Source organism: Zosterops lateralis (genome assembly GCF_965231275.1).
Source record: "Zosterops lateralis genome assembly, chromosome: 30".
Taxonomy (NCBI): domain Eukaryota; kingdom Metazoa; phylum Chordata; class Aves; order Passeriformes; family Zosteropidae; genus Zosterops; species Zosterops lateralis.
In genome coordinates this window covers 5034614-5165976 of record NC_139790.1, presented here as the reverse complement: position 1 = coordinate 5165976, position 131363 = coordinate 5034614, and the positions used below count along the sequence as shown (strand labels likewise).

At 55.3% G+C, this 131363-nt stretch overlaps 6 protein-coding genes across 7 annotated transcripts in view; 2 read left to right on the top strand and 4 right to left on the bottom strand.

Moving 5' to 3' along the window:
- Window positions 1-13345: 13345 nt before the first annotated feature.
- On the bottom strand, window positions 13346-64751 carry FER1L5 (fer-1 like family member 5; the record flags this gene model as incomplete). The annotated part of the gene is made up of 54 exons (XM_083880425.1): window positions 13346-13690; window positions 15437-15498; window positions 17174-17365; window positions 36163-36247; window positions 36339-36480; window positions 36556-36665; window positions 36748-36956; window positions 37429-37528; window positions 37606-37747; window positions 39171-39293; window positions 45058-45153; window positions 45314-45402; window positions 45931-46070; window positions 46485-46633; window positions 47061-47258; window positions 47925-48016; window positions 48098-48253; window positions 48325-48456; window positions 49086-49127; window positions 49214-49302; window positions 49695-49893; window positions 49967-50143; window positions 50475-50573; window positions 50670-50828; window positions 51184-51415; window positions 51472-51523; window positions 51735-51846; window positions 52227-52403; window positions 52854-53017; window positions 53786-54078; window positions 54161-54324; window positions 54561-54674; window positions 55003-55146; window positions 56637-56835; window positions 57833-57924; window positions 58205-58329; window positions 58683-58827; window positions 58911-59024; window positions 59563-59639; window positions 59734-59810; window positions 60242-60351; window positions 60404-60648; window positions 61096-61228; window positions 61310-61452; window positions 62174-62204; window positions 62532-62582; window positions 62955-63017; window positions 63093-63221; window positions 63297-63428; window positions 63508-63616; window positions 63688-63779; window positions 63856-63911; window positions 64042-64170; window positions 64562-64751. The coding sequence occupies 54 exons, from the start codon at window positions 64749-64751 to the stop codon at window positions 13346-13348; spliced, it is 7221 nt and encodes a 2406-aa protein (XP_083736551.1).
- Window positions 64750-87729, top strand: KANSL3 (KAT8 regulatory NSL complex subunit 3; the record flags this gene model as incomplete). 2 transcript variants are annotated; one of them, XM_083880470.1, is made up of 21 exons in its annotated part: window positions 64750-64988; window positions 65883-66053; window positions 66551-66641; window positions 67297-67482; window positions 67618-67749; window positions 68299-68415; window positions 69190-69291; window positions 69415-69486; window positions 70305-70379; window positions 70994-71151; window positions 71592-71655; window positions 72105-72305; window positions 72717-72870; window positions 74072-74149; window positions 76756-76941; window positions 78790-78862; window positions 79797-79945; window positions 80659-80771; window positions 82544-82763; window positions 83503-83627; window positions 85499-85626. In XM_083880470.1, 21 exons carry the CDS (start codon window positions 64750-64752, stop codon window positions 85499-85501), a joined length of 2709 nt encoding a protein of 902 aa, XP_083736596.1. In that variant the 3' UTR covers window positions 85502-85626. The 2 variants fall into 2 exon arrangements, with proteins under 2 accessions (XP_083736596.1, XP_083736595.1); XM_083880469.1 differs by lacking the exons at window positions 79797-79945; window positions 80659-80771; window positions 82544-82763 and having other exon boundaries at window positions 85499-87729.
- Window positions 87730-87773: 44 nt separating this feature from the next.
- Window positions 87774-91311, bottom strand: ARID5A (AT-rich interaction domain 5A). Its single transcript, XM_083880471.1, has 7 exons — window positions 91220-91311; window positions 90875-90973; window positions 89819-90023; window positions 89688-89740; window positions 89450-89547; window positions 89229-89364; window positions 87774-89033 (listed from the first exon to the last, which is right to left on the bottom strand). The coding sequence occupies exons 2-7, from the start codon at window positions 90935-90937 to the stop codon at window positions 87789-87791; spliced, it is 1800 nt and encodes a 599-aa protein (XP_083736597.1). The 5' UTR covers window positions 90938-90973; window positions 91220-91311; the 3' UTR covers window positions 87774-87788.
- Window positions 91312-95264: 3953 nt separating this feature from the next.
- NCAPH (non-SMC condensin I complex subunit H) lies at window positions 95265-105043 on the bottom strand. The gene is made up of 16 exons (XM_083880553.1): window positions 104970-105043; window positions 104054-104146; window positions 103159-103297; window positions 102642-102760; window positions 101689-101878; window positions 101155-101250; window positions 100828-101062; window positions 100181-100329; window positions 99551-99654; window positions 99237-99359; window positions 98858-98965; window positions 98098-98253; window positions 97347-97454; window positions 96792-96874; window positions 96435-96510; window positions 95265-95917 (listed from the first exon to the last, which is right to left on the bottom strand). Exons 2-16 carry the CDS (start codon window positions 104099-104101, stop codon window positions 95858-95860), a joined length of 1794 nt encoding a protein of 597 aa, XP_083736679.1. The 5' UTR covers window positions 104102-104146; window positions 104970-105043; the 3' UTR covers window positions 95265-95857.
- Window positions 105044-110639: 5596 nt separating this feature from the next.
- Window positions 110640-122863, bottom strand: TACR1 (tachykinin receptor 1; the record flags this gene model as incomplete). The annotated part of the gene is made up of 5 exons (XM_083880334.1): window positions 110640-113298; window positions 114179-114375; window positions 115766-115916; window positions 119356-119550; window positions 122472-122863. The coding sequence occupies 5 exons, from the start codon at window positions 122861-122863 to the stop codon at window positions 113004-113006; spliced, it is 1230 nt and encodes a 409-aa protein (XP_083736460.1). The 3' UTR covers window positions 110640-113003.
- Window positions 122864-129703: 6840 nt separating this feature from the next.
- LOC310920469 (tetraspanin-15-like) overlaps window positions 129704-131363 on the top strand; it is a 20724-nt gene continuing 19064 nt past the window's right edge. The window contains exon 1 of the mRNA XM_083880454.1: window positions 129704-129806. Coding sequence (XP_083736580.1) covers window positions 129726-129806 — 81 coding nt within the window. The 5' untranslated portion in view covers window positions 129704-129725. The remainder of the gene's footprint in view (window positions 129807-131363) is intronic.

Below are 131363 nucleotides of genomic sequence, written 5' to 3'. Positions count from 1 at the left end.
GGCATGGCCCATGGTGCACCAGCTTTTAAGGAGGGGAGGATCTCAGGGGAGGGCAGAGCAGGGGACCAATAGGGAAGGATCAGGGAGTGGCTCAGAGAGTGGCAATCAAATACAGCAACCAAACAGGTAAGATGGGGAGGGGGAGCCCCTGATCCTGACCAATCACCTGAAGCCTCTCCTGGAACTTTCCAGGCGTGGGGTGAGGCCCCAGGGTGACTGGCAGGACCAGATGGTTATATAACAAATGATTGACATTTAACAACTTTGGAGTAAACAACTTAGGGATGAACCAAAGGGAAAGCAGGAGGGGGTACAAGGAATTAACCAAATAACAATCTATATAATAAAACATGCCAAACAAATGTAGAACAACCATCAGGACTCATCAATGCACCGCCACATCTCCCCCTTTTCTTTTTAATAAATGCAGATTAAAAGGATCGAAATTGTATTTGAGGGGCGAGGTACTTCAATTCGGGGTACAAATCTCCAATCCACTGCTGATTGGTTGGCCATTGGTTGAACGGCACTGGCCACTGTCCTTCGTCTTCGGGCAAAAAATCTTCCGGATCTAAGTCCTCCTCCGGGGGCATCTCTTCAAGCTCCGTTTCTGGTGCTGTGGGTATGGTGGCAATGTGGTTAACGCTAAGCATTGAAGTAGCGTTAGATATGAGTCTTTGGGTGAATCTTCGGATAAGTCCGAAAGCAACTCCAATGATGAAAAGTAAAAACAGAACTAAAAGTCCAGTTTTTATGGCTGACCCTACCCAGCCCTTGAGTCCCCAGTCACCAAACAAATTATCGAAACAATCCTTGATCTCTTTTTTGATATCTTGGACCATGTCCCAAATTTTCTTGATGGACTGACGGACGTCCTCAGCCCTGGAGGAAAGGTTAAAACAACAGAGGCCCTCAAATTCCTCTTATGTGTGGTAGTGTAACAGGAGGAGGTCATCAATGGCTGCCTGATTTTGCAAGGTCTCCTGTCTGGTAACTTCCTCGTCTTGAAGGAGGTTGGACAAGGCATTCAAAGTTAGATTGGCCTGCTTTGCCACCCAGCACTCCAATCGGCCTAATTCCCCCATGGATTTGGCCACTGAGACCCAGGGCAGAAACATCGTGATGGCCGTAGCCTTTGCCCTGGATCAGTGGATTATTTCTGAATTGCAGTCCGGGTCGAGACTTGCCAGGTCTCTCTTTTGGACTGTTGCGTGCTGGGATGAATTTTTTACAATCCAATCCATAATTTGAGTTTTGTTTGGTAACAGCAGGCCTAGTTTGCCAATTGTACAGGGACCTCCAGTGAGGCGAGAGGGGATGCCCGTGAACACACAGTCGCCGCAAATCAAAAAGGTTCCTTTGGGGAGGGTAAGGGGGATGGAACCTGGGGTAGACGCCATCTTCACATGGGCGATTTTGTCGCACCATGTGTTGGCAAGGTAGACTTCCTTGATTTGTAAAACTTTGGAAAAGGACTTTTCCTGGCTCTGTGGTGGGGTAAACACAAACTGAATGCAGAAAAGGGCAGGGGAAGAGCCAAGGAGTTCCAGCTCCTGCAGCTCATTGTCGCCTTGGGGAAGGGAGGTAGAAACCCAATCACACCACAGGACCAGAGGGTTCATGACTGGGAGTTTGATTCTTCTCTGGAGGCAGAACTCCTCCAGAGCATGGGAATTGTGACCAGGCACCTGCTTATTATATTCATCATGAAAATTGAGGAGAGCGGCGGGAAACTCTGCCTCCTTAAAAGGGATCTCCACCAGACAAGATGATATTGGGTCTTTGGCCAAGCCTGGGACAAGCAGATGTGGTGTTGCCCCATGGCCTGCGCGAGGGTGCTCCACACATTGGCCTTGGGCTGAGGCACTATCCGTGGGACGGTCCACTTGAGAAGACCAAGTATCAATGCGGCCTGAAGGACGCGGGATGTTGCTGGGGCTCGGAGATGGAACTTCATGGCTGCTGGTAGGATCTGCAACTGAGAGAGCAAAACCAGATTAATTAGGAAAGAGCCAGTTAGAGATGGGGAAGAAGGGAGGGAAACTCTCGTCCTCAGGACTGTCGACCTTCTTTTTCCATCTCCAGGACACTATGGCCCCCCGAGACCTTGGGGACATAGGGTCTCACCCACTTGGACAGCACCCATCAAAGTCCGGCGGGTGTAGAGACACAAGTGTACCCGTGTCCACAAGTGATTAAATTGTGAGGACCCTCTGTCCTTATGGTCTCAGGGTCCCGGACAAGGACCAGCGGCCGCTCGCACTCCTCCAAGTTCTTATTGCTACCAAAATGGCAAATGATGGGGGGGTTCAGGGATTGAAAGGAACAGTTCAAAAATTCAAGGTATATAAGGCTCTGGCTAACCGAATTTGGGGAGTCTTCAACTTCAAAATTTGGGTCTGCTGGCTGAGGACTCTTTTAAGGTTCTGGTGAGTCCTTTCCACAATGGCTTGACCTGTTGGGGAGTGGGGGATGCCAGTTTTATGTTCCACTCCCCATTGCTGCAGGAAGCTGCAGAATTCCCTAGACGTATACCCCGGACCATTGTCGGTCTTGAGAGTCCTGGGGATGCCCATGAAAGAGAAAGCCTGGAGCAGGTGTTTGATTGCATTTCCAGACTTCTCCCCTGTGTGGGCAGAAGTGTAGACCGCACCTGCGAAGGTGTCCACCGAGACATGAACGTACTTGAGTCTCCCAAACTGGGAGATGTGCGTCACATCTGTCTGCCACACTTCATTGCTGCACAGCCCACAGGGATTGACCTCGGCATGCAATGTTGACATGGCATGCTGCTGACAGCTGGGACATGTAGCCACAATGGCCTTGGCCTGGTCTCAGGTTATGTGGAACCATCTGACCAGACCTGGTGCATTCTGATGGAACAATTGATGGCTGATCTTGGCTTGCTGGAAAACGTCCGGCAATGGAGCCACTGCCACAGGGGCAGCAAAAGCATCAGCCCTCCTGTTACCCTCCACAATGAACCCCAGCAGATCCGTGTGTGACCTTGTGTGCATGACGTAGAAAGGCTGCTCCCGGTGGGAGATCAGCTTTACAACCTTCAAGAGCAGCTCAAAAAGTGCTGTGTTGGACACCACGTGTAAGATGGAATTTTCTGCCCTGGAAACTACTCCGGTGACATATGCCGAATCTGTCACTAAATTGAATGGCTCAGAGAACCTCTTGAAAGCCCTAACGACTGTGGCCAACTCAGCAACTTGAGGTGATCCTTCCACTTCAGTGATATCAGACTCCCACTGCTGAGTTTGAGGGTCCTTCCAAGTCATCACTGACTTGTGGGATCCTCCAGACGCGTCAGTAAAAACTGTCAGAGCCTTGAGGGGTTTTTTTGCTCTGAACACTCTCCAACACCAATTTAAATTGGGCATCCTGATTGAAAATTTTGTGGGCAGGCCGATGAATAGAAATTTGGCCTGAGTAGCTATCGAGGGTGAATTGTAGTGCTTCATTCTCCTGAAGCAAGTGTTCCAACACAGCTTTTGTAATGTGGCCTGATTGAAGTCGAATTGGCACGTGAATGCACTCAAAGTCACATCCGGCCAGTTCTCTAATCCGGACTCTGGCCTTACGGATTAGGTCAGCCATCAATTCCTGTGGTTTGGTCATCCTCTTGGACCTGTGGTGGCTGAGAAAGACTCACTCGATAATAAGAAGAGGATCTCTCCCGCCTCGGTCCTTCCTGGGGAAGGTGACAACCCCTTTGTCCCATTGGAAGATGACTCCATGAAGATGTGGCAGATTTCCTAAGATAATAAATCGGAAAGGCAAGTCCAGGTCACACTGGCTTGTCTGCCACGTGGACATGATGGTTTTTACCTTCTCTAAGGCTTTCTGCGCTTCTGGGGTGAGTGACCTGGGGGAACTCAGCCCCTCTCCCCCTTTCAATAAATTGAAAAGAGGCGCTAGGTCTTCAGTGGTTAAACCCAGTCAAGGCCTCACCCAATTTAAAGCCCCACACAGTTGGTGGACGTCCACAAGAATCTCGATTTTGGTCTTGATCTCCAATTTCTGCGGAACAATGGTCCGCTTACCGCTCTCAAGTCCTAGGTATCTCCAGGGTGGCATCTTCTGAATTTTCGACTCCTGCAACTTGAACCCCGCAGCAACCAGTGCAATTACTGTGAGATCAAGTGCGTGGGCCAGCAGGTCATTGGGTGCACACACGAGTACATCATTCATGTAGTGATGGATGATGGCCTGGTGTGCGGCTGCGTGGACAGGGGACAGCAGGGAAGAGACATACCACTGGCAGATGACTGGACTGTTCTTCATGCCTTGCAGCAAGACCTTCCAGTGGTATCTCTTCCGTAGGGCCTCTCGGTTGATGTTCGGCACCGAGAAAGCAAACCGAGGAGCATTGTCGGGGTCTAGGGGAATTTGAAAAAAGGAATCTTTTATACCTATCACGGCCAAATTCCAGTTTTGGGGTAGCATGGTCGGGGAAGGCATCCCTGGCTGAAGAGACCCCACGTCTTCAATAACTTCATTAATTTGACGGAGGTCCTGGAGGAGCTGCCACCTGGTCTTATCTGATTTTTGGATGACAAACACCGGGGAATTCCTCGGAGAAGTGGTTTCCTCAATGTGTCCTTTTTGCAGCTGCTCCTCCACGAGCTGGTTGAGCACCTTCAATTTTTGTTTTGAAAGCGGCCACTGTTCCACCCATACTGGCTCATTTGTTTTCCAATTCAGTTTCTGCGTGGGGCACTTCTCAGTGACCGCTGCCTGAAAATTTTGTGGAGGGTCGGGTATGTCAATTGTGACCCCCCCCACTGGGCCATTATGGGGATTCACGAGAGTAAGACAGACTTAATTAGCATATCTAGTCTGGTGACTAGGATGCCCTGGAAAGAACAAACAGAACTTTGAGCTCATGAGAAGATGGGATTAGAAACCTGCTTAAGAGAAGAAGATTCAATCAACCCCCTACATGGATATGTTGAAAAATGTATGAGTTGTTTGTATGATCTTTTAACCTAATCGTTGTAGTAGAAATTATTAACCTTACTGAAATGGTATATAAGTTCTTGGAAAACCTGAGTAAAATCGGATTCTGATCATGGTCAGTCTCCCCGTCTCTCCTTCAATCGTCAATAGGCCATGACATCTCTTCCCCACAGGGGTGCCTCATATTCCAACATGAAAGGACGTACACTTGCCAATTGTCCCTTCAACCTCTGAATTTGGACCACGCTCTTGGACTGTTTGGCCAATTGAAGCCCTCCTACACCTTGGACTTGCTCAACCATGGGTTGCAACGGCCAATGTGACGGCCACATCTGTTTAGGGATGATTGTCACATCTGCCCCCGTGTCAAGGAGATCTGTGACAACTTTTGTCTCCCCGCCCACCTTTAGCTGACACTCTTCCTCTAGCCTGTTCTTTCCAATGACCCTTACAGAATGAACTCGTGGGCCACTCTCTTCCGAGGTCAGGTCCACTGGTTCAGGGGCAGGGATCACCTGAGCGATGATCTGCCCCTTGTTGAGGAAGGTAGGTGGGCGTGTGCAACGCAGCCAGAGAATGAAACGCTCGGGGTCTGAGGTGATCCTTCCCGGAGCTATGTCAATCTCAGATGTTGTGTATTTACAGTTGCCCACAACAACATAATCTGTGCCAATTTCGTGCCAGGTACCTTGACTGTCCTTTAATACAGTTGCCGTGTGCCAATCCCTGTCCCGTACCCACAATGGCTCGACCAAGCACAGGCGAAGCGGCTTGTTGAGCTCAGTAGTTGTCAGGGACAATTCTGAGGGAGGCAAAAATAGATGGTCAGACACATCAGGTGGTGGATCCTGCAAGGGAGGATCCTGCGTCACATCCGGGAAATTTTCTTCTGGCTCAAGACTCAGCGACGAGTCCCGAGATTTATCTGGAAGAGGAAATGTCATAACAGGTGAGTCACGTCCCGTGAGAGTCACGTCCTGTTCCCCGTTCCCCATCCCTCTCCCCCTGGCTTGGGTCACCCGATTGGCGTCTTCGCACTGGGTGGCCTCATGCTCGCTCCTCAGTTTTTTTGCATCTTAGGAGGACCTCTTCCTCCTTGTCCCCCTCTTTTGCCACTTTATTTTCCCAGAACTGATGGAATTCCTGTTTTAAGGGGCAGGCTTACCACCAATGTCCCTTCTTTCCACACAATGCACAGGGCCTGTCAGCAGGCCCTCTAGAGGACTGCCTCATTTGCCCTGTTGTGCGTGGGGTTGGCGTCATGGCTGGTGTTTCGGTGGCTGCTGTGGCACCAACCATCTGGTGGTGGTGGTCTCTCCTTCCAGGGCGTCCCGGTGTCATCACCGGCACTACCTCTGCAACTACCTGAAGGTAGTCTTGCAGTGTGGGCTTCGGCTTCTTCGGTAGGGTCAGGATGGCCTTCTTGCAACTCTCATTTGCATGTGTGAAGGCCGTTGACCTTACTACCTCTTTCCTTGCCAGGTCTTCCTGGACTTGCTGGTCCACTGCTGCTGACAACTGTTCTATGAATTGGAGATAGTGCTCATTGGGGTCCTGGAAAATATCTAAATAATATTGTAGAGGCCCGGACGGCCACATTTCTAAAAATGCCTTCTCCGCCAATTGCGTGATCTTTTCCAAAACAGGCCTCAGAATATCTGAAGCCTGTTTAGCCGCTGTCACCCAGTCGCCTTCGCCCATCAAATGCTTAAGGGTGATCTCGTCCCCGTTGATGTCCTCAGCTGTCTCAGGGTCTTCTAACAAGCTCGGTAGGGTGTCCCTTAAAAGATCTCTCCAAGTTGGCTCCCAGAGTTGGTACTCTGTTTTAGAGTGGAGGCACTTGAAGAGATGTTTAAGATTGAACAGGACTGCTACCATCCTGGCTAACTGGGCGTTTAATAAACCTTGGAAGTACGGACTGTCTCGTCCGTACTCCTTCGCGCCTTCATCAGATCTTTCACGACATGTTGGGACTTTGCTTGCCACGTGATATTAGTGGCTTGCCCACCCCTTGCTTTCTGGTATGTCACCGGGGCAAGGGATGGGATACGGGGACTCTCACTTCCGGGTTCCAGCTCCTCCTCCTCTGAATCCCAAGCGTGGGAACCGGAAGGGGGAGCGTGGGAATCGGAAGTAAGTGGGTGGGGCCTAGGGTGTCCCGGGGGAGTGTTTTGGGCTGATGACGTAGTAACTCAGGAGGCAAGATTATGGGCGGAGTGGTGGGGAGGAGTTTGAAAAAGGGGCGGAGACAGGAAATCTGCTAGAGGAAGGAGTCGTGGGAGGAGTTGGGGACAGGAAAGGCTTGTTGGGGGAGTAGAAGGGATTCTGGGAAGGAGAACGGGAAAGGGCGGGAAGGGAGGAGAGGGAGGACGACTATGCCACGCGGTCGCTGCCATTTTGCAACTCAAGGCTGGAGGCACCATCTTGTAGGCACTCGCCCCCAGCTAAACTAAAGCAAACTCAGAGACGTGAACTGGGGTAGGAACAGGGAAAGGAGAGATCTCTAGCAGCCTGGCCAGGGCTGCGTCGAGAATCCCAGGCAGTCTGCCTTGACTGACCCAGGCGGGGGGATTTTGGCACCCCGAAGGGGCCAGGGCTGGTGGGCTGAGGTTTGCCCGCTGCACCCTTGAGGATGCCTTTTTGGGGACAGGGGGATCAGGGAAGACTGTCAGGGGAACCAGGGAAACACAACTTCTCTCTCCGGGACTGCTCTTTCTCCACTCCCTTTAATTTTAAAATTGCAGATCTGATCTGCTGAGACCAAAACAAGAATTTTGCAGCTTTTTCATCCCCGGAGGTGGCCAGATCGGTAAATTTTGAAATCACCGAGTCCCAATAGTGGACTTCGGTGACAACCTCCGGGGTGGTTTGGAGGAAGTGGAGGAAGAGCTTTCTCACAAAATGCTTTAACTGTCCCTTCAAGAATTTAATTTTGTGAACCGACAAAATGCCAACAAAATTTAAATAAACATCTCTTTGGGTAGCTGACAGTTTTGCACCTATTTCTGATGGAAAGATCAGCTACCCCTTCAGTACCGCAGCTAAATAAATCCTAACAAAATGTGAAACTGGAACTGCAAAACTCAGGTCAGGCTCCATAGCTTCCGCCCCTGAGGTGCCTCACACAAACAGAAAATCTGCCTGTGAACGCTGTAACCCACCCCTGGGGAAACAGCCGACAGCAAAACACAAAGCGAAAACAACAAAATCAATGCAAAGGTGCAGAGAGCCAATGAAAGACCCGAAAGGGAGTTATAAAAGGAACCCCCCTCAGGGACCGTGCAGCAAAACTCCCCAAGGCAGCACCCCTTGGGCTGGTTACCTAAGGCTTGAAGCCTCAAACCCGAAAAAGGGGCAAGTGCGTGCTCCCCATGGAGTCCCGCACACTTACCCACACCTGGCTCCTCGGTTGGGTCAAAAAGGCTGTGGCACCGGAACCAAAGGGGACCTCCCAGGCACTGAGAGGCTGTCTTCTTCGTCCCCTGGGAGCGCACCCAAAGGCTGATTCCACCAGGGGCATGTGGCAAGCAAAGGTCCAATAAATCCACAAAGGGTGAAGGACCTCCTCACAGAGCTCCTCAGAGGGGCTCTGTGTTGGTCACCACACTGCAATGGCTGTTATCTGCTCCTGGCTGCCCCACACTGGGTGCCACTCTGCAGTGGAAGGAATGAACCAAATAACAATCTATATAATAAAACATGCCAAACAAATGTAGAACAGCCATCAGGACTCATTGATGCACTGCCACAGCCTGTGGTCCTGAGTGGTGCATTTTGAGGACCGTGTTGCTTGGGGAGACTGGTTGTCTTTGCTCCCAGTGGGGGCAAGTTGCTGGATGGGACAACTTGGAGAGCACGACATGGCAGGAGAACTAAAGGAGCAATCACAGGCTTGGGACGTGATTGTGGCAATCACATAAATCTTGGGGCACTCCAGCACGAATGGTGCCATCGATCTTTACTCCAGGTGTTGTTGCTGCTCAAGCTTTGACTACACTTGGTGGGTTGGGATGGTGGACAGCTGAGCAGTTGAATGTAACTTCAGCTGTTTTGGATGGGATGCTCACTGATGTAGATAATATTAGACACAGTACGCTGCAAAATAGAGCTGTTAAAGAGTTTTGCTATTAGCTCATGGACATGGGCATGAAAATTTGAAGGAATGTGTTGTGTAAACCACTCTGACCATTCTGCATCCGTTGACAGGAAACTTGGGCAACTACAGGAGAACATGAAGAAGTTGACAGGTAATGACTGGAGATTGCATGAATGGTTTGAGGGGTGAGGAATCACTGGATGTTTGAAGGATGTTACATAAGGAGCTTTGTTGTTACTAGTAGTCATTGTTCTGTTGCTTTGTACTATTTCATGCATTGTGGAGTTGGTGACTCGCTTGGTGGAGAATGCAGTGGGGAGAGTTTGGCTGGTGCAAGAAAAAAGAAGGAATTGTAGCAATGTAGCTGTATAACAGGCCATTCTGATGCACCAGCCAAACTGGTTGTCAGTAATCTTACAAAACCACCTGCAGTTTTGTTACTAAAGCTCTCAGGAATTCATCAAGGTTACTGAGAAACCAACAGGATCAAGAACAGGAATGGAGAGCCTGAGAAAAAGTCTGCAAAAAATCTAAAGCCTAGATAGGGGAAGCACAATGTGCTGATGGTCGCTTGACCAATTGGATGCCCTTGAAGGATGTGTGCCTGCCTCATGACGAAGCAGCTCAGCCAATCCAGAGATGCATGCCCACGTGGACAGTCAACATAGAATCTGTATCTGGCATGTCATGAAAACAGTAAATGACTTCAGTTGGAATCATTGGTTCTCCTATTCAGTTGCCAATTACCCCCCTGCAGATCCCCTCATCCCCACGGAAAACCGTGACCCTAGCCAAAGACCAACAGCAAGGGGTGTAGAGACCCCACCACAGATTCTGCCCTACAAAGACCACCTCCGGCTGACCACCAAAGTAAGGAATAATTGAGACGACCTGAGCCTCCCCATAAATGGAGGAGGATAGACATGACCTGATCCCACTAATTCCGACACAATGCCTTGATCCTAGGTGAACGAAACTTGCGGAGGCCCCAACCAGAAACTCTACTCCAAAAAGTCCACCCTCAGCCGACACTAAAGTAACCGGGAACAAAACAACCCAGACCCTTCCATTGAAGAGGAAAAAAAAATGACTTGACCCACTCTAATTCCCACAGAAGATGAGAATTACAATGATCCAGCCACACCCATAGTGGATAAGGACAAAGAGGGCTGGGCCGGCAAACGGAGATGGTTCTGTGAGTTGGGAAGAGGGATCCTCCAGAATTTTGGGCCTCTATCAATACCATGGACTACTAAGCTCTGGCATCCCAGTGGCTCTTCCTTCGTCCCTGCTCCCTCCGCCCGTCCCGCTCCCCCCCCTCCCCCCCCCACTCTTGACGCGCAGTGCCCCCGCCACGCCAGAGCCCTGCAGCAGCTCTGGGGGGATTGTGCGCCCGGGCCCGGCTCAGGTGAGACCCCCACCCGCGGAGCTGGGATCCCTTTTCCGAAGGGCAGCGAGGGCTGCGGGAGAGCCCGGCAGAGACCGCGCTCCGTGGAGAGCACCCCCAGAGATGAGCTGGCCTTCCCCGGGCCCCCCGCCAGGAAAGGGAGGAGGGCAGGGATGACCTGATCCCCACGGGGAAGGAAGATAGAGGCACCCTGGCCCCTCCGTCACGGAGGAGGAGCAAGGCAGGCCAGGCCCCCCACCCCCAGCCCAAGTCTCTCTCAGTCGTCCCCCAGTGTGAGACAGACGGAGACCCCTCGAGCGTTCCCCGGGCTCCAGACGAAATAAAGCTGAGCATAATCTGCCGAGGCATAACGGGCTTGGACTTATTATTTATTCGAGTGTGAACAAGGTGGAATCTACCGTGGGTGGTCTGGGTGTTGTTGAATGGTAAATATCAGGTAGAGGGAGACGGAAAGAAAAAGGCTGGGGGGAAGCAAGAGAGTGGCAGAAAGATGAAGTAGAAAATCAGGATGATTCTCAGCACAGCTCTGGCCTCGGCCTTTTGGATTCACTCTTCTCGCTCAGCCTCGTGTCCTCGTCCCTAGACCTGGCATCACTGGACAATGGTGTCACCTGAGCCTCATCTCAAGGTCCCTTAGCTCAAGTCATGGCCCAAAGTTCCCCTTCAGGAGGCACATTGATGCAACAGGGGGCTTGGGTGGTCCCAGCTTTCTGCACTTGTGTCCGAATGGGCAAAAGGTCCTTCCTGGCAATGGCCCAGGACTTGGGAAGGGGCTGGAACTGGGGCTGGGTTTGAGGTCAGGGTTAACCAATCCTAAGGCAGCTCCATTTCTGGGCTGCCCAGGCCCTACGGGGAGGGCTCTGTGAGTCGGGAAGAGGGATCCTTGGGAATTTCGGGCCTCTCTCAATACCATGGGCCGCTGAGCTCTGGCAGCTGGATACACAGCTGGGACCACGTGTGCTCCGGGCCCCAGCCGAGGCCCGGGGCTCTCCATCCCCTCTGCCACGGCCAGGGCGTGGGCTTAGTGATTCGTTTGCCTGGCGAGCGACTCGTTGGGCAAGCAAAGATCAGTCCCAGCGTTTGATGTGATTTTTGCCGATTTTATTTGAACTTACCCCGGTTGAGACGGGGGCGCTGAGGGGCACAGGCGGTGCCGGGACTCCAGCGCTCTGTCCTGGTCAGCCCGGGGCACCACCGGGGTGTGGGCTCCATCCTCCTGGCCCCAGGCTGATAGGATAGGGTTCAAATGATTTCTGGACAGCAAGGCCTTGGGAACAGAATGTTAGCTGGACTGCAGCCAGGACGATCTTTCCATCTTATTGTCTTGACCAATCAAGTAGGACTTTGCCTGCCTGGGTAATAAATCAGGGGAGGTGGGGGATGAGTGTGATTTTTGTGGTGGGTAGTTAAGGCGTAGGCCCTGGAAACAAAGGCGAGGTTTTTCATTCCTGTATCATGTGAAACTGCACCTGCATAATCATCACACCATGAATGATAGGATTGTTAAGGGTAACGATTGTTTGGAAATGGAATATGATTATTATCTGAAAGGAGAATCATGAGAAAGGATACTTAGGAAATTGACGCTTGGATAAGACCAATGACTGCAACAGAACAATATGAGTTTATTAATTAACACCTACAGTTCGATCAGGAAAGGGTATAAAAACAGGTCCATTTCGAATCCATGTCGGAGTCAGGTGCACGTCTGATTGCCAGAGCTCTTGTCGTTCTGTCATGATGAGGATGGATGTTCTGTGGGGGGAGGACGCTCTGTCATGATGAGGATGGATGTTCTGTTGGGGGAGACGCTCTTCACAGGGCTGGGTCACGTGGGGCCGGGCCGGGCCGTGCTGGGCCATGCGGGGCCCCGTGGGGCCGGGCCGGGCCATGCCAGGCCATACCGGCCGTGGGGCGCAGGGGCCGCCCGCCTGCCCGCCAGGCTCCGGCCTCGGCCTCCCGCCGCGGGGCGCAGCGGCGAGCCGGGCGGCCGGCCACGCTCCTTTTATACTGGCGGGCGCTCAGTGACGCACGTGCGTGCGGCGGCTCTGCCGCTGTGATGTCACAATCAGGGGGCGGAGCCAAGAAGAGAGTGCCCTGGGACTGGTCTGGGCGGGAGGCGTTGCCCTGGTAACGGTTGGTGGTGCTGGCGTTGACGGGGGGCGGGGGGGCGGTGAGGCGGGCAGTGGCGGTGTATGACGTGTGGGAGTGCCCCAGGGAGTGCTTCCAGCCCCAGTATGGGGGTCCCGCTCCCATTTTGGGGGTTTCCCAGTGCACGGGGAGGGGTCTCTGGGGGTCTCAGGTCAGTCTGGGGGTTCCCAAGCTGCTGGAGAGAGGTCTCTGGGGCTCCCAGTCCCATTCTTTGGGTGCCCAGGCGCACGGGGTTGGGGGGGTGGGATGCTGTCTGGGTGTTCCAGCCCCATTTTTGGGGCTTCCAGCCTCACTTTTGCCTTGCCCGGGCTCATCTCTTGGGCTGCGCCCACGTAGGCGTGGCCACCGCTTGAAGGCTCAAGGCGAGGCAACGCCGCCTGAGCCAGCTGGCCGCCCCGTTGCTGGAGTTCTCGCGAGAGTTGGCGGCGCGGGCGGGTCCCGCCAGGAGCCGCCACCACTCCCTCAGCGCAGCCCGGCCCGGCCCAGCCTGACCTGGCTCGTTCCGCTCCCTCAGCCCTTCGCTCTCCTTCAGCCCTTCCCGCCTCCCTCAGCCCGCTCCTGCCTTCCTCAGCCCGCTCAATCAGCCCTCTGCGCTCCTGCATCCCGGCCGCTCTTCCTTCACGCCCGCTCCCTCCGTCCGTCCCGATCCCCCCCCCTCCCCCCCTCCCCTCTTGACGCGCGGTGCCCCCGCCACGCCAGAGCCCCGGCACCGCCTGTGGCCCTCAGCGGCGCCAGCGGCCGGGGCCGCAGGAGGGACGTACAGCGTCCGGAGCACGGCCCCGGGCCAGGAGGGCGAAAATCTCCCGGCAGGGCCCCCGTGCCGCCGGGCAGGCGTTGCCGGTGAGAACGGGAACGGGAGGAGGCGCTGGGAAGCGTCTCCGGGCACTGCCAGCGGGGGCTCCAGGCAGGAATGCGGTGGGGAAGGCGGGGGCCTCCCTGGCACGGCCCCGGCCCGTTCCCGCTGCCACCCGGATCCGGAGTCCCACAGGGACCCGCGGCCCTCCCCTCCGGGATTTGGCGGATGGAGGCGGGGGGGGGCGGTCCCAGCCACCAAGGCTTTGAACGCCCTTCCCAATGGAAAGAAGAAGAGCTTGACTCAGCCAATCTATCAAGCAACAATCAATTGATTAATTCAAACGATCAAGTGTGAGCAAAGCAGCACGCTGGATACAGTGGGGGTTCCCCCTCCTGCTGCATTTCGGTTGCTGACTTTTGCTGGGATTTATTGAGCATCTTCATAAACACTTCTCAGCAGGTTTGGTTGTTGTTGTTGTTTGGGTTTTTTGTGCGGTTTCCTCCTAGTGTGTATTTGTCAAGTCTCATTACTGTACTCTATTGTGATCAGTTCCTATTGGTGACGTCGAATTTCTCTACCCCACGGGTTTAAATTAGTAAGAGCCATGTCCAGTTTCTCTTTTCTAGAATTAGACGTCAGTGATGGTGAGGCCCAGCTTCTCTCTCCAGGACGGTCAGTCAGCAAGGGTGATGTCCAGCTTCCCTACATCTCTGATGGGGAGGTCCAGTTGTCTTTCCCAGCATCGTCAGTCGGTGAGGATGATGTCTGGCTTTCCTTCCCAGGATCATACTTCTGTGCTGGTGGGCTCCAGTTTTCCTTTCCGGGATCCTCACTTTTCAGCTTGGGATAAGCTCCTTCTTTTATTTAGGCGATTAACCGCTCCTTTTCTTGATTCTAAAGCTAGAGTTCAAAACTTCTTTGTACAAAGCAGCTCAAAGCTTAGAACCATTTTGTTTCCAAGCAAATAAGACTTGCGCATTCTTCGATCCTACGTGCTAAAGGCCTGAAAAACCCTTCAAACTTACCTTGTGAAAACTTGGGAACTCACTTATTCACTTAGAAGCATGCCAGATGGTTGTCCAACAAGCCTCTTTCCATGCTTTTTCTGTTTGTTCACCAAAACTCGCTTTTAGAACTGTCCCGTGGCCTCGTTCCACACAGTTCACAACAACTACACAGGTCACCTATTTTATTTTTTTTTTAATTATTTTTTTTATTTTATTTTATTTTTACACCTTTTGTGGTTTGAAAGCAAAACGAATGAGAGGCTCCAAGTCAGGGATATAATTTCATAAGAAGAAAGGTAAAAAGGTACATATAAAATAAAATAATTGCAATAACACAAAGGATCACTGACAGAGTCAGAATACAACCTGAGCAGGATGGTGGAAGCAGTCCAGGTGAGGTGCTCTTCCTGAAGCAGTGATCCTGTAGAAAGGTCTGGGAGCTCTGCTCCTCTGGGAATCCAGTGGGTAAGTGCTGCTTGCACTGTCCCACATACCAGCTTATATCCAGGTGAGAATGCTTGGCTCCTCCCCCTGGGCAGAGCATCTCACAATGGGATGAGGAGGGTGAAGTGGGTCCTTGATGGCCCATTAAACAGAGATAACTCCTGGAGGGAGTTACCTGTGAGTCATGGGCCAGGCGGTAATGGGCCATTAGCAGAAGACACCCCTACACTAGAGCACTGCTCCACTTGGTTTCAACAGTTCATGAAGATGGTGATAGAATAAATACTTTGTGTACATCCTATACTGCAACCCAGGACATAATCCACCCCTTATTCTATTACCATCTACATCATATCCAAATTGTGATAAATTTGGGGTAAAAATTCGTGTATGAAATAATGATCCGATGTATAATAAGAACAATGTTAATAAAATGTAAAATCCAGTAGGAAGCAAACCGTTCCCCTCCTCAGCCTGCACGGCTTCAGTTGCGAAACAGGACAAGAATCATCAGACTAGACAAAGACTCTAGCCAGCCTTGATAAGAATCACTTCCTCGACAATACAAGGAGAAATTCCTTCTTGATGACGATGCAGATTTCATCAACACCCTGGCACGACATGCAAACTGAAATCAACATAAGACTGACCTGTGAAATTGACATAAGAACGAACCTTCCCAGAATGGAACAACGGGACTTGACAAGATCCGGGAAGGCCATCGAAAAGAAATTTGGACTATTAGCCCACCCTGGACACCTAGACTGCCTAAGGACAGAAAAATCCTATAAAACGGTGGACTGAAAGCTGCACAGGTGTGGATTTGGGCGTCTTGTACCCTGGTGTGCAGACCCCTATCCACCCAGCGCAGCACTGATATTTTCCTATTTTGTGGCTTTCTCATTTTGCTGGTGTTCGATATTGTGTTATTAATAAATTGTCTTTTATCAATCCGATATTTGCCATTGTATTTATAACAGATTTGGTGCCGTGACTCGGATTCGGAGGAAGCTGCAGGGACCTGCGATCCAGGAGGGTATCCCTGCCAATTTTGGTGGCCTGGTGAGTGAGGAGACCCCGCGGCTCCACCCGAACCTCCAAACCAAATTTAGGACGAGAAAACCACAAAATAGGACAGGGGAGAGGACGGATCCGGGGGCAAAGAGAGCTCGGGAAGGCAAAGGGCCTTCGAAAAAGCCGCGGCTGACAATTGCTCGTAAAACGTCTAAGTGCACGAAGACATCCACGCAGGAAAAGGAGCTGTAAGTACTGCTGGTTGAGCGGGTGATCAGGCCAGTGTGTGAGACGTGATCTGATCACGAAGCGAATGTGGGCTTCAAGGTCGCATTTCCATTTTTCCCACGAGGGGAACGGTCGGCCGCGAAGGAAGCGATTTCGTGTGAAAACTCTCTCACATCGCTCGTCAAAACTGGGACTAGGGAAGTCTCAGGGACCAATCACAGAGTGGGTAAAAAGGGGAAGGGTACGTCCTGTCGAGCTCGGGAATTGGTAAACCCTTTTTGCCAGCGGACCAAGGTAAGGGTCCAAAGAGAATCCGAAAAGGATTGAGTACCGATCAAGGGCCCCTCAGCATAGCTCGCTGGAGGGGTGAGTGATCAGAAAAGCCCCATCCCCTGAGAAAGAACCAGAGACACAACGCACCGGCAGAAAAGTCGACTTGCAGGGAATTTTGAAGACTTGGTAAGGAAATTCGTGAAACATGGGACAGAGAAAGAGTAAGCCCCAGAAAAAGACCTCAGAAAAACTCCCCTCTGGTAAGGGAAAGGGAACCATGAAAATCCCTCGAAACAGTCCCTTGGGGTGGATGTTGGAACATTGGGGAGATTGCCCTCAGAGAAAAGGGAAGTCCAAGGAAAAAATGATATACTATTGCATGGATGTGTGGGGTGGTGAAGAATTGAGGAACCACCTTACGTGGCCAGTGATGGGATCATTTGAAAGTTGGACATGTAGTGAGTTGAATCGCTATCTGGAAAACAAGAGCCCCTCAGACCCTGAGGAGAGGGAATACGCCCGGCTTTGGCTAAACACCCGAGCGGGTTTGTTCCCGATGAAACAGAAAGGGCGGCCCGGAACCGGGACCAAGCCCTGGGAACCCCTGGACCACCTCCCACCTCCCTACAATGGGTTGAATTCCCCACCCTCTCCGGAGCAAGTGGTGCCCACGGCTCCTTTGGACCCTCAAAACCAGCTTTTGGGGGCACAGGCATCCCAAGTAGGGAACCAGGTCTCCCATCCATTGTCCCCACTGGCAGTTCCCTTGCTGCCACCCCCTCTCTTACCTCTTCCGTCTGGCCTGGGTCCGTTGGCGGCGCCCCCGTCGATAGATGCCATGACCACGGGAGCCCCCTCTGAGATCCCGTCTGCACAAGCTTGGGAGCACTCTCGTTCACTCTTTCCACCGCAACCAGGGTTGGTCTGAGTGAAGGAGAGAATCCCCTCTGCCGCACAGGCGGCAGTTCCACCCCCGCAGTCTGGGAAAGGGAGACAGCCCACAGCTACCAGTTCTCCCCCTGCTAGCAGAACCCGCTTGAAAGCAAGGATGATGGGTGATGAATGGGGAGAGAGTGAGAATGAGTGGCACAGTTTACTTCCACTGAGGGAGGTACCAACGGCCCCCGGGGTCATCGGGTTTGTGAATGTACCTCTCAACACAGGGGATGTAAGAGCGTTCAAAAAGGAAATGGGGTGATTGTTGGATGATCCTTTTGGTGTGGCAGATAGGTTGGATGAGTTCTTAGGGAGCAGCATCTATACCTATGAGGATCTGATGGCAATCCTGAGGTCTCTGTTCAACAATGAGGAAAGAGAGATGATAAAACAGGCGGGTATCAGAGACTGGGACAGGAGAAACCCACAAGGGACACCCGGGGATCAAAAGTGGCCCAGCTCTAGCCCGAGTTGGAACACTCAGACAGAGGACGGAAGAAGGAGCATGATAGACCTGAGAAATATCATAATCCAGGGCATTCGGGAAGCCGTCCCAAGGGGTCAGAATATCAGTAAAGCCTTCAATGAATGTCAAGGGAAAGAGGAGTCCCCCACCAAATGGATTGAGCGATTGAGGCGAAGTCTGCAGATATATTCTGGGACAGACCCTAATTCCCCTGTGGGGGAAGTGCTGCTCAAAACACAGTTTGTAGCGAAATCTTGGGAGGACATTTGGAGAAAGTTGGAAAAGATAGATGGCTGGCAGGATAAGAGCTTGCAAGAATTGCTGACGGAAGCCCAGAAAGTGTACATGAGGAGGGAGGACAAAAAACAGAAAGTTCAGGCTAAGGTCTTGGTAGCAGCTGTGAAGGAGGTCCAGAGACAGGAGCAGGCTTCAGGTAAGTATAAAACCTTACCCCGAAAGCCTCAAGGCCCCCGCAAGGCGACCCCAGACACGAGAAGGGAACTGCCTGAGTGCTACTATTGCAAGAAGGCAGGACACCTTCGGAGGGATTGCAAGAAAAGGATGAAAGATGAAAAGATTTTTCAGGAGGATTAGGGGTGTCAGGGGCTCTTCACCTTGGGGACCAGGACATCTAACGAGCCCCTGGTAAAACTGAAAGTAGGTCCCCAGCATCAAGAGACCGTTTTTCTGGTGGATACCGGGGCAGAAAGGAGCACCTTGCAGCATTTACCAAAGGGGTGCACGGCCAGTGAGGAGAGAGTTATGGCGGTGGGTGCAAAAGGGGATCCTTTTAGAGTGCCAGTGATAGAAAACGTGGAAATTGAATCAGAAAACAAAGTCTGCTTGAGGAATTTGTTGTTGATGGAGGAAGCCGATTACAACTTGCTAGGGAGAGATATGATTATTGCTCTTGGAATTAGCATAGTTGTAAAAAGTTCCGGTCTAGTGGTGAAAATGTTTAAGCTCACCAAGAAGGACGAGGCAGGCATCTATCCGGAGGTATGGCACTCTAAAGGAGAGGTGGGGAAGCTAGAAATAGACCCCATTCACATCATAATTGAGAACCCCGAGGACCCTATATGGGTCAAACAGTATCCCATTCCCCTGGAAGGGAGAAAGGGATTGAAACGGGTAATCAATGACCTTTTGAAGGGAGGAACAATAGAGCCATGCATGTCCCCCCATAACACCCCTATACTGGCTGTGAAAAAGGCAGATGGAAGTTATCGGCTAGTTCAGGATTTGAGGGCAGTGAACGCTCGAACCAGGACTAGATTTCCGGTAGTGGCCAATCCATATACTTTATTAAATCGGCTCACGCCCGAGGATGTGTGGTATAGTGTGATTGACCTGAAGGATGCATTTTGCACTTGCCCCTTGGATGAGAAAGGCAGAGATTACTTTGCTTTTCAGTGGGAGGACCCCAATACCAACAGAAAACAGCAGTTGAGATGGACAGTGCTTCCCCAAGGATTTGTGGAATCCCCTAATCTGTTTGGGCAGGCTCTGGAGCACCTCTTGACTCAATTTACCCTGAAGGAAGGGACAAAACTGTTGCAGTATGTGGATGATCTGCTAATAGCTGGATCTTCTGAGGAAAGTGTGAGGGAATGTACTGTGGCTTTGCTGAATTTCATTGAAGCTAAGGGTCTGAAAGTTTCAAAATCCAAACTGCAGATTCACGGAGCCCGAAGTGAAATATTTGGGTCATTGGCTATCCCAAGGGAAAAAGAAATTATACCCTGAAAGCGTCGCGGGAATCATAGCATTACCCGCTCCAAAAACTAAAAGGCAAATACGCCAAGTGTTAGGGCTCCTGGGATACTGCAGGCAATGGATTGAAGGTTTCAGTGAAAAGGTGAAATTTCTTCATGAAAGGTTGAACACCGACAGAGTGAAATGGACTGAGCAGGATGAATTGGATTTTCAAAAATTGAAAGAGGTCCTCATGATGGCTCCAGTACTGACCCTTCCAGATGTGAATAAGGAGTTCCAATTGTTTGTAGATGTCAGTGAGCAAACTGCACAGGGAGTCCTGACTCAGGAATGGGCCGGCAAAAGAAAACCCATAGGATTTTTATCTAAAGTCCTAGATCCTGTGAGTCGGGGATGGCCTACGTGCTTGCAGGCCATAGTCGCAGTGGCGCTCCTGGTAGAGGAGGCGAGGAAAATCACCTTCGGGGCCTCTCTGATAGTTTACACCCCTCACGATGTGAGAAACATTCTACAACAAAAGGCAGAAAAGTGGTTGACCGACTCTAGGCTTCTGAAATATGAAGCCATTCTGATCAGCTCCCCGGGACTGGAGTTAAGAACCACTTCGGCACGGAACCCTGCACAGTTCATGTTTGGAGACCCCTCCAAGGAACTGTTGCATGACTGTGCTGAGATCATGGAACTCCAGACAAAAGTAAGATCCGATTTGGAGGACCAGGAATTGGAGGGGGGAGAAAAATGGTTTGTGGTTGGGTCGGCGAGAGTAGTGGAAGGGAAAAGAAAATCGGGGTACGCAGTGGTGGATGGCAGAATGGGAAAAGTGGTGGAATCGGGCCCCCTGAGACCCGAATGGTCGGCCCAGGCTTGTGAGCTTTATGCTCTCCTAAGGGCTCTCAAAAGGTTGAAGGGAAAAAGGGGGACTGTATTCACTGATTCTCGGTATGCGTTTGGGGTGGTTCACACTTTTGGAAAAATTTGGGAAGAGAGAGGTTTGATAAATACGAAGGGGAAAGGTTTGGTCCACGGGGAAATGATTCGGCAAATCTTGGAGGCAATCAGGGAACCCAAAGAGATTGCGGTGGTGCATGTGAAAGGGCATCAGACCAGACTGCAATTTCAAACCCGCGGTAATAACCTGGCTGATCAGGAAGCAGAAAGGGCAGTGTTGCTCACAGTGAGCGTCCCCGAGGTGATCGGGGAGGAGGACTCCGAAATCCAAATATGTCCCTCAGAAAAGGACATTGAAGGATTCAAAGAGATGGGAGGGGCATTGGAGATGGGAAAGTGGAAATTGCCAGATGGGAGGGAGTTGGTCCCGAAAGGTGCAGCCAGAGGGATCCTGAGATGTCTGCATGAACAGACTCACTGGGGAACACGGGCATTGGCTGACCAGTTTCTGAAGTTCTTCGGGTGCAAGGGAATCTTTGAATTGGCAAAACAGGAGGTACAGGGGTGTGTGATTTGCCAGAAGGTGAACCGGTCCAGATCCAGACAAACAGCTTGGGGAGGTCGTCCTCTCTCATATAGGCCGTTTGAAAGGATCCAGGTGGATTTCACTGATTTACCAAAGATCGGAAGATATAGGTATTTATTGGTGATAGTGGACAAATTGACGCATTGGGTAGAGGCATACCCAAGGGCAAAAGCCACGGCTCAAACAGTTTCCAAAGTATTGTTAGAAGAAATAGTCCCCAGGTATGGAATCGTGGATTGCATAGATTCAGACCAAGGGACTCATTTCACCTCAAAAATCATAAAACAATTAACCGAGGCTTTGGGAATCAGATGGCAATATCACACCCCCTGGCACCCTCAAAGTTCAGGACAAGTGGAGAGAATGAATCAAACTCTAAAATCACAATTGGCAAAACTCATGCTGGAAACAAAAATGTGCTGGGTGAAATGCCTTCCCCTTGCTCTGTTGAATGTGACAACCATGCCCCACTCCAATACGGGGCTGTCCCCCTTTGAAATGTTGTATGGGATATCATACAAACACGGAATGCCGGTGGGACATCCCCGAGTCAAGGATGTGCAATTGCAACCTTATCTCATCACTATAAACAAAAATTTACAGGAGCTTCGAAGGCGTGGACTCATTCCCCAAAGTGCCCCTCTTGGATTTGCAATCCATCGGATTCAGCCGGGAGACAAAGTGTTGATCAGAACTTGGAAAGAAATCCCTCTCGCCCCGCAGTGGGAAGGACCGTTCCTGGTGCTGCTAACCACTGACACTGCAGTTCGAACCGCTGAGAAGGGTTGGACTCATTCGTCAAGGGTGAAAAAGATCGAGGACCCAAAAGCCTCGGACTGGAAAGTCACCACTCCTCCAGGAGAACTCAAAATCAAGCTCAGGCGTCAACCTAAATGACCAGTCAGATAAGTTGCAATACCCCAGACTGTGAATGTTTTCCTTTCATTCATTTTGAGTGTGTATACTGTAAACAGGTTTGGGTCACCCATTGTTGGGGAGGGAATCGACCTAGGGGTTTGTGTACTAACTGTCTAATTGAGGAGCAGGAGAACACAAGCCGTCTCTTAATACTTGCCACTCGGGCCGGACTTTTGGAATTAGATTCTCCTGAGTGGTACCAAATTTACAGAAAGGGAATAAGGGGAAAATTGGACGCTAAAGCAGAGGCTTTGGCAGTTGAGTGCCGGAGGACCATCAAAGTACCTTGCCGAGGGGATACAATCAAATTATCCCGGTGGGCAACCTACAAGAGAAGGTTTGCCATCAGGACCACACGGGCCCCTGAAGCACACCCTTGCTGCCAAGAAGATGGTTTACCCCGCCGTATGTTCACATACGGGCGAAGGGCAAGGCAGAGGGGTATATCGGTGGGGAATCCTGATTGTCCTGAGTCTAGCTGTGTGCTGGACCAAGGGGGCCCTTCTAGGGGCGCTCCCGGGGGAGAATCCTCCCGCGAAGTGTGAATGGTGCTTAACAGCTCCAGAAACCGGGCAGATAATGGATTGTCCTCTGGAAAGGCAGTTGGGTGATTGTTGGGCTAATGGCACTCAATTTCACCTTTGTGAATTGGAAGGAAGGGTCCGGTGCCAACGCTCAGGGGCAAGTCCTAAGGGCGGGTTGTTCAGAGGCCCTGCTCACTCACTCATTAGACAGAGGCACGAACTCGAAATTCCTTACCCGGTGCAAACATGTAACCAATGTAACAAAACTGTATGGGTGGGAGGAAAAAGGCAATCTACTTTCCTTGCCTATTTCAAAGTGAATCCCCTGTGCTATGACAAAACGAAACTGAAAATATGTAACATGGGTGGAAAATTGTATTGGGAAGGGAAGAATCTCAAACACGAGGAAATAGGTTCCTTTGACACTGAACCCATCGTTTTTGACTTATTGCCTCCGGGTGATAATCGTGTGGGTTTACAGTTTGATCAGACCTTTTGTTTTTCAAGGGACGAGGAAGGGATGGACCCTGAGAGTAAGATGAAGCAGGTAACGTTGGAACTAAGGAGACAGGAAGCTGAGGCCAGAAAGAGGAGGACTGAGCAAGAAAGATTGAAATTGCTCAGTGAACAATATGAGCAATTGGAGAAACAATATGGTGACGGGGGATTTCCGGCTCCTAACCAAAACCTCTTCGTAGAACTAATGCAGGAAATAGCCACTGAATTGGGACTGACAAATTGCTGGATCTGTGGGGGATTAAAGTCAGCCGAAAGGTGGCCCTGGAAAGGAGAAGGATTAGCCCCGGAACAACTCCTGAAATGGGAGAGTTCAAAAATATCAAAAAACATAAAAAGACCAGAGGGATGGATTTTGGAAAAAAGGATAGTCGGCACTATCTGCATTAGCCAGGAAGGAAAGGAGTTTACCGATCTGGTGGGTTATACTCCTTGCATAAACACCTTAACGGTGAATGATAAAACAAGGGTCTGGCAACCCGAACCACCCTCCGGATATTGGAGTAAAATTCGAGAAAAGGATTGTGAATGGCTTGAGACCATGGGACTTTGTTGGCATAAAAGTCCCGGGGCTAATCCGTTTCAGGCATTAGTGGGTCTGAAAGAGTACTGGGACGAGCCAGGCAGAACCAGTGTAGGCTGGAAGGCTCCAGATGGGATATATTGGATTTGCAGAAAGAAAGCTTACAGTGAACTTCCCCGGAAATGGAAGGAGTCCTGTACCCTAGGCATGATAAGACCCTTTTTCTTCACCTTGCCCAGGGCCAAGAGCAATTTGCTAGGAGCACCTCTCTTTGAAACGTTGAACTGACAAAGAAGGGAGATAAGGCGAGAGCTACCCGTAGCTGGAGGCAACCAGAAATGGGGGGAGGAGGAGTGGCCCGCGGAAAGAATCATTAAGTATTATGGGCCAGCCACCTGGGCAAATGATGGTAGTTGGGGATATCAGACGCCCATTTACCTCTTGAATAGGTTGATTCGGCTGCAAGCAGTGGTAGAGGTGGTTTCAAACCACACCTCAGATGCCTTGGAACTCCTGGCAAAACAGCATTTGCAGATGAGGGCTTTTGTGTACCAAAATCGGCTTGCCCTAGACTACCTGTTGGCAGAGAAAGGAGGGGTCTGCGGCAGATTCAATGAATCGGAATGCTGCATTGAGATTGACGACTATGGGGAAATGATCAAAGGGCTAGCCCAGGAAATTAAAAAGGTAGCTCATGTGCCGGTCCAGAAATGGAATTCAATCCTTCAGGCTTTATGGTGGGATCAGCTATTCGGACAGGGGGAATGGTGGAAGAAGGTAGTGTTTTTCATAACATGCTCCATTGCGGGCATCATTTTCCTCCCGTGTTTGATCCCTTGTTTCATCTGACTGATTCATTCAGTCGTCCAAGGGATGCAGATAGCCTCCCTTCCCATAGATCCAGAGGCAGCCCAAGGGAAAACTGTGTCCAAATTAATGAAGCTTGAGGAAGAAAAGGGTAAAGGGAGGGCGGCAGCAACCCTGAGGAGATTCAAAGAGGGACAGAAACTCCAACAAGGTGATGAATCCTCTCAGGAGGACTGGTAATTGGAATTGAGGTCGAAACAAATAAAAGAGACGAATTTTTAATTTGATGAATTATTAGGCAGGGGACTGTGATAAATTTGGGGTAAAAATTCGTGTATGAAATAATAATCCGATGTATAATAAGAACTATGTTAATAAAATGTAAAATCCAGTAGGAAGCAAACCGTTCCCCTCCTCAGCCTGCCGGCTTCAGTTGCGAAACAGGACAAGAATCATCAGACTAGACAAAGACTCTAGCCAGCCTTGATAAGAATCACTTCCTTGACAATACAAGGAGAAATTCCTTCTTGACAACGATGCAGATTTCATCAACACCCTGGCACGACATGCAAACTGAAATCAACATAAGACTGACCTGTGAAATTGACATAAGAACGAACCTTCCCAGAATGGAACAACGGGACTTGACAAGATCCGGGAAGGCCATCGAAAAGAAATTTGGACTATTAGCCCACCCTGGACACCTGGACTGCCTAAGGGCAGAAAAATCCTATAAAACAGTGGACTGAAAGCTGCACAGGTGTGGATTTGGGCGTCTTGTACCCTGGTGTGCAGACCCCTATCCACCCGGCGCAGCACTGATATTTTCCTATTTTGTGGCTTTCTCATTTTGCTGGTGTTCAATATTGTGTTATTAATAAATTGTCTTTTATCAATCCGATATTTGCCATTGCATTTATAACAAAATCAATACATTCTTACAAAGATATGCATACACATAGAGAATAAAATGTTACACACTGTTCTCACTTAAAATTAAGTCTCCCTGTGGTACACAATGGGTTTCCCCATCTTTCTGCATTACCCACCAAGTGTGACCAGGTCCTTGAGCAAAGACAATCCCACAGATGGATCTGCCTTTTCCTGAGGCGGGATTTATCCAAACAGTCTTCCCTTAGATGCCTTTCATATGTACTACAGGGACTTTATCTCCATCCACTGTGTGCAAGGGTTCAGACTGGGCAGGACCATCTCGATTGATAGATGCTCGAGTGTTGACCATCCAGGTAGCTTTGGCTAAGTTCATTTCCCAATTCTTGAAGGTCCCCCCACCAAGTGCCTTCAGGGCAGTCTTTAGTAGTCCATTGCACCGTTCAACTTTTCCAGCAGCTGGTGCGTGATAAGGAATGTGATATATCCATTCAATACCATGTTCTCTGGCCCAGGTGTTTATAAGGCTGTTTTTGAAATGAGTCCCATTGTCCGACTCAATTCTCTCGGAGGTGCCGTATCTCCACAGGACTTGTTTTTCCAGGCCCAGGATGGTGTTCCGGGCAGTGGCATGAGGCACAGGGTAGGTTTCCAGCCATCCAGTGGTGGCTTCCACCATGGTCAGCACGTAGCGCTTTCTTTGGCGGGTTTGGGGAAGGGTGATGTAGTCAATTTGCCAGGCTTCCCCATACCTGTACTTCAGCCATCGTCCACCATACCACAGAGGCTTCACTCGCTAGGCCTGTTTGATTGCAGCACAGGTCTTACAGTTGTGGATGACCTGGGAGATGCTGTCCATAGTAAGGTCCACCCCTCGGTCACGGGCCCATCGGTATGTCGCATCTCTTCCTTGATGACCAGAGGCATCATGGGCCCAGCGAGCTAGGAACAGTTCTCCCTTGTGCTGCCAGTCTACATCCACCTGTGATACTTTCACCTTGGCAGCTTTGTCCACCTGCTTGTTGTTGCGATGCTCCTCATTAGCCCGGCTCTTGGGTACGTGTGCGTCCACGTGTCGAACCTTCACGGTCAGTCTCTCTATTCGGGCAGCGATGTCATGCCAAATGTCAGCGGCCCAGACGGGTTTTCCTCTGTGCTGCCAGTTGGCCTTTTTCCAGCGATTCAGCCATCCCCACAGAGCATTAGCTACCATCCATGAGTCAGTGTAGAGATAGAGCCTTGGCCATTCCTCTCGTTCAGCAATATCCAAAGCCAGCTGGACAGCTTTAAGCTCTGCAACCTGACTCGACCCACCTTGTCCCTCGGTAGCCTGTGCAACTCATTGTGTAGGGCTCCAAACTGCAGCCTTCCATTTCCGGTTAGCGCCTACAATTCGACAGGAGCCATCAGTGAAGAGAGCGTATCGTCTTTCAGTCTTCGGTAGCTCATTATATGGTGGGGCTTCCTTGGCACGTGTTACTTGCTTTTCTTCTTCTTCAGATGATAATCCAAAATTCTCACCTTCTGGCCAGTTTGTTATAACTTCCAGAATCCCAGGGCGATTTGGGTTTCCAATACGGGCGCGCTGTGTGATGAGAGCAATCCATTTGCTCCATGTGGTGTCAGTGGCATGATCCGTGGAGGGAACCTTTCCCTTAAACATCCGCCCCAGCACTGGTAATCGGGGTGCCAGAAGCAGCTGTGTTTCAGTACCAATCACTTCTGAGGCAGCTTGAACTCCTTCACAGGCGGCCAAGATCTCCTTCTCTGTGGGAGTGTAGTTGGCTTCGGAGCCTCTGTAACTTCGTCTCCAGAATCCTAATGGTTGGCCTCGAGTCTCCCCAGGCACCTTCTGCCACAGGCTCCAGGACAGACCGTTGTTCCCGGCTGCAGAGTAAAGCACATTCTTCACATCTGGTCCTGTCCTGACTGGGCCAAGGGCTACTGCGTGAGCAATCTCTTGTTTGATCTGAACAAAGGCTTGTTGCTGTTCAGGGCCCCAGTGGAAATCGTTCTTCTTGCGGGTAACCAGACAGAGAGGGCTCACAATCTGACTGTACGCAGGAATGTGCATCCTCCAGAAGCCTATGGCACCTAGGAAAGCTTGTATTTCCTTCTTGTTGGTAGGTGGGGACATGGCAGTGATCTTGTTTATTGTCTCTGTGGGGATTTGGCAATGTCCATCTTGCCACTTGACTCCCAGGAACTGGATTTCTTGAGCCAGTCCCTTAACCTTACTTCATTTAATGGCAAAACCAGCTTTCAACAGAATTTGGATAATCTTCTCTCCTTTCTTGAAGACCTCCCCTGGGGTGTTCCCCCATACGATGATGTCGTCGATGTACTGCAGATGTTCCGGAGCCTCACCCTTCTCCAGTGCAGCCTGGATCAGCCCATGGCAGACGGTGGGGCTGTGTTTCCACCCCTGGGGAAGTCGGTTCCAGGTGTACTGCACGCCCCTCCAGGTGAAAGCAAACTGGGGCCTGCACTGTGCTGCCAAAGGAATGGAGAAGAAGGCATTGGCGATGTCAATGGTCACATACCACTTTGCTGCCTTGGACTCCAGCTTGTACTGAAGCTCTAACATGTCTGGCACAGCAGCACTCAGTGGTGGTGTGACTTCATTCAGAGCACGGTAATCCACTGTCAGTCTCCATTCTCCACTGGACTTACGCACAGGCCATATTGGGCTGTTGAGAGGTGAATGAGTCTTACTGACCACCCCTTGGCTCTCCAGTTTACAAATCATCTCATGTATGGGAATCACAGAGTCTCTGTCAGTGCGGTATTGGCGGCGGTGTACTGTTGATGTGGCAGTTGGTACCTGTTGTTCTTCGACTCTCAGCAGTCCCACAGCAGAGGGGTCATCTGAGAGACCAGGCAAAGTATTCAACTGTCTGATGTTTTCTTTCTCAACTGCAGCTATCCCGAAAGCCCAGCGATATCCCTTCGGGTCTTTGAAATATCCATTCCTGAGATAGTCTATGCCGAGAATGCATGGGGCCTCTGGACCAGTTGCGATGGGGTGTTTTTGCCACTCGTTCCCAGTTAAACTCACTTCAGCCTCTAATACAGTCAGTTCCTGGGACCCTCCTGTCACCCCAGAAATAGAGATGGATTCTGTTCCTACATACCTTGATGGCATCATGGTACATTGGGCCCCAGTGTCAACCAACGCCGTATATTTTTGTGGGTCAGATGTGCCAGGCCATCGGATCCACACAGTCCAGTAGATCTGATTGTCCCTTTCCTCTTCCTGGCTAGAGGCAGGGCCCCCCTATTCCTGGTCATGGCATACATTGTTCTCCTCCTGTATGTATGTTTCTGAGGTCCCTTCCAGAGGATCAGTCATATCATCATTCCTGTACCGTCTGGAGTTCTGAGAGACTGGGGCAACCTTGATTCTAGATGGGCTTCTTGTGGTAGGTGTTCCTCTTTTCAGTTCATGTACCCGGGCTGCTAAGGCGGAAGTGGGTTTTCCATCCCACTTCTTCATGTCTTCTCCATGCTCTCGAAGAAAAGACCAGAGGTTACCTTGTGGTGTGTATCCTCTCTCCCTGGCTGGGGGACACCTGCTCCTAATGGCAGAGACTCGTCGGCTCTGGTGAGATATGGTAAATTTCTTCCTTAAGTTCTTTTAATTTCTGATGGCCTTCTTCAATCAAGCTCCGGACTTGCTCAGCCAGTCTTGTTTCCACAGATGAGACATGGGTGCGAACTGGGGCAGTGACAGTGTCCTCATAAATTCTTAATTTATTAGCCAAGACATCCACCTTGTCCTCACCTTCCCTCCATTGCAGTGTTGCCAGGTAACGTGAATGCATCTCTGGTCCAAGCCGTGCAATTCTCAACCACATCCGTGATGTGCACTGGACATCATCTGGGCTTTTAGGAAATCTCTCGTTTTCTGAAAAAATTATCTCCAGCACAGCCAATTCCCTCAGGCGTTGGATACCTTGTTCTATTGTGCTCCATTTGCCTTGGTGCACTTGGAGGTCTTCTTTACAAAGGTATCTGTCTTTCACACTTGTTAGCAGTTGCTGCCAGAGGCTGAGAGGTTCTTGGGTTTTCCCAATCCCCTGGTTAATGACCACATCCCGGGACAGCGATCCCAGTTGCCTGGCCTCAATTCCATCCAGAATGGTGTCATTGGCTGCAGCGTTCCAGATGTGGAGCAGCCAGGTCAGGATGGACTTGTTGGTCTGGCGGGTGAATTCCCTTCGCAGGTCATGCAGCTCACCCAGGGACAGAGAGCGAGTAATAATCTCTATCTCTGTCTCCTCTGCTGGCTGTGAAGGTCCTGCTGCATCCTCGTCAGTCACTACACGGACTGATTTGCTCCTTGACTTCTTTTTCTGAGTGGTGGCAACTGCTACTGGTTCAGGTTGTTCCAGTTCAGTAACGGTTTGTGTGGAGATGCTGACAGCACCTTTGGTTCCTTTCTCCTCTGTGACAGTCTGCGTAGATGTGGACACTGTTGTCTCACTTTTGGCTTCTTTCTCCTCTCCAATGGTCTGTGTAGATGAGGACACTGTTGCCTTGCCTTTGGTTCCCTTCTCCTCTGTGTCGGTCTGTGTAGACGTGGACACTGTTGATTCACTTTTGGCTTCTTTCTCCTCTGCAATAGTCTGTGTAGATGAGGACACTGTTGCCTTGCCTTTGGTTCCCTTCTCCTCTGCGATGGTCTGTGTAGATGCTGATGCGGTTGTTTTGCTTCTCTTTCCCTCTTCCTCTTCCTTAAGAACACACTGTATCACACCAGGTAGTGTTTTGATCCTAAGCATGGTACGGGCTGTGCAAAGAAGACAAAGCAGGACTAACAACTAGATCATACTGTCCTTGGTATCAAGAGGGTACTCAATATTTTCAAAAACTGCTGTGTTATGCCTGAAAAGCTGGAAAAAATCATTCTTTACTCCTCCCCACAGGGGCTGAGTGAGATTGTTGAGGCCCCAGATGTAGCATCCTAGACCAGAAAACGAATCCAAAACTGGGTATATATTCTGAATGCTGTTCATTGCCTCGGAGTTTATCAAGCAATGGACATAATAGACCAATAAGGCAATTTTAGTACCATACCCTGGTCTACACAGGAGCATTAAGACCGGCAGATAGTGCCCCATGTGTGGAAAAATATAGAGAGATAGGTATAAGACACATGTAAGCATGTTGAGCATCATAGCAAACAGGTGTCTTCTCAAATACAAAACTGTAGTTCTGACTTTTCTCAGTGCCTCTGGCCCACGCTGGGCACCAAAAATGTTGTGGTTTGAAAGCAAAACGAATGAGAGGCTCCAAGTCAGGGATATAATTTCATAAGAAGAAAGGTAAAAAGGTACATATAAAATAAAATAAATGTAATAACACAAAGGATCACTGACAGAGTCAGAATACAACCTGAGCAGGATGGTGGAAGCAGTCCAGGTGAGGTGCTCTTCCTGAAGCAGTGATCCTGTAGAAAGGTCTGGGAGCTCTGCTCCTCTGGGAATCCAGTGGGTAAGTGCTGCTTGCACTGTCCCACATACCAGCTTATATCCAGGTGAGAATGCTTGGCTCCCCGCCCTGGGTAGAGCATCTCACAATGGGATGAGGAGGGTGAAGTGGGTCCTTGATGGCCCATTAAACAGAGATAACTCCTGGAGGGAGTTACCTGTGAGTCATGGGCCAGGCGGTAATGGGCCATTAGCAGAAGACACCCCTACACTAGAGCACTGCCCCACTTGGTTTCAACAGTTCATGAAGATGGTGATAGAATAAATACTTCGTGTACATCCCACACTACAACCCAGGACACCATGGCACCCTCAAATGCCTTCTGGTACAACAAAAGGGGGGAGTTGGAGACACTCTTGCTGAAAGGCTATGCAAAGCCCTATGTTTTTAATTTCTTAAACTGTTCAATGAGAAACTTGAAACCCACCATGACTAGGCATTTTGCATCATCCACACCTCTTTCCTGCAAGGCAAAACCACCAGTACTAATCCGTGACCCAGAATCTGCTAAAATCCTGGGCCCTTACCCTTTGAATCACTTGGGAGATGGGGCTTTGCTTGTATCTCCTCAGAAAGAGGACCTCGCTGGATTCCTGCAAAGAATGTGAAGCCTTTCTGAGAACCTCTGCTGGCAGCTGACACCACTGACTCCACAGGAGAGGAGGGAGAGGAGGAACCCCACCCAGACTGCAGCTGATGATTTTTTGTCCTATCTAGGAAACTGTGAACTTTGAGTTTTATGTCAGTATAAAGGGTGTGAAAACTAGAGATATTACAGAGTCCTTTTGGTGCAATTCAGGTATACAGCCATTGAAATTTTAATTATAGCAGAGCACAAGAAAAGGATAGTCCTCACCTCCCTACTCTCAGGAAGCAAGTATTGAGGAAATCCGAAAATAGCCATATTTGCAAACTGGAATGCAGACAAAACAATTAAGTGAGTGCCTTATATTTGACTGATCTTTTAAAAGGGGGATACGCTGAAAGGAATCTTTTTCTCTCTACAACATAAATCAAAACAAACAAGCAAAACACCATGGGATTTAATCAAATGCTATGCCTTTTAGCATTGCTTGCCCATGGTAGCACAGCATGGCCTGTTGATAACCCAAAACGAATGTTTGAGTAACCCTGGCTAATGCAACCAAACAAGAAACCTTATGCCTAGCTACTGCATCCCCAGAAAATCCACTTTCAACCTGTTTAGTTGGGTTGCCATTAGATGGCTGGCCAATACCAGAAGCTACTAAAAGCATTGTACAGAGCTCAAATCCTGTTAACACATGGGATCAGTGGACTCCTTACCTTCCTATAACACCCTTGGAGCCACAAGAATTAGAACTCCTGGGTTCTGTAAAAATGGATTTTTGTGTCAATTTTGATTACACAGGAAAAGTCTGTCTAAAGCTTGGGATGTTTCTGCCTATCATCCCATGTATAGGAACCAGACCTCTTGGTGTAACTACACTTCTAGCAGCCCTTCTAAGTCCATTAACGCCCCCCTGTGGCTGCCGCCGGGAATGTTCCTGGTATGTGGAGATTGAGCCTGGGCAGCAATCCCTTCACACATAAAGGGAGATCCCTGTAGTTTGGGATGGCTGACTGTGCTGACACCTAATGCATTCGTGATTTTACAGCACAAGTATCCCCACAGAATAAGGCGCAGCTTGCATGCATTTGATGAATACTGTGATGATGAATTGTCTTTGTGGTCTGTGACCCAGATGAACTTGGCCTCTTTGCTTTTGCCAGGACTGGCTGCAAAGAAGGCCTTAAGTCAATTAAATAAGGCAGCCTGCTGGCTGGCAAAACAGACAAATGCCACCAGCTCTGCTTTATCAATTTTATTAGCAGATGTTGACAGTGTAAGGCAAGCCAGTTTGCAAAACCGGGCTGCTATTGACTTCCTCCTCCTTGCTCAAGGCCATGGATGTGAGGATTTCAATGGCATGTGTTGTGTGAACCTTTCTGACCATTCAGAATCTATCCATAAAAGCGTTCAGCTGCTGAAGGATAGTGTGTTTAAACTAAAGGTAGAATCTGGATCTTGGCTAGATAACTTGTTTAGTGGCTGCGGTTTGACACCTTGGCTAAAAGATTTTCTTAGAATAGGAATGCATGTTATGATTTTAATAATAATTATGTTAGTTATGATGCCTTGCTTGCTTCAGTGTGTGCAGAGATTGATAGGCTGTTAAAGGGGTGGTTTTGGTTAATACAGAAGGGGGAGATGTGGGAATACACAAGACTGAGACAGACTTAATTAGCATAACTAGTCTGGTGACTAGGATACCATGGCAAGGACAAACAGAACTTTGAGCTTATGAGAAGATGGGATTAAACCTGACTAAGGGAAAAGATTCAATTAACCCCCTACGATTAAGATGTTGTAAAATGCATGAGTTGCTTGTAAGATCTTTTAACCTAATTATTGTAGTAGAAATTATTAACCTTACTGAAATGGTATATAACTTCTTGGAAAACCTGAGTAAAATCAAATTCTGATCATGAATCAGTTTTCCCATCTCTCCATCAATCACTGATACCCAACAGATACTGGTCCACTGAGAAAAGAGAAACTGGGTGTGTCTACCAGGAAAGATATGGATTACATGAGTGTGCCAGAAAGGGAATAAACCCATTCTGGGGAATGAAAGAAATATCCAAGTACTGGGAGTTCCCAACGACTATCAGTAATGTTCCTTGGGAAGCCCCTGAAAACCTGTTTTGGATATGCAGGAATATTGCCTACACTAAATTCCCAGGAGATTGGACCAGCAGTTGCACTATTGGGATAATTAAACCATCATTTCTCCGACTCCCAAAAGAGTCTGGATCAAACCTAGGGGTCCCAATATATGATGATTTGGATAAATCTGGCCAAAAAAACAGAAGCCTGGTTGGAATTGGAGGAACACAAACATGGAAAAACGAAGAATGGACCCCCAAGAGATAATTCACACTTGTGGGCCAGTGACTTGGGCTCAAGATGGGTCCTGGGGATACTGGACCCCAATTTATATGTTAAATTGGATTGTAAGATTACAGGCAGTACTCGAGATGGTGTGGAACCGAACTGCCCTAGTTTTAGAGCACATAAGTGACCAACTACCCCAAACTAGGACTGTGGTATATCAGATCAGACTAGCAGTAGATTATTTTATTAGTTGATGAAGGAGATATATGTGGGAAGTTCAACTTATCCAAGTGCTGCCTAGAAAGACAACTGAAGTGAGGTCATTAAAAACATCTCAAAAGACGTCTGGAAGTCAGCCCATGTTGGAACACAGAAATGGACCCCTACGTTTGGTACCAGTGGGTGGGACAATTTCTGGTCATTAAATGGAAGTTGGTGGAAAAAAATAGCCTTTTTTTGCCAAGTGTACAATTGCTAGTTTAATGCTCCTACCCTGTATGCTCCCCTGTATAATCCGAATTGTAACATCTGCTGTATAAGTGAGTAACAAAGAAGTAAAAAAGATCATGATAATGAGGGATCAAGAACATCAGGATGCTGAACAGATTTACAACCAATATCAAAAATTAAAGAAATTGTACTTTCAAGAAAAAGTAATTGTTAATAGAGGTGAGCTTGAGCTTGATCAAAGAATTAGAGGGGGGCACTGTAGAGAATAAATTGTTAGAAAGTTGATACAAAGTTATAAATTAATGAGAATGGTGGGTTGTTTGGGTGAGTAATTGTGTAAATTCCCTTACCATCGGGTATGGCCCCCACTGCTCCTCCAAGACAGTGAATCACTCGAGACCATGAGGAGGAGGATGACATCACTGAGTATTCAAATGTCACATTCCCACGGGACTTAGGGGAGATGGAATTCGTCCAGTGGAGACCCCTAAAAATGAGCCACAACCCCTGTGCAGGTAAAGAGCTGAAGGAATACTTCTAACCAGAAGTGACATTGGATGACATCAAGGCTCTAGTCAGGACTCCTCGCCTGCGTCACCCTTGCCAAAGTGAGCCAGGAGTGATACGGGGGCCCTGAACCTGAAACCAGCAGGCGTCTTCTTGGGGACTCCTGTGAGGAAGGCAGGCCCAGATCTGCCAGACGACAGAGCTGACATCCTCCTCCTCCACATATCGGGAGCAGTGGTGGTGTGCGCACATGCCACGGGCCCCCTTCCCACACTGTTCCCAATAAAGCTGAAATCACTAAGGAGCTGGTCTAGCATTCATAACACTGGACAATGGTGTCACCTGAGCCTCATCTCAAGGTCCCTTAGCTCAAGTCATGGCCCAAAATTCCCCTTCAGGAGGCACATTGATGCAGCGGGGGGGGGGGGGGGGGGGGGGGGGGGGGGGGGGGTTGGGTGGTCCCAGCTTTCTGCATTTGTGCCCCAATGGGCAAAAGGTCCTTCCTGGCAATGGCCCAGCACTTGGGAAGGGGCTGGAATTGGGGCTGGCGTGGGGCTTAGAGTTGGAACTGGGGCTGAGTGTGAGGTCAGGGCTAAAGGTGGGATTGGGTTTAGGGCTGCAGGTTTAGGAAGCGGCTGGAATTGGGACTGGATTTGAGCTCAGAGTTAACCCTAACCAGCCCCATTTCTGGTGTGCTCTGTCAGTGTCTGTTGCTCTTGCCCTGGAGGGATGTTCTGTCGGTGTCCATCCCCCTCTGCCCAGGCAGGATGCTCGCCGCAGTGTCCATCTGCCTCACCCTGGGAGTCTCTCTGTCATCATTGCCCCTGGGGAATTCTCCAATTCTCTGCTGGTATCCGCCGTTGTCATTACCCTGGCAGATGCTCCGACAATGGATGTCCACCTGTGGCGGTGCCCAGCCCCATTGTGGGGTGTCCTGGCCCATTCTGGGGGTCCCAGCCCCACTTGCGGGGTGCCCGGGCTCATTCCTTAGAGTGTTCCATGGGGAGTGGGGCTCGGGGCCAGGGGCGGTGTCAGGTGTGCAGGAGGGGTGAAGGAGGGGCTGTTGTCCAACCAGGATTCGGGGTGAGTTTGGGTGGGATTGGGGCCGAGGGGTGCCCAGAGGTGGGACTGGGGTCAGTGCTTGGTGTGGGGTGCAGCTTAGGGCTGGGTTGGAGGAGGCAGTGGGACTGGGGCTGGTACTGGGGTGAGGGCTGATGAGGCTGATGGGGTCAGAGCAGGAATTGGGGCTGGGTTAGGGAGCTGGAGCTGAACCTGGGATTGGAATGTGGGCTGGGCTGGAGGCTGGAGTTAGGGCTGGATTTGGGATCAGGGCTAGGGATCTGCCCCACGAGTGGTGTCCGTGTCCCTCCCCTGCCCACAGAGCCGGGGGGACGATGCTTTGTTGGACGTGACTTTGTTAATGGGGGAACATGATGGGTAGTTCCCTCAGCATTCCCTCATAATGAGCTGTTGATGGGCAGCTCCCTCAGCATTCCTGTCGGAATCACGGTTCTGGAGCCGAGCAATCCCCTCCTGGCTGGAGAATCCACTGAGAAGAGGGAGAACAGCTCGGGAAGGGGCTTCAGAGCCAGGAAAGCAGGAACTGGGGGAGTTCCTCAGGGTTTCATCCCCCTCTTGCCTGGGGGGCGCTCCGTGCCCGGCTGCTCCTTGCCGGAGGGATACAGGAGCTGGCGCGGGTCAGCCACCTTCACCATGAGAGAGCCCTACAGAGGGACAGAGAGGGCTCAGGGATGGGAACTCAGGGAGTTCTCAGGTCCAGGGACGGGAACGGGGCACTCGTGGGGTCGTGCTGACCGGGAGGAAGGAATGGAGGAGCCCCAGGAGCAGCAGGAAGGCCGCCAGCCCCAGGCTGATCCAGAGGAATAAGCGCCAGCGGATCCCGTGGCGCACGAGGCTCAGCGGGGACTGCAGCCACAGGAACGAGGACTTCGGGCGCCTGCAGGGGACACCGAGCTCAGCCACTGCCATGGCCCCTCCCCAGCAGCCCCTCCTCGCCCCTCCTGGGACTCACTTGGGCTCAGGCAGCGTCGGGTGCTTGTTGGGCTCCTCCCGACCCTTCCCCACGGGCCGCTCCTCAGCTTCCTGCGCTGTCAGCAGCTCCAGGGTGAGCTCCAGCTTCCCCTGCAGGGCCCAGGGGATGGTTTGGGTGCAGGGCCTGTCCTTGCTGTCCCCCAGCCCCATCATCCCCATGTCCCCAACCTACAGAAAGCCGCTGGCCGCTGTCCTCCTGCACAATGCAGGGCCACCAGCCCCGCGCCCTCCTCCTGCGGAACAGGTTCAGAGGGGAGCGCGCCAGCACCGGGGCCCGGCACCAGGGCCAGGAGAACCACGGCAGGTCCTGTGGCGTGGCCCAGCACAGGCGGGCGCTGGGGGCTGGCCGACGCAGCTGGATCAGCTCCAGCTCCAGGACCCCTGTGGGGAAGAGGCCGGGGGCAGAGCTCTGTCACCACTGGGTGCTCCCTGTCATCACTGGGTGCTCCCTGTCACCAGTGGGTGCTCCCTATCACCAGTGGGAGCTTCTTATCATCAGAGGATGCTCCCTGTCACCAGTGGGTGATTCCCACCACTTTTGGGTGCTCTTCATCACCAGTGGGAGCTCCCTATCACTGGTGACTGTTCCTTATCACCAGTGGGTGCTTCCCACCACTCATGGGGTCTCCCTGACCACACTGGCTGCTCCCTGTCCCCACTGGCTGTCCCCTACCCCAGTGGCCACTCCCTGTCTCTGCACTGTCCCCTGTCCCCTGTGGCTGCCCCCAGACCCCACTGGCTGCTCTCTGTCCCCACTGGCTGTCCCCTGCCCCAGTGGCCACTCCCTGTCCCCAATGGCTGTCCCCTGTCCCTGTGCTGTCCCCCTCTACCAGGGATTCGGTCTCTCTCTCACCCAGCAGATCGTCTGCCTTGAACTTGTCATTGTCCCACACTTGGAGGATGAGTTTGGGTGGAACCTTCAGCAGCGTCTCGTCCAAACTCCACACGTGCTCCTGCCAAGGGACAAGGGAGGGTCGCAGTGTCCCCTGAGCATGTCCCCGTGCTGTCCCCACCCTGGGTGTCTCCTGACCTTGCGGCGGATGGCGCAGAGCTTCTCGGCCGACAGGAACTCGAAGGGGAACACAAAGCGCCAGTTGAAGGCGCCGTTCCCATCCAGGGAGCGATAGTGGATGTCAGTCTGCTGCCGCTGCTCTGGGAGCCCGTCCAGCCACCTGCGGGGACACTGCTGTCACTCTGTGCCACTCCAGACACGTGTGGGGGCACTGCTGTCACCTCCATGCCACCCAAGACACGTGTGGGGACACTTCTGTCACCTGTTTCTCCCCTCAAGGGACACTGCTGTCACCCCTGTGCCACCTCAGACATGTGCGGGGACACTGCTGTGACCACTGTGCCACCCCACAGGGGACACTGCTGTCACCCTTGTGTCACCCCAGCCACCCACACCAGCCCAGAAGTGACACTGATGGCACTGATGTATGGGGACACCCTGGGGTGACAGGGACCCTGGGAAGGGGTGCTGGGGACTTTGAGGTGACAGACAACCTGGGCATGGGGACCCTGGGGTGACAAAAAACCTGGGGGTGTGTGGTCTTAATCCTCAGCCTTCTGATGATAGTTTACATACTTTCCCTTGCAGTCTCTCAAAACAATAGAGATTGTTTTCATTCCTCTCTGTGATGGACTTCTGAATTGACCATTGAGGTCAGAGAGGTGTTCTTTTCACCCAGCAATCCTCAACCAGGTTCCCAATCCTACTTAAACCCTAAACCATAATAAACTGTCTCTTCTTTTTTCCTCACTTCAACCGAATGGGTGAGTGTGGTCTTTTCATGTCCATAACTGCAACATGTGGTGACTACTCGTGAGAATTGCAGGTGTGGAGTCAGACCAGTCAGGTAATGGGTTGTGTGTGCATAGTCTTTGCAGGAATGATGTCCAATTTCCCCGACTTTGATGCCTTGGCCTTGCAGGTCTGGCAAGGTTTGCTGGACTAGGCAAAGGCCCCCGTTTCCAACGCTGATTTTCGGCGTTTATATTATTATGGAAAGGTGAAAGGCTTCTTTACTTATGACGGGGCGCTGGCCTCGATAGAGGCCTGGAGCCACTTTGGTGATCATCTGATTCGGACTTGGGCCGTGACTCGCAAGGCAGGCATCGCGGAGCTGGCATTGCTTTGGATATAGTGTGATAATGCTAGGAGGGGATGAGAGAGCCTGGAGCCCCCTAGGAGTGCCTGCGGCTTTCTTGGAGAGTTCTCCGACTTGGAGGCTGAGACTGAGAGGGAGCTGCCCCTCTCGGAAGTTGGAGCGGGTTCAGGATCCGAACGGGGGGGGGGGGATTTTTTATCTTCCTCCCAGGATGCCGCGCTTGAGGATGCTCCTGCCCCTGGCAGTGAGCTTGGCCCTGCCAGGGCGGGGGGGGCAGATGGGCCCCCCAGCCAGCTGGTCTCAGTGGATGAGCTGCTGGACAAGGGCCCATGGGCCTTTAGGGAGCCAGTCGCGGCTGCTGCACTGGCCCCATCCACTCCACCTGTCCCAGCACCCGGAAGGCGAGGGAGCAGGGGTGGCTCCCCATCCCTCTGTGCCTTTCCAGCACTGGGGGCAGGTGAGGAGTCACGGGCTCCACATGCACCTTTGGTAGAGCCGGATGCGGTGATGACGCAGTGCCCGCACTGTGGCATAGCCACGAAATACCCCCTTGGGCCGGTGGCGGAACTGGGAGTGGCCCCGCGTAGCGCTGCACTGGCTGACGCATCTGCACAGACGGTGGCGGCCCCAGAGCAGGGAGTTTTGATTGACTTGATGTCAGATCCGGTCCCTGTAGGCGAGCAGCGTGTCCCACCCTGCGCAGAGTGGGCAGTGCCCCCTGTCGGCTTCCGCGCCACTGGCAGGACTATGCTGGGGGCAATACCAGCCCCTCCTCTCTCCATGCCAGGTTCGTCCGGTGCAGCGAGAGACACTGCTTGTGCCGCGAGGGCCGGGTGGGGTCCCAGCGGCCCTGCGCCGCACCCCGCCCCCCCGCAGGTGCCACCCCGTCCGCACTGCCTGTGCTGGCCCCCCCGCTGCCGGTCGAGACTCAGATGGCGAGGCGGAGCAGTGCCGTGGCTTCCCAGCTGCGCCTGTCCCAGCACCTCATTCCCCCCCTGCACTGGGTGGGGGGGAGCCCGGGTTGACTCCCCGCTATCCGGCATTGGGACTACGCACCCCAACGGAGCCTACGGGAGGTCTGGCCCCGCCGCTGTCACTGTCCATGGATGCTGGGGCTGCAGCCGGTGCTGGCCCCATGCTGTTCACTCTTGGTGCAGGCGGGGATACGGCCACCGGGAGACCAGTGTCTCCCTGGGGTAAAACATCTCGTGATGGATCCGCTTTGGCGGGTTTGTGGACACTGCCCCCATGCCAGGTGATGGTGCGTCCGAGAGACCGTGCAAGGTTTTGGGGAGACATGAAAACCAAAGTCGAGGAGATGGCTGACTGTGATTTGGCACAGCGCCCCCCTGAGGGAAGAGGTGAACTTCCTAGCCCTGTTGGAGTAGCAGGGTCTGCGAGGTCGGATGGGGTTGGAGTGCCTTCCAGCCAGGCATCTGCTCCTGCTCCCATGGAGTTTTCCGAGCAGGACTGGGCAGATGCAGACACCTTCCCAGGAGGTTACAGGCATTCCCTGTGTTTCGAGGTCCACTTGGTAACACCCATCAGGCTTTGTTGTAGCAAGCCCTGATGGATCTCCGTGGCACAGCCAGTAAACATGGGTTGGGGTCTGCTGAAGTCATGCAGGTGCTGCAAGTCTTTAACTCTGACATGCTGCCACCTTGCGATATCTGCAATTTGGCTTGTGCTCTTTTCCCGCCCGTTGAATACGACATTTTTGAGTCCAAATGGGCCCAGTTGGCACAAAGAGTTGTGCTGCAGAACGCTGCGCTGGGCCAGCAAGATCCCAGGCGTTTGATTGGGGTGGACGAGCTGCTGGGTAGAGGCAGCTTTGCTGATCCTAAGAAGCAGGTTGTCTTTGACCCCCTAGTGCTTGAGCAGTGCATGAGAACAGACATGGCGGCAATGGTTCAGACCATAGAAACGGCTGCCCCACAGGCCTTCTTTGTGACTATTGTCCAGGGGGCTGAGGAAACCTTCCTACAATTTGCAGGGAGGCTGACTGCTTCTGTGGAGAGACAGGTAGAAGATCCAATTGCTAGGGTGCTTCTGCTCAAACAAGTTGCTAGAAGCAACAGTAACGCAGAATGTAGGAAAATCATTGAAGTCTTGCCAGATGATCCCTCTATACCACAGATGGTAGAGGCCTGTGCAAAGGTAGACATCACAGGTCATAGAATGGCAGCTGCGACTGCTGCCCCCCAGCCAGCCTGGAATTGGCTGCAGGGTGGGCAGTTCCAGGCTGCTGGCCCCCAGCTGGCCTGAAATTGGCCACAGGGCAGGCAGCGGAAGCAGGGGACTGCTTCAGGCCAACAAGAAATGGGAAGAAAGCACAGGGGATGACAATCCCCTTGTTTTTGTGTGGTGGGTGTGGACAGCCGAATCATACTGCGGATGTCTGTAAGGTGACGACGCATGTTAATGGTCAGCCCTGGTCGAACTCGGGAAATGGGAAGTCTCTCCCCAAGCTCCAGAGCCGATGGAGGTTTGCTTGGCCGGCTTACTGCCAGTACCAGCGGCTCAGCAGGGCTTGATGTCTGCACAGCAGTAACAGTTGTCTTAGACTCTTGTGGGGTGCACAGGGCCCCTTGGATGCCTTTGGTCTCCTGGGGGATGGCATGAGTGCTTTCCTTATGGAGAGATCTAGCGCCATCTCTCAGGGTATCATTGTGCATGGGGGACTCATTGATGCGGATTTTATGGGACAAATTCATGCTATGGTGTCCACACCCATCATCCCTGTCACAATCCCCAAAGGAACCAGGATTGCTCAACTTGTACTTTTTAAGTCTTCTGTTCGCGGGGCAGAAAACCGGTTGTGGGGAGATGGTGGCTTTGGATCTACAGAGCCGCCACAGGTTTACTGGACTGCTGTCCTGACAAAAGGCCAGCCTGAAAAGATCTGCACCTTGTCCATCCCTGGTGCGACGCCATCTGAGATTAGCCTTCTCAGGCTCCTCAACACTGCCTCGGGTATCACGATCATTTCCCTTGCTGCCTGGCCCCCAGAGTGGCCTTTGGATCGAGTGCAGACGTCTGTCACAGGGCTGGCAGGAACAGCGCAATGTTACATGAGCCGGAGGCCCGTGAAGATCACGAACCCAGAGGGACAGACGGCCACGGTTTGGCTTCATGTCACAATTGAAGTTCCTATCAATCTCTGGAGGAGGGACACTCTGGTCGCGTAGGGGGTGTGTCTCGGGACGGATTTTTGATGGGGGCCACTGTGATGAAGGGCGCAAGGTGTCCTATGCCTTCTATGCGGTGGCTGGTGGACAAACCCATCTAGGAGAACCAGTGGCCCCTCCCCCAAGACAAGATGGTCGCCCTTCGTGACTTGGTGCAGGAGCAGCTGGACCAGGGTACATCTGGAGCCTTCTACAAGCCCCTGGAACACTCCTGTTTTCTGCATCAAAAAGCAGTCTGGGAAATGGAGGCTGTTACAAGACCTCCAAAAAGTCAGTGCTGTGGTGGAAGGCATGGGGACGTTGCAGGTCGGTATGCCATCACCCACCATGCTTCCCGCTGATTGTCTGGTCTTCATCATGGATCTGAAGAATTGTTTTTTTACAATTCCTTTGCATCCCGATGACAGGCTGAAATTTGCTTTCTTGGTGCCCACGATCAACAATGCTGAGCCCGCACAGAGGTATCAATGGAGGGTGCTTCCCCAGGCTGTCGCAACTCACCAGCCATTTGCCAATGGTATGTGGCCAGAGCCTTGTCTGGAGTTCACCAGCAGTTTCCCGATGCTCATGTTTACCATTACATGGATGATATACTGGTGGCTGCGTCCACCCAGGATGAGTTGCTGAGGATACAGCCTCAGTTGCTCACTGCCTTGCATTCTCACGGATTGCAGGTGGCTCCAGAGAAGGCTCAGCAGCAGCCTCCCTGGAAATATTTGGGGGTCAAGATCTTGGAACCAACAGTTCAGCACCAAGAGGTGCAGTTTGTGCATTCGGTGAAAACACTGAATGATGCCCAGAAACTGGTGGGTGTCATCACCTGGCTGCATCCATATTTAGGACTCACCACGGCACAATTGTCTCCCTTGTTTCATTTGTTAAAGGGAGACTCTGATTTAAAATCACCTCGTGCATTGACCCCTGTGGCATGTCGGGTGCTGGAGGAGGTTCAGCGAGCTGTTTCTGCTCGTCAAGTTTATCGCATTGATCCTTCCGTTGATGTCACTGTGTTCATCATCATTGCAGATTTACATCCTACAGGTATCATTGGTCAATGGTATGATGAATGGTCCAACTCCTTGCACATCTTGGAATGGGTCTTCCTGCCCCATCAGCTGCATAAGATGGCAACTGCATTGTTTGAGCTCATTGCTTGATTGATAATTAAATGCAGGCAACAGTGCCTGCAATTGATGGGTGCAGATCCCGCAAAGATCATACTCCCGGTACTACGGGAGGACTTTGATTGGAGCTTTGCAAACAGTATTTCCTTGCAGAGTGCTCTGGAAAATTTTTCAGGGCAGATCACTTACCATCTGCCAAACCATAAGCTATTGCAAGTGGCAAAATTCATGGAAATTTCTTTGTGGCCCAGGAATAGCCAGGAACCAGTGCAAGGACCCACCGTCTTTACTGACGGCTCGGGAAGGACAGGAAAGGCCATTGTTACTTGGAAGGATGGATCTGAGTGGCAGGTTCTGGAAGGTCATGAGGATGGGTCAGCCCAATTGGTTGAATTGAGGGCTGCTGTCATGGCATTTCAAAAGTTTTCCCAGGAACCTTTCAATTTGGTCAGATTCTGCTTATGTGGCCAACATAGCACAGTGGTTGGGTCATTCAGTTTTGAAGGAAGTTGACAATGCTGCTTTGTTTCATTTTCTGAAGACCCTGTGGTGTGCTATTCAGGCCCAGGTTCATCCATTTTATGTTCTGCACATCAGAAGTCATATCAGCTTGCCAGGATTCATAGCGGAAAGTAATGCAAGGACTGACAAGTTGGCTAACCCAGCATGGGTAGCACCTCAGCCTGACCCACTCATGCAGGCCAAGGCATCGCATGGGTTTTTTCATCAGAACGCACATACCTTGCAGAAGCAGTTTCAGCTGACGCCAACAGAGGTCCGTGACATTGTCGAATCATGCGACAACTGTCACGCGCTGGCTGCACCTTTGCCGGCAGGGGTGAACCCCAGAGGCCTTAGGGCCTTGGAGGTTTGGTAGACAGATGTTACTCAAGTTGCCGAGTTTGGCTGGTTCAAGTATGTGCATGTCACTGTTGACGCCTTCTCCTCTGCAATGTGGGCTTCTGCTCACACAGGAGAAAAGATCCGTGAGTCATTGCCCAGTGGAGGCAGGCTTTTGCTGTCCTAGGCATACCTTCTGCTGTGAAGACTGACAGTAGTCTTGCTTACACCACACAGAAGGTGCGGCAGTTTTTGCAGTTGTGGGGTATGTCTCACAAGTTTGGTATTCCTCATTCCCCGACTGGTCAAGCTATTGTAGAACGCGCTCATGGTACTCTGAAGCGGGTTCTTCAAAAACAAAAGCAGGGAATGCAGGGTGAAACCCCGCACAGTCGGTTGGCAAACGCCTTGTATACCATCAACCACCTTATGGTACCGCAAAATTCTAGTAATCCTGTCATGTTGAACCATCACCTTTCTTTGCAAGCTTCGGACGAGATGCATCAGCCTCGAGCGAAGGTTAGAGTGCGAAATTTAGTCACCAAGCAGTGGGAAGGTCCCTATGACCTTATCGCTTTGGGTCGTGGGTATGCATGTGTATCCACACATACTGGGGTGTGCTGGGTGCCTGCAAAGTGTGTTCGTCCTGACTTGTGACCACAAAGGTGGAAACCAGCCAGCGGCCAGGCTGGAGGCTGTGACCAAAGTGAAAGGTAGCAAGTGGATGAACCATCGAGTGGTGACTTGGATGCAGATGACGCAAGTATCCACTCTGATGGTTCCTCCACGAGCATAGACTGAACAATGTTCATTTTTCTTTTTTTTTTTCTTTTTCCTATCACAAAAAGGGTGAGATGTCATCTTAATCCTCAGCCTTCTGATGATAGTTTACATACTTTCCCTTGCAGTCTCTCAAAACAATAGAGATTGTTTTCATTCCTCTCTGTGATGGACTTCTGAATTGACCATTGAGGTCAGAGAGGTGTTCTTTTCACCTACCAATCCTTAACCAGGTTTTCAATCCTACTTAAACCCTAAACCATAATAAACTGTCTCTTTTTTTTCCTCACTTCAACCAAATGAGTGAGTGTGGTCTTTTCGTGTCCATAATTGCAATAGCGGTGGGCGACAAGAGTCTCTGGATGAGCAGGACAGATGCTGGGGGGTGACGGACCCCGTGTTGCTGGGGACAGGATGGGGACACACGGGGATAGCTCACCCAGCCACGTAGATGTCACTCATGCGCTGGCCCAGCAGGTTGACATCCCTCAGGTCTGTGTCCCGCACCCTCCACACCACACAGCGCAGCTCATACCTCAGCAGGAGACAGGAACATGTCACCTACCACCTGGGATGGCCCTGTCCCCACCAGGGATGGCCCTGTCCCCATCTGGGATGGCCCTGTCCCTGCGAGGAAGGCACTGTCCCCTTGGTGGTGGCCCTGTCCCTCTTGGGGTGGCTGGTCACTCACTCACCCCTCAGCCTTGCGGGGGTCGATGTTGACGGGGGGTCCGGGGGGGCCGAGGCTGGTGGGGAAAATGTCCACCCACATCTGCACCTTGCCCTGGGGACACGCTGACTGGCTGGCACTGGGCCTTTGTGTCCCCTTGATGTCCCCTTGCTGTTCCCTCTCGGTCCCTTTGTTCCCCCAGTATCTGTCCTTGTCACCCCCAGGCCCTATCACCCACTCCTGGGGTCCTTGGGCACCCATCCCCAGTGTCCCTGTCACCCCAGTATCCCCATCACCCCCCGAGGTCCCTGTCATCCCAGGGTCCCCAAAGTCCCCCTGGCACATCCTACACCCCATGGTCCTCATCACCCTGGGGTCCCTACTTGGCAACATCCCTGTCATCCCAAGATCCCCATCACCACCCAAGCCCAAGTGTCCCCATTACCCCCCTCTCAGTGTTGCTGTCACCACAGTGTCCCCATCACCCCCTCATCAGTGTCCCTGCCACCATGGTGTCCCCATCACCCCATGCCAGTGTCGCTGTCCCCTCGGTGTCCCCATCACTCCCAATGTCACTGTCACTGCCCCCGCCATGTCCCCGTCACCCCCTCCTCAGTGTCCCTGTCACCATGGTGTCCCCACCTGCTCCAGCCCAGGCTGGGCGCTGTTCTGGAGGCTCCGTGTCTCCAGGTGCTCCGGGACGAGCTCACACAGGTTCAGCACATGCAGGGCCAGGCGCTCCCGGGGCACCCCAAGGTGCCGGGATGGGGGGTGGCCCCGCTCTGTGACACCAGCCTGTCACCCACCACAGAGCCCCCGAGCCCAGACAGATCCCTCCGACACCCCCAGATCCTCCAGACCCCCAAGTCCCACCCAGATCCCTCCAACACCCCCAGATCCCACCCAGACCTCTCCCTAGAACTCTCTGTAGACCCCCATCCAGATCCCCCAAAATCCCCCTCCAGACCCCCAACCAGGACCCCCAAGTCCCCCTCAGTCCCCCACAACCCTCCATCCCTCCCAGTCTCCCCCAGAAAACACCTGGACCCCCCAAACTCCCACCAGATCCCCACCAGACTCCTCAAACCTCCACCAGACCCTCCCCAGAACCCCTCAAATGCCCACCAGACCCTTCCCAGATCCCCCCAGACCCCCTCCAGACCCTCCCCAGCTCCCCCAGCCCCATTCCCACTGACCAAAGTGCCGCAGCTCGAAGCTCTGCCCGCCCAGAGTCAGGGCGGTGCCCTGGGGGTTGAAGAGGGGCGCGGGCAGCCCCCGGCGGCCGCTGAGCAGCTCCAGGGCCCGGCTGGGGCACAGCTGGTCCCGCCAGCCCGAGGGGCCCACGCTGGGGACAGCGACAGCACTGGGATCACCTGTGCCAGCCGTGTCCCCAACAGACAGCCCCTGTGTCCCCAATAGACACTCCCTGTGTCCACCCCCAGCTCCCTGTGCCCATCCTGCTGTGCCCCCCAACCCTCTTGTGTCCCCCATCCTACTCCTCCTCCTGTCCCAAATCACTCTGCTCTCACCCCATCCCATTCTCCTGTGCCCCCCCATCCCTCTGTCCCCACCCTGACCCCACTTTCCTTGCCCCCGTCCCTATTCCTGTGCTCCCCACCCCATTCCTATCCTCATCCCACTGTGCCCACCCCTGCCCCCAGCTCCCCCGACCCCCGTGTCACCCCAGTCCTCCGTGTCCCCCAGCCCCTCATGTCCCCTCCCCGTGTCCCCTCCCTGTGTCCCCATGCCCCCGGGACACGCACGGGCGGTACTGGGCGGGCAGCCCACAGTGGGCACGGAAGTGGGACAGCAGCCGGTCCTCCAGGTCGATGGTGGTGCTGCCGATCTCCTGGTCTGGTGGCACCTTGTCGTGGTCCATGATTGTCACCCGCAGGTCCTTCTCCAACGGGATGGTGGCTGTCAGCTCGAACATCCTGGTGGCAGGAATGTCATCAGCCTCAGGGCTGGCACTGGGGACAGTGAACCCGTGGGGACAGGGAGAGATGGGGGCACAGAGACGTGGCAAGACAGGGAATGGGGACAGCTGGGGGCACAGGGACAGAGCAGCACAAGGAATGGGAGAAGTGGTGGCACAAGAAAACAGCAGCCTGCGGAATGGGGACAGCTGGTGGCACAGGGAATGGCACAGGTGGTGGCCCAGAGATCCAGCAGCACTGGAAATGGGACAGGTGGTGGCACAGGGACATACCAAGACACGGAATGGGACAGCTGGTGGCACAGGGACATAGCAGCACTGAGAATGGCACAGATGGGTGGCCAGGGAATGGGGACAGGTGGTGGCACAGGGACACAGCAGTCTGGGGAATGGGATGTCTGGTGAAGGCACAAGGGTCTGGTGGCACAGGGCATGGGGACCTGGTGACACCAGGCCAGGCTGGCACAGGGCCACCCTGCCGTCGGGAATGAGCCCCCCCAGTATCCCCCTCCCAGTGGCAGGGACCTCCAACCCAGAGCCACCCTGGGGGGTTACAGTGCCGGGCCACCCACCCTGGGGGTGACAGTGCTGGGTCATCCACCCCGGGGGTGACATTTTAACAGGCCACCCGCCCCGGGGGTGACACTTCCAGGGGCCACCCACCCAGGGGGTGACAGTGCCGAGGGCCACCCGTCCCTACCTGCCAAAAACGGGCTCCAGGCTGTTGGGCACGTACTGGTCCCGCTGTCCCAGTGTCCTCTTGCCCAGCGACACCCGCACATAGGGATCGCTCTGGGGCACAGAGGGGACACTGGGTGACACCGGGTCCGGGAGCCCCTGCCCAGCCTCCCGAGGGTCCCACACTGTCCTTACCAGCCCGCTGACATCGTGGGGGGACAGCTCCAAGGCTCGCACGACGTAGACCCGCACCAGGCACTCCTGCGGCTGGCTGGGCGGCAGCGGCTGGAAGCAGCGGGGCAGGGGGGCTGCCCCGGGCTCCTCGGGCTCGGGGTAGATGCGGAACAGCCCCTGAGAGACCCCTCGGTGCCCTCCGAGGGTCCCGCCCCGTTGCCGGGGTCCCGCCGGGGGGTCTCACCCACCTTGAAGCTGCCCACAGGCTCGGGGTCATGCCCGGGCAGGGGGGAACGGCCCGGCTTGTAGAGGGGGAAGGTCTGGCAGAAATCCTGCAGCCCCTCGAATTCGGGCACCGCCTCCAGCTCGCAGCCGTAAATCTGCGGGGCCAGGCCGGCCTGGGCTCATCCCCGTGCCCGGTCCGGCTCCTGCCCCCAGCCCCGGCCTGGGGCTTTTCCCCTGTGCAGTGCCAGCTCTTTCCTCATCCTTGTCCCTGCCCCAGCTTCACCAACATCCTTGTTCCCACTCCCTCCTCGTCCTCATCCCTGTCCCCATCCCAGCTTCATCCCCATCCTTGTCCTCATCTTCAGTTCTATCCTCGTCCTCACCTCTGCTTCATCCTCCCTGTCCCTGTCCCCAGCCCATTTCCATCCCCATCCAGTCCCTGTCCCCACCTCATCCCTGCCCCAATCCCTGTCCCCATCCCTGTCCCTGTCCCTACCTCACTCTCATCCCTGTCCCCAGCTGTCCCTGTCCCCATCCCTGCAGCTCCCAACTCTGCCTCACCTTTATTCTGTCCCTGTTGGCTCCCCTCCAAGACTGGGGGTCCTTGTCCTCCATGGAAGCATAAAATTTGCTCCACCAGTCCTTCCCCTCCTCCTCCTCCTCCTCCTCCTCCTCCTCGTCCTCATCCTCCTCATCTTCCTTGTCCTGGTGGAGAGCAGAAGCAGGTGGGGACAGGTGGCCCTGGTGGCCCTGGTGGCCCTGGTGGCCCTGTTCCTGTGCCAACCTTGTCCTCAGCCATGTTGTTCCTGAGGTAGCTGAGCAGGTCCTGGAAGCAGAAAAGGGCTTTGGGGGAAACTGAGGCACGGGGCCAGGCAGTGACAGGACTGGTGCCAGGTGACTGGGGGGACTCACATGAGCCATCCTGGCTGGGGCTGTGGCCAGGAAACGGGAACAGCAACGATTCCAGAAGCTGGAGGAGACGGGCAGGGAAAGGAGGTCGTCTGTGGGAGAGAGGGACAGGCAGGGATGAGGGAGGGGACACCCAGGATGGGGCATGGGACACCTGGGATGGGGCAGGGACAGCTGGGATGGGCAGCGGACAGCTGGGATGGGGCAGGGACACCTGGGATGGGCAGGGACAGCTGGGATGGGCAGGGGACAGCTGGGATAGGCAGGGGACAGCTGGGATAGGCAGGGGACACCTGGGATGGGGCAGGGACAGCTGGGATGGGCAGGGGACACCTGGGATGGGCAGCGGACAGCTGGGATGGGGCAGGGACAGCTGGGATGGGCAGGGACAGCTGGGATGGGAAGGGGACAGCTGGGATAGGCAGGGGACACCTGGGATGGGGCAGGGACAGCCGGGACATGGCAGGGGTGGGACAGGCAGTACCTGGCATTGACACCACCGTGTGAGAGCCATTCCTGGCAGTGCCGGAGCCCAGGAGCCGCTCCTGGCGGGGCGGGGGGCAGCGGTACCGCCCCAGGGCCCTGACGCTGGCCCGGCCCAGCAGCAGCCGCCACTCCGTGCCCGCCCGGTCCCAGAGGCGCAGGCGGATGGGCGGCACGAACCGCTCCTCCTCGGGCAGCGCCTGGTGGGGACACGCCCGGGTCACCCGCGGTGCCACCCACGGGCGGGGCTCCCTCCACCTCCGCCGTGCTCACCAGGGTGAGCACGAAGGCGTTGCTGGGGAAGTTGGGGTTGGTGGCCATGTCCTTGATCGGGGGGGTCCACAGGCTCTGCCCCCCCCAGTGCAGCTCCAGCCGAGGCTCCCGCACGGCCCCGCGCAGGCCCCGCAGCCCCCAGGCCAGCACCTGGCGGGACGCGCGGATCCTGTCACCCTGCGGGGCTCCCGGGGCCCTGTCTCCATCCCTGACCCCATCCCTGTCCCCAAGGAATCCCCAAGATCTTCAGCTCTGTCCACCGCCTGTCCCACTCCCAGTGTCCATCTCCAACTTTGTCTCCAGCCCACCTTTATCCCTGTCCCATCCTTGTCCCCATCCCTGTCCCCAACCCACCTTTATCCCTGTCCCATCCCTGTCCCTGTCCCCAGCCGGCCCGGTCTCCATCCCATTCCCTGCTCCACCCGTTGTCCCCATCCCTCTCCTATCACGTTTCCCACGCTGTCTCCACCCGGTCCCACGCTATCCCCTCCCTGAGGGTGGCTCCCACCTCCAGTGTCACCCTGTGCAGGCGCGGCCGCAGATCCGGGGGGATGCTGAACTCGTCCTTCCTCAGGGGCGGGGGGCTGAGCGGGGCCGGGGACCCGTCCTGCCGCGGGGAGGACACAGCGACAATGGCACCCCAGCCCTGGGTGCCCTCTGCATCACCTCTGTCACCCTGTGCCACCCCGTGCCACCCCCTCACCTCGGGCTCGTGCAGGAGCTCGAAGGCGGCCAACAGCTCCCCGGCCGGGCCCCGCGGGCCCTGCAGGGGGTGAGGCTGGAGCCGCGGCAGCTCCCGGTGCCCCACGTCCAGCCACACTCGCGGGAAGCACACGCACCTCCCCAGGAAAACACCGGTGCCCTGCGAGGCAGCACCTGAGCGCGGGGCAGCCCCATGGGTGTGTCCCTCCATCCCTGACCCTACCAGTCCTTCCAGCCCTGACCACCTGTCCCACCATCCCTTCTGCCAACCCTCCGTCCGTCCGTCCGTCCGTCCGTCCGTCCGTCCGTCCGTCCATCCATCCATCCATCCATCCATCCATCCATCTATCCCTCTGCTTCCACCCTTCCCTCCCTCCCTCTCTCCTTCCCTGCCTTTTCCCCTTCCTCCCAACATCGCTCCATCGCTTCCCTCCATCTCTCCCCTTCCCTCCATCCCCCCATCCCTCACCCATCCCTGTCCCCCTGTGTGTCTCCGTACCCGCTGTGTCCCCTACCTGTCCCCTCTGGTCGAACACCTCCACCACCACTGCGGGGGGCTCATCCCGGACCCCGCGGGGGTCCCCGAACAGCGGCACCCCGGGGAACAGCAGTGTCTGCTCCCACCGTGGGTCCAGCGCCCCGCGCACCACCCGCGTGCGCTGGCTCCGCGACACGAACGACACGTGCGCGGTGGCATCTGGTGACAGCGACACCGTCAGCGCCCCGGGGCTGCCAGCGAGACCGGGGCTGGGGGCGGATGGTGGGGGTGGGTCCCACCTAAGGAGGTTCTGGGGCTGCCGGACGCCAGATCCAACGCCTGGAAGATGTAACAGCGGAGCTGGAAGCGGCCGGGCCCTGTGGGCAGGCGGGGAGTCAGAGGAGGCTACGAACCCCCGGTCCCTCCCGGCCCCTCCCGGCCCCTCCCGATCCCTCCCGGCCCCTCTCCGACTTTTCCCGACCCCCCGGCACCTTCCCGGCCTCTCCCGGCTCCTTCTGGTCCCTCCCCGGTCTCTCCCGATCTCTCCCCGGACCCTCCCAGTCCTTCTCCGACCCCTCCCCGGCTCACGTTGGAAGGTGCAGAGGATGAAGGGGGGCGACTGCTGCAGGGGTGTCAGGGAGGAACCCTCCGGCAGCTGTGGGGCCACAGCTGGATTGTCCCAGGCCAGGTCCTCGGTGTCCTGGGAGAGGACGGGGTGGGCTGGGGGGACCCTGCTGTCCCCTGGCCCTGTGGCCTCCTGTCCTGTGTCCTACTGTCCCATCATGGCCCAGCTCCACAGGGTTCCATCCAGCCCTCCATCCATTCATCCCCCCATCCTTCCATCCCCCAATCCTTCCATCTCTCCTGCTGTCCCTACATCCTTCCATCCCTGATCCCTCCATCCTTATCCATCCATCATCCATCCATCCATCCATCCATCCATCCATCCATCCATCCATCCATCCATCCATCCATCCCCACACCTCCATCCCCATCCCTCACCCTTCCCTCTGCCCCAATCCCTCTCTCCCTGTCCCCCGTGTCCCTCTTGGCTGTTCCCAGTCCAGTGGCAGCTCCTACCGGCACTCCCTGGAGCAGGAAGAGCGGAGCTACGGGCGTGGGCTCGGCGGGGACCAGGCTGCGCTGCCAGCGGCGGCGGCGGCACCGGGGCCCCGCTGGCACCTTGGGCTGGAAGGAGCAGCCCCAAAAGCACTCGGGCTGCCAGGCCTCATCCTCCCACAGCTCCTCGGGGTCCTGCTGTGGGGCACAGCATGGGGACAGTGTCACATGGGGAGAGCATCACATGGAGACAGCGACCCTGTCCCCTCGGGCCTGTCACCCTCATCTCCATCACCCCCTTCCCCGTCATCATGTCCCCATCACTTCCCATCCTGCCTCCCCATCCTTGTCACCTCCATCTCTCACCCCTGTCTGTCACTCCCATCCTGCCACACCCTTTCTCCCACCCTCATCCCTGTCATCTCCATCTCTGTCACCCCATGTCTGTCACTTCATCCCTGTCACCTCCAACCCTGTCATCTCCATCCCTGTCACCCCATGTCTGTCACCCCATCCCCACTGCCCCATCGCTGTCACCTCCATCCCTGTCACCCCCATTCTGCCACCCTCATCCCTGCCACCCCAACCCTGTCACCTCCATCCCTGTCCCCCCATCCCCTCTGCCCCATTGCTGTCCCCATGTGTCACCAGGCTCCTCAGGGTGTCGGTGTCCTGCTCCTGTGTCCTGCTGTCACCATCCCTGTGGCGGACCCGGAGCCAGCGCCGGCGCCGCAGGGTGTGGCAGTGCTGTCCCTCACTGTGCCACGCTGCCGGGGGGCTGCCATCCTCCATGCCCACCCCGTACTGCCAGCCTGCACACAGGGGCCAGCTCCTTCCCTGCCACCCTGTCCCTGTCACCTCCACCCTTGTCACCCCATCCTTGCTACCCCATCCCTGCCACCCCCATCCCCATCCCCTCTGTCCCTTTCACCCCCATCCCTGCCACCCTCATCCCTGTCACCCTCATCCCTGTCACCTCCATCCCTGTCACCCCATCCCTGTCACCCTCACCACTGCCAACACTATTCCCATCATCTCCATCCTTGTCACTTCTATCCCCATCCTAACGAGGGCTACCTAGATAATAAGAGACTGGCCAGAGAAACGCAGATCCGATCAATATGATTAACACTGCGCAACTGCTTTATTTTGAGAGAAATGGCGTCTTTTATACATTTCTATATAGTTTACATTTTGGATAGCTCAGCCATTGGCACACAGCAAGGGAAAGAATGAAAACATACACTATTTAACTTACAGTTAAGGTGGCTAAACATGTGCCTATTAACTATTCAACTCGGTGACCTTCAAAACCCCATTATCTTCCCAAACACCTTAATATCTATTTCTGACTGCGCCACAAGCCTGAAGGAATTTCGAGTGCGCCACAGGCTTCAAGGCCTCACCAAGGCTTCAGGTCAGGCCTCAGAGTAGTTCAATGTCCTGATATAAATCATGACCTCCTGTCCTAAGAAAATCAGCAACACCCCATCATCCCCATCCCGTCACCCCTATTCCTGTCAGCCCATCCCTGTCCCCCCTGTCACCCACATCCCTGCTGTGCTGTGCCCCCCCCTCACCGTCCTCATCCACGTCCCCCTCCATGTCCACGCGCCAGTCACTGGTGACATGCCAGCCCTGGGGACACGCCATCTCCTCCTTCGCTGGCACCGCCACCCCCTCCTGCAAACCCAGACGAGAGCTGAGCCCCGACACTCTGGTGTCATCCGCGGTGTCCCCGCGCTGTCCCCCACTCACGGCGTCCGTGCTGGCGGTGCCAGAGGGGCTCCAGCTCCCGCCGGGATCCCGGCTCTGGTTCTCATACACCTCCTCCAGCACTGCACTCACCGCGGGCTCCGGCCGTGGCAGCGCCCTGGGGACACCAGGGGACAATAGCTCTGGGGTTGCCGAAGTGCCCGCAGGGGCAGGGTGGGTGGCTGTCCCCTCCCGCTCACCGCCACGGCCGCTCCACGCTCCAGGGGCCGTCCCAGCGCCAGCCCTTGGGGGGCTGGATCTGCTCCGGGGGGGGCCCGGCCCGGCCGGAGCTGTCGGAGAACGCGGGGCGCCCCAAAAGCTTTCGGGGCCCCCATTTCCCCCACAGCCGCGTCTGGTTCTCGTACTGGGGGGACACGGGACCTGGCGTCACGGGACACTGGGGGATGTTGTGCCCTCCCGGTGCTGTCCCCTTCCCGTGCTGTCCCGTTCCGGTGCTGCTCCCTCCCAGGTGTCCCCTCCCCGGTGCTGTTCCGTCCCAGGCGCTGTCCTCTCCCCGCTGTCCCTTCCCAATTCTGTCCTATCTCACTGTCTCCTCCCGGGTGCTGTCCCCTCCCGGTGCTGTCCCCTCGCTGTCCCCACCGTCTCGGTATAGAAGCGCAGGGTCCCCTTGAGCAGCCGCGTCAGGTCCCCGCTCTCGGTCACTCGTCCCAGCCACAGCCGGACCCGCACCTGCGCCTGGATGTCCCCGCGGCCCTGCGGGACAAAGTGTCACCGAGGGGTCGGGACATGCCGGAGGACAGGGAGGGGACAGGAGGGGACACAGAGCAGGGATGGAGGGAACATGGAGGGGACATGGGAGGGCATGGAGGCGACAGAGGGAGGATGTGGAGGGGACAGAGAGGGGACATGGGGGGGGTGTGCAGGGGACGGGGAGGGGACGTGGGGCGACACAGAGCAGGGATGGAGTGGACTTGGAGGAGATGAGGTGGGAATAGAGAGGGGACATGGAACAGGGACAGAGGAGACATGTAGGGACACAAGGGGACATGTAGGGACACAAGGGGACACCAGGAGCTCGCACCAGGAACAGGGTGAGGATCCGCCCGCAGAGGGGGCCGCAGGCGCGGGGGCAGTGCAGGACATCGGTGGCGGCGACACGAGCCGAGGCCACCCGGAGCTGGCCCCGCAACAGCCACAGCTGCACGTCAGGGACGCCGGCCTGGGGCTGCGGGGACACACAGGGGACACACAGCGGACACGGTGAGAGCGGCACCGGGATGGGACAGGAACGGCCCCAAAGAGACCCAAACGCAGCAGGGGATGGGCAGGGAACCGGGACATTGCCAGGAACCATTCCAGGATTATAATTTGTAAATTATTGTTACTGCTATTGTTATTGTTTTTGTTGTTATTAATGTTATTATTTTTATTATTAATTTAATATACACTTTATAATTTTATATTATCTAGTTCCAAATCCAGCTGGGGATGGGCAGGGAGCTCAGGCATTGCCAGGAATCATCCCAGGATTATTGTTATTGTTATCATTACTGTTACTGTTGTTGTTATTATTACTGCTATTAATAGTATTAATTTAATATCCATATAATTTTATCTCCATCTAATACCAAATCCAGCAGCGGATCGGCAGAGAACTCGGGCACTGCCAGGAATCATCCCAGGATTGTAATTTAAAAATTATTGTTACTGTCACTATTATTGTTATTATTGCTACTATTAATGTTATTACTGTTGTTATTAATTTAATATACACTACATGATTTTATTTCTGTCTAGTACCAAATCCAGCAGGGGATGGGCAAGAAATGGAGGCGTTTCAAGGAATCATTCTACTTTATTATTATCATTATTAATATTATTGTTATTGATGCTTATATCGCTACTGTTAATATTATTATTATTATTACCATTATTATTACTATTAATGTTATGTCAACTACACAAGAGTATTACTGAAAGTATTATATACTAATTTTTCTCATGTTATCGTCTGTTATAATAACTATTATGTGATTATTCCAACAGTGTCATGATATGATATAGAATTAGATAATGTTGCAGCCTATTATAGATTGCACTATATTATAGATAAGATTTGTATTATATTATATTACATTACATTATATTATATTGCATTACATCATATCATATCATACCATATCATATCAGCTCTAAATTACTCATTTCAAACATTAATTTCTTTGTTAAAAGGAGGTCCATAAGTGAAAAAGTTCCACCTCAGGGCCCTTGGGGGCCAGAATTTTGTGATCCCCACCCAGGAATAAATTCCCAACTCAACAACACAAGAAATCAGCACTGGGGGTTTTGAATTGTCCCATTTTGGGGGTGGGAGGGTTTGATTTGTCCCATTTTGGGTCCCATTTTTGAGGGGTTTGATTTGTCCCATTTTGGGCGGGGGGAGGAACTGAATTGTCTCATTTGGGGGGTTTTGATTTCTCCCATTGTAGGGGGTTTGAATTGTCCTGTCTTGGGAGGGGGTTTGATTTTTCAGTGGTTTATGGTTTATCCCATTTGGGGGCATTTTAATTTGTCCCATTTGGGAGGTTTTGATTTGTCCCATTTTGGGGAGGTTTTGATTTGTCCCTTTTTCAGGGGGTTTGATTTGTCCCATTTTGGCTGGGGGGATTGATTAGCCCCATTTTGGGTCCCATTTTCGGGGGGTTTTGTCCCCACCTCGATGGCCAGGGCGGCCACCCGCCGCAGCCACCGCTGTGCCATCATCCCCAGCACGTCCCGGCGCAGCTCCGGCGGTTTTTGGGCCTCGGCCTCGGCCGCACGCCGGAGCCGCCGCAGGAGGAGCCGCCGGGAGCTGCGCAGCTGCTGGTCCAGGGCTGTCGGCGTGGGCTGCTCCTCCAGCCAGGCCAGGGCGTCCCTGCAACGCCCCAAAATCACACCAAAATCACACCAAACTCATCCCAAAATCACCCCAGCCAAGCCTGTCCCTGCAGTGCCCCAAAATGCCCCAAAATCACACCAAAAACACCCCAGCCCAGGGCATCCCTGCAGCACCCCAAAACAGCCCCAAACACCCCAAAATCACACAGGGTCACCTCAAAACCACCCCAGCCCAGGGCGTCCTTGCAGTGCCCCAAAATCACACCAAAAAATCCCCAAACACCACAAAACACCCCAAAATCACCCCAGCTCAGGGTGTCCCTGCAGCATCCCAAAACACCCCCAAAAACACATGGGGACACCCCAAAACCACCCCACCCCAGGAATAACCCCAAAACCCACAGGGTTACTCCAAAAATCACCACAAAAATGGACCTGGGCACCCCAAAATCACCCCAGGCCAGGGCCTCCCTGCAGCACCCCAAAACCTCACAGGGTCACCACAAAACTCCACAGAGTCACCCCAAAATCACCCCAAAACCCCACAGGATCACCCCAAAATCATCCCAGGCCAAGGTTTCCCTGGAACACCCCAAAACCCCACAGAATTCCCCCAAAATGAACCAGTTTCACCCTCAGCCAGGGCCTGCCTAAAATACCCCTCAAACCCTACAGAGTAATCCCAAAATCACCCCAAAACCCCACAGGGTTGCCCCAAAATCCCCACTTTCACCCCAAAAATTCTTCCTTTTCCCCAACAATTCCTCGTTTTTCCCTCAAACCTTCCATTCTCCCACCAAAAACCCTATTTTCGCCCCAAATACCCCACGCCCCCCTCATCCCTTTTCCACCCCAAACTGTCCTCCAGAACGGCCCTCAAAGTGTCCTAAAGTGTCCCAAATTCCCCAAACCCCGACTGCCAGCCCCAGATTCCCCATCCGCCAGCCCTAAACCCTGGTTTTGGGATCACTCAAACCATGATTTGGGGATTTGAGATCACTCAAACCTTGATTTTGAGATTTGAGATCACTCACATGCAGTCCTGGGCCAGCTCCCGCAGCAGCCTGGCCCCAATGTCCCCTGTGGTGTCCCCGTGGTGTCCCCAGAGTTCAGCCAGGTTCTTCTCCTGGGAATGTCCCCAAACCATTCCCAAATGGATTTGGGGTCAATCCCACCCCAAACGTTCCCAAATGGATTTGGGATCGATGCCACCTCAAACAGTCCCCAGCTGGATTTGGGATCAGCCTCACCCCATCCCAGTCAGGTTTGGGATCAATCCCACACCAAGCCATTTTCACCTGGATTTGGAATCAGTCCCCAGCCGGATTTGGGATCAGTCCCTGCCGGGATTTAGGGTCAGACCCTCCCAGGTTTGGGATCAATCCCCTCCTGGTTTGGGGTCTCACCAGGCGCTGGCACAGAACTCGCAGGCAGTTCAGGCTGTCCCAGCGGTGCCCAGCGTCCTCCCACTGCAAGGTGACAGCGGCCACCGGTTTGTCCCCAAACCACGGCAGGTGGTGGTAGAGGTTCCCTAAATCCAGGAAAATCAGAAAAATTGGGAGAATTGGGGTCAGAAAGGACTCAGCCACGTTGGTGAGGGGTAGCTATGGCTTCTGGGGAGGTGTCATGGGATCATCCAAGATTCCCAGTGTCCCCTGATCCACAGGTGACATCATCCAGGTGCCACCCCAGTCCATGTCCCCAACCCCAAGGCACCTCCCAGCCCCTCATCACGGACACGGGCATCAAACTCTTTAATAATTACCCTAATTAACAACTCCCAACATTTCCCCCACTGCCTCACCGAGCCCATTTAAAGGCCTGGCCTGGGGGTGGTGGCAGTGTCCCCGTGCCCGCGGTGGCCCCATGGTGTCCCCAGCTCACCGTCGAACACGGGCAGTCCCTGCGCAGTGGCGGCCGCGGCGCTGCCAATGCCCAGCTCCAGCCGCAGGGGCTCGGGGCCACCGGGCACCATGGTGGCCGAGTAGAAAACCCCGCAGAGCCCCAGCTGGCAGTAGGGCAGGTGGCTCTGCAACGAGGAGAAACCCCAAAAATGCCCGGCTGTCCCCTCAGGGAGGAGGTGGCATCGCCCTGTTGTCCCTGTGTCCCCACCTGTGCCTGCTCAGCGTCCACGGCAGCGACGGCGTCGCGCTGGCGCCCGGGCGGGGTCCCCACGTGGGTGCAGAGCTCCAGCAGCACCCGGCCCCGATAGACCAGCCCCAAGTCCTGGGAAACCACGCCGGGGTGTGGGGGTGCCATAGCCACCCCAAATATCCCATTGTTGCCTAAAGTCCTGTCCCAACAATTGTTCTCCCTCAAGTGCCCCATTCTCCATTACCCCATTCCATTTCACCCTATTCTCCATTTCCCACATCCACCCCATCCCATTTCACCCTATTCTCCATTTCCCACATCCCATTTTCACCTCAAATGTCCCATTGTCTCCAAAAGTCCTGCCCTAGCAATTCCATTTTCCCTCAAATGCCCCATTCTCTGTTCTCTCCACTCCATTTCACTCCGAATGTCCCACTGGCCTGGAAAACGTCCCAAATTCCCTTTCCCATTCCCCAAACCTTTACTGCCAAGTCCCAGAATCCCGTTTCCCCTTCCCAACACTCTTTTCTCCCCCATTGCCCCGTCTTCACCCCGGACATCCCACCGCCCTCAAAAATTCTTCCTTTGCCCCAACAATTCCTTGTTTTCCCCACAAACGCCCCATTCTGTCCCCAAACACCCCATTCCCCCCTCAAAATCCCCTCCATACCCGGGCAGAGTCCGGCCGGGGGCCGTAGAAGGGCAGGAAGCTGGGCCCGAAGCAGGGGAAGAACCCGGGGGTCCCCTCTGGGGGCAGAGAAAAGGGGGTTCAGGGTGGGGGTGTGGGGTGGGGAAGGGGTCTGGCTAACAGGGACCCGAAAAAGGGACAAACCCTGCTCACCCTCGAGCTCGTCCGGCTCCCGGGAGATCTGGGACAGCCTCAGGGTGGCCCTGCCCAGGACTTTGCTCGGGCACGACCTGGTGGGGGCACAGTCAGGGGTGCACGGGAACACATGGGGTACCCCGAACCCGAGGAGTGTTTCCCAAGTCCAGCACTGTCCCCCAAACCCAAAGAGGTGTCCCCCAAATCCGGAACTGCCACCTAAACCCGGAGGGCGTGTCCCCCAAACCTGAGGGGTGTCCCTCAAACTCGGGGATGTCACCCAAACCCGAGGGGGATCACCCAAACCCCTGGGGTTGTTCCCCAATCCCAGGGATACCTCCCAAACACGAGGAGTGTCCCCCAAACCCACAGAGGTGTTCCCCAAACCTGGGGATGTCACCCAAACCCCTGGGGTATCCCCCAAAATCCGGTACTATCAGCCAAACCCGACAGTGTGTCCCCCCAAACCCGGGGCCGTTCCCAAACCCGCGGGGTGTCCCCCAAACCCGCAGTGTCCCCCACTCACCCCTGCAGGATTTCCAGCAGGATCTCGTCACAGATCGGAGGCAGCTGCGAGGAGAGAACATCGCCGAGCGTGGCTGTGCAAACGGGGCCGTCCCCCTTTTTGGGGCGCGCCTGTTTGGGGCGGGGGATGCGGGACGTGTGTGGGGTTGGGGCCGCTCCTCACCCGCAGAGGGAAGAACAAAACCTCGTTCCACTCGGGGCCGCCATCGGGGGGCATCCCGCGGGTGCAGAGCTGCGGCGGGGACAGCCGTGAGCCCCGGGAAGGATCCGGCACCCCCCGTTCCCTGCCTGGCACCCCAATTTCCCCCATTCCCGGCCCGGCGCTCACCGTCCTGCCCGCAAAGCCGACCCGCACCGACACCTTCGCCGAGCCCGTGGTGCCGCCCAGGCCCGGCCGCGCCGGATCCGCTGCGCGGGGATTTTGAGGGGTCCCCAAATCCATTCCCACCCCAAATCCCCCCCTGGTTCCCACCTTACAGCGAGCAGGGGGTCCCCAAATCCACCCCCTCCCCGAATGCCCGGTGTCCCCGCCCTGTGGGAAGCAGGATGGTCCCCAAATACACCCTTCACCCCAAACTCCCCGTATCCCACCCCGTGGTGAGCAGGGGGATCCCTAAATCTGCCCCCACCCCAAATTCCCGGTGTCCCACCGTGTGATGAGCAGGGGGTCCCCAAATCAGCCCTTCACCCCAATTTCCCGGTGTCCCCATCCCAGTTCCCCGATGTCACCAACCCAAACCCCCGGTGTGCCCAACCTGTGGTGAGCAGGGGGAGATCCCCAAATCTGCCCCCACCCCAAATCCTGGTGTCCCCACCTCAAATTCCTGTCCCTATCCCAGTCCCCGGTGTCCCCACCCCGGTCCCCGGTGTCCCCACCCCGTGGCAGGTCCTCGGCGCGGAACACGCGGATCTGCAGGGTGGTGGCGCAGGGCGGTGGCCGCAGCAGGTTGCCCTCCACATCCTCGTCCCCCGCCGGCATCTCCTGTTTCTTGGGGGGAGGGGGGGGGGTGTGGCAGCGCGGGGACCCCCGGGAGGGGTTTTGGGGGCCAGGGCAGGGCGGGGCGCTCACCTGGGCGCGCTCCCCGGCGCGGCGCACGGCCAGGCTGACCTGCAGCAAGCCCTGCGAGCGGCCGTCGCGGTGCCGCGGGTGCTGCAGGCTCAGCCACTTGCAGCTCAGGCTGCGCCCTGGCACGGCGGGGACACCGCGGTCACCTGGCTGGCACCAGAGACACCCCGAGGCCCGCCTAAAACCCTCCCAAAACGTACGGTCTTCCCCCAAAATGAAGTTTCATCCTGGCCTAAAATGTCGCCCAAAATGTGTCAGCCCAGGGCCTGCCTAAAACCCCTCTAAAATCTCACAGGGTTCCCCAAAAAGACCCCTGAAACATCCCTGAGATCTCAAAAGAGTTCCCCAAAAAAAACTCTGACCAGTGCCTGCCTAAACACCCCCCCAAAATCTCACAGGATTCCTTCCCCCAAAAGATCCCTGACCAGTGCTTGCCTTGAAACATCCCTGAAATCTCACAGGGTTCCCCAGAATCACTGGTTTCAGCCCCGGCCAGGCCCTGCCTAAAACACTCCCCAAAATGTGTCACCCTGGTGTCACCAGAGCCACCCCAGTGTCACCCCAAGGCTGGCCTAAAATGCACGGTGTTCCCCCAAAATGAAGTTTCACCCCTGGGCAGCGCCGGCCTGAGACATCGTACAAAATGTGTCACCCCCATGCCAGCCCAGGGCCTGCCTAAAACACCCCCCAAAAGCTCACAGGGTTCCCCAAAAAGACCCCTGAAACATCCCTGAAATCTCAAAAGGGTTCCCCAAAACCACCGGTTTCAGCCTCAGCCAGGGCCTGCCTAAAGCACTCCCCCCAAAATGTGTCACCCCAAAATGTGTCACACAGTGTCACTCAGTGCCATATCAACCCTCTCCTTACCTGGGGCAGAGTAGATGGTGCCAACGTCGAGCTGTGGGTACAGCAAAGGGGGTGAGAGTGCTCTGACACCCCATTCCCAACACCTCATTTCTGACACCCCATTCCCAAAACCCAATTCCTGATACCCCAGTCCAGATCTTCCAGTCTTGACACCCCATTCCTGCTACCCCATTCCCAAACCCCAGTTCCTGACACCACATTCCCAACGTCCCATTTCCAGTCCCCCATTCCCATACCCCAACTCAAATCCCCCATTCCCAAATCCCAATTCCAATGCCCCATTCCCGAACCCCATTCCTGGTCCCTCATTCCTGGTCCCCCATTCCCAATCCCCCATTCCCACCCCTGCACTCCTCACCTCGAAGACACCAATGACGGATTTGGTGCAGATATTTGGTGAACGGAGCACCTGTGACGGGAAAAGGGACATGGCTGCCCCTGTGTCCCTGTCCCTCTGTTCCTGTGTCTGCGTGTCTGTCTGTCTGTCTGTGTCCCTGCGCCATCCCTGCCCCTGTGTCTGTGTCCTTGTCTCTGTGTCCCTGTGTCCCTGGCCCTGCCCCTGGCCCTGTGTGGGTGTCCTGTGTCCTGGTCCCTGCCTGCCCCTGTCTCTCTCCCTGTGTCCCTGTCTATATCTATGCCCTTGTGTCACTGGCCCTGTCGCTGGCCCTGTGTCTGTGTCCCTGTGTCCCCGTCCCTGCCCCTGTCCCGTGCCCCTGGCCCTGTGTCCCTGTCCCTGTGCCCCCCCTGTATCTGTCCCCTCGGTGCCACCGACCCCTCCCACCTGGATGTGAATGGGCTGTGCCACCAGCTGCTCGGGCGTCTGGCGGAAATTCTGGCAAAACACCTAAAAACCAGGAGAAGGACAGTGAGGGCAAGCTGAGGGACAGTGGCCGTCCCCACGTCCCCTCGGCGGTGTCACCTCATTGAAGTAGGGGTTGTTCCCGGTCCGGCTGCGGGTGCGGAAGCTCCGCTTCCCGATCTGCACCTTCACCACGGGTCTGATGTCCTTGCCCCGCAGCTGCCGGCCCTTGATGACCCTGACCCGCACCTGCGGGGTGGCCGTGACGTGGTGGCCGCGAGGGGACGTCGCCCCCGGGTGTCACCGCGCCCGCGGGTGCCGTACCTGGAAATCCTCTTTCCTCTCTGCGGGGGCCACCGCGGGTGCCTCCAGTGCCACCTGTCCCTGCGCGGTGGGGACAGGGCCATCCGCGGCCGTGCCGTGCGGGTCGTAGTAGCAGCGAAAGGTGACGGTGCACTGCGAAGGGACAGTGACACGGGGACAGTGCCCGCTGGCACCCTTGAGTGCTGTGGGGTGCTGTGGGGTGCGGGCTCACCCCTGTGGGCCGTTCCCGGTGGTCCAGCAGTGGGATGGTCCTGACGGCCATCGGCAGGCTGGGGTTGGCCACCAACTCACCCAGTGACACCGTGGTGGCACCCAGGTCCCTGTGGGAGCGGGGGACACGGTGAGGGTGGCCGCAGTGAGGGGGTGGCCCCTAGCCGGGGCTGTCACTCACCCCTGGGGCAGCGGGCACTCCCAGCGCCGCAGGCGCAGGCCCAGCGTGTCTGTGGCACTCAGGGGACACGTGTCCAGCGGCCACACCAGCTCCTGAGGGCGGTGACACCGGTCAGGGGGGTGACCCGATGTCCCTGTGCCACCACGGGTCACCCCGGGGCCACCTCACCTCATTCCAGGTGAGGCTGCGCTCCTCGGGCACCACCCGGGTTCTCCTGGGGACGCCTGTGTGGGGACAGGAGGGGTGGTGGCACCTCAGGCTGGGGACGTTGGGGTGCCAGGGGAAGCCTGGCACCGGCCATATGCACCCGGTGGCACAGGGATAGCCCCCGCGGTGTCCCCAGTTCCAGGGTACCTCGGAAGCAGACGGACAGCAGGACACCGGGGCCGAAGCCGGTGGCCCCGGGAATGTGGACGGCGACCACATGGCACCGCAGCATGGCCACGGAGCGCTGGCACCGGGGACGGAGCTGTCGCCAGGGGGCTGCCACCAACGGGCCACCCCCGAGGTGCTGTCACCGCGGATGGCCGCAGGTTTGTCACCAGGGGGTGCCACCCATGTGCCACCCCGAGGTTGGGGCACCGGCTGCAGGTTTGTCACCGAGGGACTGCCACCACCGTGCCAGCCCCAGGTGCCACCACCCCTCTGGCGACAGCAGGGCAGTTAAGTTCCCGTGTTACAGAGCGCCAACGGCGGGTGGCGGCACCCGGTAACTGCGGCCCCGTGTCCCCACGCGAGACGCTCCGTGACCCCACGGGCCCGCGGGAGCGCGCAGTGTCCTGTGCGGGGCTGGATGAGCCTGGAGTGTCCCTTCCCACGGGGACATTCCCCGACCCGCGCCGGTCTCTTCCACAGGGACACTCCCCATCCTCACGGCCACATTCCCCATCCCCGCGGGAGCGCGCCCCGCGCACGCGCGCTGGGGGTCGGCGGGCGCTGCCGGAGCGCGCCCCGCGCACGCGCGGTGAGGGGCGGTGGGAGGGGCCGGAGCACGCCCCGCGCACGCGCGGTGAGGGGCAGGAGGCGCTCTGAGGGCAGGGCAGAGGGGGCGGGGCTCCCGCCATGTCGCAGCGCGCCGGGGACCGCGACCGCGATCGCGACAGGGAGCGCGAGCTGCAGTGGTCGGCCCGCAGGATGGGCACGTCGCTGCTGCTGCAGCTGTCGGCGCACGAACGAGAGCTGGACCTGGTGTGTCTCGACCACAGCTACGCCAAGCCCTGGAGCGCACACCCCGACGCCAGCGCCGCTCGGCCCGCCCGGCTCCTCTTCCTCACCCCGCGGAGACACCTCGGCAGCGCCCCGTGAGAGCCCGGGCGGCAGAGGGGGAAACTGGGGGGGGTCCTGTGCGGCTATGGGGCTTTGAGGGGAAAGGAGGAGGTCCTGTGGGGCTGAGGGGGGAATTGAGGGGCATCTTGTGGGGCTGAGGGGCTGTGAGGGGGGAATTGGGGGGCATCCTGTCAGGCTGAGGGGCTGTGAAGGAAAATGAGGGGTCCTGTGGGGCTGGGGGGAGCCGTCTGGGGACTACAGGGGTCCTGAGGGGTGCGGAGGAGCTCTATAGAAAGAGTTGGGGGGTCCTGTGGGACTGGGGGTGGTCATAAGGCTGAATGGGGGAGTTGTGAGGGGGAAACTGGAGGCATTGAGGGCCTGGGGCAGTCCTGATGGGTGAGGGGGGCAGGAGGAGATTCAGGGGCCATGGTTTGGGGTGTCCGGGGGCCGGGTTTGGGGTGTGCAGGGGGTTTGGTTTGGGGTGTCCAGGGGCCATGGTTTGGGGTGTCCAGGGGCCGTGGTTTGGGGTGTGCAGGGGGTTTGGTTTGGGGTGTCCAGGGGCCGTGGTTGAGGGGGTCCAGGGAGGTCCAGGGGCCATAATTTGTGGGCTCCAGAAGCCTCGGTTTGGGGCTCCAGGGGTCTCATTTTTGGCGCTCTAGGTTTAGTGGTCCAGGATGCTTGGTTTGGGGCTTCAGGGAGATCAGTTTAGGGGTCCAGAGATCTTGGTTTGAGGGTCTGGAGGTCTCAGTTTGGGGTGTCCAAGGTGCTTGGTTTGATGTCCCAGGAGTACCGAGGTCCCTGGGTCAGTCCCACCCTGCGCACCCCTGGGAGTGCAGTCCAAACCCCCTGGATCCCCCAAACCTCCCATCTCCGAGCAGGGCAGAGCCTGGGGTGCCCTGTCCTGGCTGTGACACCTGTGTGGGTGGCAGGGAGGCCGATGTCCCCATCGACGTGGAGACGGTGATGCCCACGCCGGTGCCGCTGTACGACAACCAGAAGGCGCGGAGCGTGATGAACGAGTGCGAGCGGCACGTCATGTTCGCCCGCACCGACGCCGACGCGCCCCCGCCGCCCGACGACTGGGAGGAGCACGTCAACAGGTGGGAATGCAGGGCTGGGAATATAGGCTGGGAATGCCAGGGAGAGGGAACGTGCACTGGGACATGGGTATATGGGCTGGGAGCAGCATGTCAACAGGTGGAAATATGGGCTGGGAATGCCAGGAAGAGGGAACGTGGGCTGGGAGGAGCACGTCAACACGTCAACAGGTGGGAATGCAGGGCTGGAAATATGGACTGGGAATGGAAATATGGGCTGGGAGGAGCACATCAACAGGTGGGAACAGGAGGGCTGGGATTGCCAGGAAGTGGGAATATGGGCTGGGAGGAGCATGTCAACAGGTGGGAATGGCAGGGAATGGGAATCCAGGCTGGGAATAGCAGGGAGTGGGAATCTGGACTGGGAATGGCAGGGAATGGGAATGCCGGGGAATATGGGCTGGGAGGAGCTTGTCAACGGGTGGGGTGGCAATTCCAGAGCAAAGGAACTAGGAATGGTTTGGGTACTCTGTGGGTGACCATTGTGTGTGTCCCTGCAGGACGGGCTGGACCATGGCCCAGAACAAGCTGTTCAACAAGATCCACAAAGCGCTGCAGTCGGACAGGCTGGCCCGCCTGGCCAACGAGGGGGTGAGAGGGGCTGGGATCCATCCTTCCCACACACCCTGGGGCAGGCAGGATGGAAATTGTGGCCCTTGGGTCATGTAGCCTTGAGGAGCAGGCAGCTCTGGGCGCTCTGAGCCATGATATTTGTGGGATCATAGAATGTCCTGAGTTGGAAGCACCCACATGGATAGTCAGTGCAACCCCTGGCCCTGCACAGACACCCCAAATTCCCACCCTGGGCAGCCCTGGCAGTGCTGTCCAAAGGCTCCTGGAGCTCTGGCAGCCTCGGGGTCATGCCCAGCACCCTCTGGGGGAAGAACCTTTCCCCAAACCCATCCTGACCCTGCTCTGGCATAGCTTCAGCTATTCCGTGGGTCCTGTCCCTGTCACAGAGACCAGGGATCAGAGCTTCCGCTTGGAAATTTTGGATTGCTGTGAGGACTCCCCTCAGCCTCCTTCTGGAAATGCTGGGGAGAGGGAATGTGGGCTGGGAATGGCAGGGAATGAGAAATATGGGTTGGGAATGGCAGGGAATGGGAATCCAGGCTGGGAGTGCTCGGACAGGTGTTGTCCTCAGAGGTGTTTGGACAGCCCACGCTGACATGTCCATGAGGATGGGGCTGCGCTGCCATGCTCAATCTTCCTCTGAGCTGTTCCTTTGGAATTTCCTGGTTTCCAGGCGTGTAACGAGCCCGTGCTGAGGAGGATTGCGGTGGATAAATGTGCCCGCAGGGTGCGCCAGGCTCTGGCCAGCGTCAACTGGGACACCAAACTCATCCAGTGGCTGCACACCACACTGGTGGAGACCCTGAGCCTGCCCGTGCTGGCTGCCTACCTGGACGCCCTGCAGACCCTGAAAGGAAAGGTGATAAAAGCAGTGGGAGGCTTGGCTGTCACAGGGGACATTCTCCCTTTGCACAGCTGGCAGAGGGAAGAGGCTGGGAGTGTGATCCCGTGTTTTGGGGGCATTTTCTCAGTGCCCCCTGGCCTCTGCTTGCAGATCCCTGCGCTGATCGACAGGATGCTGCTCTCCTCCACGGCCAAGACAGGGGCAGCAGGGGCTGAGGCGCTGTCCCTGCTGCTCAAGAGACCCTGGGACCCAGCAGTGGGTGTCCTGTCCCATAATAAACCAGTGAGTGCCCTTGGGGGTTCTGGGGGTCCTGTGTCAGCTTTGGTCTTCCCATCCTCTCTGTCCTCTCCCTGGGCTCTTCTGTCCCTGCTTTAGACCTGCTCCATGAATGGAAGGGACCCACCAGGATCATCAATCCAACCCCTGGCCCTGCACAGACACCCCAGATTCCCACCCTGGGCAGCCCTGGCAGTGCTGTCCAAAGGCTCCTGGAGCTCCAGCAGCCTCGGGGTCGTGCCCATTCCCTGGGCAGTACCCAGCGCCCTCTGGGGTGAAGAACCTTTCCCAAAATCCAGCCTGACCCTGCTCTGGCACAGCTCTGGCCATTCCCTGGGTCCCGTCCCTGTCATAGGGAGCAGAGATTGGAGCTGTCCCTTAGAAAGAAGAATCCCTTCTGTTGGAGAAATTCTCCTAGGTGTCCTGAGGGAGCTTAGGCTTGGGAAAACAATCAGTTAAAGAGCTGTTCAAGATCCTTCCCTCTTCCTTGTGGGACAGAGAGTCCTTTCCTGGGAAAACTGTTGTCCCTGACATGACTCCTGTTGACCTTTTCAGAGCAAACTGCCTGGATCCCCCCTGATCCTCATCGCTTCCTCCGGCCCTGCTAACTCCATGTTCCCCACGTCCCGACGGCACCGCTTCTGGCAGTCCCAGCTCTCCTGCCTGGGAAAGGTCTGTGGGGCTGGGGCTGTGGGGTTGCTCTGGGGGAAGGACCTCACAGCAGGGCAGGGCAGGGCTAGGCTGTTCACCTTTGTTTTCTGAAACCTTTCCTGCTCCAAAATCTCAGGCTCTGCCAAAAACAGAGGCTGGCACTTGCCACCTGGAGGCACTTCACAGGGGATGGAGTTGCCCAAATCTGATATGTCTGGGGTCTCCTGATGCTGTGGTTAAGGTTTGATGAGGGTTCTGGTAGAAAGAGGGGTACTGAAGATCACTTCAGGCTCCTGCCTGGCTGTGGAGCTGCTCACACACCTCCCAGTGACTGGGGTTGCTGCAGGGCAGAAGCAAAGCTAGTTCTACTGAAAGTCTGGGGAATTCTCCATCTCCTCTGGTTTTTGTAGTTAGAAGAGAATTCTATGGAGAGAAGGAGAGAAAGCACAAGTTCATGCATGGCCTGGACTTCAGCCTGTGCTGATTATCCTCAGCAGTGTGTTGGTTATTCCTGATGTCCTTTGCAGTGTGTTGATTGTTTCTGACGTTGTCCTCATCCCTACTCATTGTTTCTGATGTTGTCCCCATCCCTGCTGGCTGTTCCTGATGCTGTCCCCAGCTCTTCTGGCTGTTGCTGACACTAGCCCTTCTGTAGCTGTCCCTAGCCCTTCTGGTTGTTTCTAATGTTGTCCCCAGCCCTGCTGGCTGCCCCTGATGCCCTCAGCCCTGTGTTGGTTGTTCCTGGTGCTGTCCCCAGCCCTGCTGGCTGTCCCTGATGTCCCCTTTCCCCCACAGGTGATCCCCATCGCCACGTCCCTGCTGAACAACGGCAGCGGGGTGGGGGTGCTGCAGTGCCTGGAGCACATGATTGGCGCCGTCAGGGGCAAGGTGGCTGAGGTGAGGGACAAGGACAGTCCCCTTGTGCTCCCTGCCCCGTGCCTGGGGCTGCTGTGCCACCCTGGGCATTGTCCCAGTGTCTGTCCCAGCTCTCCAGCCATGGCTTTGTTTTGTGTCCCACAGATCCACAACCACTTCTCACACAAGCAGATCATCCTGATTGGGTGGAACACGGGTGCCTTGGTGGCCTGTCATGTGAGTGCCCCAGTCCTCTGTGTCCTCAGGGGAGGCACAGGGAGGGTGTGGATCTGTTAGAGCAGGTCCAGAGGAGGCCACAGAGCTGCTCCAGGGCTGGAGCCCTCTGGAGCTGGGCTGGGAGAGCTGGGAATGTTCACCTGGAGAAGGGAAGGCTTCAGGGAGACCTCAGAGCCCTAAAGGGGCTCCAGGAGAGCTGGAGAGGGACTGGGGACAAGGGATGGAGGGACAGGACACAGGGAATGGCTTTCCACTGCCACAGGGCAGGGATAGATGGGATATTGGGAAGGAGTTCCTGGCTGGGCTGGAATTCCCAGAGGAGCTGTGGCTGCTCCACCCTGGGAAGTGTCCAAGGCCAGGCTGGATGGGGCTTGGAGCACCCTGGGATAGTGGAAGGTGTCTCTGCCATGGCAGGAGTGGGATGGGCTCCAAGGTCCTTCCCAAACCGTTCCAGGGTTCTGTGATTCTCCTGGAGCCACCCTGGCCGCCTCAGCTCAGAGCTGGATTTCAGTGACTGTTGGGGTTCTCTTTGTCCCTGTGCCCCTTCCAGGGCCTGGCTTTGACCTCTGTGGTCGGGAGCCTTTTGCAATTTGAGTAATTTAATGTTTTTTAATCACTGTGTTAATCACCAAGGTGCTGCTATTAAGGTGTTGCTATTAGTGCGCTTCTGTGCCTGGCAGGAGCCTGGCAAAGCAGCCTCCATTCCCAGGATGTGCTGGGCTCTGGGAGTGCTGACTGCTCTCTCCCTGCCCAGGGTTCCATGAGGGAATTTGTCACTGCTGGGCTCTGGGAATGCTGACTGCTCTCTCCCTGCCCAGGTTTCTGTGATGGAATATGTCACTGCTGTCGTGTGCCTTGGCTTCCCATTGCTCACTGTGGATGGCCCCAGAGGGGTAAGGACCAGATGGAGCTACTTAAAGAACTCTGCTTGTCTTTAAACCTCCCTGGGTTGTTTTGTGGAATCATTCTTGAAAGTCCAGCGATAATTGGCTGATTTTTTGGGGGAATATGTGGGGTTGTTGTTTGGAGGAGCTGTTGCTCTCAGAGGAGGGGCTGTAGCAACCCTGGTGGGATTCCTGATGCCATAGCTGGTGTGAGGAGTGCTCTTGGCTTATCTCTGCTACGGGGTGGTTTTGGAACTCCTTGCTGGGGGCCCAAGTCCCTTGTTAACCATGTCCTGTGTCCCTCATTACCCATGCCCTGGATCCCTCGTTATCCAAGTCCTGCGTTCCTCATTTCCTGTGTCATTTACACAGAGCCCAGATTTCTCCCTGTTGAGCCGTGTGTAACTGGATAGGGAATGACTATGGACACAGTCACTCTAGGAATTGGCTGATTCCAAGGGCAGTGGAATTCCATTGGAAAGGCATTTTCTGCTTCGTTTTCTGGAGCACCTCAAGCGGTTTCCCTCTGGCTTCAGTAAATCCCATTGGGACTCACTCCTGGGAACTCCCTCAGCCTCATCCCAGGATTGCAGCTCCTTCCCAGCCCCCCGTTACTCCCACAGGATGTGGATGATCCCCTCCTGGAGATGAAGACCCCGGTGCTCTTCGTCATTGGGCAGAACTCCCTGCAGTGCAATGTCGAGGCCATGGAGGATTTCCGGGAGAAGATCCGGGCGGATAACAGCATGGTGGTGGTGGGAGGGGCGGATGACAACCTCAGGTGAGGCTCTGCCAGGTGGGTTCTCTCTTCCTGGGAATTCTGGGCAGTGTCTGAGCATGCTGGGGACATCAGCCCCCAAATTTGGGGCTGGAATGAGGTGGGAGTTGCATGAAAATGCTCCAGACTGGTTTGTGTTGGGAATAACTGTAGGAAAAACCCGTATGGGAATGGGCCTGAGCTAGGGCTGGAGCCAGCAGCACAGAGGAGATTTTGGAGCATCACAGAAATCTCTAGTAGTGAAAACCAGTAAAGGAGAGGAAAGAAAGAAACCTAAACCTGACACTGGGTGTGAAGACAGAGCTCTGAAATGTCAGATTGGCTTTGCAAAATGCTTTAGGGAGTCCCAAAAAGGCTCTTTTTCCTCATCAGGTGAAGAATGATGGGAGTGTACTCATGGAAAAGTGTGGATTTCCACCTGTTTCGGTTCTTTTTTCCCCTAGGATAAGCAAAGCCAAAAAGAAGTCAGAAGGCCTGACCCAGAGCATGGTGGACAGGTGCATCCAGGTAACCACAGAGATCTTCCCTTTGCATCTCAAAAAGGAAAGAATCTGTGCTGACATGTTCTGGGGTGCAGCTGGGATGGGTTGGATTGGAGGGAATCATCTCCTGATTTTTGATTTGGAGGAGAGGTGTGAGATCCCTGGGTGTCCACCTTAACCAGGGAGCATTTTCCTGAGTGTCCCAACACTTCTGCCTGGGAACACAGCAGCATTTTGGGAGAAACCATTGTGGTGTTTTTCCCACATGTCCTAAATCAGTGATTTGTGAGCTTCACTGGGAAATCCACATCCTCTCTGTGAGGTTTTGGAGATTTTCTGCAAAATATCAAACCCACAGAGCCTCACCCATGTATCCCCTTGGGAATGCTCCATTTCCTTGCCTCAAGCTGTGGAGATGCACTGCTCAGAGACGTGCCCAGCCCTGAATCCCACTGTTTATCCCCAAATTCCCAGGATGAGATTGCAGACTTCCTGACGGGGGTGCTGACCCGGGCTGAAAACCACTCAGGCTCCGAGCCCCGCGACTTGGACGCTGAGAAGAAGAAGAAGCCCCGTGACTGCAGCAGGAGGGATCTGTCCTTTGAGCTGCCTGAGAGGAGCAGCAGACCCACCTCCCCTGCAGCCAAAGTGCCAGCCTCACCCTCAGGTTCTGAGGTGGGATCTCTTCCCGGCGTAATTCCAGCTTGGGGGTGTGTAAAGAGAGGGTTTTGTGCCACCAAAATCTCCAAAATCCGTGGTGGGAGGGAGGTGAGAGGGATACCCAGGGTGATAGGGCCTCAGAGGAGGTTAAGATGAGAGATTTGGAAAAATTATCTTGTGAGAAGGGTTGTAAGGGTTTGGAGCAGGCTGGTGGAGTCCCCACCCCTGGGAGTGTTCAAATACAGGTGGATGTGGCACTGGGGGCCAGGGCTTAGCGGTGACCGTGCTGCTGACAATGGCGCTTGATGATCTTGAAGGTCTTTTCCAGCTTTAAAAACCCCAGGATTCTCATGGTGAGGGAGATGAACCCTCAGGGCCAGGGCTGCCTCAGGCAGACATGGGCTGAGTGTTCCTCTGTCCCTGCAGGACCTGTCCAGTGTGTCCAGCAGCCCCACGTCCAGCCCCAAGACCAAGGTGGCCGCCCTGGCCCTGCCCAAGCCCAGCCAGGTGGGCCCCACGCAGCTGCAGAGGAGGCAGGTGCCGAGGCCAGACACTGTCTTGACCCACAAGCAGACACAAGGTAATTCCCTGCAGCTTCCCCACCCTTCCAGCAGCCGGAATTTGGGTTTTTCTCTGTCTGGACCTGTGTAGGTTTTTATCTTCCAAGCCCTGTCTTGAATTCCGAGCTCCCCGTGGCAGCTTTCTCCGCAGCTCAGCCCTTGGAGGACTGTAATTAGGTCGGAAATGGTGTTTCTGCAGCTTGTGGAACCTTCCTGCTGTTGGAAGTGGGAAGGATTTTCTCTCTGGCTGATCCAAGTCCCCTGTGGCCATGCTCTGATCCTTTTGGGACACCCTGGTCTGGTGTCTCCTTCATGGCTGCTCGGGGAGACACTGAAGGTGCTGAGGAGATGGTTGAGCTGTTGAACTGAAGTGGAAATTGTGGGATTTGGGGAATTACAGAACCATCCTGCAGCAAGTGGCCTATGGAAAACCCGCTGTGGATAAGGAAGCAGCTGGAGCTGTGGAGTTTCGTGTTCTGATAGACACTGGTTAAAAATCTTCAGTCTGGTGGTGAACTTTGGGGGTTCAGGGAGTGCTTTTGTGGCTGAGGATCCCTCCTGGCAAATTCCAGCAGCACCTGGGGATGGTTCTCTATGCTCCCTTCTCTGCTTGCCCTGCTCAGGACAGACCTGGACAGGCTGGTGGGTGTCACCTGCAGCAGTGACCCTGTACAGCCATCCTGGCTCAGGGATTATTCCTGTGCTGCTGTAGATGAGAGAGGCAGTTCCCAGGTGACACCGAGGATGCAGGAGGAGGTTCTGTAGTGGAGCTGAGTCCTGATGATTCCTGGTTCTGTCAGGAATACTGTGGTGATTCCTGGTCCCTGGTTCTGTCAGGAATGCTGTGGTGATTCCAGGTCCCTGGTTGGGAATACTGTGGTGATTCCTGGTGCCTGGTTCTCCTGGGAATCCTGTGGTGATCCTGCTGGAGCTGTCAGGGAAGTGCTGGCTTCCATCTCCCAGCTCTCTCAGCCTCCTGGTGCAGCCCAGCCCTGCTCTCCTCCCCCAGGGCTGTCCTGGTGCCTGGGGAGGGCTCTCTGTTGGGCAGGAGTTGTGCCAAGGACGGGATGTCCCCTTGCCGTGTTTCCTGTGGATGGATTAGTGGTGTCCAGAGCTCTGCCTGCTCCAAGGTCCCCCCAGGGGTCACAGTGGTGTCCCCAGAGCCCCTGTCCCCGTGCAGAGCCGGGCTGTGATTCTGTAATTCTCTCTGATTCATTTCAGCTCAGTTTGCTGCTTTTCTGAAACAAAACATGCTGGTGAGGAAAGCTCTTCCTCCTGGCACCTCCTCATGTCTCTTTGGTGAGTATCTCCTCACTCCTCTGTCTCTCCCTGTCTCCTCCTTTCTGCCTCTGCTGCCTTCCTCCATCATCCTCTTCCCTGCCCTGCTCTGGGGCTGTGGCCTGGCGTGTCCCCTTGTCCCCAGCTTTGTGCTGCCTGTGCTTTGTCTGGAGCTCAGGCCCAGGGCCCTCCTTGCCAGGGGAGATCTCAGGCTCTGCTGAGCTGCTCCCAGTGGACAAACACTGGAGTTGGGATTGCTCCCATGGACTGGGGCTTGGTGGGCCTGGGTTTAACCCTTTCCTGGGCTGGCAGTGTGGACACCACTGTGACCAACCTGGGGACACGTTGGGACAGCAACGGGGTACAGCCAGGGGTGGACACACAGCAGCATGGCTTGGCCTGAGGGGTTGGGAAACAGAGAGGTCAGGAACAGAGGGATGGACTTGGGAGAGTGGAGATGGATCAGGGATGTTTCTGATGGATCAAGGATGGCCTTGGGAAAGTGGAGATGGATCAGGGATGGCCTTGGAAAAGTGGTGATGGATCAGGGATGGTTCTGATGGATCAGGGATGGCCTTGGGAAGGTTCTGATGGATCAGGGATGGCTTTGGGAAGGCACTGATGGATCAGGGACAGAGGGCACCGATGGGACTGGGACAGGGACACTGTCTGCCCCAGGGGACACAGCGGTGACAGTCTGATCACCCAGGGGTGACAGAGTGTGCTGTGCCCTGAGGAATGCACGGAGATGTCCAGGCTGTTCCAGGATGTGATTTGCCACCCTGAGTGGCAGTGCCTGTGTGGGTCTGGGGTCAGCACAGGGAGGAAAGTGGAAGCCCAAGGCTTTGGGAGGCTGCAGTTGTCACTTGAGCTGTCAGTGTCACTTCTCCTTTGGGATGGCCCCAGGGCTGAGCTGCCCCTGAGCCCCCTGAATGTTCTGGAACCAACTCCTGAGCCAGACCCTGCCCAAGCTGCTGCTTCAAGGGTTTCTTTTCCTCTCCAGCCTAGTTTAAACCTTCCTTGCTCCCTGGAGCCTCCTGTGAGCCCCCCCATGCCACCAGGGCAGGGACACACTGGGGTGTGGAGAGCCTGGCCCCAGTCTGGCCTGCCACGAGGCACCAAGGGATAATTAAGAACTCTGGGTTCATTAGTGCTGCCTTGGCTGCCTCAGGTGTGAAACAGGATCTGGGTAAAGCCTTTGGTTTGGGAATGGGATGGGAACAGGCAGCCAGCCCTTCCTGGCACAGGCAGCACAGGAGGGGACACAGAGGGACACAGCTGGGTCACTGCCTGCCAGTGCTTTGAGGGACACCCGGTGCCTGTGCATGTGCCACTTGCTGTCCTGCTTGGCTGCTGGTGCTGTGGGGGCTGCAGGGTGCTCCTGGATGCTTTGGATGCATGTTGGGAATGCTGCATGAGGGAACAGGCTGGAGGGGACAGCACAGCGAGCTTGGCACTGCCCTGGGAAGCAGAGTAGCCCCAAAATGCTCAGAGTCGCCTGAGATTTGGGGGTTTGGCTGCAGTCAGGTCCTGCCCCCCAGCTGAAGGTGTGTAGGTGATAGCATATAAATATGTACAGATGCACTGATTTTATATCATTGATCTGTATCCACATGTTCAGCAATAAGAAGGGAGGGACATCTTGGCCTCCGGGCTGTTGAATCCATGGCTGGGATGCCCAAGGCCTTCTGGAAGGAGGGAATTAAATTCTCAGCATTCCAGGCTGGGGCAAGGGCACTGTACTCCAGTGGTGGCAGATGTGTGGATGGGCAGGATGTGGCAGCTCGTGTCCCTGGGCTGTGCTGGTGGATCCTCTGTGCGTTTTGGGATGGCCCTGGCCTTGGGGAGCCTGTGCTTCGGGCAGGGTGTGACAGGTCAAGAAAACACTGCTGTGAAGGAGAGCTCTCAGCCTGTGGGGTTTCTGCCTCAGTCCCTTGCAGTGTGGGGTGTTTGGGGCTTGGCTTTGCTGCAGTACCTCCTCTACTTCACTTGGTGCCTCTCAGCCCCTGCTCAGCTTCTGGAGGGGCTGCTGGGGGATCCTCTGGCCGTGCTGGAGCAGCAGCTGGGCTCAGCTCTGATCCTCTGTGCCTGCAAGCCTTGTCCCCTCACCTGGCACTCAGGGCTGCTGCAGGGGCCTGATGCCAGGATTTTGGGATGAAAATGTCCCTGTGGAGTTGTGGCATCACTGCCTGTAGCTGCTGCAGAGCCTGGGCAGCCCTGCCACTGTCAGAAAGACATTGAGGGGCTGGAGTGTGTTCAGAGAAGGGAAATGGAGCTGGGGAAGGGTCTGGAGCACAGGTGTGAGGAGGCGCAGCTGAGGGGGCTGGGGGTGTTTAGCCCAGAGGACAGGAGGCTGAGGGGGAACTTTTTCACTCTCTACAACTCCCTGAAGGAAGGCTGCAGTGAGAAGGAGTCACTCTTTTCTCCCAGACCACAAGAGAAACGGCCTCGAGTCTCATGCTGTGTCCTGGGAGCAGCTGAGGCAGCTGTGAGGTGTCAGTGTAGGACAGGCAGGGCTCAGCAGGGTTCTGTGCATGGCAGCTGGGCAGGCTGGCACGGAGGCAGCTGTGTGTGCATGGGCATGTTCCCTTCCTGGGTGCTCAAACAGCTCCTTCTGTGTCCCCCAGTTCCAGTGTCCTCAGAGCACTCGGAAGGGGCTGACAGAGATGATGTGCGAGTGCAGCTGAAGAGGCAGCAGAGCCCCAGCCCAATCCCGTGCACCAAAGCCTCCAAACGAGCCAAAATCAAGGTGACCATTGTCTCCCACGGAGAGAGCGCAGGCCCCGGAGCAGCCCACAGCACGCAGGCAGAAAGTGAGTTGTGGCTGCAGATGCCTGGGGCCCGACTGTGCCTGGGCGGGGAGGGACCTGTGGTGGTTTGTGATCACTGATTCCCTCATTTGTGGAGGATTCAGCTGCAGGGAAGCGGTGGAGACTCCAGGTGTGAGTGGCTGGGGGGCAGGCTTGGCAAGAGCCTGTTTTCCATTGTGCTTGGAATTTCATAATCCTGCAAAACAGCTGCGGCTTGGGAGGAGGATCCTGCACCTCCCTCTGGTCGTGCACCTCCCTCGAGGCCTGGAGCTGCTGCTGGAAACAGGGTGCTGGTGCTGCTGGGAGCAGGGTGGATGTTGGTGCTGCTGGGAACAGGGTGCTGCTGCTGCTGGGGCAGAGTGCTGAGAGCAGGATGGTGGTGCTCCTGGGAGCAGGATGGATGTTGGTCCTACTGGGTGCAGGATGCCAGTGCTGCTGGGAGCAGGGTGTTGGTCCTGCTGGGAGTAGGATGCTGGTGCTGCTAGGGACAAGGTCCTGGGAATAGGATGCTGGTGGGAGCAAGATGCTAATGCTGGGAGCAGGATGCTGATGCTGAGAGTAGGATGCTGGTGCTGCTGGGGACAAGGTCCTGGGAATAGGGTGCTGGTGGGAGCAGGATGCTAATGCTGGGAGCAGGATGCTGATGCTGGGAGTAGGATGCTGGTGCTGCTGGAAACAGGGTGCTTGTGCTGCTGGTCCTGCTGGACCCCGTGCTCCGCGTTCTTCCCCCCTGCAACCCACTGCTGCTCGAGGGGGTCTTGGCAAAGTTTCTCCCTCTGGAAGAGTTTTTGTGGGCTCCAAATCCCCCACCCAGCAGAGCTGCCCACTCTGCTGATCCCCCTGGAACCTGGCATGGCACAGCTGGGATTGACACTCGAGCAAATCCCAGCTCCCATCCTGCCTCTACATCCCAGAAAATGCCCAAGAGGAGGTGATGGGCTCCATCTTCTTACCTTGAGCCTTCACAAGAGAGGCCAGAAGCTGTGGCTGCTGGCCCCTGTGTCCCTCAGGACTCAGCACCTTTCAGAGCCCCAGTTCTACAGAGCTTCCCTGCTTGTGGGATTTATGGAATCCAAGGTCAGCGGCACCGTTCTGCTCGGAAATCCAAGGTTTTCAAAGCTTGGAAATAACTCTGCTCCTTTCCAAGCACCTCTGACAGTTCAGCAGCTCTGAGCTGTGACAAAACACAAATCCACATCCTTCTGGAAGATTTCACTTGATCTTCTGGCAGCTTTGAAAACCTCTGGTTTCCGGAATCTTTTCTCTTTTTGTTTTTCTTTTCTTTTTTTTTTAATTTTCCGAACTTTACTTCTTTTCACAGAAAGGAAATGAATTGCAGAAGTAAACATGAACCCAAACGAGAATTGCCTTGTTCTTTGCCGGGTGTGAGCAGGAGGAATGCACGAGGAAGGAATGCAGTTGTATCCCTCAGTGCTGCAATAAACAAATTCCGTGACTTGTTGCATCCCTGTGTATTTTGTAAAGTGTCTTTAACTAAGAATCCTTACAAAATCACCCATATCCCAGCAATTCATCGAGGCAGGGATGGAACGGGGGATTAGTGGAGAGAACCTTTAGGAGAGAGATTGCATTTGGTGGCAAGAGTCTGAGATTCCTTACAGAAAGATTTTGGGATTTTCCTTCCGTCCTGGCTGCCGTAATTCCACGAGTGTTTTAACTGGATTTTGCTCCTCCCGGTCTCCAGCGTGGTGCCTCGGGCTAGGATTCCTAGAGAAGATGCTCTGGGAGCTGGAGGAGCCCCTGTGGGTACCTGCAGAGAGGGGGATCCCTGAGGAATCCCAGAGGATTTGTGGGGAACAGGAACTGAGAATTCTCCTTTCTGTTTTGCAGTTGTCTCCGGGAAGCCGCTGCCTCTCAGCCAGTCCAGCACCAAGGAGTTCTCAGGGCTGCTCTCTACCCCCAAGTGAGTGGGAATTTGGGAATTTTGGGGGCCTCTTTCTGGCAGGGTGATCCATGCATGTGGAGCTTTCTGGTGTTTTGCTCCCCACTGGAATTTTCTGGTGTGGGAGAAACTCTGGGGCTCCTGAAAACTCCATGCCAGCTGGGAATGGAGTCTGGGAGGGACAGGAGTGGAGGTGGTGTGGCTGTGCTTGTGTCTGGTGTGTTTTCCCAAACTCAGGTTTGTTCATCTCTTTGTGTTGGCCTTGGCAGAAATTCCATGGTTGAGCCTTCCCTTCATTTCCCTCTGGCCCCTTTGCAGTAAAAATAACGTTTTTATTGCAAGGACAGGGGAAAGGAGCCTCAAAGCAGGTTGTGAAGGGCCTGAACTGTGCACAGGGATTCCTGTCGGGGAGTAAATCTCATGTTGACACCTTGTTTCCTTCCTAATCCAAGCTTTGGGGAACTGGGCTCTGACTGTTTCCATTCCCAGAGCAGCCATGGCTGCCCCTGGATCCCTCAGAGTGGTGAAGTGACCTGGACAGTGGGAGATGTCCCTGCTGATGGCACTGGATGGGCTTCTGGGCCCATTCCAACCCAAACCATCCCAGGACTTTGGGATCTGGGATAGAGGGAGAAGAGCTGGTTTTTATTTAAAAGTGGGTTTTTGTTATGCAGGGTGACCCTGGGAGGTGTACACAGGCACCAAGCTCTCTCCCAGTCTGGAAATCCATGGATTTCTTAGTGGTCTGGACACAGGGAAACTTCTTTTGGAACTGATGATCTTCAAGGGTTTTTCCAGCCTTCCCAATCCTGCGATTCCCTCGCTGTGGTTGTGCAGCTCAGCTCCCTCCTCCTGCAGCCCAGGCTGCTCAGGGCAGTGCCAGCTCCCTGCCAGAGCTGTCCCTGCCTGCCCTGAGCAGTTCCAGCCCTCACTGTCCTCTCTCCCTTCTCTTTAGGCTGAGCTCAGGCGCTGAGGCCTCGCTGAGCCCGGCTCAGCCCGGCATCCCCAGCAGCTCTGCCCCCAGCGCCTTCCACGCCCTGCAGAGCCGGCTGGTGGCCAGCAGCAGCCACGGCCTGCCCACCCAGCCGGCCCCTGCCCTGCCAGGTACCTGCCCTGCCCTCGAGGGGAAAGGTCAGCCAGGGTCACAGTGTCTGGGGGAGCCTCTGCTCACCTTCCCCAGCCTGGCTAAGCTGGGTTTGGGGGGATTTGCTGTGGGGGGACCTGGGAATTGTGGCTTTCATGTGTAGGGAGGTGTCAAAACACCAAAAGCTCCTGTGTTCCCACAGTCATCCTCTGTGGCTGCAGCAGGGAAATGGAGCTGTGCCAGGGAGATTCGGGGTGGGTTTAGGGAAAGGTTCTTCCCCCAGAGGGTGCTGGGCACTGCCCAGGGAATGGGCACAGCCCAAGGCTGCCGGAGCTCCAGGAGCCTTTGGACAGCACTGCCAGGGCTGACGGGGGAATTTGGGGTGTCTCTGCAGGACTGCCCAGGGTGGGAATTTGGGGTGTCTGTGCAGGGCTCCCAGGGTGGAATTTGGGGTGTCTGTGCAGGACTGCCCAGGGTGGGAATTTGGGGTGTCTGTGCAGGACTCCCAGGGTGGGAATTTGGGGTGTCTGTGCAGGGCCAGGGGCTGGATTGGATGATCCCAGTGGGTCCCTTTCCACTCAGGATATTTCATGATCCCATAAAACTGTGGGAAGATCCCCAGTGACCTCAGGGTGCTGCTCATTGAAGAGCAGCTCCACAGCCCTGGGACAGCCCCAGAATTTGGTGCAGGTAGATCCTCCCAGCCTGACTTTGTTCTTGTCTGTGTTGTCAGGGGCAGCCTCTGCCAGCAGCCTGCTCCAGGGGCTGAGCTTCAGCCTGCAGGACATGGGCACCAAGGCCTCCAGCCTCCCTGCCAGCGCCGCTGCTGCCGCCTCACCTGGGCAGGTGAACAGCCTCTGGGGACCCCACGGGGCAGCTGGGTGGGAGAGGGAGTTTGGGGAGGCACAGGGAGCCTGGATAGGCTCTCTAGAGCAGAGGAGATGAGGGATGGGCTCTCAGTGTTCCTGAGGCCTGGGAAAGAGTCTGGGAGAAGCTGTTTCTGTGCAGCTGATGCTTTGGGAAAAGACCAGACAGAGCTGGAGAATAGAGTACAGATATATTGAAAGGTCTTTATGGACACACCTTGGGCAGGACAAGAGGCTGGCCAGGGCTACACCCAAGGTGGACCCAAAATGGACCCAAAATGGTCACAAAATGGACAAACGGTCATGAGGTCTCACACTTTTGTAAGTTTTGGTCCATTTGCATATTGGGGTTTAATTGTCCAATTACAGCTCCAGGTTGTGAGGTCCCATCCTTCTTGTTCCTCCCTCCAGCCCACCCTTGTTCGTGCTTTTGGGCCTGAAAGTTGTCCTTGGTGTGCAGCAGGAAAAGGATTTGTTTTGTCTCCCTGCTCTGTGAAGAGCTGAGTGACACTGAATGTGAGGCCCCAGAACTGCACCACAGCTGGGCACCACCATTCTGGGCAGCACAGAATCTGAAATACATGAAAGATAAAACCTAAGGCGTCACAGCCACCCCCAAACTGTTGAGCTGGAGAACAGATTGAGAGGGATCAGGGATGGTTCACTGTGACATCCTGGGAAAAGCCATGCCTGGGACCTCCCAGGCAGCCCTTCAGTGTGAGGTGCCCACAGGGATGTCACTTTGTCCCTGTGAAAAACAAGGTTTATTTTTTTGGTAAGTTTAAAAAATAGGTTTAATAAAAAAAATAAGTTAACTAGGAGACAGAAAATTAAGCAAAGGATTGATGGCTGGGTGAGTTGGCATTCAGCCAAGAGCAGAGCCTGCTATTTCAGAGGCATTCTTTAAATACTTCTTTTATTGCATCAGTATGTTGCATATTCATAAATTATCATGTATATTCAAACTTTTTCACAAGCTAGTTTTTATATTTTAGGAACTGTTTAGCATGGCCTCTGGGTTTGCTTTTTTAGAGCGTGGGTGTTTCTTGGCTGTGTTTTTATTGTTACTTTTAGTTTGGGCTTTGGTCTTTATTTTTTACAGAGAGGTGTTGATAGTTGGCCTGTCAGCAGCAGGGTTTTTATCATGTGCTCCCTGGATGTTATTCTAACTAAACAGGCCATTCAATTGCAAGCATAATTACATATCAACTATCTTACTGCTGTTTAAGTTATGCTAATAGTAGAAATAAAACCTGTATTTTTACAGCAGGGTTATTATACATATAGCATTCATCTTAATATTTGCCAAAGCCAACTTTATAATATACATTTATAAGAGTCCCACTCAGAGTTTCAGGCTGAAGTGAGGTGTGCAGGGGACAAATCCACCGAGGAGATTCCATCTCTGGACTGGAAGGTGGTTCCTGTTCCATCTCTGGGTGCTGAGGGGGGGCTGACAGGAGCCAGGACATTGTCATGGTTGTTATTTTTACACCAAAGTTATTATACATATAGTATTCATCTTAATATTTGGCAAAAGCCAACTTTATAATATCCATTTATAACAGTCCCACAGAGTTTCGGGCTGAAGTGAGATGTGCAGGGGACAAACCCACCAAGGAGATTCAGCCCTGCCCGTGGCCAGGGAGAAATGTGGAATCTCACAAGGCTCTGCTGGAGAGGGGAGAGGCCGTGCCAGCCTCCCCCGTCCCCGCAGGAGCTCAGGCTGTGTCTGTGTGTCTGTCCCCGCAGGGCTCGGCCGTGAAGGCGCCGGCGGCGCTGCAGAGCCTGGCCACGCTCAGCACGGACATGGGCGCCATCGTCCGCACCATCCCCGTGCCCACCTCGCTGGCCCTGGGCGCCTCTGCCGCCGGCAAACCCACGGCCATCCACCAGCTGCTGACCAACGGGGGCCTGGCCAAGCTGGCCAGCAGCCTCCCGGGGCTGGCACACATCTCCAACCAGGCTGCAGGTGAGCTCGGGAACGGCCTGGAGCCTTCCTAAAGCTCCTCCTGCTCTGGACTGCTGCTTCCCCAGCAGCCTCTCCCAGGGGCTCTGGAGGCAGCCTCCACCATCCCCGGTGTCTGTAAAAAAAAAAAAAAAGGTTCACTTTTGTTAAAATTTTACAAGTTTAATAATAAAAATAAGACAATGAGAGACATAAAGCAAAAGTTATGGGTGCTTGGTGTTTCCACTCCAAGGCATAGCTTGCTAACAAAGGATCTTTCCTTTAAAAACTGTATTCAAAAATTTCATACATGATTTAAACATTCCTTTTGACTTTAGGTGTTTCTGCCTAATTGCAGCTTTTCTCCCCCACCATTCTTTCTTGAAAATAAATCTTCTTGTGGCTCCACAAAGTCCCAAATTATTTGATAACAAAGGCAATAAATTCTTCCTCTTGGAGTCTTTGGTGTCCTTGCTATTATCTTTACCCAGACAGGATGATGTGAGGAATTTCTTAATTGTCTTTCCCATTTCTTGAGCTGGTTCAGATGTTACTAAAAAACATTTAACATCACAAAGTTTCTATTTTAATATTATGCTGTAGCCTAAAAATATTTATCACACTATTATTAAAAAAATCTATATTAATACAGCATAACTTTCTAACATAACACATATAGTATTTATTTTAATATTTGTGAAAAACCAATCATATAATATGTATTTATAGCATGTCTCAGGGATGTTTTCTGTGTGCTCTGCAGGCCTGAAGGCCCCGACCACCATCACTGTGACACTGCGGGGACAGCCTGGCCGCATGGGCAGCCTGAGCCAGGCAGGGCTGGGGACAGCACAGCCCCAGCTGGAGGAGCAGCCTCAGGGCCCTCAGGTAAGGGAGAATTCCTGTCCTTGGGGAATGGGGCTGTGGCTGCTCACCTGGGCTGCTCCCAGGTGTGCCTGTGCTGGGGTCCTATTCCATCTCTGGGGTCTGAGGTGGTTCTTGTTCCATCATCTCTGGGCTCTGAGGGCTGTGCTGGGTGCTGACGAGGGGTGACAGGAGCCAGGGTGTTGTCATGGTCTGATTGTCCCTGGTCCTGTGGAATCATGGAATGGTTTGGGCTGAAAGGGACCTTAAATCCCACCCATGGCAGGGACACATCCCACTGTCCCAGGCTGATTCGTCTGATGCTGCCTCAGACCTGACACTGCATCCATTGTTGCCAGGGGTTTCCAGGCTAAATCTTGGGATTTGGGAGCATCCACATCCTTCTTCCCGTGACTCTCCTGAGTTTCTTGCAGTCACTGAGCTCAGAGCTAAGGCAGAGCTTGGAACCCTGAGCTGGTGACCGTCACATTGCTGGGAACAGTCACTTGTGTAGGTCTGAAATTCTGTGTCAGAGGTGGCTTTGGTGTTTTTCAATCCCCCTCAGAGCTGCTGTGCTGCCCTTTGTGTCCCTGTCACCTTTAAACCCTCTGAACACCCAGGGGGAAAGGATGGAACTGGGCATAGTGCTCCAGGAATGGGTTAATTTTTCCAGGTGGAGCTGGATATGGATCCTGACTTTCCGTTCCAACACTGAGCTTGTGTGTTCAAGGCAGGGCTTTGATCGTGCCAGTGCTGCTCCAAAAGCAAACTGAAAGCTGTGCTGACAGGAAATGGGGGAGCTGCTGCTTTTGTTGCTAATTATAGCCCTGACATCAGCAGGGTTACGTAACCCCTGGGCTTCCTGGAACCAAAACACTCATTCCCCAAGGGCTTCGGCCCTGCTGTGCTCAGCAGCATCCAGAGCTGAGATTCCCTCTCGAATTCCAGCTGAGGGCTCTGCTGGGCCTGTGCAGGGAGCTGGGATTTAAATTTGGGGCTGAGCTGTGCGTTGGGGTGGGCACTTCCCTTTCCTTCCCCTGTGGGCATCACACGAGGAATCTCCCCGGGGTTTGATGCCAGGGTGAGGGGAAACCTGAGAGTTTGTGTGGCTGGGAGGTGAGAATCAGGAAAATGGGTTTGTCTTTTCCCAAAACTGCTCCAGGGGGGGTTGAACCTTGTGGGGTGTCCCTTCCAGTGTGGGACAGCCACACCTCTGTGTCCTGTGGAGGTTCTCACAGCAAGGCCTGGGGCTGGGGCTGAGTTTTGGGTGAGGATGGTGTGAGAAGAGCTCAGAGTCCAGCTCTTGGAGGCAGGAATTCCTTTCCCTTCCTGAAGTCTCCACCTCTGCACTCTGAGGGACACAGGTTTTAGTCACAGCCTGTCCATTCAGGGCAGTTCTGAGCTGTGGGGGCCCTGTCCTCACTGGTGAAGGTCACGGGAGCCTGGAAGGCCTTGGGTGGAAGGTACGGGGAAGCCCATCCAGTCCCACCAGGGGCAGGAACACCTTCCCCTGTCCCAGGGTGCTCCAAGCCCTGTCCAGCCTGGCCTGGGACACTTCAGGAGCCTCAGGGCTACCCTGAGAGGCCTGGTTGGGCAGGAACCCCACAGCATTCTGCCCCAAGGAGGCACCTGTAGGGGCAGAAACCCGGGCAGTGCAGGGAGAGAGGAACTTCCTGGGGGATCTGAGCAGGGAGATGCTTCCCAGGGGATCTGGGTGGGCTGGTTTTGGAGCTGTGCTGGTTTTGGAGCTGTGGTTTCCCAACCTGGGCTGTGCCAGCACCCGGGTTGGTGTTGGGGTCTCTCTCTGGGAAACGAACTGGGCTCAGGGTGGAAGTTTTGCAGCCGGATGGCACCGCCACATCTCCAGAGCACCGACCCTGTCCCCTTCTCCACAGTGACCACCCTGGAGCCCCTGTGGTGTGGGATTGGTGAGGCTGTGCCTGCCCCTGGAGCCTCCTGTGCCAGCCTGGGCACCCCAAGGTGGCGCCTGTCCTGCAAGGCTCCTCCAGGATGCTCATCCTGACCCCAGAGAGGGGCCCTGGGATGCTGTGGGGACACTGCAGGGACGAGGTGGGGCTGGCCAGTAGCAGCCACACTGTCCTGGGGGTTTTGGGGACCCCCACATTCCTGGGGGTGGGTACAGGAAGGTGGGAAAGGGGGGGTGTTTTTCTGGGTTTGTTGATGTTTAATAAAAACTTCCTTTTTTAATTTTTTTTTTTAATTTATTTATTTGTTGTGCTTTTGGACTGAGTTTGTGGCCGTGGCCACTCCAGGGGTGGCTTTTGTTGAGGGTGGATTTTGGGAGCATTGGAGGGATGCAGGGAAGGATCCAGGGAAGGATCCAGACTGGGCACCTCCCTGAAATAATCAGAGAATCCTGGAATCTCCTGAGTGGGAAGGGACCCACAGGGATCATCAATCCAGCCGCAGGCCCTGCACAGACACCCCAAAATCCAAACACTCCTGGAGCTCCGGCAGCCTCAGGGCCGTGCCCATTCCCTGGGCAGTGCCCAGCTCCCTCTGGGGAAGAGCCTTTCCCAAAATCCAGCCTGCCTCTGCCCTGGCACAGCTCCAGCCATTCCCTGGGTCCTGTCCCTGTCACACAGAGCAGAGATTGGAGCTGTCCCTCGGGGAATCTGCAGACCCCGAGGATTCCCCCCTCAATTTCTTCTCCATGTGGGTTCCCTCCTCTGGCCAAGGTTTCTGGGACTCCTTTCTGGGACTGTCCCTCTGCCTCTGTCACATGTCCCACACCAGCTGGTGACCAGGAGGACTTTGGAGGATGCTGAGCTTGGCCAGCATCCCCAGCCCTGCAGAACCTTTCCCCTTTTCCCTGCAGTTCTGGGCTGAAAACAGGACATTTTGCTTTACCGGCACTCTGGGCTCAGCCCAGCACAGTTCCCTGCAGGGAGGGCTGTGGTGTGGGGTCACCTCAAACCCGAGGAGCTCCTGCTGGGGTCCCACCAACCACAGAACCTCCTCTTGGAGCTGGAAGTGACAACAGCCAGGATGAGCTCGGGATCTGCTCCAGCATCCCACAGGGCCGTGTCTGCTCCCAGTGAGGCTCGGCTGTGCTTCCCAGCACCCCAATTCTCCTTTTCCAGCCTGAACTTGGAGTTTTGCTGCTGCAGAGAGGCTGGGACCTCCTTGGGCTGTGGCATCTCCGGTGGCCTCGCTCCCAGGGTGTGATGGAAGCTGCTGGTGGGGCAGCTGGAGTCCTGTGGCTGCCTCCTATGGGCAGGGGAGCCCTTGGGGTGCCACTGATCCTGTGGAGGATCCAGGAGTGCTTTGAGTCTCCAACACCCCGGAGTGACCAGCACTGCCTGGGGCCGGTTGTTCCCAACTTCTGTCCTCAAACTTGGCCTTTACAGGTGGTCCTTCTGTGCTGATTGACAGCTCCTGCTGCCCCCAGAGCTGTCACAATCCTGGGGACAAGGAAGAGCCACTGTCCCTCTGCCCTTCCTGCTGTCCCTGCGGGTGGGAGCAGCTGCCATGGGGACAGCAAGGCCTGGAGCTCCCACAGAGCCTTGGGATCACCTGAGCAGCTCCAGTGGAGCTGTTGGAATCAAAGCACACCTGGAGGCAGAAATCACCTGGAGCTGTTGCTGGGCTGGTTCCCACTTGGACACACTGCTGCTGTTCCGTGGAATTGTTGCAATTCCCCCAACACTGACATGGAAAAGCTCCTCCTTCCTTCCCCACGGGATGAGTTCTCAGCCCTGCAGCTCCGTGTTTAGGGAAGGGATCTCCCCAAACCCTGCCCTGATCCCAGAAATCATGGACACCCCAAACTCTGCCAGGTGGGGACCAGCCAGGCAGATTTGTTCCCCTGTTTATTCCCCTTTCCAGGCTCCTGAAAACCACCAGAGCCTGGGATGGAGGCGATGCCAACCCCAAATTTGGGTGTGGGGACCTAGGGCACGGCAGGATGAGAACAGCCATCCCCCGACTGCTCCCGGCACGAACAGAAACCTGCAGCACTGCTTTTGCTCCCATTTTTATAGATTTGTGTGCAGATATATAGAAAATATAGAGAACCGTGGGGTGCCGGCAGCGGAGCCACTGCCACAACGGCGTCGGGTACAAACAGCTCCGAGATCAGGAATAAAAACGGCCCGGCCCGGATTGTCCCCTCCCTGTCACCGGCTTGTCACCCGGCCTGTCCCGTGGGGAGGGATGGCAGCGCTACGGCCGGTGCGGGAAGGCCGGGACGTGCGGGGAGCTGCGGGAGCGCTGCCCGTGCCACGGGGCCTCCGGGTACAGCCGCGGCTGCAGCGAATTCCCGTAGGACGCGGGGAAGCGGCCGGCGCCGGTGGCCAGCGGCCGGCACAGCTCCGAGCCCACCACCAAAGGGCTGGGGAAGGCCGGGATCACCAGCGGGTTCACGGAGAGCGCCGGGGCCACCGGCACGCCCTGCGTTTTCAGCCCGAAGCCGCCCGGGAAGTGCAGCGCGGCTCCCTGGAAAGCGTCCGGCGGCAGCGGCGCGGCGAAGGCCGGAGCGGCCACCACGGCTCTGGGTTTGGCCAGCCCTGGGTGGCCGCCCGGCGAGCGGGTCCCCCTGTCCCTGCCCTCCCTGGCCAAGGGGGACACGGCGCGTGACGTGGCAGTGGGGCCGAAGGGCTCTTCGTCCTCCTCATCATCTTCCTCATCCTCATCCTCCTCCTCCTCCTCGTGGCGGCCGCGGCCGGCCCGGGGCGCGGCGGGGCCGAAGGCGGCCCCGGGGGGCACCCAGCAGGCCTGGACAGCGGCGGCCCGGCCCTCCCACGGCCGCCCCGCTTTGCTCCGCAGCTCCTGCGGCTGCTCGGGCTCCTCGGGCCGCGCCGGGAAGGCGGAGGGCGGCTCCAAAAAATCCTTCAGGTTGGGGAAGTACCCCCAGAGCGAGGGGCAGCCGCCGGCCTGCAGCCCCTCGCTGCGGTACGCGTGGAAGTAGCCGGTGAAGACGGCGGGGGCCGGGCCCCCGTCCTCGGCCCGCGGGCAGCCCTGGCTGTCTCTGCCTCCCGGGGATGCGCTGCAGGCCGGGCCCGCCTCGTTCCCCGCGCTCGGAGCTCTGTCCGGGGCTCCCGGCGGCTCCGGACTCCTCTGCTCGGCCAGGCGAGGGCCGCAGCCCGGCCGGGGCGGCTCGGGGCCGGGGTCGCTCGGTGCCCGCCGGGCCTCGGGGCAGTGGCGTTTGTGGCACTGCAAGGACTCGGCCTTGCTCACCTGCGCCAGCAGCTTCTTCTTGGCCAGCGGGGACATGATGGGATGGTTCCCTTTGGAGTAGAAGCTGGAGAAGAGGCGCTTGTACGTCTCGCTGTGGGTCCTGCAGGGGCTGGGACACCCCCCCGAGGGGCTGGGGGCCGGGCTGACCGGGCTGCAGCGTCCGTCTGTCCCCCGGCCCCGCTCCGGCGCGTCCTCCGCGGCCGCCTCCGGCTGCCCCTTGTCCGGAGCCACCTGCGGGCACAGGGGTCGGGCTGTGGGTGGGGGACCCGGCTCCCCGCCCACCTCCGGCTGCGCTCTCAGTCCCGCTCTCATTTCCCGGCCGGGCCCATCCCTCCTGCCCTTCCCCGCCCTTCCCCGGTTCCGCAGCACGGTCGGACACGGCCCGGGGGTCGGGGGCCGCTCCAGCCCCTCGGGGGGGCCGCGCACCTGCTCGCGGCCCTTCTCCTTCCTGGCCCTCTTGCTCTTGTCGTCCTTGGAGACCTTGTACTGCCGGCGGGGTTTGCTGGGGGGCAGCGGTTTGTCCTCCTCGCCCTTGAGGTGCCGCACGTAGGGAAGGACGAGCCTGCGGAGCGAGCGGGGAGCGCGGTGAGCGCCGGGGGAAACTGAGGCACGCGGCGGGACAGAGCCCGGCCCCGGCCCGGCCTCACCTCTCGTAGTGGCGACGGGTGCAGGTGGCAGCGCTGGTGCTGCCGGGGCTGCCCCCGAGCTCGTCGTAGACGTTCTTCCAGAGCCGGCGGCCCGTCACCTGCGGCGAGAGGGAGGGAGGGAAGGAGGGGTGAGCCTCGGCGCCCCGGGGACACCCGGATACCCAGGGGGCACCCTGGCCCCCCCAAAGGGACATCCCGGCACCCCGGGGACACCCCGGCTCCCACAGGCGCCACTCACCAGCTCGTAGGCTCCCAGCTTTTCCACGGCCTTGTAGATCTTCCAGAGGTTAACTGGGAATAAAGGGGAGATGCTGAGGGTCAGGAGGACACAGGGCCACCTCCCCCTGTCCCCATACGGCGGGGACATACTCTGCTTGAAGCCGAGGTGCGGGATCCTCTCAATGGGCGTGTGACGCTCCCTCATGAACTTGTAGAGGCTGACGAGGAAAGCCTCCTCCTCCTCCTTCTCCTTGTCCTCCTTCTCCTTGTCCTCCTTGTCTGTGTCCGTGTCCATGTCCCCACCTTCTCCCACCGCCTTGTCCCTCTGGGCGCCATCCGCGGCCCCCGGCGCGTCCTGCGGGACACGGGGCTGAGATTTGGGGGAGCCGCTGCGGCTCCACCCGCACCTCCCGCAGCCCGGAGAGCTCCGGGCCCGTTCCCCGGCAGCGTTCGGGGAGCCCCGGGCCCGCGGCCAACTTGGTCAAAGCGCTGGATGCGGGCGAGAACACGAGGAGCGGCTTCCAGGAAAACAGACGGGCAGAAATTCAGAAATTCAGCTCCCCCCCCGCGCCGCCGCCGCCGCCTTTCTCAGCTAAAAATGTTCCTCGTTTGTTTGTTCTACATTTTCCGGAGTTATAAAACTTGTTGCTATTTTTGGGCAAAGAAGCTGCTCGGCTCCCAAGTCCGTCCTTTTCTATTTTTTTTTTTTTAGTCTTTCTATTTTTCCTTTTTTTTTTTTTTTGGTGGTGGTTTTTTCTATTCATTTAACGGCTCGTGACAGACACCGGATTTTAACGGCTGAAAGAGTTCAAAGCTTTCTCTTTTTTTTTTTTTTTTTTTTTTTTTTTTTTTTTTTTTTTTGGGTGTTGTGTTCTTGGGTGTTGTGTTTTTTTGTTTTTTTGGGTTTTTTTGGCGAATTAAAAAGCTGCTGGAGGGAGGGGAAAGCTCCAGCGCCACAAAATCCAAACCCCTTTTCCTTACGAGGATAAAAAATAATTACAAAAATGATCCTGTTTACATGGGACTGCTCACTTCTCCCCCCAAAAATGCCTTTTTTGGTCCATTCCCCCCTCACCCAAAGCTGGGAATTTCACATTTCTCTGCCTCATCCTCGCTTCCACCGCCGGCCAAAGCTCTGCGCGCCCTCCTCCCTCCCCGAATTTTGGGGCGTTCAGCAGCCCCCCCAAAAGGCCGGGGTGCACTCACGGCGGGCTGGGCGGTGCTGGAGGATTCTTGGGGCTCTTCTTGCGGCTCTTGATTGTTCTCCATGGGGGAGAGGCGCCGGCCTTGGCTTTAGGAGGGGTCCTGGAAGGAAAAACAAAGTGGGGAAGGTAGGACCCCAAATCGCTGCTGGTCTCCCGAAATCGCGGGTAAATCGGGAGGATTTGGCGCTGCCCGCCAGGCACCGAACTCGGCCGCGGCCGAAGCTGCTCCGCCCGCGCCTCCTGCCCGCCCCCCAGGTCAGGGCTCGCTGCCCCCCGAACGTCCCCCGCACCCCCAAAGTTTTCGAGGAAAAACCGCGGGACGACGGCCAAAAGCGGCAATGCCAACCTGGGGAAGGAGCGGGGCGGGCAGAGGGGGTCCCCAGGTGCTGCCCACGCCCCCCGGTTCCCCCCGAGCCCCGCCGCTGCCCCCGGCCCCGCCCCGGCCGCGCTCGCGCTCCCGGCCACGCCCGCGCCACGTGACGGCGGGGCGCGCCCGAGGGGCGGGGTGCCACGCCCCCTCGATGTCCATTGGCTAAAGCAAACACGCCCCTTCTCCCATTGGACAGCTGCGCCGCCTGTCCCCGCCCCTCGCGAGGGGCACGCTGGGAGTTGTAGTCCTGGAGCCGCAGGGAGCGGCGGCCGTGGGTGAGCACACCTGAGCACAGGTGTGTGGGTGTGAGGCATGTGCAGGGGCACACACGTGTGCCAGGTGTGTTCATACGGGCACAGAGGCGCCAGCACGCTCCTGAGTGCAGGTGAGCACGTCCAGGGGCCTCTCCCTGTGTGCAGGTGGGTGCGCGTGTGGGTGTGCAGGTACAGGTGTGCAGCAGGTGCCACACACACACAGGTGTCACACACAGGTCCAGGTGTCACACACAGGTCCAGGTGTCACACACACACCTGTGTGTGCAGGTCTAGGTGTCACACTCAGGTCCAAGTGTCACACAGACAGGTGTTTATTGTGTCCCGGTGCCACACACACAGGTGTCACACACACCTGTGTGGGCAGGTCCAGGCCCCACACAGGTGTTTATCATGTCCAGGTGTCACAACCCCACCTGTGTGAGCAGGTCCGGGTGTCACCCCCGTGTCCCGCCCCCCGCGGTGCCTCCCTGGCCCGGGTTCGGTTCCCGGCACCGCTAACGCGATTTCCTCCCTTTCTGGCAGCGCTGCCCGAGCGCAGGAAACCAACCGCCGGGGCTTGCGGGGGGGGCGGGGGGGAGGATGGCGCGGGGTTTTGGGGCGAAACGCGGCCGATTTGGGGCTGAACAACCCCCGCCCTCCACCCCTGGTGCCGGGAGTGTGGGGGGCTGAGGACGGCACCCGGGCTCTAATCACACAATTAATGAGATAATAACAATCATTATAATAACAACAATTACGGGCGCTTCGGCGGCGGCGCTTTCCCGGCGCGGGCTCAAACTCATCCCAAATCCCAACCCCGCGGACTCCGCAGCGTGTCCGGGGCTCCTTCTCCTTGCCCAAATCCCCGCGCTCAGCCGAATTCCGCCTGTTTTAGGCCCAAATTCGCGGGGCTGGAGCGTCACGGCCCGGAATAGCGCGGGAGCGCTGCCAAGGCGTGACGGCGGCTGAGTAATGGGCTGAAGTCATCCCTTCCCCATCCCGCGCCGCCGGCTCGGCCAAACACCCCCCCCCCCCCCCCCCCCCCCCCGGCATCCCCGAGGGGGCTGCGAGAGCGGCCGGGGGCCCGCGGGGGCGGCCGCAGCTCCGGGACCCGCGCGGGGTCGGGGCGCGCTCCGCTTCCCGGCGGCGTCGGGATTTTGGGATTCCCGGCCGGCCCCGCTGGGGACGGAGCGGGCGCGGGGGACGCGCGGCTCGGGACGGGCGGAGGGACCCCCCAGGACCCCCGGGACTCACCGGCGGAGGCTCGGGCCGGGCTCCGGGGCGGCCGGAGCGGCGCGCGGGTGTCGCGGAGCGGGACCGAGCCCGGGATGAGTCAGCCCCGCTCGGGGAAGTGGCGTGTGCGAGCCGGAGCGGGGCGAGCCGCTGCCATTGACTCTTTCCTTACCGGAACGGACGCGCTTTTCGGGGTTCTCCCCCCGCCTCCCGAATGACTGGGCCGGACTTTCCGGCCCCCAAAGCCCCGCTCCCCGCGGCGGAGCCACCCCGAGGGTGGGGACACGGCGGGATGCTCCGGGCCCGTGTCCCGCTCCCCTTCCCGGGGGTCCGCAGCGCCCCAGGGATGCTGTGCCGTGTCCCTGGACTGGGAGTCGCAGTCCCGTGGGGTCGGAGCCGCTCTCTCGCGGGGAACAGTCGGGGCTCAGCCCCCCGAGAATCCCCCCCGCTTCGACTCGTGAAAGAGTCCCGAAAAATGAGAGAAAAAAAAAAATCCCCCAGTGACTCATTTTGGGCCAAAAACCCGAGAAAGCAGAAGCGGAGGGAAGTTGGGGGGGGAGCTCCTGTCCCCCCTCCCGGGGTCGGAAGGGGGCGAAGGAGCGGCGGGTTCTACCGAACCCCCCTTTCCAGGAAGGCTTCCGCCCTCCCCGCGATAAATCCGGGATTTAACGAGAACGGGTGAAATAAACAGCGAAAAGCCCCGCTCGGGTTTTTATTTCTAGTTTTTCTCCGGGCTGGGATGTCCGGAGCTGATGGAAGAGATCTTGAGGCCCTGCCTCAGTTTCCTCTCACGCAGTTCCATCGGCGCGGGAACGGAAGGGATTTCAGGAATAAATGGGATTTTAGGCACAGATCGCGTGTCAGGTCCTGGGGGCAGCTGAGCACCCCTGGGTGGAGCGCTCGTGGGAACCGTCCCGACCCCAGAGCGCCGGGAGTTCCTGAAGAGGCGCCTGGAGAGGAGCTCCGAGGGGCGGGGGTCGCCCAGGGAGCCCCGAGAGCCCCCTCCCGGTGCCGGGACCCCTCCCCAGTACCTGGAGCCCTCCCCAGAGCTGGGACTCTTTCCCGCTGCCGGGATCTCTCCCTTGTTCTGAGACCCCTCCCCGATTTTGGGTCCCCTCCCCTGCGTTGGGATCCCTTTGTGGTGCTGGGACCCCTCCCTGATTTTGGCACTCCTCCCCAGAGCTGGGACCAGTTCCCGGTGCTGCTGGGACCCCTCCCCTTGTTCTGGGACCCCTCCCGGTGATGCCCCCTCACCCCTCGGCCCCCGCACCCGTTCCTGGCCGGGTCCGGGATACGGCGCCGCTCCGAGGAGGAAGAAGGGGAAGAGGAAGGTGAAGAGGAAGGTCTGGTGCCTTTGGTGCGTGAGCGGCATCCGCGGAGTGCGGCATCGCTCCAGCCCTTCGCGGAACTCCTGGAGTCTCAGCTCTGCTCCCACATCTCCCCCCCAGCCCGGGCGGGAGCACCGGGAACCCTCCGGCCCCTGGAACATCAACCCCTGGAACAACAATCCCTGGAAAATCATCCCCCGGAGCCTCAATCCCTGGAGTATCAGCCCCCGGAACAGCAGCCGCTAGAGCACCAATCCCTGGAGCAGCAGCCTCTGGGATTTCCAGCTCTGGAATTTCAAATCCCCGGAGCAGCAGCCCCCTGGCAGCCCGGGAGGACTCGCACATCCGTCCCGAGATCCTCGCGGAGCCCCAGGAGCGGCTCCCGATTCCCGGAGCAGAGGAGCGGGAGGTCCTCGGGCCGAGGCCGCCACAATCCCCCGAGGCTCTTTGGAGGGGAGAAGTCCTGGGAACAGCGAGGGAGCAGCGCGGGCAGAGCCCGGCGGGCCAGGAATTGCAGCTCTGGATGTTCCTGAGGGAGCTCCAGCCCCAGGGGCAGAGGAGAATTCCAGGGGTGGCAGGAGAAGACTCCTCCTCTGGGGATCCCCATCCCAGTAAAGGCTGGAGGAGAATTCCAGGGGTGTCAGGAAAAGGAGAACCCTCACCTGGGGATTCTTATCCCGGGAAAGGCTGGAGAAAAATTCCAGGGGTGTGAGGACAGGGAGATCCCTCCTCTGGCGATCCTTATCCTGGGAAAGGCAGGAGGAGAATTCCAGGGGGCTCAGGAGGACGAGACCCCTTCCATGAGGACACCATTCCCAGGAAAGGCAGGAGCAGAATTCCAAGGGGTTCAGGAAAAAGAGACTCTTCCTCTGGGGACCCCCAGGTACCCCTGGAGTGGGATGGCCCCAGGAGGAGAATCCAGGTCTTGGTATGTCCCAAAATCCCAGGGAGGAGCCCCTGGCCCCAAAGACGCTGGGATCTCCCTGGTCCTGATCCCAGAATTCAGCTCCTGGAGCCCATTCCTGGGTGCTGCTCCAGCCTCTGATCCCTGAATTCCCTTTTTTCAGGGATTTGTCCCCATTTGCTGCCCCACCCTGCTCCGGGGTTATTCCAGGGATTCATTCCTTCCAGGCTCCACTCTAAAGTGTGCAGAGTTTATTGTCCTTAAACAGTAAAAAAAGGGGAATAATTCCATGGAATGGAAGGAACAGGGGCCAGGAGTAACAGTCAGTCCAAAAACTGGGAATTAAAGACTGGGAATGACACAGGGAGGAATTTTTGGGACAGACAGAGGGAGTTTTGGGATAAACAGAGAGGAAATTTTGGGATACAGACAGAAACTTTTGGGACACAGACAGAGGAAATCTGGAGACACAGACAGGAAATTCTGGGACAGAGGAAATTTTGGACAGAAAAGTTTGGTACACAGACAGGAAATCTGGGTTATAGACAAGAAATTTTGGGATACACACAGGAATTTTGGGACACAGAGAAAATTTTGGGACACAGAGAGGAAAGTTTGGGATACAGACAGGAAAGTCTGAGACACAGAGCAGGCTCTGCTGCAGGCACTGGGGATTCACAGTGAGGTGCAGAATTCCCAATCCCAGGGAAAAGCTGCTGGGTCCCGTCTGGAAGCATGGGCACGGCTGAGCTGTCCCTGTGCCCAGCCAGGACATCCCAGAATTCCAAATTTCCCCATCCCAGAATTCCAACCTTCCTGCTGGAGGTGCGGAGAGCAGCAGGATTTGGGGATTTTGGGATTGCTCTGCTGGAATCCAAGATTCCCCAGAGCTGGATCAGTGTCCCTGTTTCACCAGGATATCCGACAGGTCCTCGGTGCTCTCCAGCCTCAGGTTCTGGGAATGGGAAGGGAAAGCTGAGTCTGGCAGAGCCAGGCTTTGTTCCCTTTGGAATCTGAAGGAATAAAATCCCCCGAGATGAGGCTTGGGAATATCCCAACCCCTCCTGCCACTGGCTGGGGGGTGAGGGACGGAGAAGGAATTTCCTCCGGGAAAGGGTGGGAAAGGGCTGCCCAGGGGGGGTTGGAGTCTTTATTCCTGGAGGAATTCCAAGGAATTCCTGGATTTGGAAGGAATCCAGGTGAGGATCAAGCACAGCTTGGAATCTGTGACCTTGGAGAGCTTTTCCAGCCTCAGGAATTCTGGGATTCTGTTCCCTTATCCAGAGTCTGGAATGCTGGGGACAGCTCTGAGGGACAAACCCTGCATGAGCTGGGAATGGGAACATTCCCTGGAGCTGCATTCCATGGAATTCCCAGGATTATTGGGAATGAGCTGCATTCCATGGAATACCAGGATTGAGTGGCATTCCATGGAATTCCCAGGATTTTTGGGAATGTCTCTCTGCTCTCACCTTCTCGTTGGCCAAGTGCAGGAGGCACACGAAGGCCAAGGGCACGGACAGGTTGGTGGCCATGGCAGGAGGGAGCCTGTGGAAAAACGGGATCAGAGCCCTAGGAATCCCAGAGCAGCCAGGAATGCAAAGGAGCAGAGATTGGGAAAAGCGCAGCTCCTCACTGGGATCTGCTTTCCTCCTGCCAGGGAAGGGTTTGCCCTGGGAACACCCAGGGGGATTTTCCCTGTCCCATTTCCATCCTCATCCCAACACCCATTTGGGATCTTCCCTGTCCCATTACCATGAGGGATTTTCCCTGTTCCATTCCTGTCCCAGCACCCAGAGGGATTTTCCCATTCCCATTCCCATCCCGACCTGTGGAGCAGATCCTTGGTGACGTCACTCAGAATCTTCTCTCCGGCCACCTCCGTGTCCGTCCCTTCCCCGGCGTCCTCCCCCTGCTCAGGAAAATCCAGGAGCTGCAGAGCCCCGAAATTCCCAAGAAAACCCCTGGAAGCCTCAGCCAATCATTGCCAACGGGGAACTTGGGGCTCTTCCCCACGGAATTGGGGTTTATCTCCGTTGGATTTGGGCTTTTCCCCACAGAATTGGGGCCTATCCATGGAACTGGAGTTTACCCTTGTTGGATTGGGGTTTATTAATGGAATTGGGGTTTATCCCCATGGAATTGGGGGTTTTCCTCATGGAATTTAGGTTTATCTAAATTTGGAATTTGTGGGTTTTCCCCACAGAATTGGGGTTTATCCCCATTGGATTGGGGTTTATCCCCATTGGATTGGGGTTTATCCCCATGGAATTGGATCTTTTCCCCACAGAATTGGGGTTTATCCCCATGGAACTGGGGTTCATCCCCATGGAATTGGGGTGGATTTGCTGCAGAATTCCCAGCAGGAATTTCCCCTTCCTGACCTCTCCCGCCGTTCCCTGCTCTGTCAGCAGCTCCCACATGTTCCTCTTCAGCCTCCTCATGTCCATCTTCTTGGCAGTCTTGGCGTAGTGGATGGGGATTTTATGGATCTGAGGGAGGGAATCCAGGATTGTCCGAGATCATCATCAGGATCACTGGGACCACAGCCACAGTTATCATCATTCCCGATTTTCTGTGGGAATAACAGTGAGTGCAGCCTTGCTGCCAAACCCCCAGTGTTTAATTTGGGAATTGTTCCTCTGGGAATGACAATTCTGGTGTTTAATTCAGGAATTGTTCCTGTGGGAATAACAATCCCAGTACTTAATTTGGGAATTGTTCCTCTGGGAATGACAAACCAGGCCAAATTCCAGGAATCCTGGCAATCCCAGGAATCCTGCACACAGGGGAGGGTGCACTGGGATTTTTAACCCTGGAGGTGCTGAAAGGTTTTTGCTCCAGCCCAGTGAGGAATTCCCAGTTCCAGGGAGCAGCTCCCAGTGCCAGGGAGGAATTGCCAGCCCAGCACTCCCAGTTAGTCCCAGTCATTCCCAGCACTCCCAATCCATCCTAGTCCTCCCAGTGCTCCCAGTCAGTCCCAATCCCTCCTAGTGCTCCCAGTTCCCAGTGGTTCCAGTCCCTCCCAGCACTTCCAACCCCAGTGCTCTCAGTGATTCCCAGTGTTCCCAGTCCCTCCCCATCATTCTCAGTCCCTCACGGTCATTCCCAGTGCTCCCAGTCCATCCCAGTGACCTTCTGTGGCTCAGCAATGAGCTCCAGCTCCCCACTGGCCGGGATGTTCCCGTTGATCCTGGAAAGCTCCGGAGCCTTGGGAAGAGCCGGGAGCTGGAAGTCCCCAGCCTGGTCTGGGAACTCCATGGGATCGGGATCGTCATCGCTGTCAGGGACCTGCAAGGGGACACGAGGTGGGACAGGAGAGGCACCAGTCACCTGTGAGGAGCCAGAGACAGCAGGAGCCACTCCAGAGGGTGGGAATTCCTGCCCAGCTTCCCCATGGGACTGGGGTTATCCCCATGGGATTGGGCGAAGGCTGAACCCAAGGCAGGTTCAGGGAGCAGAAATCCCCGTTTTTCCATCCCTGGGAGTGTCCCAGCCTGGGTTAGTGGGAGCTGTCCCTGCCCATGGGAAGATTGGGACAAGATGGGATTGAAGGTCCCTTCCATCCCAAACTGGGATTCTGGGATCCAGGGACAAACAGGGACAGGAGGGCTCTGCTGCCACAGGGGGATCCAATCCCAATCCCAGGTATCCCTGGAGGGGCCTGGTATGAAGGGAAGCTCCAGGAGGAATCATATCTCACAGGAGCTGGGAAGGATGGAATTCCCTCTTCTGTAGGGCATGGAAAAGGCTGGGATGGAATTCCTGGAGCTCGATCCTGGGAATGTCCCAGGCCAGCCTGGAGGGCCCTGGAGCTCCAATTCCTTCCCTCATGAATTCTCTGGCCATGGATTTTCCCTGCGCTGCTCCCAGCAGGGAGTTCCCTGGGCTGTACCTGTGGGGCAGGGCAGAAGTTGGAGGTGTCGTTGGGGTTGTCGTAGTTGTAATCCTCAATCCCAGCCTCGTTATCCAAGGTTCCCACTGGATCCCGGCTCCTGCTGAGCTGTGGGAAAACATCCCAAAGTATTCCTGGGAAAAGCCGGGGCATTGTCCCTTCATCATCCCCTTCTGGCCCTTCCAGGAGGGTTTGGGTGATGCCAGCCCTGAGGAACATCCCAGAACATTCCCAGGGTTTAGTGAGGAGAGGTTTTGTGCTAGGAGTGATTCTTCAGGATGATTCCCCAGGACAATTCCCTGGAATTATCCCTTGGGAATGATCAGCTGGGATGGCTCCCCAGCTTGATCCCCAGGAATTCCCCAGGGAAGGCTCTCACCTTGACCAAGGGTTTGAGGAAAAGCTGCACCATGTTCTGGGGGTCGTAGTTGAAGTCTGCAGGGAGAGTGGTGCTCCGGATGTTTTGGCTTTCCAGGATGGATTTAGCCAAAGTTATGGATGCCTGGGAACGGGATCAAACAGCTCCATGGAAAAATGGGAACCTCCACCAGCCTTCCATGGAGAAATTGGGACTGTTTTGTCTGGAAAGGGGCAGGGCTGAGGTGCCTCCCAGATCCAGGCACGACCCCCAGCTAGAGCTGCCCAAATCCTGGGAATTCTGGGCTGTTGTGGGAAAAGGGGCTCTGCAGGCACCTTGGTCTTACGGAAATGGGCCGGGAAGTCGATGTCCTCCTGGAAATCCAACTCAAAAACCTTCCTGGGAAGCTTCCGTCGGGAATCCTTCTCTGGGCCTGGGGCTGCTGAGGGAGAGGAGGGAAGAGAGAAAAAAAGGGAAAAAATAGGGGAAAAGGAGGAGGGAAAGGAAAGGTCTGTCACTGCCTGGGGCCAGGACAAGCACACCCAGCTCATTCCCAACTGGAACATCCCTTCCAGGCAAAAGTCACCCACAGGGATTTCCCCCCCTTTTCATGGGAGAGCAGCAGGGCTCAGCCTCAGCTCCAAGGTTTAAAGGAGTCCGTGGCTTTTTGTGAGAGCAGAAACTGATGAAGGTCTGGAGAGGAAGGAGGGGTTTTGGGAAGGAATTCCTGGCTGGGAGGGAAGTGAGAGGCTGGGATGGAATTCCCAGAAGATCCACAGCTGCATCCCTGGGAGTGTCCAAGGCCAGGCTGGAGAAATCTGGGGTAATGGGAGGTGTCCCTGCCCACAGATGGGCTCCGAGCCCTTCCCAGCCCAAAATTCCAGGATCTGAGCCCTTCCCAGCCCATAATTCCAGGATCCATGCCCTTCCCAGCCCAGAATTCCAGGATCCCTCTGGACACTCACGGGGGTGGCGGGGCCGGAAGCGCCAGTGCTCGGGGCCAGCCCACATGGAGAGCGTGCGGGGGCTGAAGTAGGAATATTCCCCGGGATTCAGGGACACATGCAGGCTCAGCGTGCCGATGTCCCCCTCTCCAAAGGGAGCTCCATTGCTCCTGGAAAAGGAATGGGAACTGCTCAGAATTCCTGCAGAATTCCCGGGACTTGTTATCCCTGAGCAGTCCTGGAAAAGCCACAGGAGCTGCTCAGTGACAGCATTCCCAAGGGAATTCATTACCCCTGAGCAGTCCTGGAAAGGCACAGGAGCTGCTGGGAATTCCTGGGATTTGTTATCCCCGCTTTGAATTCCTGTGGAATTCCTGGGATTTGTTATCCCTGCTCAGAATTCCTGTGAAATTCCTGGGATTTATTATCCCTGCTCTAGCTCTATGAGTGAGGCACTGAGGGTTCCAGAGCCTCGGTTCTGCTGGACAAACAACTGGATTTGGCAAAGTTCTCCTTGGAAGGCAGAGAGATCCTGGAATACAGTCCCGGAATATACTCCTAGAATACAGTCCCGGATGCACCCAGGACTGGAGCAGGAAGTGAGCTCCTCACAGGGACTGGGAATTCCTCTCCAGCCCCCAGTCCCGGCCCTGGATCCCCGTTCCCACCTCTTGCTGTGGCCGAGTGTCCCGAGGGAGTCGCCACCGTTCTCCTGGAATTCCTGGATCCTCTCTCCAGTGGGAGATTCTGGCTGGAATTCCAGCTGGGAGGGGGCCCAGCCCTCCCCGTCCTCACTGTCAGGATCCACGTTGGGATCAAACACCTGCTCGCTCTTCCGGAACTTCTCCAGGAGCGCCGACACTGACTGCAACACAGGAACCCCACTAGAGCAGGAATTCCCACCTGGATCGGGAATTCCCAACCTGTCTCAGGAATGTGGCTCAGGGATTCCCACCTGGATTGGGAATTCCCAACCTGGCTCAGGAATTCCCCACCCACCTCATTGTGGGACTCCTCATCCCACTTGGTGAACTGGAATCCGGCCAGGGAGGAGCAGATCCGGCGTTTCTCCAGGCATGGGGCCAGCAGGGCTGTGGAGAGGTGGGATATAGGGGAATTCCTGGGATCTGAGCAGGAACACCCACCTGGCTCTGGAATCTCCAACCTGGCTCAGGAATCCCTAATCAGGCCCAGGACCTCAAACCTCCAAAATTCCTGCACAGGTTCCAAAATTCAGGAATTCCCACCTCGCTCTGGAATCCCTAATCTGGCTCAGGAATCTCCAACCTGGATCAGGAATTCCCACCTGGCTCAGGAGTTCCTAATGTGGCTCAGGAATTCCTAACCTGGCTCAGGACCTCAAACCTCAAAAATTCCCAGTTTTCCAGCAGGGATCCGAGCACCAAACAAAGGCATGGGAAAAGGAACTGGATGAGGGCAGGGAAAGTCTGGGAAAGACTGTGAACGGCTGGAAAAGCAGGGAAAAGTCTGGGAAAGGCTAGGAAAGCATGGAAGAGTCTGGGATTCACCTTTGAGGCTGGCCACGGTGACGGGGTCGGTGCTGGGCAGGGCTGGACTCTCCGAGGAGGGCAGAGGGACAATCCCAGAGGGGAAGAGGAGGCGGCTCTGGAAGCTCTGGGAGTGCAGCCCCGACAGGAAAATCCCGGCTGTGTTACACTCGTCAAAGGAGGCGGCGGCTCGCTGGAACATGGGATCCACCTGGAAAAACGGGAATGGGAATCCAGGAATGAGGATGGAAATCCAGGAATGGAGGGGATGGAGAGGGGCAGGGAGGGCTCAGGGAGAGCTTTTGGAGAGCAGATCCCAAGGGAAAACAATCCTCACTTCTCCTTCCCAGCGCTGGGAGTGTCCCAGGCCAGGCTGGAGCAGCCTGGGATAGTGGGAAGTGCTGGAATGGGATGAGCTGAGGTGTTCCTTCCAACTCAAGGAACTCCAGGTTCCAAGTGCTGGATTTTAGGAAGAATTTTTTCCCTCTCTGCCCTTGGATCATCCCTGGGAGTGTCCCAGCCGGGGATAGTGGGAATTGTCCCTGCCCATGGGAAGATTGGGATTCTGGGATCCAGGGACAAGCCAGGACAGGAGGGTTCTCCTGCCACAGGAGGATCCCAATCCCAATCCCAGCCATCTCTGGAAGGGCCTGGTATGAAGGGAAGCTCCAAGAGGAATCAAATCCCGTAGGAGATGGGAAGGATGGAATTCCCTCTTCTGTAGGGCATGGAAAAGGCTGGGATGGAATTCCTGGAGCTCATCCCTGGGAATGTCCCAGGCCAGGCTGGAGTGGGCTGGCAGGGTGGGAGGTGACCCTGGATGGGATTTAAGGCCCTTCCACCCCAAACCATTCCAGGATCCTTTTCCGAGCCTGAATTCCCACATGTGCGGCTCCCAGGGGAATGGAAAAGCAGGAAAGCAGGGGTGGGGAGGATGAGGAGGATGGGGAGGATGAGGAGGGGTCCCAGCCCACCTCAGCCCTGCGCCCGGCCTCGGACACATTGATGTTGCTCAGGTTCTGCTCAATGGTTTTGAAGCTTTGCTTCTTCCTGGGCTGAGCTTTCCTGGCAGCCTCGGGGGCTGGGCTGGAGCCTGGCATGAGAAAAGGGACAAATCTCACCTCAGAATGGCTGGAATAGCCCAAAGAATAGATAAAACCTGGAATCTGTACAATAAACTGCAGCGGGCATTGAAATTCCTCACTCAGGATGAGCAATGTTGGCTTTTTGTGGATTCTGTTTGGCCCCGAACTGCGCACTGAACTGAAATCTGAAATGACTGAGTGACAGATTCAGCTCCTCCTTCCATCCCTCCCTGCTCCAGCATCCCAGGAGAACTAATCTGGAATCTCCCAGCCCTCAGAGAATTCAATCAATCCCAAATCTCTTCAAAACTCCCAATTCCAAAAGAGCTCTGAGGCTCCTCCTGATCCCAGGTGGGAAATGAGGGTATTTCCTGGGTTTTTGGAGGGGAAAAGAGGGAATTCCCACCTTCCTCGGGGCTGTCCATGTCCTTGGCAGGGGCTGGCTCCTTGCCCAGGTGGCCCAGGACCCTGAAGGCGTCGGCGTGGACAGAATCCACACGCACGGCGTAGATCTTGGCGCTGGCATCCAGAGTCCCGGCTGCCACCTGCACCAGGAGCAGGGAATTCCCAGCTGGATAAGGAAAATCCCACCCTGGAGGAACCCAGAGCGGATTGCCCAAGTGCTCTGCATCCCCAGGAAAATAGTGGATAACAGGGAAAGGGTTTATTGTGAAAGCTAAAGGGTTTTTTTTTTCCCCATAGTTTGCTTTCTTTTGGGGATCACAGCTAAAAATCCTTTTGGAATTAAGTTCAGCAACGGGGAGAAGCAGAAAGGGGTGGGTTTGGTCTCCTCTCCTTCCCCAGGGTCACCCCCTTGGGATCATCCCGTTTTCCCAAAGCATGAGGAGGTGAAGGGTGTGAAATTCCAAGCACTTTTCCAAGCCCAGATCTCACCAGGAAGGCCAAGAACCTCACAGGGAAACCCAGAGCCCCTATTCCCATCCTTCCCTCAGGAGATCCTGGGGGCCACATCCCAAACCCCTGTCCCTGTTCATCCATCCAGGAATCCACCTCTCCCTCCCAACAATTCCTAGGATGCTTTTCCCTGGCAAGTTCTGGGATCAGAACCAGCCCAGCACCACCTCCCTTCCTCACCCAGCCTTGTTTTTAGCTCAGAGGCCTCCCAACTTTGAACCCTCTCTTGAACACCACAGCTGGGAGGATTCAGCCTTTAAAGGACTCAGTGTCTCCAATTTCTGGGGTTTGGTGGCAGCCCCCTGAGCAGTGTTGGGAGTTTCACATTAATTAAGCCCGGGGTTAATTGGATGTGGGAATACAGCAGCAGCAGGGACCCCTCTGACCTGGAAGTTGGTGAGCTCCGAGTTCTTCTCCTTCAGGATGTCGGTCATGTAATCGATCAGGTGCAGCACAAAGGCATTTTTGGTCGTGATTTTCTGCAATAAAAGCACAGCTGGGAACCCTTTCCCTGGCCAGGGACACCCTGGGGACTGAGGGGACAGCCTGGGTGGCACCAGGGGAGGGCAACACCAGCCCAGATGTGGCCACAGCTTCCTCTGGGAAGAGACTGGAGAGATGGGCAGAGAACTGTGTCAAATTCATCAGAGAATTGTTTGAAATTCAAATTCAGGCAGGTCCTGCAGCTGGGGAGGGACAGCCCTGGACACTGGCACAGGCTGGAGGTGATCCCTGTGGAGAAGGACCTGAGGGACAACAGAGTGTCCTGGGGACAAGGACACCAATGGGATGCACCAGGAGGAGCATTCCCAGCAGGTCAGGGAGTGATCCAGCCCTAGGAGGCACCCTGGGGTGCTGTGTCCAGTTCTGGGATCACCAGGACAGGAGGGACAAGGAGCTCCAGTGGAGGGTGACAAAGATGAGAGATCTGGAGCATCTCCCTGATGATCAAAGGCTGAGGGAGCTGGGGGTGAGAGGGGATCTCAGCCTTAAATATCCAAGGGGGAACGTGGGAGGATGGATGCAGACTCTGCTCCACAGGGCCCAGCCATGGGACAAGAGGAATGGGCAGGAACTGATGCCTGGGAAGTCCCACAGGAACTTTTACCTGGGATTGCCCAGAGATATTCCAAAACCGTGTGGACAGAACCCACGTGCTGTGAAATGGCCCAGCTGGGACCAGACAGCTCTTTATGGTCCCTTCGCCTGTCCCACCCCGCTGCCAAAGCCCGAGGTATCTCAAACCCCGCTGCTGAGCGATTTTAAACCCCGCAGCGCCCAAACGCGGCTGCCCCGACTCACATTCTCGGTGGAGAGCTTAATGCAGGTGCTGTAGTGCTCCGAGATCTGCGCGTTGGTCCACTGAGGCAGCGGCGGCTGCCAGCTCTCGGGCCTGCGGGACATAGCGGCGTCGGTGCCCGGGATCCCCCTCAGCCCGGGATGAGCAGTGTCGGTGCCCGCTCTGCCCCCTCAGCCCGGGCCCGGCGGGGTCGGTGCCCGCGCTCTCCCCTCAGCCCGGGTCCTACGTACCGGCCCTACCTGAGCGAGGGGGAGCCGAGGCCCTGCAGCGACGCGTCCACAGCCCTGGAGCGGCGGCGCTGGCGCCTTTCGCGCTCATCGTCATTGCCGGGGCACTCGGCGAGCACGGGGGTGCCGGTGTTGCCGAGGGCCCGCGGGGTCGGGGAGAGGATGGAGGCGGCGGCGGCGGCGCGGGGAGTGCGGGCGGCCATGGCTCCTGAGGGGGAGCCCGCCTTCGTCGCGGCCACGCCCCCTCCGCGCCTTCCGACCAATTAGCGCCCGGAGGCCGGCCTGGCAGCCAATCAGCGCGCGGCGCTCCCGCCCCGCATGGTGGGTTTGAACCGCGGCGCGCGCTCAGTAACGCTCGTGAGGCTGAGGGGGCGGGGCCGCGCCCTGAGGGAGCCCGGGAGGGACCGGCCCCGACATTGCCCGATTGCCCCAATTCCGGGGCCGGGCTGCGGCCGCAGCGGGTCAACAGCCACCGGTGCTGCCCCGGAACCCCTCGGAAGGAGAAGGAGCTGCCGGAGCAGCACCGCTTATCCCGGAATCCCAGAATCCCAGAGTCCCGGTATCACCGAGGCTGGAATCTTTGGGATCAAAGAGCCCAGGCTGGGCCCGATCCCCACCTTGTCACTGGGGGCAATCTTCAGGCCTTCCCTGGGACCCTCCAGGTGTGTTCCCATATTCCCTGTGACTCTCCAGGTGTGTTCCCTGTGACTCTCCAGGTGTAATTCCCACATTCCCTGTGACCCTCACCTGGCTCCAGGTCCCGGATCCCGGGCAGAGGGGACATTCCTGGGGGAGCCCCGAGCTCTGTGCCTGAGGCACAGCTCCACCAAGAGGGGAAACAAATCCACGACTTTTCCTTCTAGATCATTCATTGTGCTCTGGGAGCTTTAGGAAAAAGTTTGGGATGGCCTGGATGTGTCAGATTCATCCCTCAAAGCTTGGGAATTCGGCTGCACTCCAAAGTTTGAGAAGAGGGACTTGAATCGACTCGGAGCAGGAGCTTTTCCAGCATCCTCGGCCGAATCTTTGGATTTGGGGATGCTGCGTTTGGATGCCGCCGTTTTTCCCGGTGGTTTTTCCCGGCTGAGCCACTGGAGGGAGCAGGAGGAAAAGCCGTGGATTGATTTCCGTAGGAGCTCGGGAATGATCCCCAGGATTTCCCCTCCCCGCATGGGGCCGCCAAGGGATCACAGAACTGGAATTGTTGAGGTTGGAAAACACCGTTAGCATCATCAAATCCGAGCTCCAGTGCGGGATGGGGCCGCGGGATCTGCCGGGGGGGAAATTCTGGATTTAGGGAAGGGGGGGTTCCCCCATCCAGGATATTCCAGGCTCCCGGGAAGGGCCGATCCAAGGGAAAACCAATCCCTGGCAGTGCCCAGCCCTGGCTGTGTCCCCAGGCTGGGAGTGACTGTTGGGTTTTTACAGAACCCCTTCCAAACACAACCTTCCATCGACCAAAAGAGAAAAATCCCATTTTTCCTAAGGAATATGTCGATTTAGAGGTGGTCATTAACCCCTGAATCCCACTTTTATTTTGACTCCATCTGGAGCCGAGCTTGATTCACTCTTGGATTTTTATAGAACCCATTCCACACACAACCATCCATCAATCAAAAGAGAAAAATCCCGTTTTTCCTAAGGAACATGTGGATTTAGAGGTGGTTGTTAAGCCCCAAATCCCACTTTTATTTTGGTTCGATCCAACCCTCTGAAGCCGGGCTCAATTCCCGCACTGGGACAGAGCCAGAGGGATCTTAGCTCTGCCTTCATCCAACCCCAAAAATGGCAAAGGAATCAATGCTTGGAGCCTGGAATCTCCTTGGAAGAGCAGCCTGGAATCATCTTGGAAAATTCCAAGCACCGGGGAGGCCCTGGACAATTCCCAAACTTCGAGGATCTGAAGCACTCTGGGGGTTTTTTGGTCCCCCTGACAATCTGGGGGCTGAGCCATGGGGTCGGTCCCTTCCCTCGGCTGCTCCAGGATAACCGGGAGAGGCTGGAAAATCCCCAGCTCAGTCTGGGATGTATTTTCCCGGGAGCAGCCCCCGCTTTCTGTGGCTGCAGTAAACAAATCAATCTCTGCAGCCGAACCCATCCCTCGGAGGAGACTCCAAGGAACTCTGACGGGTTTTATGCCCAAATTAATCATTCCTGCCCTGGCAACGGCGGCGTTGGATTTTTCCCCAGCATCAGCAGTGCTGGAGAGGGCAGGAACGTTCCCGGATGGAAGTGGGAATTGAGGGAATAGATCACTGTGACAGCAATAGTACAAATGGCTTCGATCCTTTCCCGGCTCCATAAATCTCTGCCAGGACTCGGGAAAGCTTCCATTTCCAGCTCTCCACATTCCAGAGGGGTCTGCATCCCCGAAATCCCTGGGAGGGGTGCGGGGATGCTCCTGGATGCAGGGAGAGGATTCCTTGGAGCTGGGAAGAAGGAATCGGGGGTGGGAAATGCTGGGCCTTTTTCAGCTGGGCTCAGGAAGGATTTGGGACACCAAGATGTCCCTGAGCTGTGGCAGGGGATGGGAAACTTGGGAAGAGGGAAGGAAATGAGGGTTGGAAACCTTGCCTGGAATGGGCAGGGAATGGGCAGGGATTCCCACCCCTGGGACTAACTGATCATTCCCTGCCCCTTCCCTGTCTATTCACTGACCTTTTCCTGACTATTCCCTGACCATCCACTGCCCATTCCCTGACCATCCACTGCCCATTCCCTGACCATCCATAGATCATTCCTTGCCCATTCCCTGCCCATTCCCTGAATGGAAGCCTGGAAAAGGCCTTGGATTTGGGATTTCAGCGCATTCTCCCCCTTCTTTCCCCTCCCAGGGCCGTGTCCATCCCCTCTGGCTGCGGTTCCAGTGCTGCATTCTCAGCTGGAGGCTCATGAAAAGCTTGGGAGAGGGAAATGGGTTGGATCTTTCCAAGATTTTCTTGGGAAGCGTTGTTCTGCCTGGCAGCTGCACACAGCACTCACATGCAGCTGAGATGGATTCTTTTCCCTTTAGTGGGAATGCTCTGGGAGTGACAGACCTCGGGATGGCCCCAATCTCTTCTCCCTGCTCCTCATTCCCTGGGAATGGTCCCTCATTCCCAACGAGCAGTAAGGATCTGACCTTTGGCACTCTCATTCCTTGTATTTTATCCCCAGTTTTTGTGCCACAAATCCCAGGATTTCCAAGATTTTTGGCTCTCTCATCCCCCTTTGTTTTATCCCCACTGCCTGTACCACAAATCCCAGGGTTTCCCAGATTTTTGGTGCCCTGTACAACCTGGCCTTTGGCACTCCCAGGGATCCAGGGGCAGCCACAGCTTCTCTGGGAATTCCATCCCAGCCCCTCACGGAGAAATTTCTTTCTAAAAAATCTTGGCTTAGAGTGCGAATCCCCCCAGGATTCCTTAAATCCTCCAGCAAACCTTTCCTGCCCATCCGGCTGCTCCAATGAATAATTTATTTCTAATTAAACCATCCTGTGGAAGCAATTCCCTCTCTCCCCTTTTCCCTTCCTTCCCTTTGGAATTTCCGATGCCCAGGAGGCTCCTCAGCCTTTGAGAAACCAAATCTGATTGAATTCCTCGTTTCCCACCCCAAATTCCCACCCAGCGCGGGTTGGTTCCCAGTCTCTGAAATCTCCCAGCAGCTCCTGCTCGGAGCTCTGTAATTACCAGGGTAATTAACGCTAATTACTGCTGGGAACAAGCTGGAATTCTCCACCCTCCAGGAACCCCAAATCTGCCCCAAAATGAGACTTGCGATTCCTGAACAACATGAATTCCCTTCCATCCCGATGTCTCAAATCCAAATTGTTCCTCCCTGAGCTCTGATTTTTTGGGAAGCATCCCAGAGCCCCCCGGGTGCCATGGAAACCACGGGATCCGCCCTGTGAGCCAGGAGCTGCCTTGAATTCCTGGCCTTTTTTTCTTTTTTTTTTAATTTTTTTTTTTTTTTTAATTTTCTGGGATATTTTGGACTCGGCATTAAGCAAACATTTATGCAAAATGCTGGAATGCATCCATGGTAATGAGGCTGAACCAGAGCGGGAATTCAGCGGGATGGGCTCACTCAAAGCTGCAGATCCCACTTGGAGAGCACCAAAAATGACAAAATTTGGGTTTTTTTGGAGTCACCCCCTGATTTTTGGAGTTTCCCATGGACTTGGAGATGGAAGGAATGTGGAATTCCCTTTCCTTGTGTGGCTGAGGGGGAATTTTGTATCCAATAAAGGGTCAACCTCATTTTATGGGGTGAGTGAGAAATTCCCCATTAGGGACAGCCCTGGAAAGGGGATGGGATGATCCTGATGGATCCGCTGGGATCTGAATCTCAGTGGGAAGGGATGATCCCAAATGACTCTGTGGGGATTTGAATCCCATTGGGGAAGATGATGAAGGGATGATCCTGATGGATCTCTTGGGATCTGAATCTCACTGGGATGGGATGATCCTGATGGATCTGTTGGGGTCTGAATCCCACTGGGAACGGTGATGGGATGATCCTCATGGAGCAAATGGCTCTGTTGGGATGTGAATCCTGCTGGGATGGGATGATCCCAATGAAGGAAACAGCACCATTGGGATCTGAATCCCACTGAGAAAGAGGATCCAGCCCGGCATTCACGGGAAGCTCTGCTGGGAGTGTGTGGAGGTTCATCTCTTCCCTCCTTTTTCTGGATAAAATCACTGATGGAAAACCAACAGCCAGAGTTTACTGGGCCTGTGGGATGGAGCTGAGCCTGGGAGCGCTGCTTTAATTAAAATCCAGAATTCCAGCCGGCTGGAACTGCCAGCAGGGGCTGGATGCTCTTGCAATTCCCACCTGGAATGTTCCACCATCAGCACACAGAGGGCTTGGAGCAGCATGGCTTGCACATCCCCAGTGGAGCAGTGGGATTTGGGAAGCCCAGCCTGGGAAAGGGAGCCAGGATCCATCAGGGACACTGGAAAACACCAGGAATCACCTGGAGAAGAGAGCAGCCCTGAGCCCTACCCGCACTTCCAGGAGGGATTGGAGCCTTTTCCACAATTCTGGAATCAGTGCTGTGCTCCCAGCCCTGAATTTGAGGAGGAATTTTGGGAATTGTCCCTTTTCCTGTTTTGGTGACATTTCAGGGCAAACCCCTCCCACCGAGGGTGCCTCAAACCCATCATCCATCTTTTTAATGGAATTTTAACTTTTCCACCTTTTCCACCTCTTCCTGCTCCCACCTGTCCTCCCCTTGTTAAGGGATAACAAACCATTCTCCACATCAAAGGAATATTTATACATGAAAATCCACGCTGGGACAATCCTGAGATACTTTGGGAAGGACGGTTGGGTTCCCCCTCTTTTGGGTTGCTCCCATGGGAAGAACTTCCCAGAAAGCTCCTTCCAGCTGCCGCCACCCCAAATCCCAAATTCCCCAGGGATGTCAGAGTCACAGGAATGGATTTGGGGTGAATATTCCAGAGGAACAGGATTTGGGGTAGATATTCTGCAGGAACAGGATTTGGGGTGGATATCTCACAGGAATGGGATTTGGGGTGGATATTCTACAGGAATTTGGGGTAGACATTCCAAGGAAAAGAGGGATTCCCATGCTAAATTTTGCATTATGATTGTGTCCATTTTTCAGCTGGATGTGGGATTTTGGGGCAGGGTGAGGTGTTTGGGAGAAGAACAAATTCCAAAATCCCAGAATCCCAGAATGGGGAAGGCTGGAAGGGTCCACGGTGGGTCCTGAAGGCTGAAAATTGGATTTTTTTTTTTTTTTATTTTTTTTTATTTTTTTTTTTTTTTTTTTTGATTATGATGATTTTAATGGAAAATAAACCCAGGGAGCTCCTGAGCCAGGCTCTGTGACCTCACACCAGGGCTCCAGCAAGGACGTGGAAATTCCAAAAAACCCAAATCCCATCTTTCCGTGCAGGAACGCTCCATAAACAGCAGATCCTGCACTTCCATCCTGGAATGCTCGGCCATGAGGAGCCCTCGAGGGACAGAAAATAAAAACAACAATAAAGACAAGGATGGGCGGGGCGGGCCTTGTATCCACGGCAATCCCAGAAAAATGCTCTGAACAATGGGAATTGCTCCCGGATGGGTCCTTGGCTTCAGCTTCCAAAGGCACCGCCGGATCCTTGGCTGTGACTTCCAAAGGCGCCGGGGTTTTACTGCCAAACAGAACCAAACCAGGAACAGACCTGTTTTGAATACTCAAATCCAGCAAAATTTCCGAAATGCAACAAAATCCCCAAATCCAGGGGTTGGTGCTGGGGGAGGGATGGTCCCACATGGAATGGAGGGTAAAGGGGGAATTTAAAGGTGGATTTTGGAGCAGATCCCAAGGGTGGATGGGCAGAGATCTGGGATTTGCTGCTCCTGTTCAGTGGGAATGGGAATTTCTGCATTTCAGGATACAAAGCTGAGTTTGAAACCAAAGGTTTCAGGATCAGAAGGTGGCTCCAGGCTGGGATTTGAGGTTTGGGATGGGGGAGTTCTCCGGGTGCTTCCAAAGGGTAGGAGCAAAGCTCTGGGGGATTCCCAACCCCCCAAAAAATCTGCTGATTTTCTTTTCAGGTCCCAGGGAAGAGGCAAAGGAATTCCCCATCTTTGGAACTGAATCTCTGATTTGAGATCTGCCTAAAACACCTGGAAAAGCCTCTGGATTCAGCCATTCCAGGAAATGGGAATGGAGCAGGGACTGGCACATTTCTCCAGAGTTCATCCCTCATTTCTCCAGCCTTCCAGTGAATCTATTCAGGAGCCTGATTTCCACACCTCAAAGGAGAACTTGGAGCAGCAACTGTGAGTGAATTCCCCACAAACTGTCCCCAGATTTGTGGCTTTGTTCCCAACAAGCCCAGTTTATCCACTTGGGATTTCATTTCCTTTTCTCCTCACTCTGGGTGTGAGTTCATCCACTGGAGGAGTCCAGGGAAAATTATCCATCAGAAGGGAAATATTCAATAAATCCATACACACATCACAAACCTCATGGTTTTTGCAAAGGAAAAAAAAAATGCCCTGATTAAAACAAAATCCAGGAGGTGGAAAGGAATCCTCCGAACCCTGGGGGTGAAACCAGTTCTGGAGAATTCCTGATCTCCCTCCAATCCTTGTTTTTGGGATGGAATCCATTTCCAGGGGGCGGGAATCACTTTCAGGGTGGTCTCTCCTTTTCCAGAGCTCCATGGCATTCCAGAGTCCATCCAAGAGGCATCACCTTGGATTTCTAGGGAATCACAGGAATTCCTTGTGGTGGCTGAGGAACAGCAGCTAAAGCCCAGCTCAGCTCAGACATCCTTTGGGAGATCCTTCAGGAGATCCTTTCGGAATCTCTGTTCTGATGAGCACATCTGGAGCAGCAGCAGGAGACCACGGAGCAGTGGGATGTGGATGCTGGAGATGATCCAAGGCCATGAAGGAAGTCTTGGATCTGTGCTGTGGCCAACGATTCCCCACAGAGGTGGAAAAAGCCTTTTTGAGATTTTGGGGTTCAAGATCCCCCTGGATATCTATCAGGGAGAATGACATTAAGGATGGGAGGAGGGAAGTGCAGGATGGGGTTGTTTTCCATGGGGTGGGATGCACTGAGAGATCCCTCCTGCCTCGCAGAGAGCATGGAAGTGCCGTCCCGTGCTGGAATTCCAGAGAAAAACCCGGCTCTGTCCCATTCCTGCATGCCCTCCATCTCCAACCAGGCAGTGAAAACATTCCAACAGAACACACGGAACTCATCCCAGGGAAAAGAGACGGGAAACCAGCGCAGGAGACGCCAGCACAGCACAAGGGCGGTGCCACCTTGGTGGCACAGAGGGGACAGCCCTAGGTGAGCGTGTTGGAGTAGAAGCTGAGACTCTCGGAGACCGTCTTGGAGTCGCTGCGGGAGGAGCCGTTGGAGGTCATGTCCAGGGAGAGCCGCTCGGCCCGGCCGGGCTCGTCCAGCTCCTCGTCGGCCGTGCCGAGCGCCGAGGCCACGGTGGTGGTGTCCATGCGGCTGAGCTTGGACACGGAGCTGTGCGTGTGCAGGAACCGCGCCGAGCGCAGCTCCAGCCCCTCGTACTCGCCAACACTGACACATGGGCACCACCGGAACGCGTGCTTGAATCCCACCCGGAACCTGGCCACAGGGACGGCAGAGATGTGGAATGGGACAAGGGAGTTGAGAGAGACACGGACATGGGTGAGAAGAGGCGTGGAGATGGCCAGAGGAATGGGATGGAGATGGCCAAGGAATGGGATGAAGATGCACAAAGTAATGTGATGGAGATGGCCAAAGGAATGGGATGGAGATGGACAAAGGAGTGGGATGGATGTGGCCAGAGGAGGTGGGAAAGACATGGATGTGGCCAAAGGAATGGGACGGAGATGCTCAAAGGAATGAGATGGAGATTGCCAAAGGAATAGGATGGGGATGGGCAAAGGAATGGGATGGAGATGGACAGAGGAGGTGGGAAAGATATGGTTGTGGCCAAAGGAATTGAGAAAGACATGGATGTGGCCAAAGGAATTGGGATAGACATGGCCAAAGGAAGGGGAAGATAAAGCTAAGCTTTTCTAAACATGACAGAATTGCCATCTTTCACTAAGCGGAGGAAAAACCCTTGGAGAAATGAGAAACCCACCGAGAAATGACAAACCTGCTGAGAAATGGAAAAACACCCTGAGAAATGAAAAACCCCCTGAAAAATGGAAAAACTCCCTGAGAAACAAAAAAAACCCTGAAAAATGGAAAACTTGCTGAGAAATGGAAAAGCCCCCTAAGAAATGGAAAACCCACTCTAAACCTCAATTAGGAGTTGGAATTGTTTTAGTTGATATTTGCTCTCAGAATCCATGGGGATTAGGAAAGACTCCAGGTGAGAACTGTGTCTCCCCCACCTCTTCTGGAAGTGGCAAAGGGCAGGACAGAACCATCCCAATAAACCCCATCCATCCTCTCCTCTGGGACCCCGCTCCACGTCTCCCCCAGTGTGTTCCCACTCACGCAGTGCTCCCACCTGTCGTTGAGGCAGCAGTAGATGATGGGGTTGTACATGGTGGAGCTCATGGCCAGCCACATGACGGCCAGGTAGAGCTGCTGGATGGATCTCCGCAGGTACCACTCCGGCCGCAGGTACTGCAGTGTGAAGTACACGTGGTAGGGCAGCCAGCACACCGCGAAGGTGCACACCACGATGATCATCATCTTCACCACCTGCCACGGAGGAGAGCCATGCAGCAGCCATTCCAGCCTCAGGAATGGCCCTTCTGACTGGGAATGGCCTTTCCAAGTGGGAATGTGCAGTCAGCATCTTGGTTAAACCACTTTCGTAGAGGTGTCTTAAACCCAATCCATTGGTCATTCCACCCTCTGGAATGGCCTTTCCAACTGGGAATCTGTGGTCAATGTCTTGGTTAAACCACATTTGTGGAGATGCCCACAGGACTCTGCTCCATCTTCAACTCATCCATCAGTCATTCCAACCTTTTGGGCCTTGGAGACCTTTCCAACTGGGAACAACATCTTGGTTAAACCACACCTGTGGAGGAGGTGTCCTAAACCCCTCCAACAGTCATTCTACCCTCTGGAATGGCCTTTCCGACTGAGAATGTGTGGTCAATGTCTCAGTTAAACCACACCTGTGGAGAAGGTGTCCTAAGCCCATTCAATGGTCATCCCACCCTTTGGAATGGCCTTTCCAATTGGGAACCCATGGTCAACATCTTGGTTGACCCACACCTCTGGAGGAAGTGTCCAGAGGACCCTGCTCCATCCTCAGCCACCAAGTCCTCCCCTGCTCCCGGTGAGGACCCTCCCCAGTGAAGGGTTTGGGGCTGGGACTGGCTGGGATTGGCTGTGGATTATGGATCCAGCCATGACCAGAATTCCTTACCTTGTGCTTGGCCATGACCTGCTCATGGTTGGGATTAGCCAGGAAATCTGGATCCAGACGTGCCTAGAATTCCTTACCTTGTGGAGATTGGCCAGGAATTCTGGATCCATCCACACTCAAAATTCCTCACCTTCCTCTTGTCCAAGACTGCTCATGGTTGAGATTGGCCAGGAATTCTGGACCCATCCACACTCAGAACTCTTTACCTTGGGTAGAATGGCTAGGAATTCTGGATCCAGATGTGACTGGAATTCCTTACTTTGTGGAGATTGGCAAGGAATTCTGGATCCAGACCCTCTCAGAATTCCTCACCTTCCTCTTGGCCGACACCTGCTCATGGTTGGAATTGGCCAAGAATTCTGGATCCAGACATGCCTGGAATTCCTTACCTTGGGGAGATTGGCCAGGAATTCTGGATCCAGCATCATCACCTTCCTCTTGTCCAAGACTGCTTGTGGTTGGGATTGGCCAGGACTTCTGGATCCAGCCCCTCCCAGAATTCCTTACTTTTTGCTTCTTTGAGACCTGCTCATGGTTGGGATTGGCCAGGAATTCTGGATCCACCCATGCTCAGAATTCCTTACCTTGGGGAGAATGGCCAGGAATTCTGGATCCAGCCACTCCCAGAATTCCTCACTTTCTCTTGTCAAGACTGCTCGTGGTTGGGATTGGCCAGGAATTCTGTATCCAGCCCCACCCAGAATTCCTCACCTTCCTCTTGGCCGACACCTGCTCGTGGTAGCGGTCGGAGGAGTCTCCGGGGATGGCGCTGGCCCAGAGCGTGCGGCCGACAGCGCCGTAGGCACAGCCGATCACCAGCAGCGGCAGCAGGTACAGCAGGACGGTCATGGAAAAGTGGTACCTGGAAAAAAACCAGGATAATCCCTGAGGATCCAGCAGAATGGTCACAGAAAAGTGGTACGTGGAAAAAAAATGGGGATAATCTGAGGATCCGGTGCCTGTCCCAAGTAGAGCTTGGAGGAAAACAGCTGCACTCGGAAAGATGATTTGGCACAATTCCTAATCCTGCACAATTCTGGAATTTCTGCAGGGTTGGGCTGGGAAGAATTCCCTGCTTTCCCCCCCAGTCTTCCCCCTTTTTCTATTTTGGATCCCTCCCCTCCCCGTATGGAATAAAACCTCGGGAGACTTGTCCTGCTCTTGGGAAAAGTGAGTTTTCCCCCTCTTGGATCACTTTACCCCCTGGGGGTGTTTTCCACCTGGATTGAGCCCCTACAGGGGGGATTTTCCCCTTGGCACCTCCTGGGATGGGACGTAGCTGGGAAATTCCTGGGAATTTCCTCTGGGAAGGATGTTTGGAGCTGAGTTTTCTCTCTCACTCCTCATCTCCTCACTTCCCACATTATCCTGGGGATGGATGCACTCTGCTCCCACCCTTCAGCTGGAATTCCTGCTGGAAAAGTGGGATTTGGGAATAGGAACTGATGGGAACATTGAGAGGAAAAAAGGATTTTCCTGTGGAGCAAACACCAGGAATGGGAGCACTGGGAGTGCCATGGAAGCACTGGGAATGATGTGGGAGAGTTTGGAATGCTGTGGGAGCATTGGGAAATCTGTGGGAACTCTGGGAATGCCATGAAAGCATTGGAAATGCCGTGGGAGCACTGGGAATGCTGTGGATCAGTGAGGACTTCTGTTAAAAGAGAAGCTGGTTTAAGAGGAAATCGAAATCCAATAATTCCATGTTTAACCACAGGAGGGGACGGAGGCTCCGACCTTGTGGAAAATCCCGGAAAATCCTCTCTTCCCTAAAAACTAAATCCACAAACGTAGCTGGTGGCAGCTTGGAAAACTTCCCAAATCCTGACTGGTTAGTAGGAATTTTATTCCCAAGGCTTTGTGGCCTCTGGGTGGGTTTTTGGGCTCCAATCCCAGCTCCTGCATCTTTCCAAGGACTTGGACTCCAATCTCCAATCTAGGCCCTGCAACTGCTCCCATCCCTGCTCCTGCTCCTCTTCCTGGGAGCTTGGATTGAATCCCAGCTCTGGAAAGTGAGGAACAGCTCTGGGAATTCCCCCACAGGGAACGGGGCTGGGCCTGGCCCCGCTGCTGCTCGGTACTGGAATCTGATTTTCCCGGCCCTAATTCCATTTGGGATGGGCTTTGCGGGGCTGAATTTCGTTTGGCTCATTCCAGAGGCGTCTCAGTGGCTCCAGAGGAGGATTTTGTTGTGGTTCCCATGGAATTCCAGATCCTCGGAGCGCTGCAGGAATGTCTGGAGGAGCTGCGGGATAACGTCAGCAGTGCAGAGCCTCAATGCCAGAGGTGTCTGGGCTACGGGAGCTGTTCCAGACAGCTCTGGGAATTCTTTTGGGATGTCAGGCATGAAAAAGCAGTGGGATTGTTCTGCCTGCAGAATTCCTGGGATTGGAGCACTCAGGGAAAATCGGGGTTTGCAGCTGGAAGGGTTTTAGGATCTGGTGTGGGGTAGAGGGAATTGCGGGAGGACGGAGGATGGAGCTGCTGCCTCCTTTTCCCTGGCAATTCCTGGGAATGTTGGCATGGAAGGGATGTCCCTGGGGAATCTGAATTCCCAGAGGATCCAGGGGTGGCTTCTCCCTTCCCTGAAAACCCCAAATGGCTGCTATGGAATTCCTGATCCCTTTGGGAAACAGGGATCGATGGTTGGATCGAATTCTGCAGAATTATCGACTCCAGCTGAAAACAGGGATGTATTACAAGGAAAAAAGAGCTCTGGTAACCTCTGCACCAGGGTTGTGCTCCCCAGAAGTGCTCCAAAGGAATTTCCTCCCAAAAGTATTGGAATTTTCCTGTTTCCCTGTTTTTTTCCTCCTGTTTGCCCTGGGAACTGGAAAAAGGATGGAATTTTTTCCTCCTGGCGCCGCAAATGGAGCAGCTGCCACCAGCGTTCCCGGAATAACCACTCTGAGGCCATGGAGCGGGGAAAGGGCTAGAATGGCACCTCTGGAATGACCCAAACACCTGTCCTGAATTATTTAGGACAGGCAAATCCCAGCCCGGGATCCACTCAGGGAATTCCCGAGGATTTGAGATGCTGCCAAGCTGCAAGTTCTTCCTAATCCCTGAATTCTTTTTGGGGATTTACCCATCCTGAAGCTACCAGGGATCTCCTTTCCCAGTTTTCCCAGCTTTCCCAGCTTCGGACCGTGGATCCCTCTTGGATTTAATGTTCTCCTTTGGGATCAGCCTTTGGAAATGTCACTGGAATGATCTGTCCCAGTCAGTGGCTGCCTCATTCCGGGCTGGGAATCTTGGAATATTCTGGGCTGGGAGGGACCCCCAAGGATGGAATGAGGTTGGAAAACCTCCCCAGAGCCCTCTGGCCCCGGGTCCTTCTCTGCCACTCTGGGAATGAGGTGACAAAGGACACCTGGGGGGGCGGGTTGGCACTGGCCACTCTTGGATCTGGACACCTGCCCTGGCTCCAGCAGAATTCCACAGCCCAAATTTCTCCCTCCTCAGGGCTAGAGATCACAAAGTCCTTTTTTGTTCCCTTCTTTATTCCCTTTTTTAATTACCTTTTTTTATTCCCTTTTTATTTCCCTATTTTATTCACTTCTTTATTCCCTACTTTATTCCCTTTTTTTATTCCCTATTTTATTGCCTTCTTTATTCCCTATTTTATTCCTGTCTTTATTCCCATCTTTATTCCCTTTTTTTATTCCCTTTTTATATTCCTTTTCCATTCCCTTTTCTATTCCCTATTTTATTCCTTCCCCCTGCTTTTTTCCTCAACACCTGACATTTAACTCCCCTCGGCAAACCATACCCAGACCCTTCGGAAATTCTGGGAGCTCCTTCCTCTTCCCCTCTTTTCCTTTCCCCCTCTTTCTTTTCCCCTTCATTTCCCCTTTTCCCTTTCCCTTTTCCCTTTCCCTCCTCCTTTCTTTTGTCCTCCTCCATTTTCTTTTCTTCCTATCCCTTTCCCTCTTCCTTTTCCTTTTCCCCTTTTTCTTCCCTTTTCTCTCCTTTTTCCTTTTTCTCCTTTTCCCCTTTCCTTCCCTTTCCCTCCTCCATTCCTTTGTCCTCCTTCTTTTTGTTTTCCTCCTCTGCCTTTCCTTTTCTGTTCTCCTTTTCTCCTTTTTCCCTTTCCCTTCCCTTTTCCCTTTCTCTTTCCCTCCTCCTTTCCCTTTTCCCTCCTACTTTTTCTTTCCCCCTTTTTCTCTTTTCCTCTTTCCTTTCCCTTTCTTTCCTTCTTTTCCTTTCTCCTTTTTCCTTCTCCTTTTCCTCCCTCCATTTCCCTTCCATTTCCCACATTTCCCTGTGGATTTCCCTGCTCCCAGCCCGTTCCCACTCACGTTTTTCCAGACACGGCTCCTCCAGGCTCCGGCCACTCCACGAGGCAGACGACGCGTCCTGGGAGCTCGGCAGTGATGGAGAAATATCCCTGTGGAAAGGCCAGCAGGAGCGCCAGGAGCCAGATCAGCCCCATCAGCGCCTTGGTGGCTGTGGCCGAGAGGCGCGGCCGGAGCGGGTGGATGATGGCCATGTACCTGTGAGGGAAAAATGGGAATTTGGGCCGGAAAATCCCGGAGTTCCGGGTCTGGGAACAGCAGGAATTGGGGTGGGAAAATCCCGGAGTTACAGCTGTGGGAAAAGTGGGAATGGGAGCTGGAAAATCTCAATGATCCAGCTTTGGGAAAAGTGGGAATCAGGGCTAGAAGGTCCCAGTGTGCCCTTTGTGAAAAGTAAGATTCAGGGCTGGAAAATCCCAGTGTTCCCTTTGGGAAAACAAAGGATGGGGGGGCAGAATTTGGGAGCCAAGGGAACTGCTGGGCCCTGAGTTCTTTGGGATTTTCCTGAGGCGCCTTGGTGCCAGCCCCGATCCTGAATTTCCTGCCATTGTCCAGAGTGTTCGGAACAACTTCCGTCTGTTTTTCTTTCGTGCCCAGGGCTGGAGCAGCTCCAGGGAAAGGAGGGGATGGAGGAACTTCCAGCACAAATCCCCCACAAATCCACAATGGATCCCACAAAAAATTCCATTGGGGGATTCCTGGAGGAGCTGTGGATTCCCCTGGATCCTGAGAAGTGTCCAGGACCAGGCTGGACAGGATTTGGAGCAGCCTGGGATAGGGGAAGGTGGCACTGGATGGGATTTGAGGTCCTTCCCAATCCCCATTCCAGGATTCCTGGATTCCATAGGTCAAATCACAATCCCCATTTGCTCCATGGTGGCTTTTCCAAGTTTTTCCAAGGCCATTCAGTACCCTGGGAATTGCCTGCAGGGAGGGAGAGGGATTGGGGAGAATTCTGCTCCTCCCAGTCCTTGCTCCGGATCCCATCGCCTGCCAGACTTTGGGAACATGAGGCTCATTCCACGCTGCTTCTCTGACTTTTGGCGGAAATTGGGAATTCCAGCCCCATCCCAGCTGTGACTGGGATCCCAACCCAGCCCTGCTGCTCCTGATCCCGGCTCTGCCCATTCCCAATCCTGGCTCTGCCCGTTCCCAGTCCAGGCTCTGGCTCTGCCCATTCCCAATCCCAGTCTGGGCTCTGCCCATTCCCAGTCCTGACCCTGCTGTTCCCAATGCCGGTTCTGGCTCCATCCATTCCCAATCCCAATCCCATCTCTCCCCATTCCCGATCCTGTCTCTCCCTGTTCCCAATCCCGACTCCCCCCATTCCCAACCCCAGTTCCAGCTCTTCCCAATCCCAACCCCAGTTCCAGCTCTCCCTATTCCCAATCTTGATCCCATCTCTCCCCGTTCCCAACCCCAGCTCCCCATTCCCACAGATTCTTCTGCTGCTGGCCAGGAGTGATTCCTCCCTTCCAGGCTCCTGGAATAAATCCCTGCTTTTCCTGCCTTTCAGCTCCATTGTCAGGTCCCAGACACAGGAAAAGATGAATTTTCCAAGGTTTGGAGATGCCTGGAGGGGCTGAGGATGGGATTTGTTCCCTTCCTGATTCCTGGCTGGAATTTGGGATGTAGCTGAAGTACATGGAGGCTGTAGCTTCCAAGTGGGAGCCTGGATTTTTTGGGAAAACTGAGCCTCTCTTTAGGGTTTGCAGGTGCAGGAAGATGTTTTGGGAATGCTAATCCTCAAAAAATTCCAGCCCCAGCCTTCCAGACCTTCCTGTTTTGCTGCAGCTTCCCTGGATTTGCTTTCCTGTTTTTTCCGGAGTGGATCAAAGGCTGTAAATTAAATTATTCACCCCAAAAAATAATCCCTGGAATTCATCCCAGCCCCAAAGGGGCTTTTCTAGCTGATCCCAAAGATCCTCCTGGAACAGCACCATGGGAGAGAAACTGGAAATATCCTGGGTTTTACTGATTATTGCCTCAATTCCCACGGATTTTAGGGCGAGGGTTTTGTAACAAAACCAAACCCGGGGCTGTTTTTTAATGCCTGGAGAGCTTCATCCACCTCCGGCTCTGCTTCCCAAATGGAATCTTGGAGCCAGTGGTGCCAAAGGTGCTGAAAAACGGCAGGAAAAGTGTCGTCCCCCCTCGGATCCCTGCCAGAATTCTCTTTATTCCCTGGGAGAGGCGACAGACCCCAGCTGGCTCCAGGAACGTGGCCTTGGAAAAATCTGAAATGCACAGAGAGATCAGCGAGGCTGCTCCAGAGCTTGGATTTGTCCCCATACCCAAATTCCCGGGACAGGGAGGGACAGCAGGGAAGGGACATCCTGGGGGTTCCAGGGGGTCAGTATCCCCCAGTCCCATTGGGATCCTGAGCTTTGGATCATAGCCCTACTAGGATCGGGCTGAGCTTTGGATCATGGCTCCAGTGGGATCTGGGATCCAGCAGGAACTGGGCAGGGAAAACCCAACCCTGGCAGCCGAATGGAGGAATCCCGGAATCCCAGGCTCTAGCCTCTCCCGCTGGATCCACCCCTGGAATCCAGGTGGGTTTGCCTGGGGACACCCCCCAAACCAGGAAGCTTTTCCCAGCCTGAAGCTGTTCCTCAGACATTCCCAACCCAGCCCAAATCCATGGAATGGCTCCAGGCACGGCAGGGCCGGGTGGGCATGGGGTTTGTGAGGTGAGGCCATTTTGTGCCTGAATTCCTGAATGTGGAGAGGGAAGGGAAGGGAAGGGAAGGGAAGGCAAAGCCTGCTCCAAAGGATCCTTCAGCACCCTGCGCCAACCCCAAAGCCTTTCCCAAGCTCCCAGCACTTCCAAAGGATTCCCAAAGCCACCTGCAGCCAGGGCTTGGTTATTTTTAGCACCTGAATGAGCTTTGTGTTAATTGTGGTGGAACAGACAGATCTGAGCCGAGCCCCAGGCCTGGGATGTGGGCTTTGGGCAGGAGTGACCCCCATGACCCTGGTCAGTGGCCTGTCCCCAGGCAGGAGTGACATGGCCACTGGCCTGACCCCGGGCTCTGGGCTTGGGGCAGGAGTGACCCCAGTCACTGTCCCCAGGCTCTGATCTCCGGCCAGGAATGACCCGATGGCCGGTCACTGACCTGTCCAGCGCGATGGCCGTCATGGAGTAGATGCTGGCGAAGACGGCGGCGATGGGGAAGAAGTTGTGGAAGCGGCAGTAGGCCGTGCCGTAGTACCACTCGTTGTGCACGGCGTAGCTGAAGTTCACCACGGTGTTAAGCGCGGCCATGGAGGCCTCGGCGAAGGCCAGGTTCACCAGGAAGTAGTTGGTGACCGTGCGCATCCGCTTGTGCGCCAGGATGATCCACATTACCACCACATTGCCCACCACGGCCACCACCACGATCAGCGCGTAGGCCACGGCCCACAGGGCCACCTGCCACGGCGGCTGCACGAAGGGGTTGGCCCAGGACTCGTTCAGGGAGGAGTTGAAGTGCTCCAGCTCCGCTGCCAGCGCCGGGGAGTCATCCATGGCCCCGGCACCGCGGGTCGGGGAGAGCAGCGCTCCTGGGTCAACTAATTTGGGGTGCAGATCCCTCTTGGATCAGCTGATTTGGGGTGCAGGGCCCTTCTGGATCAGCAGTTTTGGGGTTCAGATTCCTTCTGGTTCAGCAGTTTTGGTGTGCAGGGCTCTCCTGCCTCAGGTGATTTGGAGTGAGGGGTTCTCCTGCCTCAGCTAATTTGGGGTGCAAGGACCTCCTGGATTTGCAGTTTTTGGGTGCAGATCCCTCCTGGATCAGCTGATTTGGGGCACAGGGACTTCCTGGCTCAGCCAATTTGGTGTGCAGGGCTCTCCTGGCTCGGCCAGTTTTGGGGTGCAGGGCCCTGCTGGGTCAGCCAGTTTGAGATGCGTGGCTGCTTCAGGGCATGGGCACCTCCCAGTTCGGGGGCAGCAGGTTTGGGGTGCAGGACCTGTCTGGGTCAGGGTGCAGCAGGTTTGGGGTTCTGGTCCCTCCGGTGTCCGGGTGCAGCTGGAGCCGGGAGCGCGGCCATGGCACGGCTGGTTCGGGGTCCGGGTCCCGCCGGGCTCGGCTGCGGATTCCCCGGTTCGGGTTCCTTCCGGTTCGGCACCAGACTGGGATGCAGCTGCAGCGGAGCAGGTGCGGATCCCTCCCGGTTCAGGATTCAGCCGGTTCGGGATGCGGCTCCTCTCGGTACCTGATGCAGCTGGTTCGCGATGCGGGTTCCCCGGTGCGGGTTGCGGGTTCTCCGGTTCGGGATGCAGGCGGTTCGGGATGCAGGTTCCTGCCGCAGCCGGTTCGGGATGCGGATCCCTGCTCGGTTCCGGATGCAGATTCCCCGGTTCGGGATGCGGGCGGTTCCGGATGCAGATTCCCGGGTTCAGGATGCGGAGCCGCGCTCGGTTCCGGACGCCGCCGGTTCCGGCAGCGGGCTCGGGGCGCAGCCGGTGCCGCGGACCCGACTGCGGCGGGCGAGGCACCAGCGGGGCTTTTATGGGCGGCGCGGGCGGCGCCAGAGCGGGGTGGGCAGAGCCAGCCCGGGGATAGCCCTGCCCCGGCCCCCCTTGGGCCCCTCTGTCCCCTCCCCTTGTCCCCACCCCGATCCCTCTCCCCTGTCCCCGCTGTCCCCAACTCCGGTGCCTCAGTCCCCGGTCTCCCGATACCCCGATCCTCCCAGTCCTTCAGCCGGTCCCCTCAGTCCCTTCCCCCAGTCCCCCCAGTCCTTCCCCCGGTTCCCCTCTGTCCCCTCCCCTTGTACCCCCTGTCCCCTCTGTCCCCTCTCCTGGTTCCCCTTGGGTCCCTCAGTCGCCTCCCCTTGTCCATCCCCTGTCCCCCGGTCCCCCCAGTCCCTTCCCTCTGTCTCCTCTGTCCCCGCCCCTGTCCCGGGGGGCTCCGCAGGTCCCGAGCTCCCGCTGGAAGCGGCTCCTGCACCTTTCCAGGCGCCCCTGATCCAAATTTTCTCTCTCCCCCATCCCCTCTCCCTCCTCTTTTCCTCCCAAATCTCCCCGAGCGCTTTTGGGGGCCAAAATCAGCAGGAATTTAAACATCCCGCTAACGGCAAAGCTCCGGGATTTAATCAATTATTTTATCAATTATTTTATCGATGATTCATCAATTATTTTATCGATTATTTTATCTTTATTTACCCCAAACCTTTCCAGCCCGGCAGCCGTGGGATCTCTCCTGGCTTTCTTCGCATCCCCAGAGAACAAAGCAAACCTTGGAATGATATCCCCATGGAAAAACTCTTCCCATCCCGACCCCCCCCCCCCGGCTTCCTTCCTTCATCCAGCTCAGGGCCCTTCCCGCAAAAAAAAAAAAAAAAAAAAGCTGGAAAATCCCTCTCCATGAGAATCCCTCTCCATGAGAATCCCTCTCTATTAAAGTCCCTCTCCATGAAATTCCTTTTCCATGAAATTCCCTCTTTTCCCGGCGGCTGGAATTTAATTAAACTGGGAATAGAGAATTGTCCCTTCCCGCAGCCCGGGTTCGGATCCAGGGATTTTTAACTCCGCTGCTGCCAGAACCATCCCGGCCCTGCTGCTCCAGCCGGCAATTCTGCCAGGAATGCTGCCAGGAATTGTGCCAGGAGCGCCGCTTTCCCCTCGGGAATTCTGCCGCTTCTCCCTCGGGATGCGCCGCCCTTCCTGCGGGAATCGCCCGGGGAAGCCGCGCTCCGCTCGGCCGGGGATGATCCCAAATCCCGGACCCGGGGGCAGAGCAGCCGCTGCCAGGTAAATCCCGGAGGAATTCGGGATGGAAGCCGCGCGCGGGGAGGGAGCCTCTGGAATTCTTCGCTCCCGGCCCGGCTGTGGAAGCCAGATCGATCCCGGGGTTTTTTCCAGGCGGGATCTCGGCGTTCCCAGGGGGATCCAGAGGGGGCCGGGGCCGGGGCCAAGCGCTCCATCCCGAGGCTCCCGGGCCGCTCCATGGCAGCATTCCCTAAAAACCTGGGAGGGACAGATGGGAATGGGAGCTGGGAATGCGAGAACGGGAGCCGGGAATGCGGGAATGAGGGCTGGGAATGGGAGCTGGAAATGTGGGAATGGGAGCTGGAAGTGCAGGCTGGGAATGGGAGAATGAGGACTGGGAATCCGGGAATGAGGGTTGGGAATGTGGGAATAGGAGCTGGGAATGGGGGCTGGGAATGCGATTCCCAATCCCCCCGAGGCCCCGCCCTGGGATTTTGGGGCATGGCCACAAATCTGGGAAAGGCCAAACCCCAATCCAGGGACAGGAATCCCGAAGGTTCGGAGCCATTCCTAGGAAATCCTTCCACTTCCCTCCATCCCTGGCTGCTCTGGGGAGCTCATCCCTCCCTCCTGCTCAGTTTCCCACTGGGAAAAGTCCTGGCAGCTCCCGGAGAGAAGATCCCTGAGCAAGGAATTGGAATTCTGGGTGACGTTCCCATGGGAGCAGGGCCTGGAAGGGGCAGAGAGGTGTTGATGTGGGAATTTGGGAATTCGGAGGGAATTTCAGGTTTTCTTTCCTTTGGAAAGGATTGAATTGAAGAGAACTCAATCATTCAATTGATCAATCAGTCAGTCAGTCCATCCATCCGTTGATGTGGGGGCGGACACCCGAGGGATTTTCTGGCTCAGCCAAACCAGATCCGGCTCGGCCAGCTCAGATTCCCCCCCGGGATCCCTGTGCTCATCCCAAGGCTGCTCCAGGCATGGATACCCGGCATTCCAGCTCCTTCCCATTCCCAGGAATGCTCCAACGATGTGGAATTACTGGGAAAAAAAAATCAAAACAAATTCAAATTAAGGAGTTCTTAAGGGGAATAAAATCGTTGTGGCCATTCCTGATTTCCGTGCAGGAATTCTCCCGGCCCCAGGGCTGAGGGATGGCGAAATTCAGCCCCATGGGAAGAAAATTCTTCCTTTTTGGGGAGCATTGATGAAAGGGGTTTGTTGTCTTTTATTAACACAGCCCAAAAAGGAGAAACTTTCCATCCCTGCAGCCCCAGATCCGGGTTTTTTGGGAATGAACCCCGTGTGGGATGTTGGGTGTTCATTCCCAGGATATGCTCAGGGTGTTCCCAGTTATCCCAAAGGAGGTTTGGGATTTGCTGGGAGTCAGGGCAGAAGGGGAGAGAGCCCGAAATTCCTGGAAAACTCTGGGATTGCAGGTCGGGATTCACATCCCAGACAAGGCAGTGGCTCCTCCCCGGGCCTCGCCAGCCCTTCCCGAGCTTTTCCCAGGAGTTTTCCATAAGGACGGGAACCGCCCGGGCCGGGGGACACCGAACTCCCCAAACCCCGCTGCTCCCGGAGGAAAATCCCTCCTCCTCCTCCCGGGAAGAAATTCTCCATCCTCGAGGGTTCCGGCTCCTCCAGCCACCCCGCCCCAGGGGCTGGATCCCAAAATTCGGGGATGAGGAACACCGGGAGCAGGTTCAGGCTCTGCCTCCTCTCCACATGGAACCTGCGGCTCCCAAACCACTAAACCCCCTTGGAATTGGGATTTCCCGGCAATTTCGGCCAGGATAAAACCAGCGCAGGTGGCTCGGGCTGGGATTTAAACCCGCGTTTGGCAGCTGGGTGGGGTTTCCCAGCTGGGGCGTTCTTCATCTTATTGTTTTCCTCCTCTTCCTCTTCCTCTTCCCAGGGTTCCTTTGGGATTTGGAGCCCCCTCCAAGCCTGGATTTGGGATTTGGAGCCGCCCCCAGCCGGGCACGTGGAGGTTTTGCAGCTCCAAACTGGGGAGTTTTTCCTTAATCCAGGTTGGTTTTAATTTATTTTAAAATTATTTTTTATTTTTTGGCACTCAGAGGGTGAAATTCCCTGGTTTGGAGCATCCCAGGTTGGGATTTCTCTCCCTGGGAATTCCTGGAGGGCAGAAAATATCCCGGGGAAGTTTAAGGACTTAAAGGATTTAATCCTTAAATTAGGATGGGATTTTAAAACCCTGTCTTGAATTTAACCCCCATCCTCACTTGGCAGCTGTTGGAATCCCGGATTTTCCCTTTCCCCTCCTTTTCCTTTTTTCCCCCCTTCCCCCTCTTTTTTTTTTTCCTCTCCCCTTTTTTCCCCATTTCCTCTTTTCCTCCTTTCCTTTTCCCCCTTTTTCCCTCCCCTCCTTTTCCTTTTCCCTTTCCCCCACCCACGGTCAATGATTCATTCCCAGGATCGATGCCCCGCTAATGGTTAAATCCCATAAATCCTTCAGCTCCAGCAGCACTTCCAGCCGGGGGAAAAAAACCAAACAAACCAAACAAACCAGGAATAAACCCCGGGCTGCTCCCTCCTCCCTGCCCTGATGGTAAAGCTCCGAATCCTCAAGTCTTGATTTTGGGATCAATTCCATCGCATTTTCCCAAGCCTGTCCAGCAGGCCCTGCCCATTAAGTGGAATAAATTAAATAAATGGATCATTCCAGTTCGGTTTCTGCTTCTTCGTCCCTTGGGGTGGAAAGGGAAAATTTCCGCCGCCGGAACGGCGTCTTCCTCTCCGGGAGGGAAAGCAAAGGGAATTCGATTTTAATTCCTTGGGGGGAAAAAAAAAAAAAAAAAAAAAAAAAAAAAAAAAAAAAAAAAAAAAAAAAAAAGGATTTTAAGGAACTCTCGGCTCCTGGTGAAGGGAATTTTACCACTGGGTTGGGAGGGAGGTTAAACATCACCCGGGTCAACGCCCTGATGGGCAATTATTGAAACAAAAAATTCAAAACAAATTCAAATTAAGGAGTTCTTAAGGGGAATAAAATCGTTGTGGCCATTCCTGATTTCCGTGCAGGAATTCTCCCGGCCCCAGGGCTGAGGGATGGCGAAATTCAGCCCCATGGGAAGAAAATTCTTCCTTTTTGGGGAGCATTGATGAAAGGGGTTTGTTGTCTTTTATTAACACAGCCCAAAAAGGAGAAACTTTCCATCCCTGCAGCCCCAGATCCGGGTTTTTTGGGAATGAACCCCGTGTGGGATGTTGGGTGTTCATTCCCAGGATATGCTCAGGGTGTTCCCAGTTATCCCAAAGGAGGTTTGGGATTTGCTGGGAGTCAGGGCAGAAGGGGAGAGAGCCCGAAATTCCTGGAAAACTCTGGGATTGCAGGTCGGGATTCACATCCCAGACAAGGCCCCTTGTTCAGCAGTCAGGCTGCAAATGAGGGGGACACCCCTGGCCTGGGGTCTTCTTTGGGTTGGGATTTCCCTTTGGTTTGGGGTTTTTCTTTTGTTGAGGTCTCTCTTTGGGGCTTAGTTTGTTTGGAGTCTCCCCTTGGTTGGGGGTCTCTCTTTGGTTGGCGTTTCTCTTTGGGGTTTCTCCCGGGTTGGGGTCCCCCCTTGACCAGAGGTTCCCTTTGACTGGGGTCTCCCCTTGTTTGGGGCTTCCTTGGTTTGGGGTCTCTTTTGGTTAGGATTTCCTTTGGTTGGGGTTTCTCCTGGGTTGGGGTCCCCCCTTGACCCAGGGTCCCCCTTTGACTGAGGTCCCCCCATGATTGGGATTTTCCCTGGTTTGGGGTTTCTCTGGTTTGGAGTCTCCCCATGGCCAGAGTCTCCCTTTCCCTGGGGTCTGTCTTTGATCAGGGCCCCCCTTTAGCTGGGGATTCTCCATTGTTCGTGTCTCCTCTTGACCAGGATCTTCCCTTCACCAAAAGGGTCCCACTTTACTTGGGGTCTCCCTTTTTTTGGGATGTCTCCTTGGTTGGGGTCCCCCCTTTTTTGGAGTCTCCCTTTGATCAGGGACTCCCCGTTTTTAGGCCTCCCCTTGACCAGGATCTTCCCTTCACCAGGGTCCCCCTTTACCTGGGGTCTCCCCTCAATTGGGATCTCCCTTTTTTGGGATCTACCCTTTTTTATGGTCTCCCAAATTCCCAGAAAACTCCTCGGTTCAGCCAAGTTCGGCACTTTAGGAAAGAATTTTCGGCTCTGGGTTGTTCAAAGCGACAGTGACAAAATAATAAAACAAATTCGAGGGAGATCCCCAATAAAATAAATCTATATCTGTATCTATATCTATATATATCTGAGGGGATCCAAAAATCAAAACCAGAGTGGGAATCAAGAAAATGAAAATCCGAGGGGATCTAAAAGATCAAAATCCAAGCGGGATCCAGAAAAATCAAAACTCCAGGGGAATCAAAAGATCAAAATCCGAGGGAATCCAGAGAAATCCCTGAGCGCTGCGTGGGTCGGAGGGAGTCTCGGGATTCCTCAGTTCCTCCCGAACCGGGAACAGCCAGACCCGTGAAATCCCGGCAATTTTCCCATTCCCTGATGGAAAATCTCCTTTCCAGCTGCGCTTTCCCCGCCGCGGGCGAGAATCCCCGGCTCGGGGCCCGGAAAGGGTTAAGGCGGCTCCTGCCGGGCGGAAATCGGCCAAGTTCAAATTCCCCGCATCAATTCCAGCCGGGAATGAGCCGGGACGAGCCGCCGGCATGGCCCGGACCTGCCGCGATTCCCACTTTTATTACTACGGCATCAAATTCGCGCTCTCCGCCTACTCCACGCTCTTCTCGGTACGTTCTTTGCCCATTTCCCCCATTTTCTCCCGTTTCCCCCCGCGTTTTCCCAACTTTCCCCGCGTTTTTCCATGTTTTCCCACCTTTCCCCCGCTGTTTCCTCACCCCCGCGGGCTGGATTTGGCTTTTCCATCTCCTTTCGCTCTGCTGGGTCCCCAATTTCCCCTTTCCCAAAAGCCCCAAATCCCCGAGCAAAACCCGCGGTGCCTCAGAGCGCCCGGGCCGGCTCCAAACTGGGCGATTTTGGGGCTGTTTGGCACCAAATTGGGCAATTTTGGGCTCCAAACTGGGCGATTTTGGGGCTGTTTGGCACCAAATTGGGCAATTTTGGGCTCCAAACTGGGCGATTTTGGGGTGAACCCGCGGGTTTTGGGGATTTTCCAAGCGCGTCCCCCCCTGCATGGTTCCTTTGTGCGAGTCCCGTTCGGAGCAGAAAATTTAGGAAATTCCAATTTTTTTACCCGCCAGGTTCCCCCTGCAGACATCGAGGGGTTTTGAGCCGCGGAGTTTTTTGAAAAGTTCAAAATAAAGTGATTTTTAGGCGGTTTTGAATCCCTGAACTCTGCTCGGGGCGGGATTTCCCCGCACCTGGGAGGGTCAAACACCTGCGGGAGAGGGGAGGGGAAACCCGGGAATTCCGCCCATTTTCGGGGTCTCTTTTTGGGGTTGATTTTGCGTGATTCTGGCTTTATTTCCAAATCTTTCCTGCCCAGGGTTAAATAACCCCGGGGTGGGGCTGACTCTGCAGGTGTGAGCACAGAGATTCCGGTGCAGGTGCCCGGAAATGATTTTAATTTCGATTTTGGTTTTTGACCCATAAAGGAGCTCGGCCCAGCCCTCATGCCCGAGGGTTTGGGCCAGCTCCAAAAATGGCCAAAAATTGGTGTTTTTTGGTAATATCTCCCGGATTTCCCAGGCTCTGTCAGGTGGGAAAGCTGTAAAGGGCCAGCCCTGTGTGACACTCCCAGAAATCCCAAAACCTCCAGATTTCTCCCACGTTTCTGGCTCAGGCTGGAGTTTTGGGTGTGACTTGTGCAATATTCCAAACAAATCCAGGGGAAATCCCGAGGTTTGGGTTCCCAAGGAGCTGACCCCACTCAGTTTGGGGTTTCCCAAAGGTTTTTGGGGTGTTGAAGGAACTATGAGATTTTCCTCCCAATTCCACTTTGGGAATCATAGATGAACCCTGGGACAATACCCAGATTTTTGGGGGAATTTTGGGAGAGCTCCATGGAGAATCCAGCAGTGAGAGGCTCGGATTTGTCCAAAAAAACGGGAAAACAACCCAAAAAAACCCCACTCTGGATGGCTCCAACCCCTCCCGCCTCCATCCCTGGGATGTGCCCAGGCGGGAATTCTGCTCAGGGAATCCACGGGAATTGTGCAGCTCCCGGGAGCCTTTCAGCCTGACCTAATTCCGGCCTCATTTGCATAATCGCAGCCCAATTAATTCTGAGAACCCTCCGAGCCTCGTTAACCCCATGGATGGACGGGCCGGGGCTGTTCCTGGGATGTTTTCTTCTCAATAAAACCAGGATTTTGTAGGAATTTCCT

Coding starts and splice junctions, on each gene's coding strand:
- ARID5A (XM_083880471.1), bottom strand. CDS start 90,937: ATGGAGAACAATCAAGAGCCGCAAGAAGAGCCCCAAGAATCCTCCAGC. Junction 89,365..89,449: donor ACCCGTCGCCACTACGAGAG/GTGAGGCCGGGC, acceptor CTCGCTCCGCAG/GCTCGTCCTTCCCTACGTGC. Junction 89,034..89,228: donor AGGAGAAGGGCCGCGAGCAG/GTGCGCGGCCCC, acceptor CTGTGCCCGCAG/GTGGCTCCGGACAAGGGGCA.
- NCAPH (XM_083880553.1), bottom strand. CDS start 104,101: ATGACCGACATCCTGAAGGAGAAGAACTCGGAGCTCACCAACTTCCAG. Junction 99,360..99,550: donor CCCATTTCCGTAAGACCAAG/GTGCCTGCAGAG, acceptor TCCCGTTCCCAG/GCATCCATAACTTTGGCTAA. Junction 98,254..98,857: donor ACTTCTGCCCTGCCCCACAG/GTACAGCCCAGG, acceptor GTCCCCTTGCAG/GTCCCTGACAGCGATGACGA.